Source organism: Myxine glutinosa, chromosome 4, assembly GCF_964187855.1.
Source record: "Myxine glutinosa chromosome 4, kmMyxGlut1.1, whole genome shotgun sequence".
Classification (NCBI taxonomy): Eukaryota; Metazoa; Chordata; class Myxini; order Myxiniformes; family Myxinidae; genus Myxine; species Myxine glutinosa.
Genome location: NC_136264.1, coordinates 69,149,342 through 69,271,308, shown reverse-complemented (window position 1 = coordinate 69,271,308; position 121,967 = coordinate 69,149,342). Strand labels below are relative to the sequence as shown.

Here is a 121,967-nt window from a genome sequence, read left to right as displayed (position 1 = left end):
ATCAACTTCCGTAAGCTAAACGCTCTTTCACCTGCCTCATTCTCATCGACCCTCTCTGAAAAAATGTCCACTTCTCCCTTCGTTGACCTCCACACCCCTTCTGACCTCACTGACTACTACAACCACACTCTCTCCTCCTGCCTTGACCAACTTGCGCCTATAAAAACCAAAACAGTTTCTTTCACCCATTCTGCTCCCTGGTTTACCCCTGAACTCCGCCTGATGAAAACTCGTGCTCACCAACTTGAAAGACTCCGCAATAAAACAGGTCTCACAGTTCACTCCCAGGCCTACAAGGACCACATACAACACTATAAAGGTTTGAGCAATCAGGTTTGAGCAAAGGCCCCGGATGTTTGAGGTCATACCGTTGAGGAAGAGGAAGCGGGAGCATCGGATACAGGACAGAGGAGGGAAGGGGTAGGGTAAGATGAGGGGTGAGAGGGGGAGATAGGGTGAGCTGCTGATAGGGGTGATGGTGATAGGGGTTGATAGGGGTGATAGGGGTGATGCCCTCTCCCGCGCCCGCTCCGCCTACTACTCTCAAATTATCCACTCTGGCTCCGGAAACCCAAAAGCACTCTTCTCTACAATAAACAAACTCCTAAGCCCCCTGAACACCACCACCCAGTCATTCACAATAGACAACTGCATCTCCTTCCTTTCATTCTTCCAACGCAAAATTGAAAACATCTACAACAGCTTGACCACCGCCGCACCCGCTCCCCCTCAAACCACCTGCCCCCCCTTATCCTGCCATCCCCTGTCTCAATTCTCCCCAGTCTCCCCTACTGACCTCTCTGAACTCCTCATCGGAATGAAAACTGCCACCTGCACTCTTGACCCCATCCCCTCCAGCTTTGTCAAGGCCTCCCTTCCTGCTCTCTCTCCACTTATCATTGCAACAATAAACTCCTCCCTGTCTACAGGCATCGTCCCACCATCCCTCAAAATTGCTGCTGTTACCCCCATTCTGAAAAAACCTGGACTAAACCCTGACACCCTAAATAACTTCAGACCCATCTCCAACCTACCCTTTCTGTCAAAGGTTTTGGAACGCGCTGTAGCCACTCAACTCAAACATCACCTCTCTGCCAATAACCTGTATGAAACATTCCAATCCGGATTCCGCTCCAACCACAGTACTGAAACTGCTCTCCTCAAAATCACCAACGACCTTCTCCTCTCCTCTGACGCTGGCAACCTCAACATTCTCATCCTCCTCGACCTCAGCGCCGCCTTTGACACCATCGATCACACCATCCTCCTCACCCGACTTGAAACCACCTTTAACATTACCGGCACTGCCCTCTCTTGGATTAAATCATACCTCTCTGACAGACGTCAGTTCATCTCCATCAATAACTGCAAATCCCCCACTGCTCCCCTCCCCCAAGGTGTCCCCCAAGGTTCAGTTCTTGGCCCCCTCCTCTTCATCCTTTACCTGTCCCCCCTCGGTCACTTAATCCGCCGTCATGGTCTCCAATTCCACTGCTTCGCCGATGACATCCAGCTTTTCATCTCCACCAAGTCCATCTCCACCGCCACCCACTCTATCCTGACAAACTGCATCACTGAAATAAAATCCTGGCTTCAAATCAACTTCCTCAAACTTAACTGTGATAAATCTGAAATAATCATCATTGGCCCAAAAACGCTCACCAAGTCCACCCATAACTTTGCCCTCAACATCGACGGTTTCCCAGTATCCACCTCCCCTCACATCCGGAATCTTGGCATCATCTTTGACCAAACCCTCTCCTTCGACAAATACACTAAACAGATCACAAAGACAGTCTTCTTTCACCTGAAAAACATCGCCCGTCTCCGTCCATCCCTCTCCTCCATGGCTGCAGAAACCCTCATCCACGCCTTCATCACTTCCCGTCTGGACTACTGCAATAGCCTCCTTTATGGTTCACCCTCAACAATCACCAATAAACTCCAATACATTCAGAACTCCGCTGCCCGTCTACTCACCCATTCCCGGACCCGTGACCACATCACCCCCGTCCTTTACAAGCTTCACTGGCTCCCCATCTCCCAGAGAATCCAGTACAAAATCCTCCTCTTGACCTACAAAGCCCTCCATAACCTGGCCGCATCCTACCTGGCTGACCTCCTCTCCAGACACACTCCCACCCGCAACCTCCGCTCTGCTGGTACCAACCTCCTGACCCCCCCCCCCCCCATCCGGACCAAATTTAGATCCTGGGGGGACAGGGCCTTCTCCATCGCTGCTCCCACCCTCTGGAACTCGCTACCTCACACCATCAGAGACTCCTCCTCACTCACCACATTCAAAACATCACTCAAGACCCACCTGTTCAACACTGCATTCAACATTTAACCCACAGCATCTAACCCCTGACTATCTCCTCTCCTTCTCCCTCCTTTGTGCTTTGAATATTTCCCTATTGATTCTTCTTTTTTTGCAATTGTCTTTATGTTTTGCTATGCATTATGTTTTGCACTCTGTCAAAGCGTCTTTGGGCTTCCTGAAAAGCGCTATATAAAATAAATGCATTATTATTATTATTATTATAAGCTAATAGCCATAAGCCCAGAACACATGATAAATTTAGCCATAAGCCCAGATGACTGAAAATCACTGAAAAGCTCAACGAGGTCAATGTGAACTTCGGCATCCAGAACAAAGTGTGATGCATTGTGACTGGAAGCGGGTCCAACGTTGTAAAGGTGTTCAAGGAGTTTCCTCACAAGGAAGAAGATAGTCATGCTGAGCAAGATGATGTAACGGCATTTGAAGCTGTTGCTGAAATTCTGGACAGTGCAAATCGAAAGCGTCATTTCCTACTTCCTCCACACCAGCGTTGTGCCGCACATGCTCTCAACCTCATCACTTCCAAAGATGTCGACCAGGCGATGTCACATAAATCGACACACCATTTGTGCAGAAGTGAGATGACAAAATGTACGATCATTTGGAACAAAGCCCACAGATCCCCCTTGACTGCTGAAGTCATAGAATATATTGCTGAGATGAAAGTGGTAGTTCCCAATGCAACAACATTGAATTATGAGTACCATTTCATCCAGAAGATGTTGAAGATGAAGATATTGTCCGTTTCGTACCTATTGGCGGCCATTTTGAAGTTTGCAGCTACCGGCCACCAGGGGGGTGCGCCAACTTGTTGCCAGTGGTTTTTGAAAATCCCGTGCCCTGCCCAAACATCGTGCCAAATTTCAAAAAGGTGTCACAAAGTGCACGATTCCGACATGTTCCTCCCCCGCTATCGGGGACATGTATTGCAAAGCAATTCCCCGCTTGTTTCTTTTTTTATTTTGTATACTAAGTCGAGGCTCGTGGAAGAGTTAAAACAAAACAAACAAGCATTCTGAGTATTGCGCTGCAATACATGTCCCCTACCAGCAGTCTGTCGTCCGGAAAACTGTTGGGGAAATTACCAAAGTTCAAAGTGCTATAACTTTGTCAAAAATGATCGAAACGTCATGAAGTTCGAACTTGATCTGTAACTTATCATGAGGAAACCATGTACCAAGTTTAAAATCATTAGCATTAAGCGTTTAGAAAAAAAAGTCCGGAAAACTGTTCTTTGCGTGACAGACTGACGGACTGACGGACGGACAGACTGACAGATGGAGGGACGGTGTGCAAACCTATAGTCCCCTCCGGTGTACACCGGTAGAGGACTAACAAGAGATATCCATTTAAAAAAAATATTTTCGTTGAATTAACGATATCTGCCAAACCACGTGCCCTATCGCAAATTCCAAAAGGTCATTTTAGTAGACTGACATGCTGAACAGATCTGTGAAGTTTCCCCTCGATTGGATCAAAAATGAGGGAGCAGCTCGGTTTTAAAGGTTCGTGCTTAAAAACGTCATAACTCTGAAACCATGTGACGCATGACGTCATGCTCGCTGACTTTTTTGTTCGTCATGGGTATGCGATTCTGCCTGCAAAGTTTGGCCTCGATCTGTTCAGCCGTTGCAGAGAAAAAGGGTTTTTCGTGTTATCACGAAAAACAATAGGGCGGCCGAACCACGTGATATGTGACGTCAAAATTACCATTAAAATATTCTACAGACCGAGTCTCCCATACGGTGAAAATTTGATCTCAATCGATCCTATTATTGCAGAGAAAATCCTTTCTAAAGGAAATTAAAACTTAAAATGGCACTGAGTTAAGGATCATCAGAATTATCAGAATTCCCAAAGTTCAAAGTGCCATAACTTTGTCAAAAATGATCGAAAGTCGTGAAGTTCGAACTTGACCTGTAACGTATCATGAGGAAACCATGTGCCAAGTTTGAAATCATTAGCATTAAGAGTTTAGAAAAAAAGTCCGGAAAACTGTTCTTTGCGTGACGGACTGACGGACTGACAGACTGACAGACGGACAGACTGACGGACTCACAGACGGACAGACGGAGGGACGGCATGCAAACCTATAGTCCCCTCCGGTGTACACCGGGAGGGGACTAATAATAAAGGGAGCGCGAGACAAGCGGGGGAGAGAGAGGGAAGCACAACAACAGTAGAGAACAGGGACATCGGGAGATCTGTGGAAGAGAGAGGGCTGGGGTGGGGCACAGGCGATAAAGAAGATGGACAAGATGGATTTTCAGGAAGGAAAACGTAATTGAAAAAGGTGGATTTGGGGTGTATTAACGGGGTAGAAAACATCAAGGTTTTGGATGGGGATAAGAGATGGTGGTGGACATCTGTTTTGAAGACCTGGAGGGAGGAGTGGGATTGAAGAGAGTGTGGGAGTTTGTTATAGAGGCGGGAGAAAAGAGGAATGAAGGAGTGAAGGTGAGCAGAGAGTCTTGATTTTGGCAGTTAAAATTCTGATTCATTCTCCATTGTTATGATTTGTTCTCCATCCCAGTTGAGCTGTCCTCTTCTTAGCCATTCTTTTGAGCCTTCTTTGTCTCTAGGCCCAACCTATCCAACTCCTTTCTAGTCCCCATTGGACTTAATTCGAAACGGGGGCTTATGGATTGGGTCTCGTCCATCCTTCCGTCCACAACCATACTCGGAGATACAGTCACGTGAAAAAGTAAATACATCCCCCATGTAAAGTTTTGAATTTTTCAACATATTTCAACATACAGCTATTTGATCTTCATTTCAACAATATTGATAGATAAAGGTGATATAATATAACAAATATCATGAAACATTTACATTTTGTAGTCCATTGTATAATTTAAATAAACATAAATGCAAATTTCGCATGTGGAAAAAGTAAGTACACCCTTGGCTCTAATAGGTGGTTTTGCCACCTTTGGCAGAAACAGCCTCAAGTCGGCGTTTCTTATAACTATCCACCAGTCTCTGACATCGACTGGGAGAAATCTTTGCCCACTCCTCCATGCAGAATTATTTCGGCTGTGCGATGTTTGAGGGGTTTCTTGCATGCACAGCTCGTTTCAAATCCCCCCACAACATCTCGATGGGATTTCGATCCGGGCTTTGACTTGGCCATTCCAGAACCCTCCATTTCTTTCCTTTCAGCCATTCCTTGGTGGATTTACTGGTATGTTTAGGATCATTGTCATGTTGCAAGGTTCACCTTCGGTTGAGCTTCAACTCTCCGACAGATGGCCTCACATTATCTTCAAGCACCCTCTGGTACAATGAAGAATTCACAGTGGATTCTATGATGGTGAGCTGCCCAGGCCCTGATGCTGCTAAGCTGCCCCAATCCATAATATTTCCACCACCATGCTTTACAGTTGGTATCAGGTTCTTGTGGTCAAATGCTGTCTTTGGTTTTCGCCAAACATGTCTTCTGGTACTGTGGCCGAATAGCTCTACCTTTGACTCATCTGTCCAGAGCACATTGTTCCAGAAGTGCTGGACTTTGCCGAGGTGTTCATTGGCAAACTTTAGTCTTGCCCTGATGTTCTTTCTGGACAGCAAAGGTTTCCTCCTGGCACACCTCCCATGTGGATAAAATTTGTGCAGCCTCTTTCTAATGGTAGACTCGTGCACTTTGACATCAACTGTGGCAAGAGCTATCTGTAGGTTCCGTGATGACATTCTGGGGTTCTTAGAGACTTCTTTCAGCATCTTGCGGTCTGCTCTCGGGCTGAACTTGCTGGGGCGGCCTGGCCTGAACAAGTTGGCAGTTGTTTGGAATCTTCTCCACTTGTAGATGATCTTCTGGACAGTCGAATGATTGATTTCAAATTGTTTGGAGATCTTTTTAAATCCCTTCCCAGACTCAAAGGCATCTATAACCTTCGTTCTGAAGGCCTCAGAGAGCTCTTTTGATCTCGGCATGGTGACGCCGCACACTTCAACAACAAAGAGCAAACCAAACTAAATGTCTGAGGTTTAAATAAGACAAGTTCTCTCCAAGATCCTCTCCAACGATGTTCTAATCATTTGCACCTGAGCTGGTGCACCTGATTCTAATTTTAGGTATTTGAAGTAGTGATAAATGTAGGGGTGTACTTACTTTTTCCACATGCGAAATTTGCATTTATGTTTATTTAAATTATACAATGGACTACAAAATGTAAATGTTTCATGTTATTTGTTATATTATATCACCTTTATCTATCAATATTGTTGAAATGAAGATCAAATAGCTGTATGTTGAAATATGTTGAAAAAGTCAAAACTTTACACGGGGTGTACCTACTTTTTCACGTGACTTTATATTGACCGATTTGGTTCGTACTTAGCAGAACGGCAGTACATGATGGTATACATATGCACATGATTTTGTTTCGTGGTGCGATCAAAGATGGGCAACTGGCGGCCATTTTAGTTGTAAAAAACCCAATTTTTAACACGTCCTCAACTATTTCTCAGACTTGCATTTACCGATCTTATTCAAACTTGGCAGACAGATAGTGAATAATGGCTTACATATGCACGTCATCTTCTATCGAGATCAGATCCAAGATGGTTGACTAGCGGCCATTTTTTTACTTAAATATGTCCCTAACCATTTCTTGAACATGCATTGCCCGATTTTGTTCAAGCTTGGCACAAGCACAGTACATAATGGCATACATGTGCACCTCACCTTATTTTGGGATCTGATCAAATATGACCGAATGGTAGACCAGCGGCCATTTTAGTTATAAAAAAAATCCAATATTGAACACGTCCTCAACCATTCCTCGAACATGCATTTACCGATCTTGTTAATATATTGGCACACAGAAAACGAATAATGGGTTGCATATGCACGTCATTTTTTATCGATATCAGATCCAAGATGGCCAATTAGTGGCCATTTTGTTACTTAAATATGTCCTCAACCATTTCATGAACATGCATTGCCCGATTTTGTACAAACTTGGCACAACGACAATACATGAGAGTGCACACATGCAGAAGATGGTGTTTTCTAATCCGACCAAATATGGCCAACTGGCGGCCTTTAACTCTGTACAGCAAAATTACTAAATCACAGGGGGCTATGACATTTTATGTCTTTTTCTCCTTGTTCATCAATGTGTGTGCCATCCCTAGGTTGGATGTTAAACTGCCCATCCAGTCTGCTGGCATTAGTTGGTGGATGTTAAAGGTCCCACGGTGTCCTCCGTGAAAGCACCATGGCCAAATTCTAAATTCCTGCCCTGATTTAAAGTGGCAGAGTGGCCACCCAACCAGGATTGCAGCCTCATAACTGCTACACCTGCACCAACGCTCTGCATAGGGCATGCTACATGATGGTGATTATTAATATGCCATAGTATTTAAGATATATATATATATATATATATATATATATATATATATATATATATATATATATATATATATATTGTTGTGGATATGAGGATTGTATTTTTTTTATTGTGTGTTGTATTAATATTGCTTTAGTCTGGACCCTCCTGCCTCCAGTGTTGTATAAAGGTCAAAGGGCGTTCCCGTAGTTAATTCCATAAAGCATACACGTTAGCCAATCATAGATTTCCCCCCCTGGTTGATAGATATATCTTTATTATGTGTATTAGGGTAAGGCCTTGTTTTCCATTAAGATGACACTCCATTGCACTGCATTAAATAAGAGTAGATCCCCTTCCTTTCACTTTCCCCTTTCATCATTGCCAAGCCTCAATTGCAAATTCCATCCCCTCCAAAACCACCATTGAACATGTGCTCGGGTCGGGGAAGAAAGGCGTGCCCGCCCGTCGTCATCAAGGGCGGAGCCAGAGGGTCGCGCGACCAACCAGGGCCGAGGTGAGCACACCGATGGGCGTGTCCTGAAGGCCGGCGGCTTGATCGCCGGAGGCGCTATAAAAGCGCGCGCGCAAGGACGTTGTGGAGTGGAGTAGTTGCTGAGTTGTGTAAAAAGATCATCCAGGAGAACCAACTGCGAGAGTACATTGAGATCACCCAAGGAAGCTTTGTACACAGCAACGGCTGATCAAGTGCGCCGATGGCTGTTCTGGAGCTGGTGCTTTTCCGAGCAGAGTCCGAGGCTGGCATGTGAGCAAAAGAACATAGAGAACATTAAGGAGATCATCATCCAGGGAAGCACAACGCCTGTTGTACTTGTAGTCCTGGCAAAGCACGCGACGTCCACAGCAGCAGCAGCAGCAGCGGCGGCCACAGCAGCAACAACACTCAACAGCCGCTTGGGGCCTGGACGGCGGTTTTGAGCATGGCCGCGAAGGAACGGCGGCTGCTAAACGCGCCGATCGTGCTGCAGGACCCCTAGGACCTTCCTTTCCCTCCAGCCATCCACCTCCTGCTTTTCCATCCTTTTGGTGTACGTGAGTTTGTTCCGTTTGTTTTGTCCCTGGGTAGTTAATTAAGCTCGTATAAGCTAGCGTTGCACTGTGTCTCTAAAATCTTCTGTATATTATTTTCTTATCTTTCCTTCTCCTTGGTTATTTTTGGGTGTAAATAGAAATAAATTATATTCGTATTTCCAACCTTTTTGTCTGCTTCTTCTTCACATCCGCGTCGCCTTAGTCTTTTCCCTATTGAATATCTGTGGCGCGATCCGGCCAACGTTCGGGGATTGGGTTAATCGGGGTAACTGTTAGGCCGCGGTGCCATCCGCTCGGCAAACCAACATCCTTATCCGCGGGCAGTAACAATTGGTGCCAGGAGTGGGATTCGGACCTGGGACTAAATTTATTTAGCCCAAATTTTGGAACACCAATTGTACAATTGGCCGTAACAATTGGTGTCTGGGAGTGAGATACGAGGCCCGAACCAAATTTTTAAAACATCTAAAAGAAAAAATTTGGTCAAAATTTGGAGCGGCCGAAATTTGTTTTGTTTTACAAAACCCGAATTTTGAAATCGCGCCATGGCTGGTCAAGGCGATCGGATGCCGGTGGGGGAACTAGAGGAGGGGTTAGGAGTAACCCAGGATCAGAGGGAGGAGAACAATGGCAATGTGGTTGAGGAGGTATCAGGTGCCCAAAATGGCGCTCTCGCGCACGTGGTTACAGCAGCACCAAATTTTGCCACGCCCGTGACCGTAGCAGCGGGCTTTGATGTGGGGGACTTCGTGGCGCAATTCACCGCGATGCTGAGAATGACTGTAGGGAGCCAAATTGAGCGATTGGGAGACCAAATTGGAGGTTTTAAAAACAGTATGGGGGCAATGAGGGACGAAGCGAGGGGTACCGGTGAGGGGTTAGACAAGAAATTTGAGGGGTTAGACAAGAAATTTGAGGGGTTAGACAAGAAATTTGAGGGGTTAGACAATGGGATATAAGGGGTGAAACATGGGTTAACGGGGGTGGAAAATAGAATGGCTGCCCAGGAGAATCAGATAGAGGGGGTGAAAAATGGGTTAGAGGGGTTAGAAAACAAGATGGAAGGCAAATTGCGGAAGTAGGGGAGCAATCCGCCCGGGAAATCAAACGAATGGGGAACCAGATAGAGGAGGTGAAAATCGGGGTAGAAACCAAATTGGATGCTCAGAGGGATGAATTGGGACAGATGAGGGTGGCATCTACAAAAGAGAGGGAGGAGATGAAGGAGGAGATACGACGAGGTGTAAGCGAGGAGGTCTCGGGGGTACGCGAGGAGGTAAAGCGAGGTGAAAAGCGTATGGAGAAAGAGGTGAGAAATGGGACGGCAAAGTTACAAGGGGGCATAGAGGACCTGACGGAGGAGGTGGAACAGCTGACGGTGGGACAGACGGAGTTAGTGGAGCAGGTTCAAAGGAACACTGCGGTACTAGGAGGGTTAAAAGCGACACAAAACGACATTAAAAATGACTTAATAGCGACACAGAGGCAATGTCAGATGGTACGCGAGGGACTGACAACGAGGTTGGACGAGGTGACAGAAGTAATGGAGACGAAGGACCGGGAGGTGAGGACGCACATAGAGACGGTCAAGGTAGCCTTAGAGGACGAGATTGAGGAGACGCACCGGGAGATAAAAGAGGTGAAGCAAAAGTTAAAGGAGGTGGAAGAGGGGGTGAGTGAAATTAAGAAGAGACGGACAGAAACTAAGAGAGAAATACAGGAGGAGGTGATGGAATATGTACAAGGTCGGTGCTCAAATCGTGATGATGTGCTCGCTAACCAAATAAAGAGTTTGCAGGTGGCGAAGGAGGTGCGGAGACGAGGTGCCAAGGTGAGTGGCGATATACGTGGAAATGTACATGATGTGAGGGGAGCTTCAGTCGGCTTGGGGGTTGATTTGGATCCGGGTGTTCGTGAGAGGCCGTTGGTGAAGTGTGCGACAGGTACGGTGTGCGAAGGAGGAGGTGTGCGAGAATGTCCGACTCTGGGGTGTGTGAGGAAAAAGTGCGCGCCGAGGAGTGAGTGTGCTGTCGAGAGTGAGTTGGTCATAGCGCGTGTGCGAGGGGGCACATGGAAGCACGGAGTGGGGAGTGTTACAGAGGATGTAACGAGAGAGTGTACACCTGTGGTGAGTGTTACGGAGGGAGTAACGAGAGAGTGTGCGCAAGAGGATGCACGAGAAAGGTGTGTAACGGACAGGTGCATGAGGAAAGAGTGCGCTGTCAAAAGTAAGGGAGAATGCACGCCTGTGGTGAGTGTTACGGAGGGAGTAACGAGAGAGTGTGCGCAAGAGGGTGCGCGAGAAAGGTGTGTAACGGAAGGGTGCATGGGGAAAGAGTGCGCTGTCAAGAGTAAGGGAGAATGCACACCTGTGGTGAGTGTTACAGAGGGTGTAATGGGAGAGTGTGCGCAAGAGTGTGCATGCGAAAGGTGTGTAACGGACAGGTGCATGAGGAAAGAGTGCGCTGTCAAGAGTAAGGGAGAATGCACACCTGTGGTGAGTGTTACAGAGGGTGTAACGGGAGAGTGTGCGCAAGAGTGTGCGCGAGAAAGGTGTGTAACGGACGGGTGCATGGGGAAAGAGTGCACTGTCAAGAGTGGTGGTGAGAGTAGTAAGAGTGACACGGAGCGTGAGTTGGTTGTGGCAGGTGAGAGAGGATGTACACCTGGAATGGAAGGATGCACACCTGGAATGGTAGAGCGTGTGTGGGAATGCACACTTGAGTTAGTAGTGAGGCACGTGGTTGGGTGTGCAAGTGAGAGCACACCTGTGATTGTCACAGAGGAGGTGACCGAGAAGGGGGCACGAAGAGGTGTGTTGGTGAGGTGTGCGAACAACGAGTGTGTGCAAAGGTGTGCGGTGGTCAGGTGTGTGACCAAGTCTGTGAGCGAAAGAACGAGTACAATAACGAAGTACGCGGGGTGTACGGGCGGCGTTGGAGCACCGAGCTCGGTGAGGGTGAAAGGGGTAGCGTATGCGTGTGAGCATGCAGGTGAAGCATCGACAGTAACCGGGTTAGCGGTTAGAGCGACTTATAGCCGAATCGGGCCCTCGGTGCGCGCCGGGCAGCTTCGCGTGCCGCGAGGACCAGCGGGGATCCGAACCACGGCGGTTTCGAAAGAACCGCCGTGCGAGATCCACGCCGGGCCGTGCTTTGAACGGCCGCGTCCGTGCTCCACTAAGCGGAGCGGGCGGCCCTGCAGGAAGGGTCGTCATGGCGACCCCTTTTTGTTGAGGCGTTCCGGCAGGTCGAGATCGGGCCATTGGATGGCTCCGTGCCGAGGTGGTGCATGGGATCTCGGCCCGGGTAAACCTCCTTCCCTGCACCGAATGCGGGACGTATCCAGCCGCCGGCACCAAGCAACCCGCATTCATTGCTCGGCTGTACGAAGCTGAGCTTTGGAAGTGAATTGGCGCACCGAGAGGCACTAGTGAGTAGACTGATGACGAGGATAGTGTTTTGGCCCCGAAATTAGAAGAACAAAATTTGCTGATTGGCAAAGGATTGGCAGTAATGATTGGCAGATAATGGGTAGTGATTGGCAAATTTTTGATTTGTGGAATTTGGTGAGCAAAATTGGTAGTGGAAGATACCCGATGTGGTGGGATGGCAACTCTGTCATCCCTCACAGCGGGGGCAAAGGAGCACTAGATTTATGGGGTTTATGGCAGTGAAAACTAGCCCGGGAGGGTTAGGATATAATGATAGGGACCTAGAAGATGACCTTAGGTAACGTTAAGATTAGGTAGTGACAATGATACCTGTAGTGGGGACGCAGGTAGGTTAGTGTGGATGATAATGACGTGGTATGTGCTTAGTTTAAAGGGAAGACGGGGAGCACTAAGTTAGCAGGGCAACAGGTAGATTAGATGATGCCGTGTGTATGGTTAAAAGGTGTGATTGCACAGGTGTGCAACTGGACAGGTGTATGGAGCAGTGTTTGAGTGATAGTGATAGTGATGTATTGTGCTGACCAAATGGTCCAGGAAGGAAGGAGGGTGCAGGTGGCACCAGGTGTGATTGCACAGGTGTGCAACAACAGGTGTATGGAGAATGGTTGTGTGGAAGACATGGAGTGTGGAGTATATGGAGTATTGGAATGGATGGTCGTGGAGTGAGTATGGTGGAAACTATGGAGTGGAGTGGATGGTGCGAAGGTGTGAATGGGGGAAGGATGGACCCCCATCACGAATACCCGGGGAGGGTAGTGTAAGTGTTAGGTGGAGGGTACAGGTAAATTGTGGTTGGATATTGGCATCTGTGGTGCGGTGAAAGAATGGTATTTGGATGGGTGCATTAGTGTTGTGGAAATGGCTGGGCGTGTAGCCTGTTAGTGTGTGTAGTTGGTTTGGGCACTCCACCACTGTGAGGATGTCGGCCAGGTGAGGCCGCAGGTGGGCTCTGGGAGCCGGTATAGTTGTTGTGGATGGGGCCCGAGGATCCGGAGGACGGACCCGGGTAGCCCAGTGCCAGAGGGTACCGAGGGGTGACAGAGCCAGGAGGGGCCTTCCCCAATTAGATAGGTTAGGGTGAGGAGCTAGGTAAGCTCGGGTGGCAACTGCAGTGGTGGAGGTGTGCAGGTGGGTAGACCTGCTGGGAGAGCTGTACGACCCACCCCAGAAATTGTGCAAGGGCACAGGGAGATGAATCGGGGGAGTGAGACCCCAAATTGAGAAGCACCACAGTTTGGGCAATGGGAATTGGTTTTTAAAACCACATAGAGTAAGATTGCCAATGGTTTGGCAGGGAAAGACCCCGGGTAGTGTAAAGTGTGTTACAGTCATTTAGAGGATAGTTAGGATTGAAGTCTCCTCGCACCATCTGCATCCACTCACCTGGGATGACGTACCTCCACAACATGCCAGGTGGGTTTTATTATTTTTATGATGCAAATGTTTTGGATTGTGAGACGCATCATGACGTGGGTGTGACATTGTGCTTTGTTGTTCCATCTCTCCCTCCTTATGAGGATTGATGATGAATTGGGTGATGGCAAATTTTGGATAGAGGGATTGTGGAGACGAATTTGGTATATGGGGAAGACGTGACAGTAGTGACGAATTTGTAAAGGTGTAGGTTGTTGTACATATGGGGTAAGGGCAAGGGTAGTGTAGGTGACAGGGGGGGTGACTTACGGTCGGGACGAGCTTTCTCACTTCGCTCTCCGTACGCACTTCACCTTGCATTGCCTTATTGATGTGTACCCTTGAGACCTTACCCCTTGCTCATCTGTCTGTCCCCCCTTTTGTCTCCCACATGAGGACCTATGCGCCACTGGGCGCCGAGGGGAGCGTGCGTGAGTCCGCCATTGTGCGCCCGGAACTCCCAGAACCAGCTGTCTGCATCGATGCACCACATTATGGACCACATGTCTGTGGCCGAGCACCACTGATGGACCCCATGGGTTGGGGCATGGCCCCTCTGCTGGAACCGGCCATGAAGGCCCGAAATCTTGCTGGCGGACCTTGGCCACAGGGCACCGATGCCCCACAGGTGAACCACACGTAGTCGGCCCCTGTGGGCCATAAATAAATAAAAATGGACACGTTGGGTGCATTTCATTTTATTATTGCAAATAGGCCGCCAGCAAATAAAATGACAACATCTGGAAGAAAGTAAATAGCCAGCAGAGGGAGCCGAAGAGCAAGAGACCACCTGCAGGGTTAGGGGTTGGCGGTTTATTTTATTCATGAACAGTGATGACTGTGCACCGATTGGTGCTTGAGGGTGTGTTGGTGCATTTTGGGTGCTTTCATGGTGCGTCGATGCAGAGCAGACTGTCTCCCCCCCCAGAAAGAACAATCACAGGTCCTGGGTTAGTTTTGTAAATAAAAGTAGAGTCATTGTAAATAATGCTCCCCACCATCAATGGATAGTTTGAAGACCATTCCGCAATTCGGTTAGCTGTGGGCGTGAGTCTGTTAGGTAGGGTGCAATGGAGCAGTGGGACATATTTATTTATGTTTTAAAACTGTCGCACTCAGGGTCAGGTTAAAAGTAGAGGGAACTACACCTACATGTCACACTAAGTTAAAGTTATAGGCCCGGGACGTGCCTAAGAGGAGGAGGGTGCAGTGTTGTGGATATGAGGATTGTATTTTTTTTATTGTGTGTTGTATTAATATTGCTTTAGTCTGGACCCTCCTGCCTCCAGTGTTGTATAAAGGTCAAAGGGCGTTCCCGTAGTTAATTCCATAAAGCATACACGTTAGCCAATCATAGATTTCCCCCCCTGGTTGATAGATATATCTTTATTATGTGTATTAGGGTAAGGCCTTGTTTTCCATTAAGATGACACTCCATTGCACTGCATTAAATAAGAGTAGATCCCCTTCCTTTCACTTTCCCCTTTCATCATTGCCAAGCCTCGATTGCAAATTCCATCCCCTCCAAAACCACCATTGAACATGTGCTCGGGTCGGGGAAGAAAGGCGTGCCCGCCCGTCGTCATCAAGGGCGGAGCCAGAGGGTCGCGCGACCAACCAGGGCCGAGGTGAGCACACCGATGGGCGTGTCCTGAAGGCCGGCGGCTTGATCGCCGGAGGCGCTATAAAAGCGCGCGCGCAAGGACGTTGTGGAGTGGAGTAGTTGCTGAGTTGTGTAAAAAGATCATCCAGGAGAACCAACTGCGAGAGTACATTGAGATCACCCAAGGAAGCTTTGTACACAGCAACGGCTGATCAAGTGGGCCGATGGTTGTTCCGGAGCTGGTGCTTTTCCGAGCAGAGTCCGAGGCTGGCATGTGAGCAAAAGAACATAGAGAACATTAAGGAGATCATCATCCAGGGAAGCACAAAGCCTGTTGTACTTGTAGTCCTGGCAAAGCACGAGACGTCCACAGCAGCAGCAGCAGCAGCGGCGGCCACAGCAGCAACAACACTCAACAGCCGCTTGGGGCCTGGATGGCGGTTTTGAGCAGGGCCGCGAAGGAACGGCGGCTGCTAAACACACCGATCGTGCTGCAGGACCCCTAGGACCTTCCTTTCCCTCCAGCCATCCACCTCCTGCTTTTCCATCCTTTTGGTGTACGTGAGTTTGTTCCTTTTGTTTTGTCCCTGGGTATTTAATTAAGCTCGTATAAGCTAGCGTTGCAATGTGTCTCTAAAATCTTCTGTATATTATTTTCTTATCTTTCCTTCTCCTTTGTTAATTTTGGGTGTAAATAGAAATAAATTATATTCGTATTTCCAACCTTTTTGTCTGCTTCTTCTTCACATCCGCGTCGCCTTAGTCTTTTCCCTATTGAATATCTGTGGCGCGATCCGGCCAACGTTCGGGGATCGGGTTAATCGGGGTAACTGTTAGGCCGCGGTGCCATCCGCTCGGCAAACCAACATCCTTATCCGCGGGCAGTAACAATATATATATATATATATATATATATATATATATATATATATATATATATATGTATATATATATGTATATATATATATATATATATATATATATGTTGGAACCCATCTGTGGATCGGTCCCATCGGCCGATGGGTCTAACCCATCTGTGGATGCACGAGAAATGGCAATGCAGACCCATCGGCTGATGGGTCTGCGCCATCTGCGGATGTGTTGTTCACCTTGAAGGAATGTGTATGCTTCAATGGTGGATGAGTATGTTTATTTGAACCTAAAAATAAGCAATTGATGTCATAAATGTTTACAAAGCAGACCGTGACATGTGGTTTGTCGATAACCGTTTGTCGATAAGATAAAAATAAGATAATGTCGCTCCATTTAAATAAGATAATGTCGCTCTCCATTGTTTATATAGCAATTCCTGGCATGCCTTAATCACCCCAAAGCTAAAGATGAAGGTGTGGCTTCGTAATCGGGGCATTGTCAATTATATAAACACAATAATGCATTATGTGATTCTATGAGGCCCTCAGTGTTTATGTAAAACGTCTTGTGTCTGGCGTGTGAATAGACATGGTATAAATATGGCCTGGGTCACGTTTTCAATCATTCCCATCATTGCATTCAACATGGATACAATACGACAACGTCAAGTTTGTGATGAACTTGTTGCAAAAGTTATCGGCAGTAAACGCTCACCGGTTATTACGGACGAAATATTACGGACGCATCCACAGATGGGTCAGACCCATCGGCCGATGGGACCGATCCACAGATGGGTTCCAACATATGTATACGTATATATATGTGTAGCGGCTACCGCTGGGTTTTCACAATCGCCTTGCACCTATCAAGGACGCGGAGCGATCACCATGCCGGGCTCGTCCAGGACGCCCGGGCAGGCCCGCGCTCAACTTGCCAGGCCTCGGTCGGGATGCCCGGGCATGCCCAGGCATGCCCGGGCAGGCTCGCCCTCAACTTGCCAGGCCGCAGCCAGGACGCTGGGCCACGCCCCCTCTCGCCTTTCCTGGGCAAACGCTCCGGGATAATATGTATATATATTGCTGCCCGATAAACGGGCTTTTCAGAGTGCCTGAGTGTTTGGTTTGATTAAAGCAACTCGGATGAATTCCAGCTTTTTGTCGCGTCCATTCTTCCGATCGACGTGGGAGCCCCAGCTCCTTCATTGGTGACCTACCGACATGGACACGGCAGTCGCCCTTAAACTGCCTACCTTCTGGGAGGCTCACGCGGCAGTTTGGTTCGCACAGGCAGATTCCCTGTTCGCCCTGCGAGGCATCACGGCCGACGACACCCGCTTCCACCATGTGGTAGCAGCGCTCGGTTCGGCCACCGCGGCCCGCGCCCTGAGCCTCCTCGAGAGCCCGCCAGCCGCTGACAAATACGGCGCGATTAAGAAGCTTCTCCTCGACGCTTTCGTCCTCCCATCGGCGGAACGCGCACGGCGCCTGCTCGACCTGCCCGAGCTCGGCGACACGCGCCCTTCCGAGCGAATGGACTACATGCTTTCACTGCTCGGTGAGCACTCTCCGGCATTCCTGTTCCGGGAGCTGTTCCTCCGTCAGCTGCCTAACCCGGTACGCCTCGCCCTGGCAAGCACGACGATCACAGATCCCCGGGCCCTTGCCAGAGAAGCCGACAAGATCTCCGCCGCAGGACAGCGCATCGCAGCGGCGACATGGGACCCACCGCCGTCCGACGCAACACCCATGGCGCCCGAGCACCCGGCACGGTCGACGACCGAACTGCCGACGCAATTGGCGGCCGCTACGGCCTACCACCCCCAAGCAAACGGGTTGTGTGAGCGATTCCACCGCTCCATGAACGCCGCGCTCATGGCCGGCCTTCAAGACGGCGGTTGGGCCGACCGGCTGCCGTGGGTCCTTTTGGGCCTCCGCACGGCCCCCAAGGAGGACCTCCAGGCATCCACCGCCGAGCTTGTCTATGGCCAGGCGCTACGCGTCCCGGGCGAATTCATGCCCGACGCTACCAGTCCCTGGTCCGCAGCTCACCAGCGCTCGGACCTCCAGGAGGCCGCCCGACGGTTTGCCCCCGTGCCAACATCCCACCACGGTGACCCCCAGTCCTACGTCCCCCCAGCACTTCGCACAGCGGAGTATGTTTTTGTGCATCACGACGCACATCGGGGGCCACTCCGGCCGCCGTACGACGGGCCCTTCCGGGTGCTGCGACGGGACGACAAGTCGTTCGTCATCGACATCGGCGGCAGGTCGGACCGGATTGCGGTGGACCGCCTCAAGCCGGCGCACGTGGACGTCGACCACCCACCACGGGTGGCCCTTCCGCCGTGGCGAGGCCGCCCCCCGTCCACGGTGCCCCCCACTCGACCGCCCACCACCACACCGGACCCCCTCCCACGACCCGCCAGGGGTCGCTTCGGCCGGGTCATCAGGACCCCCCTCAAATTGACCCTGCCGGTGCAAGTCGATTCTGGGGGGACGTGTGTAGCGGCTACCGCTGGGTTTTCACAATCGCCTTGCACCTATCAAGGACGCGGAGCGATCACCATGCCGGGCTCGTCCAGGACGCCCGGGCAGGCCCGCCCTCAACTTGCCAGGCCGCAGCCAGGACACTGGGCCACGCCCCCTCTCGCCTTTCCTGGGCAAACGCTCCGGGATAATATGTATATATATTGCTGCCCAATAAACGGGCTTTTCAGAGTGCCTGAGTGTTTGGTTTGATTAAAGCAACTCGGATGAATTCCAGCTTTTTGTCGCGTCCATTCTTCCGATCGACGTGGGAGCCCCAGCTCCTTCATATATATATATATATATATATATATATATATATATATATATATATATATATATATATATATATATATATATATATATATATATATATATATATATATAGTTACAGACACGACTTTGATGTTATGGTGGGCCGAGCGGAATGGCCGCCGTGTCCGCACAAGTTACCCGATTATACTCGAACCTTGGCCGAGCCGCGCTACGCTAGATCAATGAAGGAAAAGGACACAACGGCTGGGATTAAAATGACACGACACCAGGGATACGGTTCTCAAGACCTCCGGAGGAGGTTATAATATGGTGGAAGGTTAGATTACAGGAATGAGAGGGACAGCATAGAAAGATAGGCACTTAGACACACTTATCTTATTCCCGACAGACCACAGATAAACAGGACAAAACTGACTCACACGGGGATTGATGGCAAGGAAAGCGGGCAGTCGATGGCTCAAGGTGCACTCTTGGCTCAAGGACAGAATCGACCCGGTCCGGTCCAAAGATGCGGGGAGGTATCGTCGCGCTGGGGGTGGCGTCCTTTGCTCTCCGTAGTTCAGGCGCATCTGACGTCACGTCCGGTAAGTCGCTGCGTATATCCGGCGGGGAGTGACACGCCCTCGGCTAGTTAGCTCCGCCCCAGATGGAATCGGTCCGCCCTTCTTATTGGGTGCGGGGGGGGGGGGGTCCGCCCTTCTTATTGGGTGCAGGGGGGTTACCGGGCTCCGCCCTTGACGAGGAGCTGACAGTGAGCCCCTTCGTGGTAACCCCGTCGGAGCGCATGGTCAATGGCGGCTAACCAAGCCGATGTGAGGACGCACACTCCCCGAACGCCGTTGTTGTAGTTGTTGTTGTAGTTGTTGTTGTTGTAGTTGTTGTTGTTGTTGTTTCATGGGGAAGATGGGAGGAGGTATGGGGAGGTCCTAAACTCACTACTGGTGCCATGCGATCACATTCTGGTGCAACGAAGAGTCAGAATTAATGGAAACGAGTCCTTAACTGACATAGACTAAGAATAACTAGCAAGATGTCCGAAAGTTGTCTACGTGAGATGCGGTGGACCTGGGCACGACATTTAATGGGGGAAAAAGGGGAAGGTCGGTTCTACAGAGTGTTATTTAGAGGCAATGGGACTAGGGAATGGGGGATTGGGGATAGTTGGGGAGTATTGGGGAAATAGGGGAATATTTACAAGCGGATATGGAGGCCAAATGCCATATCCGCAACATTGCACCCTTCTCTACCCTCGGGGCATCCCGACCCGATAAATTTTTACCTATTTTAGTGTGGCACTCAGATGTAGTTCCCTCTACTATTAACTCTACCCTGAGTGCGACAGTTTTACGGATATTCACAAATGAGTAAATATGTCCCCCTGCGACGTTGCACCCTTCTCCTCACAGAAACACACCCACAGGATAACCGAATCGCGGAAAGAATTCGCAAACTAAACATACAGCCGGTAGGGAGCATTATTTACAAGACTACGCTGATATTTACACTACGATCCAGGACCTGTTTTTGGAGGAACACATGCAGATGTTATGCATAGAGAGAGCACGCATGCCAGCATCGATACACCAACCCACGAGTGCTCTGTGGCCTTACGGCCTTTAATAATGTGCAGAGCACCCCTTCCAAGCACCAACAGCACCACCCCATCACACAGTCAGCACCATCCGGTGCACCAATAAAGTGTCTATAAATCACGGTGTGGTGTCGCAGCCGGCCGATGGTCTGCCGCTGGTCTTGCCTTCGTGTGGTGCACTTGGCCTTCTTACTGCTTTCAAAAATAAAGAAAGGCGCCAACCGCGTCCATTTCTGTATTGTGGCCGTCAGGGGGCCAACTATTAGTGGTTCACCTGTTTGGCATAGGTGCCACGTTGACCCAGAGGTCCATCAATGGGTGGTGCTTGGCCGCAAAAGAACTGCGGTCCATTGTGGGTGGCCACCAAAATTGCGGTCCATATGGTGTATCGATCCAGGCAGCAAGCAGCGAAAGTGCAGGCCCACAACTGCGGAGCCAGCACCTCTCTCTCCTCTCTCTCTGCCCCAAAGCCAGATCCTCGGAGGTGGGAGACAAAAGAAGAAGACAAGTGAGTAAGGTGGTAAGGGCGCAAAAGTGCACGCAATGTAAGGTAATGCACACGGGGGGCACATGGGAACCAGGTGAGACAGGTACGTTCCTACCGTACGCCCCCCCCCCCACCAGGTAACCTACGTGGCCCCTCCCTTACCCCTTACTGTATCCACAAAACACAACACTACCCATAAACATCTATTTTACAAATCAACAAACATCCCTACTGTCTTCCCCGTTCCTCCCATAAACCAAATTCGTCTTCTCTCCCTCCTAACCAATCAAATTTGCCATTTTCAACTCTCATCGAAATTTGCCATCTCCAACTCAACATCATAATTTGCTATCACCAATTCATCATCAGTCCCTCCTAGGGAGGGAGAGATGGAATCACCCCAATGTCTCATCCACGTCGTGATGCGTCTCACAAATCCAACAGCAATTCTCCTTCCTGCAACACAAACAAAGAAAACACAGGTGTGGAGTCATCATCATCACCACAGGTAAGTGGCTGCGTATGGTGCGACAGGTTCATCAATCCTAACTATTTCCTAAGTGACTTTAACAACTTTACACTACCCGGAGTCTTTCCCTGCCAATCCATTGGCCAACTTACACTATGGGTTCTAAAAACCAATTCCCATTGACCAACTGTGGTGCTTTTCAATTTGGGGTCTCACTCCCCCGATTCATCTCCCGGTGCCCTCGCACAATTTCTGGGCTGTGGCGTGTACCTCTCCCAGCGGGTCTACCCACCTGCACACCCCCACCACTGCAGTTGCCTCCGAGCTTACCTGCTCCTCACCCTAACCTAACTACCTGGGGAAGGCCCTCTGGCGCTCTCCCCACTCGGTGCCCTCTCTGGCACTGGGCTGCCCGATCCACACCCGGGATCCGCAGGCACCCACTCACAACTACCGGCTCCCAGAGCCCACCTGCGGCCTCACCTGGCCGACATCCTCACAGTGGTGGAGTGCCCAACCAACTACACACACTAACAGGCTACACGCCCAGCCATTTCCACAACACTAATGCACCCATCCACAACACCATTCTGCAACCGCACCACAGATGCCAATATCCAACCACAATTTACCTGTACCCTCTACCTAACACTTACACTACCCACCCCGGGTATCCGTGATGGGGGTCCACTCTTCCCCCATTCACACCTTCGCACCATGCACACCACTCCGTACCACTTACTCCAACTCTCTCCACACACCTGTACTTGCACACCTGTGCTCTCACACCTGGTGCCACCGGCACCCTTCTCTCCCCAAGCGCATTCGCGCTGATCCACAACACTCACTACTCATACACTGCTCCACACACCTGTCCAGTTGCACACCTGTGCAATCACACCTGTTCAATTCTCACACACACGGCATCATCTCAGCTAACTACTCCCTTCTGAAACTTGCGCGTCCCAGTCGTCCCTTTAAACTATTGCGCTCCCTCGTCATTATAATCCACACTAATCTACCTGCATCCCCACTACAGGTATCAGTCACTAACTAACCTTAACGTCACCTAATGTCATCTTCTAGGGCCCTATCAATATCCTAACCCACCCGGGCTAGTTTTCACTGCCATACACCCCATAAACTATAGCGCATTTGCCCCACATGGGAAGGGTGGCAGGGATGCCACCCTTACCCACCGGGCCTATCGCTCCTCAATCCCCCAGTCCTCTGGCACTAATAAGCCCCCCTTATTCAGAGGTACTGGGTCCCGCCTCGGCATCTAAAGCCGAGGCAATCCACGGGGGCGCCTGCTCGCCGGTGTAAGGTCTTATCCGGTCGGCGTGGACGATCCGAGGGAGGGCTCGTGGCCCCATTTTGATCTTAATGACCACGTCACAGATTTGCGACAGGACGACTCCTGGGCCTTGCCAGGGGGAGGTGAGCTTTGGGCACCTTCCCTTCCGCCTCCGGGGATTAAAGAACCAAATCTTCATCCCCGGAGCGTATTGACTCCCCTGGCTCCGGTCGTCGTACCTGCGCTTCATCTTTTCCCCCGCCAGATGGAGTTGGCGGCGGGCGAAGGCATGGACTAGCTCCATGCCTTCCTCTAGGTGACGTGCGTACCCCTCCCTCGGCGGGTTAACCACTGTGTCTGGCACGGGACCGCATAGCAAGTCGGCGGGAGCCCGTAACTCCCGCCCATACATAAGCAACGCTGGACTGCATGCGGTGGCCCCGTGCTGGCTGGTTCGGTAGGCCATGAGCAAATAAGGGAGATGTTCGTCCCAGTCATCCTGACGGGTGGCGGTGAACAGTGCCAGTTGTTGGATTAAAGTTCGGTTGAATCTTTCCACCATCCCGTCAGATTGAGGTCTTAAAGGTGTTGTTCTGGTTTTCCGAATTGACAGGAGACTGCACACATCTTTTAGCAATTTGCTCTCAAAATTTCGTCCCTGGTCGGTGTGCAACTCCTGTGGAATCCCATGCCGGCACACAAATCCTTCCACGAAGGCCTGCGCTACCACCCCTGCTTCTTGGTTGGGGAGGGCGTAGGCCTCCGGCCACTTGGTGAAGTAGTCCATCACAACGAGGATGTACTTATTACCTAGGCGGGTGCGGGGTAGTGGGCCTAGGATATCCATGGCCACCCGCTCTAGGGGGGCCCCCACCTGGTGTAATTGAAGGGGGGCCCTCATCCTCCGTGCTGGTCCCTTTTTGGCAGTACAGGCGTCGCATCTCCGACACCAGTCCTGTATGTCGCGCCCCATATTCACCCAATAAAACCTCCGGCGTACCCGCGATATTGTCTTTGTCCTGCCCAAATGGCCGCCGGAGCGGGTACCATGCACCTGTTGCAATATGACGTTCTTGAATTTGTCAGGGACTATCACCAGCCAGGAAGTTCTATCAGAGGGAACCTCCACCCACTTGCGATACAAGATGTTATCCTTCAATTCCAGGGTCTGCCACTGAGCCCAATATGCCTTTGTTTGTGCCCCGAGGGGGGTGACCTCTTCCCCCTTTGGTCTTTGCCCCAATTTGACCCAATTGAACACTGGCCCCAGGACAGGATCCTCCTGCTGGGCCGTGCTCCATGCCAAAGTTCCGAATTCCTCGTCCGCGGTTAGTGGCAAAATTGGCCCTCTCACCCGGGTTGCCCGGACGACGAGAATCGGGGCAGAATCGCCCAATTGCTCCCTCTCCTCGTGTCTCGCACAAAATTTACAGTTTTCCCCCTTCTCACCTCCTTCTCCATGCGCTCCTTACAGTGCCTCACCTCCTTGCGCACTCCTCCGACCTCCTCACTCACTCCTCTTCTGATCTCCTCTCCCATCACTTGCATCTCCTGCCCAGATGCCACCCTCATCTGCTCCATTTCCTCCCTGTGAGCATCCAGTTTGGTTTCTACCCCCATTCTGACCCCCTCTATCTGCTGCCCCATTTGTTTAACTTCCCTTTCCGCTTGGTCCCTCATGTCCCTCAATTTGCCTTCCATCCTGTTTTCTAACCCCTCTAACCCCTTTTGCATCCCTTCCATTTGATTCTCTTGAGCGGCCATTCTGTTTTCTACCCCCATTAACCCATTTCTCACCTCTTTTATCCCGTTGTCTAACCCCTCAAAATTATTGTCTAACTTCCCAAATTTCTTGTCTAACTCCTTAAAATTATTGTCTAATCCCTCACTGGTACCCCTCGCTTCGTCCCTCATTACCCCCATTTGCTCACTCTGAGCCTCCATCCGGTTCCCCATTACCCCCATTTGGTTTCCCATTACCCCCATTTGGCCCTCCAATCGCTCACCCATTTGTTCCATAAAGGCCCTCATTTGCAGGAGGAAAAGGTTCGAATCCACCAGGGGCGCTGCCACGGTCGCGGGTGCGGTCGCCGTGACCAGCGAGGCGCCATTTTGCGCGCCCGCAATGTCGGGCGCAACGACGCTATTTTGTGCGTCTGCTACCCTCACTGCTTCGCTCTCCTTATGTCCCTCATTTTGGTCCTGGACCGACCCTGCCTCACTCTCCTCTACCGGACCCCAGCCGACTTGGTCTGCCATAGCGCGACTTTCAAAATTCGGGTTTTTATATTTTGTAAAACACAATCAAATTTCGCCGTTATAATTTCGAGCGCGGGAAACGCGCTCCGGATCGAATTCTACCTCCCAACACCAATTGTTACCCTAGTGGTACAATTGGTGTTCCAAAATTTGGGCCTAATAAATTTAGTCCCAGGTCCGAATCCGACACTCCTGACACCAATTGTTACAGACACGACTTTGATGTTATGGTGGGCCGAGCGGAATGGCCGCCGTGTCCGCACAAGTTACCCGATTATACTCGAACCTTGGCCGAGCCGCGCTACGCTAGATCAATGAAGGAAAAGGACACAACGGCTGGGATTAAAATGACACGACACCAGGGATATGGTTCTCAAGACCTCCGGAGGAGGTTATAATATGGCGGAAGGTTAGATTACAGGAATGAGAGGGACAGCATAGAAAGATAGGCACTTAGACACACTTATCTTATTCCCGACAGACCACAGATAAACAGGACAAAACTGACTCACACGGGGATTGATGGCAAGGAAAGCGGGCAGTCGATGGCTCAAGGTGCACTCTTGGCTCAAGGACAGAATCGACCCGGTCCGGTCCAAAGATGCGGGGAGGTATCGTCGCGCTGGGGGTGGCGTCCTTTGCTCTCCGTAGTTCAGGCGCATCTGACGTCACGTCCGGTAAGTCGCTGCGTATATCCGGCGGGGAGTGACACGCCCTCGGCTAGTTAGCTCCGCCCCAGATGGAATCGGTCCGCCCTTCTTATTGGGTGCGGGGGGGGGGTCCGCCCTTCTTATTGGGTGCGGGGGGGTTACCGGGCTCCGCCCTTGACGAGGAGCTGACAGTGAGCCCCTTCGTGGTAACCCCGTCGGAGCGCATGGTCAATGGCGGCTAACCAAGCCGATGTGAGGACGCACACTCCCCGCACGCCGTTGTTGTAGTTGTTGTTGTAGTTGTTGTTGTTGTTGTTTCATGGGGAAGATGGGAGGAGGTATGGGGAGGTCCTAAACTCACTACTGGTGCCATACGATCACATTCTGGTGCAACGAAGAGTCAGAATTAATGGAAACGAGTCCTTAACTGACATCGACTAAGAATAACTAGCAAGATGTCCGAAAGTTGTCTACGTGAGATGCGGTGGACCTGGGCACGACATTTAATGGGGGAAAAAGGGGAAGGTCGGTTCTACAGAGTGTTGTTTACAGACAATGGGACTAGGGAATGGGGGATTGGGGATAGTTGGGGAGTATTGGGGAAATAGGGGAATATTTACAAGCGGATATGGAGGCCAAATGCCATATCCGCAACAATATATAATCTCATTCATTATAGTTATTATTGACCGGAAGTTTGTCTTAAGAAAAATAAATGAAGGGTCAATATATTTGAGGGACAGGTATAATTTATCTCAGCAGTCTCATTCTACTCTGCGGTTCATTACCACACTGTTGGGAAAAGTATACTCAAACATACCATAATCAATAAGTGAATTGATTGAATGCCGGATAGAGTTGAGACGGTTCTCAAGGCAAAAGGGGGTCAAACTGATGAAATTATTGAATACCAGCAAATACAACCCATCGCTTTGCTGACGGGAGAATGGAGGGAGAAAAAAGAGAGGGAGAGACAGAGGAGGTAGGAGGGGGAGCTTGGAGGAGTGGGGAAGCTAGGAGGGGAGGAATGAGGAGAGGTTGAGGGAGGAGGAAGGGGAGAGTGAGGAGGGGGGAAGTGGGGAGGGGAGCGTGGAGGGGTGAGTTAGCAAGGAGAGGGGGGTGGGAACATGGAAGGGGAGGGGAGCAAGGAAAGGGGGTGGAGAGCGAAAACAAAGGTATCCAGCAATGATGGGTCTCTTTTTCCACCCCTTCCCCACCGTACCCTTTCACCTGCCTCCTTTTCCTCCATCTTGCCACCCCAACCCCTCCCTCCTACACACTTTCCCACCCTCTTCCCAGCCCATATCCCCTTCCTCTGGACTCCTACCTCACCCCTTTGCATCCTCCTCCCACCTCCACCCTTCATCTCCCTCCTCCCACAAAGGTACCTGATGTTGCTGTACAAAACCGGGTCCATCCTCCACACATTATTTGAACAACTTACAAAACATCTCTATGATCACAATCTGAATCACAAAATGTTTATGTTAACAAATTAAATGTGTGAGGTAGATGGCAATGAAGACGGCAAAAACAACAGCACTAAAAATCAAGCATGTGCAAAAGAAAAAGATGTGCCCTTTGACTTTAATGTATTGGCAGAAAGGGCAGGTATAATATGATTGATTTTGTAAAGAAGTGTTTTTATAGTTTTGTTTCTTGACTTTGCAAGATTCAGTAATGTGGCTGGCGTTGCTTGGGAAGCCATTTTTGCGAATGATGGAGCGATAAAGCTTTGCAGATGACTTTGCAGCACCGCGGTAGTAAGATGAGGCAAAGAGACCGTAATCAGGAACTGTACGGTCCCTCAAAACCCAGGAAAAGTAACCTTGGACGTTTGCCCCATCCAGTTGAATGGCTGTATGAGGAAAAACCAACAGGTGAACATTTCAATTTTTATACATACTAATCAATTCAACCATAATAATGTCATACATGCAAATCTCATTAACTGTTTCGTGGATACATGTATACTTATACTGTATAATACGAGTATATGAAATGAAAACACAACTGTGGAATATAACTTGATTCGTCTGAGAGAAATGCACTTTTTCTTACCTAAGGACTAAGGTGGTTATATAGTTACTCGTATAAAAGGCCGTCCAAAATGACGGGTTGGAACAGTTTATTCAACGGTGCAGCCTCGCGAGCGTGCCAAAGTCTGAAGCCTCGGCCTAGTCTCAGGTGTGCTTATATCTTCTTTATTTAAGCGACATCATTCGGATGTAAATGAACACTCGTTTTACTCTGCGTGTGTTGCACATCATGTGCAGCGAATTTCACCTCTCTGCACCTTGTATTTATTCTTATTTTAAAAAACGCTTCTGTACACCGCTCTTGAGGCTCGGTTTGCAAGACACCTTCTACATTTCAAATAGAAGAGATGTAATTACTCTTTTATGGAAAATGTTTTTCAAGTATGTTTTATCCCCAAAGATAGACCATAGCGAACAAACATTCATGTTAAAAGATTGGCCTTTAAAACCCGACTCAAATCGTCCTCATGAAAGAGGACAGACATCTGTTCAAGACATTGTGTTTTATTTGGTAGATGGTGTTTCTTCTATTACGACCACTTTCTTAATATTTGTTCCTCCTTGCGTTAATTTTTCAACAGCAGAATTACTCACACCTTTTGGGATCAACCAAGGGGGGAAATTTAGGTCCAAATATTTCACGAACAGGCTGGGCAGGTCTTTTGTATTTTTATTTTTTTTGCATACAGAATCGAGGCTCGTGTAAGAGCTAACACATTGAACATGAAAACATGCGCAGACACATAAAACATACAATAAAGGGAGTGGGAGACAAGAGAGGGGGAGAGAGAGGGAAGCACACAAGCACAACAACAGTAGAGAACAGGGACGTCGGTAGATCTGTGGAAGGGGGAGGGCTGGGGAGGAGGGAGGGGTACATGGTATAAAGCAAATGAACACTTCTGACATTGCAGTGGAGCTATTTGGCCGTAATTTGGCGAGTGTGCCAGTAATAAATAGCAATCTTCACAAATGACATTGGCATTTTAATGGTAACCCAGCATGCCAGCATTTATTATTACTTTTTTAAAATAACGGCAGCAGACACGACACCAAGCTTATTAGCACCCATCTCATGTACAATGCACTTTCTGTTCAGCATCCTGTCGGTGAAGATTTGGTAGCTTAGATTTAGGCCGAGATCCGAACCCAGACTATAAGCATATCAAAGGTTCTTATGCCCATCCACTTTCTGAATAATCCTCTCCAAGAAGTTCTGTCACTTAAGCTTTTGGGTCTCACTATCTGCCATGATCTTTCCTGGGAAAACCACATTTCAAATCTGGCTTCCAAACCCAGTTGCCGACTGGGCTTCCTCCGTCGTGCGAAGTCCTTCCTTGGCACACCTGAGCTCCTCACCACATACAAGGCTTTCATCCGCAGCTCAATGGAATACTGCTCTCCCCTCTGGGCTGGTGCTCCTGCCCCACACAGGAACAAACTCCCTCACTCTCTTCAATCCCACTCCACCCTCCAGGTCTTTAAAACAGCTGTTCACCACCATCTCTTATCTTCCCCCATCCAAAACCTTGATCTTTTCTACCCCCGCTAATTTCACCCCAAATCCACTTTTTTGAAATACCAACTTCTTTCCTGGAAGTCCTTGGTGTCCTTGTGTTTTATACTTCTCCCACCCCCCTCCCCCTTCCCACGCCTCCTCCCCCCAAGCCCTCTCCCTTCCACACATCTCCCGATGTCCCTGCTCTCAAATGTTGTGTTTGTGTGCTTCCCCTTCTCTCCCCATCTTGTCTACCACTCCCTCTTTTTATGTATTTTGTTTGTCTGTTTGATTTGTTTGTGTGATAAATGTTAGCTCTTTCACGAGCCTCGATTCTGTATACAAAAAAAATCCTATCCTGCCAGGCCACCTGAACTCTATGTTGTTGTTGTTGTTTTCGTGATGCAGCCTGTCACTGTGGGTTTGCATCATTTTTCTGGAAAATCATTTTGCATTGTTTGTGCCACTGATGAAGTGCTCCAATTACCAGTGAGCTGGTATTCAATTTGCCGACCTCGGAAGGAATGACAGGCTGAGTCAACCCCCCTGGCGTTAATTCAATGATTGACTGGGATTCAAACTCCGGATCCTAAGATCCCAAGCCCTCACCCTAACCGTTAAGCCAACACCAGGCTCAACCTCAACTCTATGGCTTGCCTCCAATGTGTAATTTCCTTGCATGTTTTGCAAGGGTTGTGTAAACTAGTCCACCACAAAGGTGACCATTGTTATCTCCACTCATATATATCCCATCATTTCAGTTGTCCTTCACTAACAGAGGTTGTACTGACAAATGATGCAAACGATAGTACATGGGCTGTTCAAAAGTTTTATGAACTACTTACACCCGATAGTCTAAAACGTGCCAAAAATTAGCACACACATTGCCTTCAGAAAGTATTCAGATCCCTTGACTTTCACATTCTGTTGTATTCCAGCTTGAATTTAAAATGGATTAAATTGAGATTTTTTGTCACTGACAAAACACATAATACCCCATGATGTCAAAGTAAAAAAAAAATTACAAAAAAAAAAGGGGAAAAAAAGAAAAAAAAGTTATTATATTGTTGCGGATCCCGGGTTTGTCGACGTACTAAGGGGAGTTTATTACCCTACTCCCCCTCAAACTACGGGTCCACGCAGGCTGCCGACCGCGACTAAACTCATGATCGACGGGTTGCTAAGCAACTCTGATCGCCAACCTCCCAGCCACGCGCCGAAGAGTTTGCTGGTAAATTAATCCCAAATACCTTCAAGACATGCAGCCGAAGAGCTCAGGGATCAAACCCTCGCTTTCACACACCTTATTGCATGCTGAGCAGTGTGTGCGGTGTGGAAAGTGGCGTTATCTGACGTAATTTATGTGCCCGATTCAAGCCAAATTCAGTCTCGGAGGGTGCTAGGCCAATGGAGAAAAGACGTACCCGAGCAGGTTTGAAAGTAACAACAAAAATGTACAGCCTTTAATTTAGAAGGCAAAGCGAAAAAGAGACGAAGATGCAACCTTATTAATCCTTACCTAATTAATCCCCAATTGGTGCCACACACGCACACACACACATACACAGGGAATGACCTACAGTTATTCTCGTACCGATGGAAATTTGCAGGGAGTGACTCGAGGGTAGCTGCGGATGTGCGCAGTGCGCAGTTCGATCCTCGATCCGGATGTGCAGCTGGTGAAGTAAGGTCCGAAGGACAAACCGCCGCTCAAAGTCAGCATGAACGACGAACTTCAACGCAGGTCAGACAAGCTTCAACGCAGGTTGGACGACCAGCTTAAAGATGAGTCATGGGAGGGGCCAAAGCTTGCAGGTCAGCCAGATCAGATCGAGGGATCGGCGAAGAGCAATGGTTCAGCACTTGCAGGTCAGATCAGAGAGGGGCGTCGTCGAAGAAAAGAGAGAACTGAGAGGGGCGTCGACAAAATGGGAGGAGCGTCGGCGAAGCAAGAGGAGCGAGGGGCATCAGCGAAGCAAGAGGGGTCAAATGCGATGGGTGGGGCTTTTTTATCAGATCTGAAAAGCTTCCAGAATGTTCCAAAGCCTCCCATTGGCTGAGGTTCGTCACGTGCGGGCATTCAATCCTTCCTCCCCCTAGGAAGGTTTCAGTCCTCCTTCCCTCTTTCATTCGGGGAGGTTTCACAACCCATTGGTCGCTTTCTGGTGACGTGTCCTTTGCCGTTTGTTGGTCACATGGCCTGTGCTTTTAGTCACGCCTTCCTGCACTTTAAAATGTCTTCCCTCAACCACACGGAGGTTTGAAATCCTGCCTAAATCAACGCATATCTGGTCTCGATTATTGCACAATGGAAAGGGGGCTAATCTTTACATTCAATAAGAAATAACTAACTACTACAGGCTACATGTTGTCATGCAATTAACTATAGGGGGTTTGCCTTTATGGCAACACCGGAACAATATATATATATATATATATATATATATATATATATATATATATATATATATATCTATCTATCTATATATATATATATATATATATATATATATATATATATATATATACACACACACACACACACACACACACACACACACATACACACATATATATATAAGCGGTACCGCTATTCGCGGGTTCTGTGTATTCGCGGGTGATAAAATGCGACCTGTTTCTCTATTTGCGGCCGTGTTCCACAAAATCACGTTTTTTCCCCCATTTGCAGCCTTGTTCCCGCAAATTCGTGGTTTTTCAGGGGCACCAAAAAAAAATTCCATGAGCTGTTTTCTTCACATACAGTATTTATAAAGCCTTCGCGGATTATCGTCGACATTCGCAGGATTTGCCTCGCCATTTGCAGATTTTGCCTCGCCATTCGCGGATTTTGCCTCTCTATTCACGGATTATCCTGACTCAGGAACATATTCCCCTTTTTCCCATTGGAACAATGCCCCGCTATTCGCAGGTTTTGCTATTCACGGATTTTCCAGGAATGTATCCCCGTGAATAGTGGGGTCCGAGGGTATTGTGTTCACCTTGAGTCCCATATATATATAGTGTCTCCCACTGAACATCGCATGCATGTCACTTTTGAAGTGAAAGATAATGAGTATTACCTTTGAGGAGCTCGTTGAGATAGCTTTTGTGGTAAATCACTCTTAAGTGGTCAGTCCTTGAACTCCTATCATCAATGCCATTGGCCGTCACCACTAGTGCCATGCTGTCTCCATAGCGATGTCTCAGCCAGTTAAGCAATTGGCGCAGCCCTTGAGGCTCGACAGAGTTGTCCAATGGTGAGCGCATGATTGTTATGTCACGAAACACCCATCCATTGTTCCCCACCAACCACGTAGTAAAATGATTCAGACCCAAAAAGTCACAAGCCCCATAATGCAATGGAAATGTGGTATCATTGGCGGAGGAAGCTGGTTGGACATAAGGAGAGGGAGTTTTAAGAGGAACTGAAGAATTAGCTTGTTCACTTGTGGATGAGGTCGTTTCAAAGCTGAACTTTGGCACTACAGAAAAGAGTGCATCAGCAAATGGGCCAAGCTGTTGCACAAGGGCATCGGTGGCTGCCTCTTGATCGCTAAGCATATATGGGTTGGCTGGTTTGTACCAGTCAGCAAGCAAAGCAAGACCAACACGTCCCCCCTGCTGTGCACGATAGTGATTATCATAAGCTTGCCATGTTAACACATGCGCTCGGAAGAGGTTGTGAGTAATGCTATTCAGATCACCATGTTTTATGTCATCCTTTTCACTGGCCATACTTTCATCTGCAGACATTTTTCCATTCTTATGAACACCATTTTTCCAAAGGCACTTTGGCTGGTTTGGCTCGTCCAGGGTCACCCAGCTTTGAATATCGTATCCAAATGTTTTGAAGCAAAGGTTGGCATAGCTTTTAAAAGCTGAGACAATTGAAGGATTTTTCCATCCACCAGCAACTTGTAACTTCATTGGGAGCCCATTTGATGGATCCCAGGGTCTGTGGAGTGTTGCTACTGGTTTAATGGCAGCCTTTCGTAATTCTCTTACAAAGCAATGGTAGAACTGAAGTGCATCGGTGTTAGGTCGAGATGGATCAGCATCTGGGAGGAGGAGGCCCCAATCAAGAGTGAAACGATAATGTGTGATGCCAAGCCAGTGCAGTGCAGAGACAAGATGGCGAACAGAAGCGGCCTGAGAGCAGTGGAAAGACTGGTGTGGATGAGCAGATGAGATTGAATGTAGATGACCATCACCAGACACATTCCACAGGTAGATTCCATGATAAGATGAAGTGATTTCAACCTTATTTGATGAAAAGGAAAAGGGTATGTTGAATAATGAGACAAAGAGGGCACAATTAGAAAATCTTATCGTGTCATTCTATTTCCGACAATTGATACACAAATGCACATGCACAAATAGAGGATTTGTAAACTGATAAGAAAAAGTAAAATATCTTGAAATGAGTAACGATACAGCTTACTTGAATTGCCGTATCCATTGCTCCCCAGGTAAAGCCACAGGGAAAGGTGCCATTATGGAAAGGTGGGGCAGATCCAAAGCCATTCTGTGCCACAATATCACGATACAAAAGCGATGACGTTTTAGGCTTCAAGGTTACATCTCCTTGCTTAGAATCCAGAAGAAACAGTCCTTGCTGAACACCGAGACTCCAGTCAAAGCCATCTAGCAATGGCCAGACTGTAACCCCGATCAGGTTTACACCATCAAGTTGCACAGCTGAGGGTCAGAAGAATAAAGGTCTGGCACACTCATACATCATCTAATTTATAGTGTTAATTCAGTTGATTATTGGTTATGTCCATAAGTCATATAAAAGAATTAAACAAACAGCCATAAAATATATATACACACATATACATCTATAGAAAGTCTACACCCCCTTTCAAAATTTTCACCTTTTGTTGCCTTATAGCCTGGAATTAAAATGCATTAAATCAGACTTTTTCGACCCTTATTTACACATCGTAACCCACAACTTCCAAGTGAAAAACAAATTCTAAAAATTTCAGAAAATTAATTTAAAAATACAAAACTAGCTTATCTTGGTTGGATAAGTATCCACCCTTCTGAGTTAATACTTGGTGGAAGCACCTTTGACGGCAATTCTAGCTATGAGTCTGTTGGGATGGGTCTCTACCAACTTTGCACACCTTGATTGGGCAATATTTGTCCATTCTTCTGTACAAAACTGTTCAAGCTCAGTCACGTTGCATGGGGAGCGTTGATGGACAGCAATCTTCAAGTCATGCCACAGATTTTCGATTAGATTCAGGTCGGGGCTCTGACTGGGCAACTCCAAGGACATTTATATTTTTGTTTCTTAACCGCTCTTAACATGCCACAATTGAGTACCAGTTCACTGGTAATTCCCTGTTTGTCGTTAAAGGCGGCAAAAGGGTTGGCGTCAGGAAGGGCATCCGGCCGTAAAACATTGCTTCAAAAAGGGGACCGAAAAACAACAACAACCACGGTTCCCGAAAAAGGCCAACCCCCGCTTTGCGGGGAAAAATGGCCTCTAAAGGTGGTTATTTATGTGTTTTATAACCGCTCCAGTGTAGATTTGGCCATGTGCTTCGGGTCGATGTCATGCTGAAAGGTGAACTTCCGTCCCAATTTCAGCTTTCTTGCAGAGGGCAGCAGGTTTTTCTCTCGGATTTTTCTGTATTTTGTTCCATACTTTTTCCCTTCTATCCTGAAAAGTGCCCCAGTCCCTGCTGTTTAGAAACATCCACATAACATGATGCTGCCACCACCATGCTTTACAGTAGGGATGGTGTTCTTTGGGCGATGTGCTGTGTTGTGTTTGTGCCAAACATAACGTTTTGCATTTAGGCCAAAAAGTTCCATCTCGGTTTCGTCAGACCACAAAACGTTTTGCCACATGGCTTCAGAATCTCCAGAGTGGTTTTATTGCATACCTAAAATAGGACTCAAGGTGGGCTTTTTGAGTAATGGCTTCCTTCTTGCCACACTACCGCACAGGTCAAACTTGTGGAGTGCTTGAGATATTGTTGTCACATGCACACAGTGACCAGTCTTTGCCATAAAGGCAAAGCTCTTTCAAAGTTTCCATTAGCCTCTTGGTGGCCTCTCTGATCCGTCTCCTCCTTGCTTGGTCATCCAGTTTTGAGGGACGGCCTGATCTAGGCAGGGTCTTGGTGGTACCATACGCCTTCCACCTCTTCATGGTTATACTCAGGGGGCCAGGAGCTGAACCTGGAAAGTGGTTCCAAAGTTTTTTTCTCAGTGTTTTCATATTATATAAGTATTGTACTCTATGAAACTGCGTGATGGCATTCTCCCATCATTGAGCATTTTCATATAACAGGTTTTATACAATTGCAGCTATCGCGACGCAAAACACTGGTTTTAGGGGGGTGGGGGAAATAGAAATACCCTTATATCTTTACAAGCATTCAAGCTAGGGTTTTGATTTTTGGCATATGGGTGTATCTTGACCATGTCTATTCGTGGGTCAAAGGTCAAAGTCATAGGTCAAGGTCAAAGGTCAAATATCTGTGTCAAACGTGTACAACTCAGCATTGTTTATACACTGTGATATATTTCTCATTATACTGAACCTGTATCCATTGTTATAACGTCTAATGTCTTGTTATAAGGTCTCATGAGCTCAATACTGAATGAAGAAATGCTCGACTACATAATCTTTATTGAGTTCTTTATGATTTTATGTTCAAAGATTACATCAAATCTGGTTACGTAAATGCTCTGTATATGGTGTACCTATTCATAGGTTACTAAACCACCAAAATTGTACATATTCTGTATTTGGTTTTAAAATATTTCTTATATCATAAACATCATCAATCATCAGTGTTATTGTAATCATCACCATTTCCCCTTCATCACTTGTTTCATCATCACTATCAGGTGATATAGTATTCACTCTGTTGTGACATACTGATGCTGCGTCCTCTTGCTGACAGGCACAGAAGACTGAGCAAGTCATTCCTGCTTTGTTGCATCCACATCGAATACTTTCACATGGTGTGTCACTGGAGCAGCCACAACTGATGATCTTTTGGATGTACTCGGGGACAAGTTCACTTCCTGCAGGAACTGTAGTTGGGCAGAGCATATCCCCATCTTTGCTCCATCCATACTCTAACTGGTCTAACTTCTGAGGCTCAGACCTCAAGGCATTCTTCCACAAGAAAGTCTGTAGGTGTGCTCTTTTCAGATTTTCCTGGAAAGCAGCATCAGTTGGTGGGAGTGAACAGAGTTTTGGCATTGTGCTGCTCCCCTTGCCTATTCTGGTCTTCCATACCTTTGCTCTAGCCTCACAGAGAGTGTGGCAGCTTTTCTGACCGTAAGTAGCAACAGCGAATTGAGTTGTCTGCTTCACTACTTCAGGCCAGGGGGCCTCAATTTGTCCAAGAAGACTCGGTGAGTGTTGTTTTATAGTGTTCAACATCTTCTTCTTCCCGATGCCAAAGCGTCCTGCTGCAGTATCACATCCTGATAAGGAGTGTCCTGCAAGCAGGTTTGGAATGAGGTCTGCATATTGGGCAGCGGTTGCGTCTATGACACTTCTTCCATGTTTCGGAGATTGCATTATAATTGGGATTTCAAGATTCTGCTCCAGATAGTGGTGCAACAGAAGGGCCCACGCATCTGTATCATCAGCCACCACAGCGACACCGGATGCCCCCGCTGAAGCTGCCATAAATGACTGCTGCACTATAATATTGTCAGCTTCTTCATGACTGGTATACAGGTCTCGTCTTTCTATGACAATGCCCTTGCTAAATCTCGATAGTTTCCTCCTGTCCTGTTATCAAAAGTGTGTGCTCCTGTGTATAGTTCTGAACAAAGTCTTCATCTCTTTGCAAGTCCTCGCATAACAGTTTGATGAGCTGCTTCTTATTGCCTGTAACAGTCAATACTGCTTTCTGTGCGGGGATTGGTGTTGAGGGTGTCAACTGATACACCCTGCCAGTACCCCTGGCTAATCGTGTTGAATCTTTGGTGCTGAATTCATTGTATCTATCAAAGACTAGATAGACATCACATTTGGAGAGCTTGTCTGCTATTTTGTGCTTGAAGGCATCAATGTAAGTCTGCACATTTCCAACAGCAGGCCAACCAGGTATCCAGAGAAGGGCACACCCATCAATGACAGTGACTTCTATTTCTTCATGGGCTACTCTTGATGACACCTCAATTTTCATATCTCTTTTCAAGATGGATTTAGATGTGGATATCCGCATATCACCAGAGTCTGCAAAGAGAGCCGTTGGCAGTGGAGCCGATTCATGGGACATTAGATGGTCAATGTCTATATCCCTATTTATGATATAAGAAAGATTTTAAAACCAAATACAGAATATGTACAATTTTGGTGGTTTAGTAACCTATGAATAGGTACACCATATACAGATCATTTACGTAACCAGATTTGATGTAATCTTTGAACATAAAATCATAAAGACCTCAATAAAGATTACGTAGTCTAGCATTTCTTCATTCAGTATTGAGCTCATGAGACCTTATAACAAGACATTAGACGTTATAACAATGGATTAGACGTTAGTATAAGTATAAGATTAGTATAGTATAAGATTAGACGTTACTTTGACCTTTGACCCACGAATAGCTATGGTCAAGATACACCCATATGCAAAACATCAAGACCCTAGCTTGAATGCTTGAAAAGATATAAGGGTATTTCTATTTTCGCCACCCCCCTAAAACCAGTGTTTTGCGTCCCGATAGCCGCAATTGTATAAAACCTGTTATATGAAAATTCTCAATGATGGGAGAATGCCATCATGCAGTTTCATAGAGTACAATACCTATATAACATGAAAACACTGAGAAAAAAAACTTTGGAACCACTTTCCAGGTCAGGCCAAAATATGCATTTGACCCCCCTGACTATTATATTGATTGTGCTCCATGGGATATTCAAGGCCTTTGAAATATTTTATACCCATCCCCTGATCTGTGCCTTCCCACAACTTTATCCTGGAGGTCTTTTGAAAGCTCTTTGGTGCTCATGGTTGAGTCTTTGCTGTGAAATGCACTACATGCGGCCGAGGAAACCTACAGGAACAGCTGATTTTATTCTGAAATAGTCATAATCACTACAGTTGAACACAGGTGGAGGCCAATTAACTTGGTTTGTGATATTGAAGGTGATTGGTTACATCTGAGCTCATGTACAATTGCTATTATAAAGGGGGTGGACACTTATCAAACCAAGATATTCTAGTTTTTTATTTTTTATTAATTTTCTGAAATTTGTAAACAAAAATTCACTTGGAAGTTGTGGGTTACGATGTGTAAGTAAAGATGGAAAATCTCTGATTTAATACAATTTAATTCCAGGCTATAAGGCAACAAAAGGTGAAAATTTTGAAAGGGGGTGTAGACTTTCTATAGGTACTGTACATTACATAATTATGAATAAGTCGTCTAGTCTGGGTTCAAATCCTGACCTGGCTATAAACTGCCATCCCAGCGTTTCACACGCAGGGTGATTCATTATAATATGTGTGCCGCCCCTTAGATGGATGTTAAACTGGTGTCCCATCTGCCGACATTAGTTGCTTGACGTTAAAGATCCCACGGTGTCCTTAATGAAGAGTAGACGAGACATCGTCGGCATCATGGACAAATTCAAAATTCCTGCCCTAACTACTGCTGGGAGAGGGATGGTTAACTGCCCAGCATGACCCAGGCATAGAAATTGCTCTGGCAGCATCAATGCCCTGGAAGACAGAGTATGGTACATTTGATCAGATACACAGAGGGGTGGAAAAGTATGAGTCCACTTCAATCGATGCCAAACTTACTCAAATCACGATTTCAAACAAAGCATTTATTGCACATTTAGTTGGCAGGGTCTGAGTGTGCCTGGATGGTGTACGTGCTGATTCGTGTGGTATGTTCGTGTGGTATTTCTTCTGGAGTAATATAACTGATTTATTAATTACGACACAATCCTTGATAAACGGTAAACTGAACGGAAAAGCAAAACTTACCCATCTGTCATAAACATGTGACCGGCGTTTTCATATACACTACGGACACAGCATCATCTTCCTCTTCACTACCAACATGTTTGTCTGATTCGTTCACACAAAGCTCGAAAAGATACGGATCTACCATTCCCCCGAAAGTGTTTATATCACTAATTTTGTCTTCAATCACTTCTTCGCAATCCCACTGATCAGTTTCAACATACTGAGAACCTTTAGAGTTGCTCATGATGGAGGTATCAGTATCGGAATCCGAGCTTGAGATACACTGTTCTCTATCTAAATCCGCCATTTGGATCAAGGTGAGTTCATAGTGTGAGGTCACTGGTGAAATCGAAAATCGACACTCAAGGGCTTTTTTCGACACTTTGTGATTGTTAAAAAAAAAAAATTAAAAATATATTTCTCTTCAAATTAGACTGTGATTAATGATTTTCCATGGTTTTCAGAAAAACAATTTTGCGCTTGGGTTCGCCTTTAAGCATAAGGAAAATAAAAGACAAGAAGGTGCTATTCTGGTCCCACAGCTGAACCGACATTTATTACGTGAGCCACCTTAATTGTTAAGTCATTGTTGATGTTTCCTAAGCACTTTTGGCACTTCCCCTACCCCACAACCTTAACACCAGTGTGAGTATCCTGTTCGTACAACTTTTTGAATGTCCCATGTATTCATAATAATATGGTCATGAATGCAAATGACATTACCAGCCAATAGATTAGCCAAAAATAATCTTGTGAGTTATCACACACCTTGTAGAGAATTGTATAGAAAGCTTTTCAACATGTACAAGTTTGTTGTGTCTTCTGTTCCAACTTGTGCATCCACAAACCATCCACAATCCGCCAATAGAATAGGAGGACTTCCGTATTCCTGATCGACGTAAGTGAGCAAGGGCCGCAAACTTAAGGAGGGTACCTACAATAAGAGTGAATCAAATTTTCAGGCAGATATAGCAACATGATTCAGGCCAGACAGGCACAACTTCCAAATCGAAGGCAATTGATTACTGTCCGAGTTTGAGGAGAATACGGAGTGGATTGTAAATTACATTGCACTGATTTTTATAATGTATTTGAGCATGGTGTGATTGAAGGAATTTTTTTGAACTTTGCAGGTTACTTGCCAATTGACATCTAGTACAGTCGGACCTCGACATTCACTGTCCCAACATTCGCGGACCGCGCGTATTCACGGTTCATAATGTGACCTGTTCGTACATTCACTCTTCCGTGTATTCGCGGTTCAAAAAAGATATATATTTTACACATCAGGACTGGTCTCCTATATCCACCAGCACTGATATTAATTCAGCCTTGGAATTCTTCCACAGAAACCTTCTGTCTTATGCACAGATTCATCCCATCTCTTGAATTATCCTACCCATCCTCATGCTATTGGTACTTTGAATCCTGTGGTGGGGAAGCAGTTGCTTTAAAACAACTTGCATTCTCTTCCTGGAAGACAAATCCAACTGCAGACAACATCAGATCATTCCACAAAGCTCGCAACAAGTGTGTCTACTCTCTGGAGAGCCAAAAGACAACATCTGTCCAATCTCATGAATGAGCTTTCAAACTTGCCTCCCTCCTCTAAAACTTGGTGGCACCTTGTCAAGGTGGTGCCTTATCAAGACTGGCACCCTCTGCCCTCTCCGTACTTTGTCTCCCTCATATATCTGCAGGACATACGCGGTCCATCACGAACCCCCTCTTAGTGAAACTGCCAAATCCAAACCACTGCTCACCACCACTCATTTATTCCCTTTTTCCCACCTGTGCAGCCACCTTCCATACACTCTTCAATCTCATTCTTCCCTCCAGGTCTTCAAGACAACTGTTCACCACCATCTCAAGTCTCCCCCCATTCAAAATCATGATCCTTTCTACATCTGTTAAACCACCCCCCACCCCACCCTCCCAAACTTTTTGCTTATACATCCATCTTGTCTACTCTTTGCGTTCTCCCTTACCCCTCATCAATACCTGCATCGCTTGTACCGGTACACACACACACACACACACACACACACACACACACACACTACTGTCGGACCCATAAGGGGCGTGGCATTGTGCTAATTAATTCTAGGGTTTAAAGATTAATTCCCCAGTGTGTAATTTGTCCCCTGTGATCTTCCCTCCACCTTTATTACAATTAAAAGCCCGCCAAACAACAGCACCAATGTAATGGACTCATTCGCTCACAACGCTGCCAGGGCCGACAGAAACAGCATTTGCCGATTGGCAAGGGAACCCCGTCATCCGAACATTCCCGAACAGAGATTAGACTCTGCCCCCTGATGACTCGTAATGGAGAGACCACGCCCCGAGCTTCATGATTGGTCAGAGCGATGGATGATTGAGTAGGGCTTGGTGATTCAACAGAGTGTGACGTCAGTGGTGGACCATTCGAGAGCTAGGAGAGCAAAAAGAAGCCATCTCGCCAACTTGGTCTTCTGGTTGTGGCGTTCATTGGAGGCAGTCGCATTCTCTTCTGGTCCTGGCATTTGTTGGAGGCAAACGCATTCTCTTCTTCTGGTCCTGGCTTTCGTTGGAGGCAGTCGCATGCTCTCTTCTGGTGTTGGCATTTTTTGAAGTCAGTCGCATTCTCTTCTTCTTGTCCTGGCGTTCGTTGGAGGCAGTCGCATTCTCTTCTTCTGGTCCTGGTGTTCGTTGGAGGCAGTCGCATTCTCTCTTCTGATCCTGGGATTCATAGCGGGCGGTCGTGTTTGCCGCGCTCTAATTTGTTCTGATGTGGTCGTGGGCAGTGGCGCACCTTTGTCTCATGTGCACTTGTGGGGAAGAGACTGAACAAGAGAGGTTCGGGGCAGTTGGCATTGCGAGAAGTACCTCATGTTGGGACATCGAGGACCGCGACTCCGCGCCATTTTTGTGTGCTTCCCATGCGGTGGTTTGGAGGCGAAGAACGTCGACAAGCCCTCGGTTGAACTGCAAAGCTGAATGCTGGCCGATTATCAAACCGTTTTATTTTCTTTTATTTCTCCCTGTGCCTGTAATTGAGTCCGAGAAGAGGGTCCCTCACCTTAGCCTGTCTCTATTAGTTTTTGACCTCAACATTTTTATTGTCTTTGCATTTATTTTCATTAAATCATTATTTGTTGATTTTCAATTTCTTGTCTTGTTTCGTTTCTTTGTTCTGTGGGTTTGGATTAACCCCATGTGTTCCCAATCAGGTAAGGCTTCGGGCTTTTCCGCACGCGTGAAAAGATAATCCCACCAAGGTTCAAAGTACGCCTCGGAGTTAAAGTTCGTTTCGGTCATTCGTCACCCAGGGGTCTTAACCCCGGTGACGTGACTATATATACATATATACTATATATATACATATATATATCTAATATATATATACTAGCGAGGTACCCATGCTACGCACGGGTGGGAGGCCATGAACAAGCAGACAATGCAGAAACGGTGAATAGCTAGAGCATGAAACCAAGAAATTCCACATTCCTCTGGCACCTTCAGTTGCACGTCAGACATGGACAGCAGGTCCGTAAAAGAATTGGGTAAAAAAAACGACGAATGGAACCAATAAATTCCACATTCCTGTGCCACCTGTAGTTGAACATCAAGCACGGACATCATGTTTGTGAAGGACTTCCATGAAAAACGTATCCGTTTGAATGGTTCCATACCCAGTAAAAGGCGAATTTTCATATGGCGATCCGCGAATGTCACGCTTAGAACATAGAGCCGTCACGGCATTTTGTCACTCACTTGAACTCAATATCTCTATTTTTATTCCAAACAGCATAACTCCAATCATAAATTAAATAGCATTAATATAAAAAAATTAACTTTACCAACATTCGTGACATAAACAAATATTTAAGTCCGGATGTGGAGTAGTTCCATACGGTTGGTGAATACAATTACGAATTCAAAATCGTAATTGTATTCACTCAATTCCAAACGTCATTCCAATCATAAATTGATACTTTAAAACAAATTGCTGTTTTAAATGATGGTTGTATTGGGATATTACCAAACCAGCTCATTGCCATCATCTGCCCACTTCCGGCTACGCGGCAGGTTCGTATCGAGTCATTTTCAAAATCATAATTTTATTGAGGATTTTTTGAAACCTCCTACCTACCTTACACTATCCGCTGGGACACAAAAACGTTCCACAGGAGGTTTGGCGGGACAGCCCCAAAACTGAGGGAGTAGTTTGGGGACAGACAGATGGACAGACAAACACTCCTGTTTTATAACATATATATACAGTATATATATATACATATATATATATATATATATATATATATATATATATATATATATATATATATATATATATAATATATATATATATATCTATATATATAATATATATATATATCTATATATATATACATACATACATACATACATAAATACATACATACATATATATATATATATATATATATATATATATATATATATATATATACATACATACATACATATATTGTCGTGCCCCTTGCGATTAAGATCAGCCGGGATGGATGGTCGAACCAGCTTACTCCCAAGGCGACCTCCCGATTATGGTGGTTAATTTGTGCAAAAGACGACAAATAAAATGCAACAATCAGGATTTAATATAAATCTTTGATTTAATATGACAATTTAATTTAATACAAATTTAGCAAATATAAATGTGGAAGAAAATTACAAAAAATAAAGCTGACGTAAAACTAAATTATAATGTGAGGTACCTCCTCGCATTTTTACGAATATGAACACAGGGAAACGTAATAAAATAAAATGTTCCCTCTCCAACACTTAGCTGTCTCCAAAATGAGTCCTGTTGGTGAGGTCGGCAGTGGTGGCGGCTCGGAGCCACTTGCGTGGGACACTCGGCAAATGGCCATGTCGAACGCCGCGTGTCGATGGCGCTGTGGGCGCCCGGGGATGAGGCAAGTCGTGAAGATGGCCCTCTTGTTTTCTCCACCATTTAGGAAAAGACAGCACGGCCTCCAGCCCACCAACAACCCAGCAGTCGAAGCTCCTTCACAATCGTCGCACTAAACGCTCTATTCCAGGACACACCAAAATGGCCAAGCCTTCTAGGTCTAGCAAGAATCAAGCGCTTATTTTCTTCTCCCACGAGAGCCAGTCGCGAAGCTTCTTCAAGCTCTCCCATGTCATCCGGCCATGTCACTCGGGAGGCGTGGCCTGTCAGCCCTGTTTCCCCGCCCACCTTCGCTCCATCTCTCCTGGGTGGGTCCCCGCTGTGTCATATCCATAGGGGCGGGCTTAGCTTGTCCAGCAGTTCATGAAGCATGATTAATGGCCGGCCGTGTCGGGAAAAACGTTAGGTATGACTACAGAGGGTTTGACGCACAGGGGAAATTAACCTTAAACCCTATGCTAATTAGCATGGCATCATCCCCCGTATGATGCACATTTAAACACAACCTTAAGCTACATTTTCCCTACTTAGTACATCGAAATTCTCCTACGTGTCACACAGTCCATACTATTTCTATACAATTCTACCTTCGCTACGGTATTCTTTTACCTACCCCAATAAACGTAACTATATATATTGCTATGGTGGTTTTGAGGTTTGTACAGTGAGCTCAATAAAGGTTAAGGTTGTCCCCCATAGATAGTCACACAAGCAACATGTAGCCTCATTGTAGTATAGTTATTTCTTAGTACTAGGGCATTGCCCGTACGTGGGTGCCCGTTCCGTGGCCAAAAAAAAAAAAAAACGCTACCCGTACGCTCTACCCCCGCCCGTACGCCCGTAAACAAAAAAAGCAACGCTCTTCGCTTCCGCCCTTCGCTCTGACTGAATTGGAGAAATAATGCGCATAAGAAATCGAATTACGTACCGTAATGGCGGTCAGCTCGTAACGCGCTCAGCTCCGCTCGTCTCACATCGGCCACGCCTACGCAACAGAGCGTTCTGTGATTGGCTGCCGGAAGATAAGTCGTCACTGTCCGGAAGTTCGCAAATCGCAGTTAGGATGAATCGTTTTAATTTAATCGCAGTTTGAATTCGTTTTAAAACATAGTTTAACGGCAACATAGTTGAAAAGCCTTGCCTTGCTGCAAACAGCTGCTGCAAACAACAACAACATGGAAGGCTGCACTGTCCGGAAGTTGGCATATCGCAGTTACGATTATTTTAGTGTTAATGGCCAATTATTCAATTAGCGCCAACGTATTTTGGCTGTTTGCAATTTAATCGCAAGGAAAAGTAGAAAGAGAAGAGGGAAAAAAAGAAAAGTCTTGCATTAACGCATTAACGCTTGCATTGCATTAACGGTTCGGCACACGTGATAGCTCGCTGCTCTCTGATTGGTTGAAGCGTTTTTTGGACATAGCTCGGTAGGTACTTGTCCGATTAATTACAAACCTTGAAAAGGCACATCCTCGGGTCCCCAGCAATATACCTGGCAAGTTTCAAGTATATCGGACCCGTGGTTGTCGAGAAACAGCGGTCACAGACACACAGACACACAGACACACAGACAGACACACAGAGATTGCTGGAATTATAGATAGATGTGTGAGAATAGGCCCTTTCCAGTGTTAATTCTGCGTTGTGTAAAGCCAGTAAAATAGGCCCTACTGCCACCGATCATCCTACGTCCGTACCCGCAATACAGTTTGTTAACGTTAGTTCATTTTGGGCGAGTTAACATGAGGGAGGTGGAGGAGGATCGGGGCGGAGTCGAGGCAGAGCGGCAGAAGCGATGACGGTAAGCATGAGCCGCCAATCAGAGCTCAGGGGTGGTGGCGTCAGAGGGCGTGGTGAGAAGAGTCTGGTGAGTTCCAGGAGGTTCACGGGGCGTGCCTATATAACCCACTGCGCAAAGCCTTCAAAAGGACTTGCAGAGGAGAAGGACTTGCAGAGGAGAAGGACTTGCGTCACAGGACTTGCAGAGAGGGGACTTGATGAGAGAACTCGCATTGTACCGCTTGATGAACTTGACCATCGCATGAGAACGCGCGCTAACCAACACCAAGGCATTGAAGAAGAGGAGTTGGTCGTTGAATATACGCGGGCGCAGCCAGGCCTGTTTATAACGAACTTGCGCATTTCAGCCAAGCGAGTGAAAGAGGCTGAGTAACCGCCCTTTGCTGTAAAAGCCGTCCCGCCCTTTGCCGTAAAAGTCCTCTCTACCGTTTGTCCCGATATTATCTCCGTGGTTCGAGAGACACGCTACGAGTCCCTGCCTTCGCCTACCTACATCTTCGCAGACGTGCCGGGGACCGTGGAGAGCTGGACGAGGACCATCCTTGGACACGCTGGGGAACACCTGCCCATCTGCAATACCCCGTGTGAGTGTGAGACGGGCCCGTTGTCCCTGGGATAATTAAGACTGTCTAAGCTTGCTCTGTGTCTCTTCGTCCTTGAGCCAATTATACGTGTAATAATAATTAAACCAATCTGTTCTTTCTTCTTGATTCAATCGTCTTTGTGGTTTCATCATTGACTAAGCGTGGCACGAATAAGATCACTTAAATCGGGGTCCATTAATTATAACTGTGCGGATCACGTGAACGCAAACCGCACGGCGTGTTCCAACCACACGTGGTTCGTGCGAGGCTTGCTACCTCGTTTCCGTGGCGGCGCGAGTACTTAGGTATGAGTGAGAATTTGGTCCCGAAACCCAATTTGGTGCTGTCCAGAAGGGACGTTGCAAGCCCCGGTTCCACCAGGCCCAGTAAAGACAAGGGATTAATCCCCCTTGATAAGGGGAGAAAGCCGACGAGAGAACCGTAACAATATATATATATATATATATATATATATATATATATATATATATATATATATATATATATATATATATATAAGTTCAAACCACACCTGGTCACAAGTGTGCCACACTGACCGGGTCCTCAGTCGAGGTCCTCAGCATCATCCCGTTTCGGCCCTTCAACCTCGATACGGTCAGCTAAGGTGGGCCAGCAGGGGCACATACACATCCACATGCAGCAACTACACCTGGATGCGTACATACCCCCACCCCCAGGCAGTGCAAATGCAGACTACAATAACAAAATCGCCTCCACATCCAGAATCCACAGCACCAAACAAACATGGTGGAGCACTCAAACACCCACCTTTATACTTCCCTTTCTCCCATACCTGGCCATTTCACTCTCCTCCTCACATCGTTTCCATGCTGGAGTACAACCCCAGGACATACAACACTGTGGCTTGCTACCTGGCTGTTTCTCCTGGCCGTCTTACGTGTCCCCTTATATATATATATATATATATATATAATGTTGCGGATATGAGATTGGCCTCCATCCATATCCGCTTGTAAATATTCCCCTATTTCCTCCATACTTCCCAACTATCCCCAATCCCCCATTCCCTAGTCCCATTTTCTGTAAACAACACTCTGTAGACCCGACCTCCCCCCTATTTCCCCCATTAAATGTCGCATCCAGGTCCACCGCATCTCACGTAGACAACTATAGGACATCTTGCTAGTTATTCTTAGTCTATGTCAGTTAAGGACTCGTTTCCATTAATTCTGACTCTTCGTTGCACCAGAATGTGATTGTATGGCACCGTTAGGAAGGTTAGGACCTCCCAATACCTCCCCGCAGCTCTTCCTCATGGTACAACAACAACAACAACAACAGCGGCGGCGGCGCGGGGAGTGCGCGTCCTCACTCCGGCTTGGTTGGTAGGGGGTGTTGGGAGGGCACCAAGCCTTTCCAACGAGCCGCCATCGACCATGTGCTCGACGGGGTTACCAAGTAGGGGCTCGCTGTCAGCTCCTCGTCAAGGGCGGAGCCCGGTAACCCCCGCACCCAATAGAAGCGGCGGACCGATCCCATCTGGGGCGGAGCCAACGAGCCGAGGGCGTGTCACTCCCCGCTGAGCATGCGCAGGAAGAGGGAGGTGACGTCAGATGCGCCCTCAGCTTGGAGAGAGAAGGACGCCACCTCCGAGCGCTGTGACACCTCCCCGCATCTCTGGACTGGACCGTGCTTGATTCTGTCCCTGAGCCAAGGTGCACCTTGCGCTATCGACTGCCTGTCCTTCCCTGCCATCAATCCCTGTGTAAGTCAGTCTTGTTCCGTTTGTCTGTGGTCTGTCTGGGATAGATAAGGTTGTGTCTAAGTGCCTATCTCTTCTGTGTCTTTACCTCATTGCCTTGTAATCTACCCCTTTTCTCCCCCACTAATTATATCCTCCTCCGGAGGTCTTGAGAACTGTACCCCTTGCGTCGTTTCATTTATCCCAGTCGTTGTGTCCTTTCCTTCATTGATTTAGCATAGCGCGATTTGGTCAACGTCGGGTGGAATCGGGTAAGTTGGGGAAGAATCGGGGGAACTGTTAGGTCGCGGCAATACCACCGCTCGGTAAATAACATCTAATCCGCGATCCGTAACAATATATATATATATATATATATATATATATATATATATATATATATATATATATATATATATATATATATATATATATACGTATATATATATATATATATATATATACGTATATATATATATATATATATATATATATATATATATATATATATATATATATATATATACATACATATATATATATATATATATATATAGGAAATTATTCCTGTTTGTTAAATTGTTGGATGAGTTAATCTCTAATGCACTAACACATACACTTGCACATACACATAACCTTACACACACTCACATTCGGAGTCTGCCTAGCAGGCACGTAAGACATTGGCCATTGTAAAGCTTGCAGTGTTAGTGTGAGAAATCTCTGAGGATATCTTGAAGAGTCAAAATCTCAGTGGGCTTTCACTGCGTAAGTGATTGGGTCCTTGGGTCTGAGTCCTGGGTTGAGTCAGATTTTTTTCACACTAGCCCCATGCAGGAATTTATTCCTGTTCGTTAAATTATATATACATATGCTCTCCCCAACCGCGTTCGAAATGCCAACTCCCTGTCCTCCGTCCTTCGCCGTTATAAAAGTGAAAGTGCATTTTTACATCAATCACACATTCTTACATCAGATAGATAGATAGATGCACAGACACACAGATGTGAAAAAGCAACTTGGATTTTTTAAAATCACTCTATAATGCAATGTGTAGCAATGTGAAAGGTAATAGTAAATGATCCACGACCCCATTCCTTAGTGGGTGTATGGATGTGTTTTCGGACACTACAAAAAATGGGGGGTGAAAAACCAAAACATTTTTGATTTCTTCAAAATGTCAACAGGATTAGAACAGCACCGGTCAATGCAAGGTACCCCTTCTAGTAACCTATAAATCAGTGCTGGCATGGATAATGTAATTTTGTAAAAACAAGTAATTTTACACCCTACCTGTCCCAATAGCTGCCATGGTTCCAAGTAGCGAAAGGACGTAGGTCCAAACGAGAGGGCAAAAAAGTCAGCTGATCCATGTATGATGTGCCGGTGAGCCGCTAAGAGTCTGGGCAGATGCTTTCCGGCATGGCTTTGCAATGCTTCAGGGTAGAATCCATCACCAAAGATAGGTTTGGCAAACCAGCCAAGGGTGGCATCGAGAGTAACACGATGTGGGAGTTTAAGGCCCGACAGGCCATTCGACCGAGTTGGTTTCATCCAGGGAGAAGCTAGGACGAGGGACACACGGCCAGCTTGCAGCGGTTTGAAACGGGACTGGTAGAGACGGTAGACCTGAGCATGAGCCTAAAGAAGAAGAAGAAATATACCGATTTATTGACGTGGATTTGATCGAGTGCCTTGAATTTGTATATTTATGCAAAAAAAAAATTCAATTAAAAGGGAAATTCAAAGTTGTTTCACAAGTCAAAAAGAACATCCCAAAAATATTTCTTCACAATTACTGTGAATAACAACTATTGCAATTGAGACCCTTTTGTCATCGCAGACTTGATTGTAAACAAACCCATTTGCAATACAAGAACGGCGCTCGGTAGAGAGAAAACCTCCGCCAGGCTGAACAGTTTACGTTTTGTATCCACTGATGGGCCGGATCCGGATCGGGACCTGAACCAAAATCGAATCGCCTTGTTCTTGTCACCGAACCAACTCATCCGCCAAGTTTAGTCATAATCCGTCCACACGTTTTGAAATATCGTCCTGTGTATCGTTTTTGGCGCTGTCTCTCAATGGTGAAGAACCACTAATTTATTTTTTTTATTCCATATCTCGATCCGGATCCGGATCTTCACCAAAACAGAATCAATTCTTCCTTGTCACACACTCAACCTGTCTCTTCGCCACGTGGGACTTTTGTCTTCACCACATGGGACTTTTGTCTTCACCACATGGGACTTTTGTCTTTGGCACGTGGGACTTTTGTCTTCGCCACATTGGACTTTTGTCTTCACCACATGGGACTTTTGTCTTTGGCACATAGGACTTTTGTCTTTGGCACATAGGACTTTTGTCCTCGCCACATTGGACTTTGGCACATAGGACTTTTGTCTTCACCACATGGGACTTTTGTCTTTGGCACGTGGGACTTTTGTCTTCGCCACATTGGACTTTTGTCTTTGGCACATAGGACTTTTGTCTTTGGCATATAGGACTTTTGTCCTCGCCACATTGGACTTTGGCACATAGGACTTTTGTCTTCGCCACATTGGACTTTTGTCTTTGGCACATTGGACTTTTGTCTTTGGCACATGGGACTTTTGTCTTTGGCACATGGGACTTTTTTATTTGGCACATAGGACTTTTGTCTTCACCACATGGGACTTTTGTCTTTGCCACATTGGACTTTTGTCTTTGGCACATGGGACTTTTGTCTTCACCACATGGGACTTTTGTCTTTGCCACATTGGACTTTTGTCTTTGGCACATGGGACTTTTGTCTTTGGCACATGGGACTTTTGTCTTTGGCACATTGGACTTTTGTCTTTGGCACATAGGACTTTTGTCTTTGGCACATAGGACTTTTGTCCTCGCCACATTGGACTTTGGCACATAGGACTTTTGTCTTCGCCACATTGGACTTTTGTCTTTGGCACATTGGACTTTTGTCTTTGGCACATGGGACTTTTGTCTTTGGCACATGGGACTTTTTTATTTGGCACATAGGACTTTTGTCTTCACCACATGGGACTTTTGTCTTTGCCACATTGGACTTTTGTCTTTGGCACATGGGACTTTTGTCTTCACCACATGGGACTTTTGTCTTTGCCACATTGGACTTTTGTCTTTGGCACATGGGACTTTTGTCTTTGGCACATGGGACTTTTGTCTTCGCCACATGGGACTTTTGTCTTTGGCACATGGGACTTTTCTCTTTGCCACTAGGGACTTTTTCTATGCCGAGTGGGACTTTTTCTATGCCGAGTGGGACTTTTTCTATGCCGAGTGGGACTTTTTCTATGCCGAGTGGGACTTTTTCTATGCCGAGTGGGACTTTTTCTATGCCGAGTGGGACTTTTTCTATGCCGAGTGGGACTTTTTCTATGCCGAGTGGGACTTTTTATATGCCGAGTGGGACTTTTTCTATGCCGAGTGGGACTTTTTCTATGCCGAGTGGGACTTTTTCTATGCCGAGTGGGACTTTTCCGTATGCCACTAACCAAAATTAGCAGGACCTGAAAAAAGAAAGAGAAATTTCATTAATTATATTTGGTACCCTCTTCGCTTGCTTCGTCCTGAAGTGGTTTGCTAATGGTGGAGGAAGGGGCGGGGGGGGGGGGGGAGGGGCGTCTATTTGATTATGACTGGTGACCCTCAAGTGTTATTGCAGAAGACCCTCAGACAGGTCTAATGGGTTACTCTTTTTCTAATCCAATCTCATGATTATATTTAGCTGTGTACATCTACGTATCCTATTATTACCCTGCGCTCGCGAAGCGAAAAGCGGGGTTAAGCATTCAGTGACGTACATACGTACGTGTGTGTGCCGTACGTGTCTGCATTTTAAAAATTCTTTTTCTCAGCAACCATTGGTCCGATTGACATGAAAGTTTCACCATAGGAGCGCCTCCTCCTGTAGAATATTTTAATGATTATTATGACGTCATAGGTCACGTGGTACAGGCGCCATCTTGGAAAAACTTCGCATCTCTATATCTCTGAAACCGCTTCATGGAAAACAATTGAGATTTGGCTCATTGTCAACTACTCCCCATGGGGAATAAGATATGTTAATGTTGATGTCATCGCTGCCTTCGTTATGACGTCATAATTCGACAAATACAACACTTATCCATCCGATCGTTATTTTAAAAAAATTCAGCAACTGTTGGTCTGATGGACACGAAATTTTCACCATAGGAGCGCCTCCTCCTTTAGAATATTTTAATGATAATCATGATGTCATAGGTCATGTGGTACAGGCGCCATCTTGGGAAAACCGGAAAATGTTGCACCTCTATATCTCCAAAACTGCTGCATGGAAAAAATTGAAACATGGCTCATTCTAAAGAACTCCATATGGGGAATAGGTGTTAACGATGACGTCATTGGTGCCATAATTATGACGTCATACTTTGGCAGGGACAACACTTAGTCTGATCAGTTTGAAATGTTTTGAGCGTGATCTGTGCAACAATTATATTCGAGAATATAAATTTATATGTCATCGCTCATGTGGTCTGGCAGCCATATTGGATCAAAGAAAAAAAATGTTCAAAAATAGAACAGTTGGCTCACAACAAGTTGACTGCGCAGGGTAAGTATTCTATTAATACCATCTAGTTTTCTCTTAATTTGATTGCCTTTTTATTCCTTAATAATGTTCATTTACTGGAAGTTACTTCCTGAAAAAAATATTTATCTGCTGAAATAGTAACGTTCGAATAGTTACAAGTAACCACAACATTATGGATGTCATGTTTCAAGATACCATGAACAAATACCATGTACCAACAACATATTGTGTGCCACCACAAAAGCTGAAGTGCCATTTGGGTCCTGATGTCGAGGAGGAAGGCGTCCTGTCCCATAGCCATGGATTGCTGCATTGAGCGGATCGTGAAACGTCAGCCATATTTTCACTTGATCACCAAATGTTTTGAAGCAGAAGGCAGCATAAACTACAAAGTCATTCACCGTGGACCCATTCAGCCAGCCACCTCGGACGTTCAATGCCTTTGGCAAGTCCCAGTGGTAGAGTGTCACGATGGGTCTAATTCCTTCAGCAAGTAAACCCTCAATTAACATTTGATAGTAACATAATGCTGCAACGTTAGGTGAAGAACCATCAACATGGCCGCCTGGAAAGAGACGCGCCCACATCATTGAGAAACGGTAGTGTGTTAGCCCCAGTAGTTTTGCTGCGGCTATGTATCTCTCAGCACGGTCATATTCACCACTGGAGTTGTCTCTTCCTGATTCACAGCGTACTTCGCTTCTCCAATCTGGGTTCTGTGATCCCGCACGTTTCCACACGTCCCCGGCCACCATTTTGGTTTTGCGTTCACTTCCGCTTCTGGCTGTTCCAATTTTCTCGTCCCTTCTTGGATTTGAAAGCTCAACGGTTTTTTCCCCCTGTGAATGACCGCATCCAGTAAATTCTCTTGGTTTTGCTGTCGTTTTGGCTTCTCTGATTTCTCTTAAATGTGTTAATACATCCGCAGTGGTTATGGTTTCCCCATCTTTGTCCCGATCTCCTTCAACCTGTTGGAACATTATCGGGTATTGTGAATTATAATCAGAAAAATGTTCCATAATAAATAGTTTTATGTCACATAATGTTCATAGAATATAATCATGCTTTATATGGTTTCGCTTGTGGGTGTGTGTTTGTGTGTTTTGGCTTATCTAATCCGATGTTCCATACTCTGTCATTCCCTTGTATTTAAGTCGTTGGAGATGAAAGTTGGGATAAATGTGATATTTTTTCGATTGTGATTTTTTCCCATGAAAACTGAGTACTCCCTTTCAGCGTGGGTCACGGCCGAGCCCCCTTCGGTGCCCAGCAATGACGATTTGCAATGCCTGGAGATGGCATGGGAAAGGTGCGGTGTACAACAAGAAAACAAACAAACAGAGTGAAAACTGAGTACTCCCTTTCAGCGTGCGTCACTGCCGAGCCCGATTCGGTGCCCAGCAATGACGATTTGCAATGCCTGGAGATGGCATAGGAAAGGTGCGGTGTACAATATTTCCTATCTCTTCTGGGCATTATCTCAGGCACCTTTTGAGTTAGGAAGCTGATATTTGGACATGCCAATGACCAAGTGATTTGGCTGTCAAGGCTGGTTTTGATTTCTTGATTAATCAATTCATCAATTAATTATTTAATTATTTGATTAATGACTTCATTAAAAAAAAATTAAGTTACAGATTCGGATGAAATGGTGGTGGTTTCTGTATTCCATTAGCCAATTGATTAACTATTTAATTTTTTTATATTATTATTTATTTATTTTCATTATTTATGATTTATTTATTTTCTTTCTCATCTGGCCAATATCTCAGGCACCTTTTGAGCTAGGAAGCTAATATTTGGACATGACAGTGACCAGGTGATGTGGCTATCAAGGATATTCTTGATTTATTGATTAATCGTTTAATCGATTAATTATTTATTGATTAATTGATTAATTATTTAATTATTTGATTAATGACTTCATTAAAAAAAAATTAAGTTACAGATTTGGATGAAATGGTGGTGGTTTATGTATTCTATTAGCCAATTGATTAACTATTTAATTTTTTAAAATTTATTTATTAATTTTCATTATTTATGATTTATTTATTTTCTTTCTCATCTGGCCAATATCTCAGGCACCTTTTGAGCTAGGAAGCTAATATTTGGACATGACAGTGACCAGGTGATGTGGCTATCAAGGATATTTTTGATTTATTGATTAATATTGGCACACCTGAGCTCCTCACCACATACAAGGCTTTCATCCGCAGCTCAATGGAATACTGCTCTCCCCTCCTGGCTGGTGCTCCTGCCTCACACCTAGCTCGTCTTCACGCTGTTGAAACCAAAGCATTCAGAATCATTGGAATCTCCCGTGATGAAGCTAACTCCAAGGGCCTCTCACTCACTCACCGCAGGCAGGTTGGTGGTCTTTCTGTCTTCTACCGACTCCTCTCTGGCCTTGCCCCCCAGCTCTCTCTCGGCTCTGTCCCGCAAATATTCCTACAGGTCGCACAAGATCTGCCTGCAACCTTCTTATGGTTAAACTGCCAAAATCAAGACTCTCTGCTCACCTTCACTCCTTCATTCCTCTTTTCTCCCGCCTCTGGAACAAACTCCCTCACTCTCTTCAATCCCACTCCGCCCTCCAGGTCTTTAAAACAGCTGTTCACCACCATCTCTTATCTTCCCCCATCCAAAACCTTGATCTTTTCTATCCCTGCTAATTTCACCCCAATTCCACTTTTTTGAAATACCAACTTCTGTCCTGGAAGTCCTTGGTGTCCTTGTGTTTCATACTTCTCCCACCCCCCCCCCCCATTCCCACGCCTCCTCCCCCCAAGCCCTCTCCCCCCCACACATCTCCCTGCTCTTAAATGTTGTGTGCTCTCAAGTGTTTGTGTGCTTCCCCTTCTCTTGTCTTCCGCTCCCTCTTTTTATATATTTTGTTTGTCTGGTTGATTTGTTTGTGAAGTAAATGTCAGCTCTTTCACGAGCCTCGATTCAGTATACAAAAAAAAACAAAAAAAAAACGTTTAATCGATTAATTAATTTATTGATTAATCGATTAATTATTTAATTATTTGATTCATGACTTCATTTAAAAAAAATTTAAGTTACAGATTTGGATGAAATGGTGGTGGTTTATGTATTCCATTAGCCAATTGATTAACTATTTAATTTTTTTATTTGTTATTTATTTATTTTCATTATTTATTATTTATTTATTTTCTTTCTCATTTGGCCAATATCTGAGGCACCTTTTGAGCTAGGAAGCTAATATTTGGACATGACAGTGACCAGGTCATGTGGCTATCAAGGATATTTTTGATTTATTGATTAATCGTTTAATCGATTAATTATTTATTGATTAATCGATTAATTATTTAATTATTTGTTAATTATTAAAATTTATTATTATTATTATAATAATAAATTATATAAAATTAAATAAATAATTAAAATAAATTAATAAATAAAAATTTATTTGTTATAATTAAAATTAATTATTAAAAATTAAAATTAAAAATTAAAATAAATAAATAAATAAAAATTTATTTGTTATTTAATTATTAAAATAATTTTAAGTTACAGATTCGGATGAAATGGTGGTGGTTTCTGTATTCCATTAGCCAATTGATTAACTATTTTTTTTTTAATGATTATTATTTATTTATTTTCATTATTTATCATTTATTTCTTTTCTTTCTCATCTGGGCAATATCTCAGGCACCTTTTGAGCTCGGAAGCTAATATTTGGACATGACAATGACCAAGTGATTTGTCTGTAAAGGCTATTTTTGATTTATTGATTAATCAACTAATCAATTAATCGATTAATTATTTAATTATTCCATTAATTACTAAAAAAAAATTTTTTTAAGTTACAGATTCTGATGAAATGGTGGTGGTTTATGTGTTCTATTAGCGAATTGATTAATTATTTAAATTTTTTATGATTATTATTTATTTATTTTCATTATTAATTATTTATTTATTTTATTTCTCATCTGGGCAATATCTCAGGCACCTTTTGACCTAGGAAGCTGATATTTGGACATTACGATGACCAGGTAATTTGGCTGTAAAGGGTATTTTTGATTTGTTGATTAATTAATTAATCGATTAATTATTTAATTATTCGATGAATGACTTAATTAATTATTTTTTTAAAGTTACAGATTCGGATGAAATGGTGGTGGTTTCTGCATTCTAAGAGCCAATTGATTAACTATTTAATTTTTATATGATTATTATTTATTTATTTGCATTATTAATCATTTATTTATTTTCTTTCTCATTTGGCCAATATCTCAGGCACCTTTTGAGCTGGGAAGCTAATATTTGGACATGACAATGACCAAGTGATGTGGCTATAAAGGATATTTTTGATTTATTGATTAATCATTTAATCGATTAATTATTTATTGATTAATCAATTAATTATTAAAAAAATTTATTAATGACTTATTTAATTAAATTTCTAAAAGATACATCTTGGGATGAAGCACTAGTGGTTTAGTTATGCTATTAGCCAATTGATTACAAAAATATTTGATGATAATCTTTTATTGATTTTAATTATGCAATTAATCAATCAATTATTGTACACCTCTCCCTCCCAATGCAGTCTCTATGAGCTGCACTACGGTATTGCCGGGCGCCGGGGGCGCCCCGGCAATGCCGCGCTGTAGGATATTTAATTATTTGGCATGGGGGCGGTGTACTTTGAATGTATCTGTACTTGTTTATCTTTCTTTTTCTCCAAACTACCTTTCATGTTTCCTCAAACCTGGATTCTGCCCACATTCCTGGTGTTTCCCTCCCATTGATCTGATATAGTGCACACAACAGTCCGCATAACTGGGTCCATCCCATTATAAATGCAGGTAAAGGGGTTACACTGATTAGCCACCTTCAGTGGCTGACTTTACCGCAAGCTTTAAGTCCTAAAAGAGTCTTGGGAGATTTACAGACCCAAGCTTATGACACAATCATCTGTACACAAAGGGTGCTTACCTGATGGGGTGCTGTTCCTGCAGCCCAAATGAAGTTCTTGGGGAATGACCCCGACGGACCAGACAGTCGAGATCGGTACTGTGTTGTTGGTACACTGCAGAGTACTCCCGACAAGCACAACATCACCATGATGGCCACAAGTGCAGAAGATGCTTTTGACTGCGGAGTTGATGATCCTCTGTGGAAGATGCGACACATGGTTATCCCTTGTGCCCGCATCATGCTCTACCAAGAGGTGAAATGTCGTGTCTTGTCAGAGAAACAAGCGACGCTGCATCATGATATCATCACTGTGTTTCTCTTTTATCAATCATTACCTCCATATTGACTGGACAGCTCACAGGCTGCAAGTAGTCTCAATGTAAATTGCAGCACCCCGTTATCTTTGATTTATGTGAGAAACAAGACTAAACAAGATGAAATTGATGGTGATGTGGGCTGGAGTAATGTTGGGAATCTTGTGGGTGGGGGGGGGGGGGGGGGGCTGAGGGGGGCAGTGGTGACACGGTTCCTGAAAGTTCAGTTGATGTTCTCCGTTATCCCGTGTATTATATTCCCGAATTCTGAACGACCTTTCACCCACACGAGCCAAGGGTTATAAAGCCGAGTGCTTTGCACTGGTCTCCCTCCTTTCTTTAACCTTATTCTTTCCTTACTCTGATCTATAAAACAACAATAACTAATAATAATACGAGCGAAGGCACCCCGTCAAATGGCAATTCGTAAATAATGAATATGATTATTTGTTGACAAACACCAGACTCTGAATTTTGACACATTACTGACCCTCTATTACCCCTTAGGATGGAAGATTAGGTTTATTAGCCCTCCCCCCCCCCCCCCGTTGGACTTTATAGGTGAGGTGCGAAACGGGGCTTATGGATTGATTCTCATCCATCCATATGTCCGTCTGTCTGTCTGCAACCATATCTTGGAGACGTATGGACTTTTATTTTTATGCCTCCACCCAGAAGGTGACCGGGGTCATGTTTTCGGGTTGTCCGTCCGTCCGTCCGTTCGTACAGGCTAAACCTCGTTTTTCTCAGCAACCACATGTCCGATTGAGACGAAACTTTCAGGTTAGGAGTGACACCTATGCAGAATGTTTTTATGATAATTGTGATGTCATAGGTCACGTGGTATGGCAGCCATTTTGGATTAAACGCAAATAATTAAAAAATTATTTCTCGGAAACCGCTGAATGGAAAAATTTGAAACTTGGCACATTGTCAAGTACTCCCAATGGGGAATAAAAGTATGATAATTATGACATCAAAGGTGAAGTGGTATACCAGCCAAAAATGTTTTAATCGAATTCCTTATCCTAAAGATCTGAAATTGCATCCACATGTTCTATGACCCAGTTGTATTGAAATATTAAATTTATGACATCATAGGTCACATGGTTTGGCAGCCATCTTGGATAGAAAAATTAACCTTATCCGATCAACACGAAACTTCACAAATGCGATCCCCTACCCGTACATATGCAGAGTGATGGCATCTACCCGTTGTAGACTATGTGGAGACATATTGGTTACACAGTCGCATTGTTCTAGTTTTTAAAGGTGAACACTGACACACACGATAAAAATGGAAATATACTCCCCTAACAAGGCACTAACAGATTTTTTTTTTAAACAACTGTTGCGGAGCTAAGCTTTAAAAAAAAAAGTTTTTTTTTTTTTTTTTTTTGGATACATGATCGAGGCTCGTGAAAGAGCTAACATGAATAACACAAAAAAAAAATCAAAACAGACACACAAAGTATATAACAAGGGGAGCTATATAATAAGGGTAGCGGTAGACAAGATGGGGAGAGAAGGGGAAGCACACAACACAAGATTTGAGAGCACGGACATCGGGAGATCTGTGAGAGGGAGAGGGCTTGGGGGGAGGAGGCGTGGGAAGGGGGTGGGGGTGTGAGAAGTATAAAACTGACGTGCCGAGCACCACTCCAGTGTGCCCCGGCTGCACTACACACCTGCTCATTGAACAATCATCCTCGACGTTGTGTACGCATGCACCCATCGAGGCACAAACGACCTTGTGGAGAATCCATCCTGACCCGATACGGCCAAAGTGCAATCAGCGGGTTCCAAAGACTGGCCCCATTTGAGAGTTGATTAGTCATTCATTTATTTATAGATTTATTTAATAATTTTGGAAATTCGATTTGTTGCTAACAGCCAGACATCAACCGTACAATTATCTGAGGCTGTTCGCACCTGAAGAGACGGGATTCTCCTGACTCCAGGGCCCTCGAAGCAGGAAGCAAGAAGCGTTGCCTCAGCACCTGATGAGAGGTTTCAAAGTTAGTAATTTGGTCAGTCTCGATTTTCTTTTGGAGGTTAGGGGTGAGGTGCTGGTCAGAGTGCGCCCACACCTGCATCAAAACCTTGTACCCGACAGTTCGCCTTGGAGAAATGCCATAAGCTGTTGTATCATCGCAACTCGTTCCTTCGTGCCATCGTATGCGCACAGAAGGGTCTTCATTGCCGGCTGATACTGCTAAAGCTGGTCCGTCAAGTAAACAAGTACAAAAAGTTTTAATTAAAACAAAAGCCACGTTGATGTTACACAATGCCTAGATGCAGCTGTGCCTATAACGTCGATGTTATAGGCACAGGACATTCCTATTGATTCGATTACTTGATGTTATTTTTGTGCAAAGTGAAAATATATCTCGGCAATTTCCCGTGTGTGGCGACGAATTTTTAATATATCTCGGCATTTTCCCGTCTGTTATTTCAGGCGGTGTATGACTGACCATGCCGCGATTTAAAAAAATATATATCTCGGCAATTTCCCGTGTGTGGCGACACGTGAACGAAGCTATGCTCCTCTCTCCACATTATTGTGACGACGTATAAATTAAATATTTCATCGTGACGATTGTTATCAAATGGACGAATTTTTAATATATCTCGGCATTTTCCCGTCTGTTATTTCGGGCGGTGTATGACTAACCATGCCGCGATTTAAACAAAATATATATATATCTCGGCATTTTCCCGTCTGTTATTTCGGGCGGTGTATGACTGACCATGCCGCGATTTAAAAAAAAAAATCTCAATGGACTTGAAGTTACAGGCCTATGAGAATTCATTTCGTTCTATAAAGGGCAACTTTCATCGGATTTTCTTCCCGTTTTTTTTCAACCGAGTCTAAAACTATGTTAGCGACTGTGAAAAATGAAATGATATATCGAATTTGATTTGAAATAAAACTGTGTGAGAGAGGAAGACACCACGGGCCTACAAAACAGGCCTCAAAGCTGTGCGAGTTAATAAAATGGTGGATATTTGTTTATATGAAGGCTCTCCCAGAATGGGTGGAGCTATGGTTCCCAGAATGGGTGGAGCTTTGAGGTTTTGTCTTCTCTGCAAGAACAAGAAGAAGAACAAGAAGAACAACAACAACAGCAGAGGGCACTCTATGAGCAGCGTCTGCAACGCGGCTAAAAAGGAGCAAGTAGTAAATAAAAAAATTAAAAATCATAAATAAATAAATTTTTCAATGAAACCAAAGTAAATCAAATTGAATCAAATAGAATCAATGGAATATATGAATAATTAAACAAGAAGACGTCATGCAGAGCACGATACTTGGAAAATCCACTCCCCCTTCCCCAAAAAAGGTTGCCATTGATCCAGCAAATTGTCCATTTCATCAAGATTAAAATTGACGCTCTTGATCAAAGCTCAGATCAATAAGGTGAAAATTGACAGCTTTTCAGATGAAAATTGATGATTTTGAAAATTTGACCTTGAGTTGACCTTTGACCTTTTGACCTCAAAAATGGTATGTTTCCCAATTCAGTGAGGCACCAAACGAATGCTGTTAAATATTCAAGTCAATTGGATGAAAATACATTCAATTGGATGATTCAAGTCAATTGGATCAAAACATTGCCGTGTTCCGCTGTCAACCAAAAAGTTTGTGGTTCAATCCCACCCATGGCCGATTGTTTTTTGAATAACTGCCACTGTTCCTGCTCACGTGCTGTTCTGCGATGAATGAAAGCTGACGTGTGAACCTCAGTTGACGCTTCGAAAGTGTTGAATTAAAGAGGAAAGGCAATTGAAAGGAGTTCATCTGCTGGACTTCAGAGGAAATCTTTGGTTCATGTTCCAGAGGTGAATGCCTTTCCCCCCATTGGAAAAACCGCAGTATATCCTGTCTCTGTGGTGCAATTGGTTAGCGCGTGGGCTGTTAACCGAAAGGTTGGTGGTTTAATCCCACCCAGGGACGATTGTTACTTAGTAAAAATGTTATTTTTTTTGCGAGTATGTTGATCACTCCGGTTTGTGTGTGTGTGTGTTTGTTTGTCTGTCCGCTCACTTATACTTGCCTGCAGGTCACAATTTAAACCGATCTTCACAAAACATCACCCAAATAGTAGAGTTCGTGGTCCAACAAAATCCAAAATATTTTTGAGGTCAAAAGGTCAACATCGGCCAAAGGTCAACCACTTTTTTTTCAAATTTATAAAATCCTCAATCTTAATCCGATTGACCTGAAATTTGAATAGGATTTACATATCGGTGAACTGAATTCAACCACCAACTATTTTTGAGATCAGCATAGGCCAAAAGGTTAACATCACCCAAAGGTCAACAACCATATCGATACGGTCTGGCAACCAGCTCTGCTCACCAAACTCTCCTTTGGTATCCATGGAAATCTCCACGCATGGTCTTGCGGACTTCCTCTCTGGTCGTCGGCAACGTGTGGCCCTGAATGGATTTCTCTCATCTCCCCTTCCTGTTCAGGCTGGAGTTCCCCAAGGCAGTGTGCTGGGCCCTGTGCTTTTTCTGGTCTTCATCAATGATCTCTCCGACTCTCTGGAAAATCCTCTATCTCTTTGCTGCCTCTATCTCTTTGCTACTCTCTGCCGCTCCATACCTCATCCCTCAGATCGACAGTCTGCAGCCTCCTCATACTCTGCAGACCTGGACAAAATCACAGACCGGTCAAACAAGTGGAACATGTCTTTCAATCCTGACAAATCTAACACTCTTATGATGTCTCTCCGAAAAGACCGACTGGACAACCCTCTCATCTACTCTCTCAACAATCTTCTCCAAGAAGTTCTGTCGCTCTAGCTTTTGGGTCTCACTATCTGCCATGATCTTTCCTGGGAAAACCACATTTCCAAGCTGGCCTCCAACGCCAGTCGCCGACTGGGCATCCTCCGTCGTGCGAAGTCCTTCCTAGGCACACCTGAGCTCCTCACAACATACAAGGCTTTCATCCGCAGCTCAATGGAATACTGTTCTCCCCTATGGGCTTGTGCTCCCACCTCACACCTAGCTCGGCTTCAGGCTGTTGAAACAAAATCTTTCAGAATCATTGGAATCTCCCGTGATGAAGCTAACTCCATGGGCCTTTCACTTACTCACCGCAGGCAGATTGGTGGTCTTTCTGTCTTCTCCCGATTCCTCTCCGGCCTTGCTCACCCAGCTCTCTCTGTGCTTTGTCCCCCAAATATTGCTACAGGTCGCACAAGATCTGCCAGGAACCCTCTTATGGTTGAACTGCCAAAATCTCGGCTGTCTGCTCACCTTCACTCTTTCATTCCCCTTTTCTCCCGCCTCTGGAACAAACTCCATCACTCTCTTCAATCCCACTCCTCCCTCCAGGTCTTTAAAACAGCTGTTCGCCACCATCTCTTATCTTCCCCCATCCAAAACCTTGATCTTTTCTACCCCCGCTAATTCACCCCAGATCCACTTTTTTGAAATACCGACTTCTTTCCTGGAAGTCCTAGCAGTGTCCATGTGTTTTATACCTCTCCCACCCCCTCCCCCTTCCCACGCCTCCTCCCCCCAAGCCCTCTCCCTCTCACAGATCTCCCGATGTCCGTGCTCTCAAATGTTGTGTTGTGTGCTTCCCCTTCTCTCCCCATCTTGTCTACCGCTCCCCTTATTATATGTTTCATGTGTCGGTTTGACTTTTTGTGTGATTAATGTTCGCTCTTTCACGAGCCTCGATCTTGTATTCAAAAAAAAAAAAACCATTTCAGATTTCTAACATCCTCAATTTTTATCGGATTGACTTGAAATTTGAAAAGAATTGTCATGTCAGCGAACTGAATTCAACCACCAACTAGTTTTGAGATCAACATCGGTCATAAGGTCAATATAGGTGAAAGTTCAACCACTTTTTTGAAATTTCTAAAATCCTCAATTTTCATCTGATTGACTTGAAATCTTAATAGGATTTGCATATCAGTTTAGTAAAACCAACCACCAACTATTTTTGAGGTCACCATCGGCCAAAAGGTCAACATAGGCCAAATTAATAAAAATCTCAATTTTCATCCGATTAACTTAAACTTTGAAGACGATTTGCATATCAGGTCACTGAATTCAACCACCAATTATATTTGAGGGCAAAAGGATGCTCCACTGGGTGCCATTCTACTTTGTTCTGTTTTGCCAAGTGTCGCTCGATGAGTGATTTTTCATTTTTACATCACTGACTGTTCCTGCAAACGAGCTGTTCTGCGATGAGTGAAAGCTGAAACGTGAACCTCAGATGACGCTTCGAAAGTGTTGAATTAAAGAGGAAAGGCAATTGAAAGGAGTTCATCAGTTGGACTTGAGAGGTATCCGTTGGTTCATGGTCCAGAGGTGAATGCTTTTCCCCATTGATGATCCATAATATATCCTGTCTCTGTGGCACAATTGGTTTGTGCAAACCACAGCGTATCCTTTCTCTGTGGTGCAATTGGTTTGTGCAAACCACAGCGTATCCTTTCTCTGTGGTGCAATTGGTTACTGCGTTTGGCTGTTAACTGAAAGGCTGGTGGTTCATTCCCACCCAGGGACGATTATCACTTGGCAATTTTTTTTTCTTTTTTGCAAGTATGTTGATCACTCCGGTTTGTGTGTGTGCTTATGTGTTTGTGTGTGTGTTTGTTTGTCTGTCCGCTCATTAAAACATGCCTACAGGTCACAATTTTAAACCGATCTTCACGAAACTTCACCAAATGGAAGAGTTCGTGGTCCGACAAAATCCTATATATTTTTGAGGTCAAAACGTCAACATAGGCCAGAGGTCAACCACTTTTTTTCGAATTTCTAAAATCATCAATCTCAATCCGATTGACTTGAAATTTGAAGAGGATTTACATATCGGCAAACTGAATTCAACCACAAGCTATTTTTGAGATCACCACAGCCGTTCAATTGTCCTTCCTCTTCAATTCAACACTTTTGAAACGTCAACTGAGGTTCACATTTCAGCTTTCATTCATCGCAGACAGAACGTGGGCAGGAACAGTATCAGCAATAAAAAGAAAACGTCCCTTGGGAGAGATTGAAACACCGTCTTTTCGGGAAACAGCCAAACAAGTGCACCGATTGCGCCACAGAAACAGGATCTGTCATAAATCTTCAAATGGGGTGAAAGGCATTCATCTCTGGAACAGGCACCAACGAATACCTCTCAAGTCCAACAGATGAACTCCTTTCAATTGTCTTTCCTCTTCAATCAATACTTTTGAAGTGTCAACTGAGGTTCACATTTCAGCTTTCATTCATCGCAGACAGCACGTCAGCAGGAACAGTCAGCAATAAAAAAAAATCGTCCCTGGGTGGGATTGAACCACCATTCATTCCAGGAAACAGCCAAACAAGCGCACTGATTGCGCCACAGAGACAGGATCTGTCAATAATCTTCAAATGGGGTGAAAGGCATTCACCTCTGGAACATGCACCAACGAATACCTCTCAAGTCCAACAGATGAACTCATTCAATAACCATTCCTCTTCAATAAAACACTTCGGAAGCGTCAACTGAGGTTCACAAATCAGCTTTCATTCATCGCAGACAGCACGTGAGCAGGAACAGAGTCAGCGATGAAAAAAATCGTCCCTGGGTGGGTATTGAACCACCAACCTTTCGATTAACAGTCGAATGCACTAACCAATTGCACCACAGAGACAAGATGTGTTGTGGGTTATCAATGGGGAAAGGCTTTCAACTCTGGAACATGAACCAAAGATTACCTCTCAATTCGAACAGATGAACTCCTTTCAATTGTCTTTCCTCTTTAATTCAACACTTTCGAAGTTTCAACTGAGGTTCACGTTTCAGCTTTCATTCATCGCAAAACAGGTCAGGAGCAGGAACAGTGTCAGTGACATAAAAATAATCGTCCTTGGGCAAGATTAAACCACCATCCCTTCGGGAAACAGCCGAACACGCAAACCATTTGCGCCACAGAGACTGGATCTGAGATAAATTTTCAAATGGGGAGAAAGGCATTCACATCTGGAACAAGAACCAAAGAATGCCTCTCAAGTCTAACCGAGGAACTCCCTTTAATTGCCTTTCCTCATTAATTTAACACTTTTGAAGTGTCAACTGAGGTTCACCTTTCAGCTTTCATTCATCGCGAAACAGCTCAGGAGCAGGACCAGTGTCAGTAATTTAAAAATAATCGTCCTTGGGAGAGATTGAAACACCATCTTTTCGGGAAACAGCCAAACACGCACACCGAATGCGCCACAGAGACAGGATCTGTCATAAATCTTCAATTGGGGTGAAAGGCATTCAACTCTGGAACATGAACCAAATAATTCCTCTCTCGTCCAACAGATGAACTCCTTTCAATTGCCTTTCATCTTCAATCAATACTTTGGAAGTGTCAACTGAGGTTCACATTTCAGCTTTCATTCATCGAAGACAGCACATGAGCAGGAACAGTGTCAGCGATGAAAAGAAAATTGTCCCCTGGGTGGGATTGAACCACCGACCTTTCGAATAACAGCCAAACGTGCCAACCAATTGCACCGCAGAGACAAGATATGTTGTGTATCATCAATGGGGAAAGGCATAAACTCTGGAACATGAACCAACGAATACCTCTCAAATCCAACAGATGAACTCTTTTCAATAGCCTTTCCTCTTCAATATAACACTTTGGAAGCGTCAACTGAGGTTCACAAATCAGCTATCATTCATCGCGGACAGCACGTCAGCCGGAACAGTGTCAGCGATCAAAAGAAAATCGTCCCTGGGTGGGATTGAACCACCAACCTTTCGGTGGAGAGCCGAACACACTAACCAATTGCACCACAGAGACAAGATATGTTATGAATCATCAATGGGGAAAGGCATTCAACTCTGGAACATGAACCAAAGAATACCTCTCAATTCGAACAGATGAACTCCTTTCAATTGTCTTTCCTCTTTAATTCAACACTTTCGAAGTTTCAACTGAGGTTCACGTTTCAGCTTTCATTCATCGCAAAACAGCTCAGGAGCAGGAACAGTGTCAGTGACAAAAATAATCGTCCTTGGGCAAGATTAAACCACCATCCCTTCGGGAAACAGACGAACACGCAAACCGTTTGCGCCACAGAGACAGGATCTGAGATAAATTTTCAAATGGGGAGAAAGGCATTCACATCTGGAACAAGACCCAAAGAATGCCTCTCAAGTCTAACCGAGGAACTCCCTTTAATTGCCTTTCCTCATTAATTTAACACTTTTGAAGTGTCAACTGAGGTTCACCTTTCAGCTTTCATTCATCACGAAACAGCTCAGGAGCAGGACCAGTGTCAGTAATTTAAAAATAATCGTCCTTGGGAGAGATTGAAACACCATCTTTTCGGGAAACAGCCAAACACGCACACCGAATGCGCCACAGAGACAGGATCTGTTATAAATCTTCAATTGGGGCGAAAGGCATTCAACTCTGGAACATGAACCAAAGAACTCCTTTCAATTGCCTTTCCTCTTCAATCAATACTTTGGAAGTGTCAACTGAGGTTTACATTTCAGCTTTCATTCATCGCGGACAGCACATGAGCAGGAACGGTGTCAGCGATCAAAAGAAAATTGTCCTTGGGTTGGATTGAACCACCAACTTTGTGGTTAACAGCCTTACACACTAACCAATTGCAACACAGAGACAAGATCTGTCATAAAACTTCTCATGGGGCAAAAGGCATTCACATCTGGAACAAGAACCAACAAATACCGCTCAAGTCCAACAGGTGAGCTTCTTTCAATTGCCTGTCCTCTTCAATTCAACACTTTTGAAGTGTCAATTGAGGTTCACGTTTCAGCTTTCATTCATCGCAAAACTGCTCAGTCGCAGGACCAGTGTCAGTAATTTTAAAATAAACGTCCCTTTGGAGAGATTGAAACACCATATTTTAGGGAAACAGCCAAACACGCGCACCGATTGCGCCACAGAGAAAGGATCTGTCATAAATCTTCAAATGGGGTGAAAGGCATTCATCTTTGGAACAGGCACCAACGAATACCTCTCAAGTCCAACAGATGAACTCCTTTCAATTGTCTTTCCTCTTCAATCAATACTTTTGAAGTGTCAACTGAGGTTCACATTTCAGCTTTCATTCATCGCAGACAGCACGTGAGGCGGAACAGAGTCAGCGATGGAAAAAAATCGTCCCTGGGTGGGATTGAACCACCATTCATTCCAGGAAACAGCCAAACAAGCACACCGATTGCACCACAGAGACAGGATCTGTCAAAAATCTTCAAATGGGGTGAAAGGCATTTACCTCTGGAACATACACCAACGAATACCTCTCAAGTCCAACAGATGAACTCCTTCAATAACCTTTCCTCTTCAATAAAACACTTCGGAAGCATCAACTGAGGTTCACAAATCAGCTTTCATTCATCGCAGACAGCACGTGAGCCGGAACAGTGTCAGCGATAAAAAGAAAATTGTCCCTGGGTGGGATTGAACCACCGACCTTTTGGATAACAGCCAAACGTGCCAAACAATTGCGCCACAGAGACAAGATATTGTTATGAATTTGGTAATGCAACATCTAGAGCTAGGTAGATCTGAATAGGTAGGTATTCGGCTGTCGTGACAGGGACTCTACATGTAATAAGTTCTTGATGTTCAGGCGGTTGTCGGGGTAAGATGTATGAGTGTGGATCTACCTGGAGATTCGAGTGTTAAATAGTGAGGGATTAATGGTAACGCCCCTGTGAGTCTCACCTAGTAGTCAAACCTTTGTCCATTATGGCACTGCAAACCACATAAACATTAGTTAGGTCCTTAGCGCAACATTAAATAATCCCCTTTCCCTGACAAGGACTTCGTATTAAATTGACAGGAAACCAGGTCAAAAACACCACCACAATTGGCCGCCACCGTGTACACCTCCAAAGGCCTACAAACCTGGCCGGCACGTGTTATGCCAGGACCGCAGGGTCGCGTAACGGGGGAGATGTCAGGAGTCGCGGGAGGCTTTGATTGGCTGAGGAGTGCGCAATGTGACGTCATCGGCCACCAATATAGGCGACGGTCGGACGCCATTTCAGGAGTTGAGTCCCAAGTCACACGGAGCGAGTTCACCAGTTCACGAGTTCGCGAGTTGAGTTCGCCAGTTGAGTTGAGTTGAGTTCGTGGCAGGCACTGCAGACGCAGGCAGGCACCAGAGAGTTGAGCGGTGGTGGAGAGTTGGAGAGGACACGCCATTCCAGTCGCAGTTCGAGTGCAGTTCGGGTTGTAGGGAGTCGCAGGAGACACACGAGAGCACACCCAGTTGGCACTGAGCAGTTCGTTGGCACTTGGCTGCCAGCACTCCCGCGTCGTCGAGTCGAGTGGAGTTGAAAGGAGTCCTTCCTGTCCCTGGTCAAGTGGAGCCGCTGGCCTGCGTCGGACGCGTGGTGCTTGGAGCGAGGGGCCTCGTGGTGTGCGATCGGGCCGGAAGGAGCGGTGCTGGACACCAACAATACAAGACGACAAAGACAGATAAGCCCGATCTCCGCGTATATTTTGAACGACGGGACGTGTTATTTTCGTGATTAATCTCCCTCGTTTGTGTTTGCTGTCAGTCGTGTGGGGACGTCCCGATTTAGGTTTATTAGAATTATTAGATTTACCGGCGGGCTTTTTCACTGGCTTTACTTTTCCTAATAAACCCTTATATTACTTTTTGTACATAATATCTGAACGCAGTTTTCCTGGGTGTTTGATTTTAATAGATAAGGTTGCGGAGCCTTCGCTGCGCCCCGCCATTCCGCGCGTTGGTGTTGAACTTGAGTCCGCCATTGAGTGTTCGCCTCGGGAGTTAAAGTCTCGCAAATCGGTCATCCGTAACTGTGGTGTTAATCACGGTTACGCGACAAGTGGTGTCAGAAGTGGGATTTGAACCCGTCGGACAAATTTTTTTTGTCCGCGGCGAGACATCGACACGGTCGGACAAATTTTTTTGTCCGCGGGGCGACATCGACACGGTCGGGCGTACATTGCGCCCGACGTTCGAACGCAAAATTGTTATAGGCGAGGCGGAGAAATTTAGTAATCAATTGGGCATACGGAGCGCGATATCGCGTCTTCGTCAAATTTAAATTGTGTTACTGGAATTATTAAAATAAATACGCGCGCGGGAAACAATCTTCCGGAAAGCGGATGTCGGAAATTGACGAGATGGAAGTACGCAGCGAGGCCTCCGTCAGCGTCGGGAGTGAGCCGGAAATGGGGGATAAGGAGGATAGCGTTGGAACTTTCCCCGCCGGTGGGACGGCCCCGATAGATCTCCAGACCATAGTAAATTTAATAAATGCTCAGAGGGCCGAGGATGAGCGAATCTTTGCAGTAATTCGGGGAGACATGAAGGCCCACTATGAACGACTGAATGAGCGATTGGGAAAATATATGGGAGACATGACACCACAGGGTGAGCGAAACCTGACAGAAATTCGGGGAATAAATGATAAAATTGAATCTGAAGAGGGGGAAGCTAGATTGGGAACAGGAGAGAGTACGGCCCATGCAGATGTGCACGGGGCTCAGGAGCCGGGAATGGCAAAATTGGGAATTGCACAGGGAATGGCAATTGAAGTAAATAGGGAGACTGCAGGTGCAGAGGTGGATGGGGAATGTCCACAGGTGGATGGGGAATGTGTACAGGTAGATGGGGAATGCCTGCAGGTAAACGTGGAGTGTCCACAGGTGAGCAGGGAGTGTCCACAGGTGAGCAGGGAGTGTCCACAGGTGAGCGGGGAAGGAAATTTGGAATGTGAGAGTTGTAATGGGGAATGTTTCCCACATTCTGGCCTGGTTGTTTATCGGGACCGTGTGGATGTCACAACACCCCAACCGGGGGATGAATTTGGAATTGTGCAGCACCAGGGCGGTGGTGCGGAGCAAGAGGGGGTAGAGTTTTTGGGGGTCCATGCGATAGAGCCGGACCGGGTATTTATTGGGGATATTGATCAAAGCCTGGCGGGGCCAGGAATGATTTCTAATGATGAGGATGAGTTGATCCAGCGGCTGGAGACCTGTGACAGTCCCATGGAGGTAGAGCTTGTTCAGGCCCAAAGGAGTCTGGGGGAAGAGGTGAGTTGGTCCAAGGAGGTGGTTGGAATGACCGAGGGGACGCTCACTGTACACTGCTATTTGGAAACAGAGGCTCCAAAATTGGACAACCAGTTGGGGGAGTGTGTTGGCTCCGGGCTGGATTTGGATCTTGGAGGATCGGGAGATAGAGCTTCTGGAGATTTGGTCCCTGTAGGGAATTTGGATCAACTGCAGGGAGGGGCAGAACAACCGGTGGTAGAGGTTGTTCCCTGCAGCTGCGGTTTGGCAATGGGAATGAAAATTTGTAAAATAAAATTTAAAATAAAATTACAATGGGAACTTGATTTGGAGCAGCCATGGTTGGGATTGGTCCCCGGGCTGCGGGATTTGGACATGGGGAGGTCATGGGTGATGGCCTCGGGCAAAAGTTGCCCCTTTCAAAATTTGGGTATGCCGGCCAGCTGGGGGGCTGTGATGGCGAGATTTGGACGTGGGGTCCAGCCTTGGGTGTCGAGGTACGACCTGGGCCCCACGGGGGGTCTGGTGGAGTGTGGCGTCCCTTGTCCGTCGGGGCGCCGTCCGAGCTGGTGGCTCGGGCCGGCAGGGTCACCGGACCCTGGTGGGGGTTAAGACCTCCAGAGGGGTCCGAGGTGGTTTCTCAAGCCTGGGTTGGCATTTATTGAGGACCACTAGGGGGAGGTGTTGTGGGTCGCGCTTTGGTGGTGGCACCGCAGATGGCCAGCTTGGGCCTGATGTAGTGATCACCCGGGCATGCGACCTGACACTCTCCTCCAGGGACTCTGGGACAACCAGCATGTGGTGACCTGGCATGGTGGTTGGTCTATGGACGCGGGTCAAACCGAATGGACAGGGATGGAGATAGCCTGCCGGACAACCATTGGGGCATCTGTGGAACGCGATGGTGTGAGTGACCTTCCACAGATGCTCCGTTGTGATTTATGGACTCTCGGGTTGGGAAGAGAGCCATGGGGATGTGAATCGGGAGATGTGTAACGAGCCGAGCATATGGGCCATGCTCGGCTGGCATGTGTATGGCAAAGCATCCTTCTTTGGTGAGGTTAGTGAAATGTGACAAATGGTTGGCATGGGTAATCTGTGGGTTAGATGGAAATTTAAGGGTGGATTGTGAAATGCCATGGTGGACACTGTATAGTGACGCCATTATTGATCCAGGTGTGTAGACCAAAGTGTTGGAGGCTGTGATTAAATTAATAGGGTAGCAAGATACAGCTTTCAACTGGTTGCGGGGGCAACTGTGCTGATATTTGGGACGCGGGATGATGGGGATGTAGTTGTGTAGCCTGAGGGTCAACGTGGTGCTGTGCGTGTCCGAGGTGTGTGGACCATGTCTTCTGGGTGGGTCTCCTGGTGGAGCATGGCTGTTGACTGGACCTTGGTGTGGTCAAGTGTGGGTGAGCACTGGGGGGCTGCAGTTCTGTAGTCGGACTGGGGGATGATGGGGAGGTGCAGGGGACGTGGCTGTAGGGATGCCACGCACTGCGACCGTGCCCCCCAGGGCCGAGGTTGTGTGTGCGGTAGTGTGTGTTGTGGCAGCAAGTGCTCACCACATTGGCCAGCTGGGGCTGCTGCAGCTGTGTTCCTCGCAGGGGGGGCCGAAGGATGGATGGTGGGTCGCACCCTTATGGACACTCATGGGCCATGTTGGCGTTTTGACTGCTCACCTTGTCCCGGTGACCCTTGCACGGTAGAGGTGCAGAGCTGTCGTGGCCACAGGTAGTTGTGTAGTGATGATCACCGTTGGATGCGGATCCACATACCTGCCAGTGTAGTGGGGACAAAAGAGAAATTTGGAAGTATTTGGTAGGCCCAATGTGAAATTTTGGGATTGTGAAGGGTGGATGACACTCTTGAACCTGACCAACCTGCAACTACCTGCACTTGAGGTGAGTGTTTTGAGGAGTACTGTCCCAGGCTTCAGGATTTGCTTTGGGAAATTGGGGACATGTAATTTGGAGTTGGGAGGCGGGTATGAGTGATGACATGGCCGGTGAGGGGATGGAATGGGAGCCACAGTGTCTTGTGGGTGGCGTATGTTTTTGTATTGTGGTTAGGTGTTTTGATGTGGTCGTGAGAGTGGAACCTGGAGAGTGAGTGATGATTATTGGAGATAATGAGGGGCGATAAATTGTGCTTTTTGGAAATGTGCTACTGGAAAGGTGTGAGGATTTAATGATTCGAACTGTGAATGGGATTTCACATTGGCAGACCATGGCAAGCCTTGTAACACCTTTTACACCATCTATGAATTGTACTGAATTGTGCTGAGTTGTGTGGAGAATTGAATGGCAGCGGGGGAGGAAGTGTGTTTTGGGGACCATGGGTGGGGAAGGTGTGTGTGTCCGCAGGTACAGAGCAAGCTCTGAGGAGCGATGCCTGCGGGCCCCCCTCTGCGGCAATTACCCCTGGCAGCCGGTGGTAACTGGAAATTGGAGCTCGTCGGTGGAGGGTCTGGTTGGGCGCCGCGGGGTGAGGAAGTCCCCCGGTGACCCGTGTTGCTGCGCGAAAGCAGGAGGCAAAGGAGCCTGGTGTGTGTGGAGACCCTCACCGGCGAGGTAACGGCGGAAAGGGGCTGTTGGGCTGTCACGGGGCCAAGAGGTAAAGGGGGGGGGGGGCAATAAATTTGTAAGTCGGTTGACTTGGTTTTGGGACTGCGGGCACCACAGCCTGATGCGCCCCCACCATCTTTTGTGCGGTACCTCCCCGCTGCCTAGTTGAGGAATGCACACACACGTGAATGACATCAATGCCATGGTCCTGCAGGGGGGTGTATTGAAGAAGAACCTTATTGATTTTTGAAATGCCTTGATGACCTATGGAATGAGAATGAGTGGTTAAGGGGTCTGTGTAGCATGAATGTGGGCGAAATCCACCGAGCCGTGTCACTCACCTGTAACATCTGGACAGGGCCGTGGAAAATTTAGGGGGATGCATTGGGGATGGCCCCGCAGGTAAGGTTGTGTCTTGTGGCATCCACCGGGGGGACGCGGTCTGTAGACCGGGGTATGTACAAAGGTTAGAGTTTTGAGTTTTGGAAAGATGGTTAAGTTTTGTGGTTAAGTTAGTGTTGTGTGTTGTTGTTTCCTCCCTCCACAGGAACAACGAAGAAGATGTACATACTTGCATGATGGTTAAGGGGTTCAGCATGTTAAGGAAGTGTAGGTAGGTAGTCCGACTCACTTCCCACAGCCCTTCCTGATTTATTTCATAGGTTAATTAAGTGTGTGACAGTAAGTGTTAAGGCTGGAATGGTAGCCCTGCGGTGAACCTTGCAGGAGCTACGGTTCCAGGGGGGGGGCTGTGTTATGAATTTGGTAATGCAACATCTAGAGCTAGGTAGATCTGAATAGGTAGGTATTCGGCTGTCGTGACAGGGACTCTACATGTAATAAGTTCTTGATGTTCAGGCGGTTGTCGGGGTAAGATGTATGAGTGTGGATCTACCTGGAGATTCGAGTGTTAAATAGTGAGGGATTAATGGTAACGCCCCTGTGAGTCTCACCTAGTAGTCAAACCTTTGTCCATTATGGCACTGCAAACCACATAAACATTAGTTAGGTCCTTAGCGCAACATTAAATAATCCCCTTTCCCTGACAAGGACTTCGTATTAAATTGACAGGAAACCAGGTCAAAAACACCACCACAATTGGCCGCCACCGTGTACACCTCCAAAGGCCTACAAACCTGGCCGGCACGTGTTATGCCAGGACCGCAGGGTCGCGTAACGGGGGAGATGTCAGGAGTCGCGGGAGGCTTTGATTGGCTGAGGAGTGCGCAATGTGACGTCATCGGCCACCAATATAGGCGACGGTCGGACGCCATTTCAGGAGTTGAGTCCCAAGTCACACGGAGCGAGTTCACCAGTTCACGAGTTCGCGAGTTGAGTTCGCCAGTTGAGTTGAGTTGAGTTCGTGGCAGGCACTGCAGACGCAGGCAGGCACCAGAGAGTTGAGCGGTGGTGGAGAGTTGGAGAGGACACGCCATTCCAGTCGCAGTTCGAGTGCAGTTCGGGTTGTAGGGAGTCGCAGGAGACACACGAGAGCACACCCAGTTGGCACTGAGCAGTTCGTTGGCACTTGGCTGCCAGCACTCCCGCGTCGTCGAGTCGAGTGGAGTTGAAAGGAGTCCTTCCTGTCCCTGGTCAAGTGGAGCCGCTGGCCTGCGTCGGACGCGTGGTGCTTGGAGCGAGGGGCCTCGTGGTGTGCGATCGGGCCGGAAGGAGCGGTGCTGGACACCAACAATACAAGACGACAAAGACAGATAAGCCCGATCTCCGCGTATATTTTGAACGACGGGACGTGTTATTTTCGTGATTAATCTCCCTCGTTTGTGTTTGCTGTCAGTCGTGTGGGGACGTCCCGATTTAGGTTTATTAGAATTATTAGATTTACCGGCGGGCTTTTTCACTGGCTTTACTTTTCCTAATAAACCCTTATATTACTTTTTGTACATAATATCTGAACGCAGTTTTCCTGGGTGTTTGATTTTAATAGATAAGGTTGCGGAGCCTTCGCTGCGCCCCGCCATTCCGCGCGTTGGTGTTGAACTTGAGTCCGCCATTGAGTGTTCGCCTCGGGAGTTAAAGTCTCGCAAATCGGTCATCCGTGTTACCCTACGGTGTTCACCAAGGGTAGGCACGCGACAATATGTTGCGTGTCATCAATGGGGAAAGGCATTCAACTCTGGAACATGAACCAAAGAATTCCTCTCTCGTCCAACAGATGAACTCCTTTCAATTGCCTTTCCTCTTCAATCAATACTTTTGAAGTGTCAACTGAGCTTCACATTTCAGCTTTCATTCATCGCAGACAGCACGTCAGCAGGAACAGTCAGCAATAAAAAAAGAAACCGTCCCTGGGTGGGATTGAACCACCATTCATTCCAGGAAACAGCCAAACAAGCACACCGATTGCAGAACAGAGACAGGATCTGCCAAAAATCTTCAAATGGGGTGAAAGACATTCACCTCTGGAACATGCACCAACGAATACCTCTCAAGTCCAACAGATGAACTCATTCAATAACCTTTCCTCTTCAATAAAACACTTCGGAAGCGTCAACTGAGGTTCACAAATCAGCTTTCATTCATCGCAGACAGCACGTGAGCAGGAACAGAGTCAGCGATGAAAAAAATCGTCCCTGGGTGGGATTGAACTACCAACCTTTCGAATAACAGCCAAACGTGCCAACCAATTGCACCGCAGAGACAAGATATGTTGTGTATCATCAATGGGGAAAGGCATAAACTCTGGAACATGAACCAACGAATACCTCTCAAATCCAACAGATGAACTCTTTTCAATAGCCTTTCCTCTTCAATAAAACACTTTGGAAGCGTCAACTGAGGTTCACAAATCAGCTTTCATTCATCGCGGACAGCACGTCAGCAGGAACAGTGTCAGCGATCAAAAGAAAATCGTCCCTGGGTGGGATTGAAACACCAACCTTTTGGTGGACAGCCGAACACACGAACCAATTGCACCACAGAGACAGGATTTGTCATAAAACTTCTCATGGGGCAAAAGGCATTCACATCTGGAACAAGAACCAACAAATACCTCTCAAGTCCAACAGGTGAGCTTCTTTCAATTGCCTGTCCTCTTCAATTCAACACTTTTGAAGTGTCAATTGAGGTTCACCTTTCAGCTTTCATTCATCGCAAAACTGCTCAGGAGCAGGACCAGTGTCAGTAATTTTAAAATAAACGTCCCTTGGGAGAGATTGAAACACCATATTTTAGGGAAACAGCCAAACACGCGCACCGATTGCGCCACAGAGAAAGGATCTGTCATAAATCTTCAAATGGGGTGAAAGGCATTCATCTCTGGAACAGGCACCAACGAATACCTCTCAAGTCCAACAGATGAACTCCTTTCAATTGTCTTTCCTCTTCAATCAATACTTGTGAAGTGTCAACTGAGGTTCACATTTCAGCTTTCATTCATCGCAGACAGCACGTCAGCAGGAACAGTCAGCAATAAAAAAAAATCGTCCCTGGGTGGGATTGAACCACCATTCATTCCAGGAAACAGCCAAACAAGTGCACTGATTGCACCACAGAGACAGGATCTGTCAATAATCTTCAAATGGGGTGAAAGGCATTCACCTCTGGAACATGCACCAACGAATACCTCTCAAGTCCAACAGATGAACTCATTCAATAACCTTTCCTCTTCAATAAAACACTTCGGAAGCGTCAACTGAGGTTCACAAATCAGCTTTCATTCATCGCAGACAGCACGTGAGCCGGAACAGTGTCAGCGATAAAAAGAAAATTGTCCCTGGGTGGGATTGAACCACCGACCTTTTGGATAACAGCCAAACGTGCCAAACAATTGCGCCACAGAGACAAGATATGTTGCGTGTCATCAATGGGGAAAGGCATTCAACTCTGGAACATGAACCAAAGAATTCCTCTCTCGTCCAACAGATGAACTCCTTTCAATTGCCTTTCCTCTTCAATCAATACTTTTGAAGTGTCAACTGAGGTTCACATTTCAGCTTTCATTCATCGCAGACAGCACGTCAGCAGGAACAGTCAGCAATAAAAAAAGAAACCGTCCCTGGGTGGGATTGAACCACCATTCATTCCAGGAAACAGCCAAACAAGCACACCGATTGCAGAACAGAGACAGGATCTGCCAAAAATCTTCAAATGGGGTGAAAGACATTCACCTCTGGAACATGCACCAACGAATACCTCTCAAGTCCAACAGATGAACTCATTCAATAACCTTTCCTCTTCAATAAAACACTTCGGAAGCGTCAACTGAGGTTCACAAATCAGCTTTCATTCATCGCAGACAGCACGTGAGCAGGAACAGAGTCAGCGATGAAAAAAAATCGCCCCTGGGTGGGATTGAACCACCAACCTTTCGATTAACAATCGAACGCGCTAACCAATTGCACCACAGAGACAAGATGTGTTGTGGGTTATCAATGGGGAAAGGCTTTCAACTCTGGAACATGAACCAAAGTTTACCTCTCAATTCGAACAGATGAACTCCTTTCAATATTGTCTTTCCTCTTTAATTCAACACTTTCGAAGTTTCAACAGAGGTTCACGTTTCAGCTTTCATTCATCGCAAAACAGCTCAGGAGCAGGAACAGTGTCAGTGACATAAAAATAATCGTCCTTGGGCAAGATTAAACCACCATCCCTTCGGGAAACAGCCGAACACGCAAACCGTTTGCGCCACAGAGACAGGATCTGTCATAAATCTTCAATTGGGGCGAAAGGCATTCAACTCTGGAACATGAACCAAAGAACTCCTTTCAATTGCCTTTCCTCTTCAATCAATACTTTGGAAGTGTCAACTGAGGTTTACATTTCAGCTTTCATTCATCGCGGACAGCACATGAGCAGGAACGGTGTCAGCGATCAAAAGAAAATTGTCCTTGGGTTGGATTGAACCACCAACTTTGTGGTTAACAGCCTTACACACTAACCAATTGCAACACAGAGACAAGATCTGTCATAAAACTTCTCATGGGGCAAAAGGCATTCACATCTGGAACAAGAACCAACAAATACCGCTCAAGTCCAACAGGTGAGCTTCTTTCAATTGCCTGTCCTCTTCAATTCAACACTTTTGAAGTGTCAATTGAGGTTCACGTTTCAGCTTTCATTCATCGCAAAACTGCTCAGTCGCAGGACCAGTGTCAGTAATTTTAAAATAAACGTCCCTTGGGAGAGATTGAAACACCATATTTTAGGGAAACAGCCAAACACGCGCACCGATTGCGCCACAGAGAAAGGATCTGTCATAAATCTTCAAATGGGGTGAAAGGCATTCATCTTTGGAACAGGCACCAACGAATACCTCTCAAGTCCAACAGATGAACTCCTTTCAATTGTCTTTCCTCTTCAATCAATACTTTTGAAGTGTCAACTGAGGTTCACATTTCAGCTTTCATTCATCGCAGACAGCACGTGAGCCGGAACAGAGTCAGCGATGGAAAAAAATCGTCCCTGGGTGGGATTGAACCACCATTCATTCCAGGAAACAGCCAAACAAGCACACCGATTGCACCACAGAGACAGGATCTGTCAAAAATCTTCAAATGGGGTGAAAGGCATTTACCTCTGGAACATACACCAACGAATACCTCTCAAGTCCAACAGATGAACTCCTTCAATAACCTTTCCTCTTCAATAAAACACTTCGGAAGCATCAACTGAGGTTCACAAATCAGCTTTCATTCATCGCAGACAGCACGTGAGCCGGAACAGTGTCAGCGATAAAAAGAAAATTGTCCCTGGGTGGGATTGAACCACCGACCTTTTGGATAACAGCCAAACGTGCCAAAGCGCCACAGAGACAAGATATGTTGCGTGTCATCAATGGGGAAAGGCATTCAACTCTGGAACATGAACCAAAGAATTCCTCTCTCGTCCAACAGATGAACTCCTTTCAATTGCCTTTCCTCTTCAATCAATACTTTTGAAGTGTCAACTGAGCTTCACATTTCAGCTTTCATTCATCGCAGACAGCACGTCAGCAGGAACAGTCAGCAATAAAAAAAGAAACCGTCCCTGGGTGGGATTGAACCACCATTCATTCCAGGAAACAGCCAAACAAGCACACCGATTGCAGAACAGAGACAGGATCTGCCAAAAATCTTCAAATGGGGTGAAAGACATTCACCTCTGGAACATGCACCAACGAATACCTCTCAAGTCCAACAGATGAACTCATTCAATAACCTTTCCTCTTCAATAAAACACTTCGGAAGCGTCAACTGAGGTTCACAAATCAGCTTTCATTCATCGCAGACAGCACGTGAGCAGGAACAGAGTCAGCGATGAAAAAAATCGTCCCCGGGTGGGATTGAACTACCAACCTTTCGAATAACAGCCAAACGTGCCAACCAATTGCACCGCAGAGACAAGATATGTTGTGTATCATCAATGGGGAAAGGCATAAACTCTGGAACATGAACCAACGAATACCTCTCAAATCCAACAGATGAACTCTTTTCAATAGCCTTTCCTCTTCAATAAAACACTTTGGAAGCGTCAACTGAGGTTCACAAATCAGCTTTCATTCATCGCGGACAGCACGTCAGCAGGAACAGTGTCAGCGATCAAAAGAAAATCGTCCCTGGGTGGGATTGAAACACCAACCTTTTGGTGGACAGCCGAACACACGAACCAATTGCACCACAGAGACAGGATTTGTCATAAAACTTCTCATGGGGCAAAAGGCATTCACATCTGGAACAAGAACCAACAAATACCTCTCAAGTCCAACAGGTGAGCTTCTTTCAATTGCCTGTCCTCTTCAATTCAACACTTTTGAAGTGTCAATTGAGGTTCACCTTTCAGCTTTCATTCATCGCAAAACTGCTCAGGAGCAGGACCAGTGTCAGTAATTTTAAAATAAACGTCCCTTGGGAGAGATTGAAACACCATATTTTAGGGAAACAGCCAAACACGCGCACCGATTGCGCCACAGAGAAAGGATCTGTCATAAATCTTCAAATGGGGTGAAAGGCATTCATCTCTGGAACAGGCACCAACGAATACCTCTCAAGTCCAACAGATGAACTCCTTTCAATTGTCTTTCCTCTTCAATCAATACTTGTGAAGTGTCAACTGAGGTTCACATTTCAGCTTTCATTCATCGCAGACAGCACGTCAGCAGGAACAGTCAGCAATAAAAAAAAATCGTCCCTGGGTGGGATTGAACCACCATTCATTCCAGGAAACAGCCAAACAAGTGCACTGATTGCACCACAGAGACAGGATCTGTCAATAATCTTCAAATGGGGTGAAAGGCATTCACCTCTGGAACATGCACCAACGAATACCTCTCAAGTCCAACAGATGAACTCATTCAATAACCTTTCCTCTTCAATAAAACACTTCGGAAGCGTCAACTGAGGTTCACAAATCAGCTTTCATTCATCGCAGACAGCACGTGAGCCGGAACAGTGTCAGCGATAAAAAGAAAATTGTCCCTGGGTGGGATTGAACCACCGACCTTTTGGATAACAGCCAAACGTGCCAAACAATTGCGCCACAGAGACAAGATATGTTGCGTGTCATCAATGGGGAAAGGCATTCAACTCTGGAACATGAACCAAAGAATTCCTCTCTCGTCCAACAGATGAACTCCTTTCAATTGCCTTTCCTCTTCAATCAATACTTTTGAAGTGTCAACTGAGGTTCACATTTCAGCTTTCATTCATCGCAGACAGCACGTCAGCAGGAACAGTCAGCAATAAAAAAAGAAACCGTCCCTGGGTGGGATTGAACCACCATTCATTCCAGGAAACAGCCAAACAAGCACACCGATTGCAGAACAGAGACAGGATCTGCCAAAAATCTTCAAATGGGGTGAAAGACATTCACCTCTGGAACATGCACCAACGAATACCTCTCAAGTCCAACAGATGAACTCATTCAATAACCTTTCCTCTTCAATAAAACACTTCGGAAGCGTCAACTGAGGTTCACAAATCAGCTTTCATTCATCGCAGACAGCACGTGAGCAGGAACAGAGTCAGCGATGAAAAAAAATCGCCCCTGGGTGGGATTGAACCACCAACCTTTCGATTAACAATCGAACGCGCTAACCAATTGCACCACAGAGACAAGATGTGTTGTGGGTTATCAATGGGGAAAGGCTTTCAACTCTGGAACATGAACCAAAGTTTACCTCTCAATTCGAACAGATGAACTCCTTTCAATATTGTCTTTCCTCTTTAATTCAACACTTTCGAAGTTTCAACAGAGGTTCACGTTTCAGCTTTCATTCATCGCAAAACAGCTCAGGAGCAGGAACAGTGTCAGTGACATAAAAATAATCGTCCTTGGGCAAGATTAAACCACCATCCCTTCGGGAAACAGCCGAACACGCAAACCATTTGCGCCACAGAGACAGGATCTGAGATAAATTTTCAAATGGGGAGAAAGGCATTCACATCTGGAACAAGACCCAAAGAATGCCTCTCAAGTCTAACCGAGGAACTCCCTTTAATTGCCTTTCCTCATTAATTTAACACTTTTGAAGTGTCAACTGAGGTTCACCTTTCAGCTTTCATTCATCGCGAAACAGCTCAAGAGCAGGACCAGTGTCAGTAGTTTAAAAATAATCGTCCTTGGGAGAGATTGAAACACCATCTTTTCGGGAAACAGCCAAACACGCACACTGAATGCGCCATAGAGACAGGATCTGTCATAAATTTTCAATTGGGGTGTAAGGCATTCAACTCTGGAACATGAACCAAATAATTCCTCTCAAGTCCAACAGATGAACTCCTTCAATAACCTTTCCTCTTCAATAAAACACTTCGGAAGCGTCAACTGAGGTTCACAAATCAGCTTTCATTCATCGCAGACAGCACGTGAGCCGGAACAGAGTCAGCGATGAAAAAAAATCGCCCCTGGGTGGGATTGAACCACCAACCTTTCGATTAACAGTCGAACGCACTAACCAATTGCGCCACAGAGACAAGATGTGTTGTGGGTTATCAATGGGGAAAGGCTTTCAATCTGGAACATGAACCAACGAATACCTCTCAAATCCAACAGATGAACTCTTTTCAATAGCCTTTCCTCTTCAATAAAACACTTTGTAAGCGTCAACTGAGGTTCACAAATCAGCTTTCATTCATCGCGGACAGCACATGAGCAGGAACAGTGTCAGCGATAAAAAGAAAATTGTCCCTGGGTGGGATTGAACCACCAACCTTTCGGTTAACAGCCGAACACGTTAACCAATTGCCGTTAACCAATTGCAACACAGAGACAGGATCTGTCATAAAACTTCTCATGGGGCTAAAGGCATTCACATCTGGAACAAGAACCAACGAATACCTCTCAAGTCCAACAGATGAACTCCTTCAGTAACCTTTCCTCTTCAATAAAACACTTCGGAAGCGTCAACTGAGGTTCACAAATCAGCTTTCATTCATCGCAGACGCCACGTGAGCAGGAACAGAGTCAGCGATTTAAAAAATCGTCCCTGGGTGGGATTGAACCACCAACCATTTACGATTAACAGTCGAACGCACTAACCAATTGAGCCCAGAGACAAGGTGCGTTGTGGGTTATCAATGGGGAAAGGCTTTCAATCTGGAACATGAACCAAAGATTACCTCTCAATTCAAACAGATGAACTCCTTTCAATTGTCTTTCCTCTTTATTTCAACACTTTCGAAGTTTCAACTGAGGTTCACGTTTCAGCTTTCATTCATCGCAAAACAGCTCAGGAGCAGGAAAAGTGTCAGTATAATCGTCCTTGGGCAAGATTAAACCACCATCCCTTCGGGAAACAGCCGAACACGCAAACCGTTTGCGCCACAGAGACAGGATCTGTCACAAATCTTCAATTGGGGCGAAAGGCATTCAACTCTGGAACATGAACCAAAGAACTCCTTTCAATTGCCTTTCCTCTTCAATCAATACTTTGGAAGTGTCAACTGAGGTTTACATTTCAGCTTTCATTCATCGCGGACAGCACATGAGCAGGAACGGTGTCAGCGATCAAAAGAAAATTGTCCTTGGGTTGGATTGAACCACCAACTTTTTGGTTAACAGCCTTACACACTAACCAATTGCAACACAGAGACAGGATTTGTCATAAAACTTCTCATGTGGCAAAAGGCATTCACATCTGGAACAAGAACCAACAAATACCTCTCAAGTCCAACAGGTGAGCTTCTTTCAATTGCCTGTCCTCTTCAATTCAACACTTTTGAAGTGTCAATTGAGGTTCACGTTTCAGCTTTCATTCATCGCAAAACTGCTCAGGAGCAGGACCAGTGTCAGTAATTTTAAAATAAACGTCCCTTGGGAGAGGTTGAAACACCATATTTTAGGGAAACAGCCAAACACGCGCACCGATTGCGCCACAGAGAAAGGATCTGTCATAAATCTTCAAATGGGGTGAAAGGCATTCATCTCTGGAACAGGCACCAACAAATACCTCTCAAGTCCAACAGATGAACTCCTTTCAATTGTCTTTCCTCTTCAATCAATACTTGTGAAGTGTCAACTGAGGTTCACATTTCAGCTTTCATTCATCGCAGACAGCACGTCAGCAGGAACAGTCAGCAATAAAAAAAAATCGTCCCTGGGTGGGATTGAACCACCATTCATTCCAGGAAACAGCCAAACAAGTGCACCGATTGCACCACAGAGACAGGATCTGTCAATAATCTTCAAATGGGGTGAAAGGCATTCACCTCTGGAACATGCACCAACGAATACCTCTCAAGGCCAACAGATGAACTCATTCAATAACCTTTCCTCTTCAATAAAACACTTCGGAAGCGTCAACTGAGGTTCACAAATCAGCTTTCATTCATCGCAGACAGCACGTGAGCCGGAACAGAGTCAGCGATGAAAAAAAATCGCCCCTGGGTGGGATTGAACCACCAACCTTTCGATTAACAGTCGAACGCGCTAACCAATTGCGCCACAGAGACAAGATGTGTTGTGGGTTATCAATGGGGAAAGGCTTTCAACTCTGGAACATGAACCAAAGTTTACCTCTCAATTCGAACAGATGAACTCCTTTCAATATTGTCTTTCCTCTTTAATTCAACACTTTCGAAGTTTCAACAGAGGTTCACGTTTCAGCTTTCATTCATCGCAAAACAGCTCAGGAGCAGGAACAGTGTCAGTGACATAAAAATAATCGTCCTTGGGCAAGATTAAACCACCATCCCTTCGGGAAACAGCCGAACACGCAAACCGTTTGCGCCACAGAGACAGGATCTGAGATAAATTTTCAAATGGGGAGAAAGGCATTCACATCTGGAACAAGACCCAAAGAATGCCTCTCAAGTCTAACCGAGGAACTCCCTTTAATTGCCTTTCCTCATTAATTTAACACTTTTGAAGTGTCAACTGAGGTTCACCTTTCAGCTTTCATTCATCGCGAAACAGCTCAGGAGCAGGACCAGTGTCATTAGTTTAAAAATAATCGTCCTTGGGAGAGATTGAAACACCATCTTTTCGGGAAACAGCCAAACACGCACACTGAATGCGCCATAGAGACAGGATCTGTCATAAATTTTCAATTGGGGTGTAAGGCATTCAACTCTGGAACATGAACCAAATAATTCCTCTCTCGTCCAACAGATGAACTCCTTTCAATTGCCTTTCCTCTTCAATCAATACTTTGGAAGTGTCAACTGAGGTTCACATTTCAGCTTTCATTCATCGAAGACAGCACATGAGCAGGAACAGTGTCAGCGATAAAAAGAAAATTGTCCCTGCGTGGGATTGAACCACCGACCTTTCGGATAACAGCCAAACGTGCCAACCAATTGCGCCACAGAGACAAGATATGTTGTGTGTCATCAATGGGGAAAGGCATTCAACTCTGGAACATGAACCAAAGAATACCTCTCAAATCCAACAGATGAACTCTTTTCAATAGCCTTTCCTCTTCAATAAAACACTTTGTAAGCGTCAACTGAGGTTCACAAATCAGCTTTCATTCATCGCGGACAGCACATGAGCAAGAACAGTGTCAGCGATCAAAAGAAAATTGTCCCTGGGTGGGATTGAACCACCAACTTTTACGGCTTAACAGCCTTACACGCTGACCAATTGCAACACAGAGACAGGATCTGTCATAAAACTTCTCATGGGGCAAAAGGCATTCAACTCTGGAACATGAACCAAAGAATTCCTCTCTCGTCCAACAGATGAACTCCTTTCAATTGCCTTTCCTCTTTAATTCAACACTTTTGAAGTGTCAACAGAGGTTCACATTGAAGCTTTCATTCATCGCACACAGAACGTGAGCAGGAACAGTCAGCAATAAAAAAAATCGCCCCTGGGTGGGATTGAACCACCATTCATTCCAGGAAACAGCCAAACAAGCACACCGATTGCACCACAGAGACAGGATCTGTCAATAATCTTCAAATGGGGTGAAAGGCATTCACCTCTGGAACATGCACCAACGAATACCTCTCAAGGCCAACAGATGAACTCATTCAATAACCTTTCCTCTTCAATAAAACACTTCGGAAGCGTCAACTGAGGTTCACAAATCAGCTTTCATTCATCGCAGACAGCACGTGAGCCGGAACAGAGTCAGCGATGAAAAAAAATCGCCCCTGGGTGGGATTGAACCACCAACCTTTCGATTAACAGTCGAACGCGCTAACCAATTGCGCCACAGAGACAAGATGTGTTGTGGGTTATCAATGGGGAAAGGCTTTCAATCTGGAACATGAACCAACGAATACCTCTCAAATCCAACAGATGAACTCTTTTCAATAGCCTTTCCTCTTCAATAAAACACTTTGTAAGCGTCAACTGAGGTTCACAAATCAGCTTTCATTCATCGCGGACAGCACATGAGCAGGAACAGTGTCAGCGATAAAAAGAAAATTGTCCCTGGGTGGGATTGAACCACCAACCTTTCGGTTAACAGCCGAACACGCTAACCAATTGCAACACAGAGACAGGATCTGTCATAAAACTTCTCATGGGGCAAAAGGCATTCACATCTGGAACAAGAACCAACGAATACCTCTCAAGTCCAACAGATGAACTCCTTCAGTAACCTTTCCTCTTCAATAAAACACTTCGGAAGCGTCAACTGAGGTTCACAAATCAGCTTTCATTCATCGCAGACGCCACGTGAGCAGGAACAGAGTCAGCGATTTAAAAAATCGTCCCTGGGTGGGATTAGAACCACCAACCATTTACGATTAACAGTCGAACGCACTAACCAATTGCGCCCAGAGACAAGATGCGTTGTGGGTTATCAATGGGGAAAGGCTTTCAATCTGGAACATGAACCAAAGATTACCTCTCAATTCGAACAGATGAACTCCTTTCAATTGTCTTTCCTCTTTAATTCAACACTTTCGAAGTTTCAACTGAGGTTCACGTTTCAGCTTTCATTCATCGCAAAACAGCTCAGGAGCAGGAAAAGTGTCAGTATAATCGTCCTTGGGCAAGATTAAACGACCATCCCTTCGGGAAACAGCCGAACACGCAAACCGTTTGCGCCACAGAGACAGGAACTGAGATAAATTTTCAAATGGGGAGAAAGGCATTCACATCTGGAACAAGACCCAAAGAATGCCTCTCAAGTCTAACCGAGGAACTCCCTTTAATTGCCTTTCCTCATTAATTTAACACTTTTTAAGTGTCAACTGAGGTTCACCTTTCAGCTTTCATTCATCGCGAAACAGCTCAGGAGCAGGACCAGTGTCAGTAATTTAAAAATAATCGTCCTTGGGAGAGATTGAAACACCATCTTTTCGGGAAACAGCCAAACACGCACACCGAATGCGCCACAGAGACAGGATCTGTCATAAATCTTCAATTGGGGCGAAAGGCATTCAACTCTGGAACATGAACCAAAGAACTCCTTTCAATTGCCTTTCCTCTTCAATCAATACTTTGGAAGTGTCAACTGAGGTTTACATTTCAGCTTTCATTCATCGCGGACAGCACATGAGCAGGAACGGTGTCAGCGATCAAAAGAAAATTGTCCTTGGGTTGGATTGAACCACCAACTTTTTGGTTAACAGCCTTACACACTAACCAATTGCAACACAGAGACAGGATTTGTCATAAAATTTCTCATGTGGCAAAAGGCATTCACATCTGGAACAAGAACCAACAAATACCTCTCAAGTCCAACAGGTGAGCTTCTTTCAATTGCCTGTCCTCTTCAATTCAACACATTTGAAGTGTCAATTGAGGTTCACGTTTCAGCTTTCATTCATCGCAAAACTGCTCAGGAGCAGGACCAGTGTCAGTAATTTTAAAATAAACGTCCCTTGGGAGAGATTGAAACACCATATTTTAGGGAAACAGCCAAATACGCGCACCGATTGCGCCACAGAGAAAGGATCTGTCATAAATCTTCAAATGGGGTGAAAGGCATTCATCTCTGGAACAGGCACCAACAAATACCTCTCAAGTCCAACAGATGAACTCCTTTCAATTGTCTTTCCTCTTCAATCAATACTTGTGAAGTGTCAACTGAGGTTCACATTTCAGCTTTCATTCATCGCAGACAGCACGTCAGCAGGAACAGTCAGCAATAAAAAAAAATCGTCCCTGGGTGGGATTGAACCACCATTCATTCCAGGAAACAGCCAAACAAGTGCACTGATTGCACCACAGAGACAGGATCTGTCAATTAATCTTCAAATGGGGTGAAAGGCATTCACCTCTGGAACATGCACCAACGAATACCTCTCAAGTCCAACAGATGAACTCATTCAATAACCTTTCCTCTTCAATAAAACACTTCGGAAGCGTCACTGAGGTTCACAAATCAGCTTTCATTCATCGCAGACAGCACGTGAGCCGGAACAGAGTCAGCGATGAAAAAAAATCGCCCCTGGGTGGGATTGAACCACCAACCTTTCGATTAACAGTCGAACGCGCTAACCAATTGCGCCACAGAGACAAGATGTGTTGTGGGTTATCAATGGGGAAAGGCTTTCAACTCTGGAACATGAACCAAAGTTTACCTCTCAATTCGAACAGATGAACTCCTTTCAATATTGTCTTTCCTCTTTAATTCAACACTTTCGAAGTTTCAACAGAGGTTCACGTTTCAGCTTTCATTCATCGCAAAACAGCTCAGGAGCAGGAACAGTGTCAGTGACATAAAAATAATCGTCCTTGGGCAAGATTAAACCACCATCCCTTCGGGAAACAGCCGAACACGCAAACCGTTTGCGCCACAGAGACAGGATCTGAGATAAATTTTCAAATGGGGAGAAAGGCATTCACATCTGGAACAAGACCCAAAGAATGCCTCTCAAGTCTAACCGAGGAACTCCGTTTAATTGCCTTTCCTCATGAATTTAACACTTTTGAAGTGTCAACTGAGGTTCACCTTTCAGCTTTCATTCATCGCGAAACAGCTCAGGAGCAGGACCAGTGTCAGTAGTTTAAAAATAATCGTCCTTGGGAGAGATTGAAACACCATCTTTTCGGGAAACAGCCAAACACGCACACTGAATGCGCCATAGAGACAGGATCTGTCATAAATTTTCAAATGGGGTGTAAGGCATTCAACTCTGGAACATGAACCAAATAATTCCTCTCTCGTCCAACATATGAACTCCTTTCAATTGCCTTTCCTCTTCAATCAATACTTTGGAAGTGTCAACTGAGGTTCACATTTCAGCTTGTATTCATCGAAGACAGCACATGAGCAGGAACAGTGTCAGCGATAAAAAGAAAATTGTCCCTGGGTGGGATTGAACCACCGACCTTTCGGATAACAGCCAAACGTGCCAACCAATTGCGCCACAGAGACAAGATATGTTGTGTGTCATCAATGGGGAAAGGCATTCAACTCTGGAACATGAACCAAAGAATACCTCTCAAATCCAACAGATGAACACTTTTCAATGGCCTTTCCTCTTCAATAAAACACTTTGTAAGCGTCAACTGAGGTTCACAAATCAGCTTTCATTCATCGCGGACAGCACATGAGCAGGAACAGTGTCAGCGATCAAAAGAAAATTGTCCCTGGGTGGGTTTGAACCACCGACTTTTACGGTTAACAGCCTTACATGCTGACCAATTGCAACACAGAGACAGGATCTGTCATAAAACTTCTCATGGGGCAAAAGGCATTCAACTCTGGAACATGAACCAAAGAATTCCTCTCTCGTCCAACAGATGAACTCCTTTCAATTGCCTTTCCTCTTTAATTCAACACTTTTGAAGTGTCAACAGAGGTTCACATTGAAGCTTTCATTCATCGCACACAGAACGTAAGCAGGAACAGTCAGCAATAAAAAAAAATCGCCCCTGGGTGGGATTGAACCACCATTCATTCCAGGAAACAGCCAAACAAGCACACCGATTGCGCCACAGAGACAGGATCTGTCAAAAATCTTCAAATGGGGTGAAAGGCATTCACCTCTGGAACATACACCAACGAATACCTCTCAAGTCCAACAGATGAACTCCTTCAATAACCTTTCCTCTTCAATAAAACACTTCTGAAGCATCAACTGAGGTTCACAAATCAGCTTTCATTCATCGCAGACAGCACGTGAGCCGGAACAGAGTCAGCGATGAAAAAAAATCGCCCCTGGGTGTGATTGAACCACCAACCTTTCGATTAACCTTCGAACGCGCTAACCAATTGCACCACAGAGACAAGATGTGTTGTGGGTTATCAATGGGGAAAGGCTTTCAACTCTGGAACATGAACCAAAGTTTACCTCTCAATTCGAACAGATGAACTCCTTTCAATATTGTCTTTCCTCTTTAATTCAACACTTTCGAAGTTTCAACTGAGGTTCACGTTTCAGCTTTCATTCATTGCAAAACAGCTCAGGAGCAGGAACAGTGTCAGTGACAAAAATAATCGTCCTTGGGCAAGATTAAACCACCATCCCTTCGGGAAACAGCCAAACACGCAAACCGTTTGCGCCACAGAGACAGGATCTGAGATAAATTTTCAAATGGGGAGAAAGGCATTCACATCTGGAACAAGACCCAAAGAATGCCTCTCAAGTCTAACCGAGGAACTCCCTTTAATTGCCTTTCCTCATTAATTTAACACTTTTGAAGTGTCAACTGAGGTTCACCTTTCAGCTTTCATTCATCGCGAAACAGCTCAGGAGCAGGACCAGTGTCAGTAATTTAAAAATAATCGTCCTTGGGAGAGATTGAAACACCATATTTTAGGGAAACAGCCAAACACGCGCACCGATTGCGCCACAGAGAAAGGATCTGTCATAAATCTTCAAATGGGGTGAAAGGCATTCATCTCTGGAACAGGCACCAACGAATACCTCTCAAGTCCAACAGATGAACTCCTTTCAATTGTCTTTCCTCTTCAATCAATACTTTTGAAGTGTCAACTGAGGTTCACATTTCAGCTTTCATTCATCGCAGACAGCACGTCAGCAGGAACAGTCAGCAATAAAAAAAAATCGTCCCTGGGTGGGATTGAACCACCATTCATTCCAGGAAAGAGCCAAACAAGCGCACCGATTGCACCACAGAGACAGGATCTGTCAATAATCTTCAAATGGGGTGAAAGGCATTCACCTCTGGAACATGCACCAACGAATACCTCTCAAGTCCAACAGATGAACTCATTCAATAACCTTTCCTCTTCAATAAAACACTTCGGAAGCGTCAACTGAGGTTCACAAATCAGCTTTCATTCATCGCAGACAGCACGTGAGCCGGAACAGAGTCAGCGATGAAAAAAAATCGCCCCTGGGTGGGATTGAACCACCAACCTTTCAATTAACAGTCAGAACACGCTAACCAATTGCACCACAGAGACAAGATTTGTTGTGGGTTATCAATGGGGAAAGGCTTTCAACTCTGGAACATGAACCAAAGTTTACCTCTCAATTCGAACAGATGAACTCCTTTCAATATTGTCTTTCCTCTTTAATTCAACACTTTCGAAGTTTCAACAGAGGTTCACGTTTCAGCTTTCATTCATCGCAAAACAGCTCAGGAGCAGGAACAGTGTCAGTGACATAAAAATAATCGTCCTTGGGCAAGATTAAACCACCATCCCTTCGGGAAACAGCCGAACACGCAAACCGGTTGCGCCACAGAGACAGGATCTGAGATAAATTTTCAAATGGGGAGAAAGGCATTCACATCTGGAACAAGACCCAAAGAATGCCTCTCAAGTCTAACCGAGGAACTCCCTTTAATTGCCTTTCCTCATTAATTTAACACTTTTGAAGTGTCAACTGAGGTTCACCTTTCAGCTTTCATTCATCGCGAAACAGCTCAGGAGCAGGACCAGTGTCAGTAGTTTAAAAATAATCGTCCTTGGGAGAGATTGAAACACCACCTTTTCGGGAAACAGCCAAACACGCACACTGAATGCGCCATAGAGACAGGATCTGTCATAAATTTTCAATTGGGGTGTAAGGCATTCAACTCTGGAACATGAACCAAATAATTCCTCTCTCGTCCAACAGATGAACTCCTTTCAATTGCCTTTCCTCTTCAATCAATACTTTGGAATTGTCAACTGAGGTTCACATTTCAGCTTTCATTCATCGAAGACAGCACATGAGCAGGAACAGTGTCAGCGATAAAAAGAAAATTGTCCCTGGGTGGGATTGAACCACCGACCTTTCGGATAACAGCCAAACGTGCCAACCAATTATGCCACAGAGACAAGATATGTTGCGTGTCATCAATGGGGAAAGGCATTCAACTCTGGAACATGAACCAAAGAATACCTCTCAAATCCAACAGATGAACTCTTTTCAATAGCCTTTCCTCTTCAATAAAACACTTTGTAAGCGTCAACTGAGGTTCACAAATCAGCTTTCATTCATCGCGGACAGCACATGAGCAGGAACAGTGTCAGCGATCAAAAGAAAATTGTCCCTGGGTGGGATTGAACCACCAACTTTTCGGTTAACAGCCTTACACGCTGACCAATTGCAACACAGAGACAGGATCTGTCATAAAACTTCTCATGGGGCAAAAGGCATTCAACTCTGGAACATGAACCAAAGAATTCCTCTCTCGTCCAACAGATGAACTCCTTTCAATTGCCTTTCCTCTTCAATCAATACTTTTGAAGTGTCAACAGAGGTTCACATTGAAGCTTTCATTCATCGCACACAGAACGTGAGCAGGAACAGTCAGCAATAAAAAAAATCGCCCCTGGGTGGGATTGAACCACCATTCATTCCAGGAAACAGCCAAACAAGCACACCGATTGCGCCACAGAGACAGGATCTGTCAAAAATCTTCAAATGGGGTGAAAGGCATTCACCTCTGGAACATACACCAACGAATACCTCTCAAGTCCAACAGATGAACTCATTCAATAACCTTTCCTCTTCAATAAAACACTTCGGAAGCGTCACTGAGGTTCACAAATCAGCTTTCATTCATCGCAGACAGCACGTGAGCCGGAACAGAGTCAGCGATGAAAAAAAATCGCCCCTGGGTGGGATTGAACCACCAACCTTTCGATTAACAGTCGAACGCGCTAACCAATTGTGCCACAGAGACAAGATGTGTTGTGGGTTATCAATGGGGAAAGGCTTTCAACTCTGGAACATGAACCAAAGTTTACCTCTCAATTCGAACAGATGAACTCCTTTCAATATTGTCTTTCCTCTTTAATTCAACACTTTCGAAGTTTCAACTGAGGTTCACGTTTCAGCTTTCATTCATTGCAAAACAGCTCAGGAGCAGGAACAGTGTCAGTGACAAAAATAATCGTCCTTGGGCAAGATTAAACCACCATCCCTTCGGGAAACAGCCAAACACGCAAACCGTTTGCGCCACAGAGACAGGATCTGAGATAAATTTTCAAATGGGGAGAAAGGCATTCACATCTGGAACAAGAACCAACAAATACCTCTCAAGTCCAACAGGTGAGCTTCTTTCAATTGCCTGTCCTCTTCAATTCAACACTTTTGAAGTGTCAATTGAGGTTCACGTTTCAGCTTTCATTCATCGCAAAACTGCTCAGGAGCAGGACCAGTGTCAGTAATTTTAAAATAAACGTCCCTTGGGAGAGATTGAAACACCATATTTTAGGGAAACAGCCAAACACGCGCACCGATTGCGCCACAGAGAAAGGATCTGTCATAAATCTTCAAATGGGGTGAAAGGCATTCATCTCTGGAACAGGCACCAACAAATACCTCTCAAGTCCAACAGATGAACTCCTTTCAATTGTCTTTCCTCTTCAATCAATACTTGTGAAGTGTCAACTGAGGTTCACATTTCAGCTTTCATTCATCGCAGACAGCACGTCAGCAGGAACAGTCAGCAATAAAAAAAAATCGTCCCTGGGTGGGATTGAACCACCATTCATTCCAGGAAACAGCCAAACAAGTGCACCGATTGCACCACAGAGACAGGATCTGTCAATAATCTTCAAATGGGGTGAAAGGCATTCACCTCTGGAACATGCACCAACGAATACCTCTCAAGTCCAACAGATGAACTCATTCAATAACCTTTCCTCTTCAATAAAACACTTCGGAAGCGTCAACTGAGGTTCACAAATCAGCTTTCATTCATCGCAGACAGCACGTGAGCCGGAATAGTCAGCGATGAAAAAAAATCGCCCCTGGGTGGGATTGAACCACCAACCTTTCGATTAACAGTCGAACGCGCTAACCAATTGCGCCACAGAGACAAGATGTGTTGTGGGTTATCAATGGGGAAAGGCTTTCAATCTGGAACATGAACCAACGAATACCTCTCAAATCCAACAGATGAACTCTTTTCAATAGCCTTTCCTCTTCAATAAAACACTTTGTAAGCGTCAACTGAGGTTCACAAATCAGCTTTCATTCATCGCGGACAGCACATGAGCAGGAACAGTGTCAGCGATAAAAAGAAAATTGTCCCTGGGTGGGATTGAACCACCAACCTTTCGGTTAACAGCCGAACACACTTACCAATTGCAACACAGAGACAGGATCTGTCATAAAACTTCTCATGGGGCAAAAGGCATTCACATCTGGAACAAGAACCAACGAATACCTCTCAAGTCCAACAGATGAACTCCTTCAGTAACCTTTCCTTTTCAATAAAACACTTCGGAAGCGTCAACTGAGGTTCACAAATCAGCTTTCATTCATCGCAGACGCCACGTGAGCAGGAACAGAGTCAGCGATTTAAAAAATCGTCCCTGGGTGGGATTGAACTCACCAACCATTTCGATTAACAGTCGAACGCACTAACCAATTGCGCCCAGAGACAAGATGCGTTGTGGGTTATCAATGGGGAAAGGCTTTCAATCTGGAACATGAACCAAAGATTACCTCTCAATTCGAACAGATGAACTCCTTTCAATTGTCTTTCCTCTTTAATTCAACACTTTCGAAGTTTCAACTGAGGTTCACGTTTCAGCTTTCATTCATCGCAAAACAGCTCAGGAGCAGGAAAAGTGTCAGTATAATCGTCCTTGGGCAAGATTAAACGACCATCCCTTCGGGAAACAGCCGAACACGCAAACCGTTTGCGCCACAGAGACAGGAACTGAGATAAATTTTCAAATGGGGAGAAAGGCATTCACATCTGGAACAAGACCCAAAGAATGCCTCTCAAGTCTAACCGAGGAACTCCCTTTAATTGCCTTTCCTCATTAATTTAACACTTTTTAAGTGTCAACTGAGGTTCACCTTTCAGCTTTCATTCATCGCGAAACAGCTCAGGAGCAGGACCAGTGTCAGTAATTTAAAAATAATCGTCCTTGGGAGAGATTGAAACAGCATCGTTTCGGGAAACAGCCAAACACGCACACCGAATGCGCCACAGAGACAGGATCTGTCATAAATCTTCAATTGGGGCGAAAGGCATTCAACTCTGGAACATGAACCAAAGAACTCCTTTCAATTGCCTTTCCTCTTCAATCAATACTTTGGAAGTGTCAACTGAGGTTTACATTTCAGCTTTCATTCATCGCGGACAGCACATGAGCAGGAACGGTGTCAGCGATCAAAAGAAAATTGTCCTTGGGTTGGATTGAACCACCAACTTTTTGGTTAACAGCCTTACACACTAACCAATTGCAACACAGAGACAGGATTTGTCATAAAATTTCTCATGTGGCAAAAGGCATTCACATCTGGAACAAGAACCAACAAATACCTCTCAAGTCCAACAGGTGAGCTTCTTTCAATTGCCTGTCCTCTTCAATTCAACACTTTTGAAGTGTCAATTGAGGTTCACGTTTCAGCTTTCATTCATCGCAAAACTGCTCAGGAGCAGGACCAGTGTCAGTAATTTTAAAATAAACGTCCCTTGGGAGAGATTGAAACACCATATTTTAGGGAAACAGCCAAACACGCGCACCGATTGCGCCACAGAGAAAGGATCTGTCATAAATCTTCAAATGGGGTGAAAGGCATTCATCTCTGGAACAGGCACCAACAAATACCTCTCAAGTCCAACAGATGAACTCCTTTCAATTGTCTTTCCTCTTCAATCAATACTTGTGAAGTGTCAACTGAGGTTCACATTTCAGCTTTCATTCATCGCAGACAGCACGTCAGCAGGAACAGTCAGCAATAAAAAAAAATCGTCCCTGGGTGGGATTGAACCACCATTCATTCCAGGAAACAGCCAAACAAGTGCACCGATTGCACCACAGAGACAGGATCTGTCAATAATCTTCAAATGGGGTGAAAGGCATTCACCTCTGGAACATGCACCAACGAATACCTCTCAAGTCCAACAGATGAACTCATTCAATAACCTTTCCTCTTCAATAAAACACTTCGGAAGCGTCACTGAGGTTCACAAATCAGCTTTCATTCATCGCAGACAGCACGTGAGCCGGAACAGAGTCAGCGATGAAAAAAAATCGCCCCTGGGTGGGATTGAACCACCAACCTTTCGATTAACAGTCGAACGCGCTAACCAATTGCGCCACAGAGACAAGATGTGTTGTGGGTTATCAATGGGGAAAGGCTTTCAACTCTGGAACATGAACCAAAGTTTACCTCTCAATTCGAACAGATGAACTCCTTTCAATATTGTCTTTCCTCTTTAATTCAACACTTTCGAAGTTTCAACAGAGGTTCACGTTTCAGCTTTCATTCATCGCAAAACAGCTCAGGAGCAGGAACAGTGTCAGTGACATAAAAATAATCGTCCTTGGGCAAGATTAAACCACCATCCCTTCGGGAAACAGCCGAACACGCAAACCGTTTGCGCCACAGAGACAGGATCTGAGATAAATTTTCAAATGGGGAGAAAGGCATTCACATCTGGAACAAGACCCAAAGAATGCCTCTCAAGTCTAACCGAGGAACTCCCTTTAATTGCCTTTCCTCATTAATTTAACACTTTTGAAGTGTCAACTGAGGTTCACCTTTCAGCTTTCATTCATCGCGAAACAGCTCAGGAGCAGGACCAGTGTCAGTAGTTTAAAAATAATCGTCCTTGGGAGAGATTGAAACACCATCTTTTCGGGAAACAGCCAAACACGCACACTGAATGCGCCATAGAGACAGGATCTGTCATAAATTTTCAATTGGGGTGTAAGGCATTCAACTCTGGAACATGAACCAAATAATTCCTCTCTCGTCCAACAGATGAACTCCTTTCAATTGCCTTTCCTCTTCAATCAATACTTTGGAATTGTCAACTGAGGTTCACATTTCAGCTTTCATTCATCGAAGACAGCACATGAGCAGGAACAGTGTCAGCGATAAAAAGAAAATTGTCCCTGGGTGGGATTGAACCACCGACCTTTCGGATAACAGCCAAACGTGCCAACCAATTATGCCACAGAGACAAGATATGTTGCGTGTCATCAATGGGGAAAGGCATTCAACTCTGGAACATGAACCAAAGAATACCTCTCAAATCCAACAGATGAACTCTTTTCAATAGCCTTTCCTCTTCAATAAAACACTTTGTAAGCGTCAACTGAGGTTCACAAATCAGCTTTCATTCATCGCGGACAGCACATGAGCAGGAACAGTGTCAGCGATCAAAAGAAAATTGTCCCTGGGTGGGATTGAACCACCAACTTTTCGGTTAACAGCCTTACATGCTGACCAATTGCAACACAGAGACAGGATCTGTCATAAAACTTCTCATGGGGCAAAAGGCATTCAACTCTGGAACATGAACCAAAGAATTCCTCTCTCGTCCAACAGATGAACTCCTTTCAATTGCCTTTCCTCTTCAATCAATACTTTTGAAGTGTCAACAGAGGTTCACATTGAAGCTTTCATTCATCGCACACAGAACGTGAGCAGGAACAGTCAGCAATAAAAAAAATCGCCCCTGGGTGGGATTGAACCACCATTCATTCCAGGAAACAGCCAAACAAGCACACCGATTGCGCCACAGAGACAGGATCTGTCAAAAATCTTCAAATGGGGTGAAAGGCATTCACCTCTGGAACATACACCAACGAATACCTCTCAAGTCCAACAGATGAACTCCTTCAATAACCTTTCCTCTTCAATAAAACACTTCGGAAGCGTCAACTGAGGTTCACAAATCAGCTTTCATTCATCGCAGACAGCACGTGAGCCGGAACAGAGTCAGCGATGAAAAAAAATCGCCCCTGGGTGGGATTGAACCACCAACCTTTCTGATTAACAGTCGAACGCGCTAACCAATTGCGCCACAGAGACAAGATGTGTTGTGGGTTATCAATGGGGAAAGGCTTTCAACTCTGGAACATGAACCAAAGTTTACCTCTCAATTCGAACAGATGAACTCCTTTCAATATTGTCTTTCCTCTTTAATTCAACACTTTCGAAGTTTCAACAGAGGTTCACGTTTCAGCTTTCATTCATCGCAAAACAGCTCAGGAGCAGGAACAGTGTCAGTGACATAAAAATAATCGTCCTTGGGCAAGATTAAACCACCATCCCTTCGGGAAACAGCCGAACACGCAAACCGTTTGCGCCACAGAGACAGGATCTGAGATAAATTTTCAAATGGGGAGAAAGGCATTCACATCTGGAACAAGAACCAACAAATACCTCTCAAGTCCAACAGGTGAGCTTCTTTCAATTGCCTGTCCTCTTCAATTCAACACTTTTGAAGTGTCAATTGAGGTTCACGTTTCAGCTTTCATTCATCGCAAAACTGCTCAGGAGCAGGACCAGTGTCAGTAATTTTAAAATAAACGTCCCTTGGGAGAGATTGAAACACCATATTTTAGGGAAACAGCCAAACACGCGCACCGATTGCGCCACAGAGAAAGGATCTGTCATAAATCTTCAAATGGGGTGAAAGGCATTCATCTCTGGAACAGGCACCAACAAATACCTCTCAAGTCCAACAGATGAACTCCTTTCAATTGTCTTTCCTCTTCAATCAATACTTGTGAAGTGTCAACTGAGGTTCACATTTCAGCTTTCATTCATCGCAGACAGCACGTCAGCAGGAACAGTCAGCAATAAAAAAAAATCGTCCCTGGGTGGGATTGAACCACCATTCATTCCAGGAAACAGCCAAACAAGTGCACCGATTGCACCACAGAGACAGGATCTGTCAATAATCTTCAAATGGGGTGAAAGGCATTCACCTCTGGAACATGCACCAACGAATACCTCTCAAGTCCAACAGATGAACTCATTCAATAACCTTTCCTCTTCAATAAAACACTTCGGAAGCGTCAACTGAGGTTCACAAATCAGCTTTCATTCATCGCAGACAGCACGTGAGCCGGAATAGTCAGCGATGAAAAAAAATAGCCCCTGGGTGGGATTGAACCACCAACCTTTCGATTAACAGTCGAACGCGCTAACCAATTGCGCCACAGAGACAAGATGTGTTGTGGGTTATCAATGGGGAAAGGCTTTCAATCTGGAACATGAACCAACGAATACCTCTCAAATCCAACAGATGAACTCTTTTCAATAGCCTTTCCTCTTCAATAAAACACTTTGTAAGCGTCAACTGAGGTTCACAAATCAGCTTTCATTCATCGCGGACAGCACATGAGCAGGAACAGTGCCAGCGATAAAAAGAAAATTGTCCCTGGGTGGGATTGAACCACCAACCTTTCGGTTAACAGCCGAACACGCTTACCAATTGCAACACAGAGACAGGATCTGTCATAAAACTTCTCATGGGGCAAAAGGCATTCACATCTGGAACAAGAACCAACGAATACCTCTCAAGTCCAACAGATGAACTCCTTCAGTAACCTTTCCTTTTCAATAAAACACTTCGGAAGCGTCAACTGAGGTTCACAAATCAGCTTTCATTCATCGCAGACGCCACGTGAGCAGGAACAGAGTCAGCGATTTAAAAAATCGTCCCTGGGTGGGATTGAACCACCAACCATTTCGATTAACAGTCGAACGCACTAACCAATTGCGCCCAGAGACAAGATGCGTTGTGGGTTATCAATGGGGAAAGGCTTTCAATCTGGAACATGAACCAAAGATTACCTCTCAATTCGAACAGATGAACTCCTTTCAATTGTCTTTCCTCTTTAATTCAACACTTTCGAAGTTTCAACTGAGGTTCACGTTTCAGCTTTCATTCATCGCAAAACAGCTCAGGAGCAGGAAAAGTGTCAGTATAATCGTCCTTGGGCAAGATTAAACGACCATCCCTTCGGGAAACAGCCGAACACGCAAACCGTTTGCGCCACAGAGACAGGAACTGAGATAAATTTTCAAATGGGGAGAAAGGCATTCACATCTGGAACAAGACCCAAAGAATGCCTCTCAAGTCTAACCGAGGAACTCCCTTTAATTGCCTTTCCTCATTAATTTAACACTTTTTAAGTGTCAACTGAGGTTCACCTTTCAGCTTTCATTCATCGCGAAACAGCTCAGGAGCAGGACCAGTGTCAGTAATTTAAAAATAATCGTCCTTGGGAGAGATTGAAACAGCATCGTTTCGGGAAACAGCCAAACACGCACACCGAATGCGCCACAGAGACAGGATCTGTCATAAATCTTCAATTGGGGCGAAAGGCATTCAACTCTGGAACATGAACCAAAGAACTCCTTTCAATTGCCTTTCCTCTTCAATCAATACTTTGGAAGTGTCAACTGAGGTTTACATTTCAGCTTTCATTCATCGCGGACAGCACATGAGCAGGAACGGTGTCAGCGATCAAAAGAAAATTGTCCTTGGGTTGGATTGAACCACCAACTTTTTGGTTAACAGCCTTACACACTAACCAATTGCAACACAGAGACAGGATTTGTCATAAAATTTCTCATGTGGCAAAAGGCATTCACATCTGGAACAAGAACCAACAAATACCTCTCAAGTCCAACAGGTGAGCTTCTTTCAATTGCCTGTCCTCTTCAATTCAACACTTTTGAAGTGTCAATTGAGGTTCACGTTTCAGCTTTCATTCATCGCAAAACTGCTCAGGAGCAGGACCAGTGTCAGTAATTTTAAAATAAACGTCCCTTGGGAGAGATTGAAACACCATATTTTAGGGAAACAGCCAAACACGCGCACCGATTGCGCCACAGAGAAAGGATCTGTCATAAATCTTCAAATGGGGTGAAAGGCATTCATCTCTGGAACAGGCACCAACAAATACCTCTCAAGTCCAACAGATGAACTCCTTTCAATTGTCTTTCCTCTTCAATCAATACTTGTGAAGTGTCAACTGAGGTTCACATTTCAGCTTTCATTCATCGCAGACAGCACGTCAGCAGGAACAGTCAGCAATAAAAAAAAATCGTCCCTGGGTGGGATTGAACCACCATTCATTCCAGGAAACAGCCAAACAAGTGCACCGATTGCACCACAGAGACAGGATCTGTCAATAATCTTCAAATGGGGTGAAAGGCATTCACCTCTGGAACATGCACCAACGAATACCTCTCAAGTCCAACAGATGAACTCATTCAATAACCTTTCCTCTTCAATAAAACACTTCGGAAGCGTCACTGAGGTTCACAAATCAGCTTTCATTCATCGCAGACAGCACGTGAGCCGGAACAGAGTCAGCGATGAAAAAAAATCGCCCCTGGGTGGGATTGAACCACCAACCTTTCGATTAACAGTCGAACGCGCTAACCAATTGCGCCACAGAGACAAGATGTGTTGTGGGTTATCAATGGGGAAAGGCTTTCAACTCTGGAACATGAACCAAAGTTTACCTCTCAATTCGAACAGATGAACTCCTTTCAATATTGTCTTTCCTCTTTAATTCAACACTTTCGAAGTTTCAACAGAGGTTCACGTTTCAGCTTTCATTCATCGCAAAACAGCTCAGGAGCAGGAACAGTGTCAGTGACATAAAAATAATCGTCCTTGGGCAAGATTAAACCACCATCCCTTCGGGAAACAGCCGAACACGCAAACCGTTTGCGCCACAGAGACAGGATCTGAGATAAATTTTCAAATGGGGAGAAAGGCATTCACATCTGGAACAAGACCCAAAGAATGCCTCTCAAGTCTAACCGAGGAACTCCCTTTAATTGCCTTTCCTCATTAATTTAACACTTTTGAAGTGTCAACTGAGGTTCACCTTTCAGCTTTCATTCATCGCGAAACAGCTCAGGAGCAGGACCAGTGTCAGTAGTTTAAAAATAATCGTCCTTGGGAGAGATTGAAACACCATCTTTTCGGGAAACAGCCAAACACGCACACTGAATGCGCCATAGAGACAGGATCTGTCATAAATTTTCAAATGGGGTGTAAGGCATTCAACTCTGGAACATGAACCAAATAATTCCTCTCTCGTCCAACATATGAACTCCTTTCAATTGCCTTTCCTCTTCAATCAATACTTTGGAAGTGTCAACTGAGGTTCACATTTCAGCTTGTATTCATCGAAGACAGCACATGAGCAGGAACAGTGTCAGCGATAAAAAGAAAATTGTCCCTGGGTGGGATTGAACCACCGACCTTTCGGATAACAGCCAAACGTGCCAACCAATTGCGCCACAGAGACAAGATATGTTGCGTGTCATCAATGGGGAAAGGCATTCAACTCTGGAACATGAACCAAAGAATACCTCTCAAATCCAACAGATGAACACTTTTCAATCGCCTTTCCTCTTCAATAAAACACTTTGTAAGCGTCAACTGAGGTTCACAAATCAGCTTTCATTCATCGCGGACAGCACATGAGCAGGAACAGTGTCAGCGATCAAAAGAAAATTGTCCCTGGGTGGGTTTGAACCACCAACTTTTAACGGTTAACAGCCTTACATGCTGACCAATTGCAACACAGAGACAGGATCTGTCATAAAACTTCTCATGGGGCAAAAGGCATTCAACTCTGGAACATGAACCAAAGAATTCCTCTCTCGTCCAACAGATGAACTCCTTTCAATTGCCTTTCCTCTTTAATTCAACACTTTTGAAGTGTCAACAGAGGTTCACATTGAAGCTTTCATTCATCGCACACAGAACGTAAGCAGGAACAGTCAGCAATAAAAAAAATCGCCCCTGGGTGGGATTGAACCACCATTCATTCCAGGAAACAGCCAAACACGCAAACCGTTTGCGCCACAGAGACAGGATCTGAGATGAATTTTCAAATGGGGAGAAAGGCATTCACATCTGGAACAAGACCCAAAGAATGCCTCTCAAGTCTAACCGAGGAACTCCCTTTAATTGCCTTTCCTCATTAATTTAACACTTTTGAAGTGTCAACTGAGGTTCACCTTTCAGCTTTCATTCATCGCGAAACAGCTCAGGAGCAGGACCAGTGTCAGTAATTTAAAAATAATCGTCCTTGGGAGAGATTGAAACACCATCTTTTCGGGAAACAGCCAAACACGCACACCGAATGCGCCACAGAGACAGGATCTGTCCTTAATCTTCAATTGGGGCGAAAGGCATTCAACTCTGGAACATGAACCAAAGAACTCCTTTCAATTGCCTTTCCTCTTCAATCAATACTTTGGAAGTGTCAACTGAGGTTTACATTTCAGCTTTCATTCATCGCGGACAGCACATGAGCAGGAATGGTGTCAGCGATCAAAAGAAAATTGTCCTTGGGTTGGATTGAACCACCAACTTTTTGGTTAACAGCCTTAACACACTAACCAATTGCAACACAGAGACAGGATCTGTCATAAAACTTCTCATGGGGCAAAAGGCATTCACATCTGGAACAAGAACCAACAAATACCTCTCAAGTCCAACAGGTGAGCTTCTTTCAATTGCCTGTCCTCTTCAATTCAACACTTTTGAAGTGTCAATTGAGGTTCACGTTTCAGCTTTCATTCATCGCAAAACTGCTCAGGAGCAGGACCAGTGTCAGTAATTTTAAAATAAACGTCCCTTGGGAGAGATTGAAACACCATATTTAAGGGAAACAGCCAAACACGCGCACCGATTGCGCCACAGAGAAAGGATCTGTCATAAATCTTCAAATGGGGTGAAAGGCATTCATCTCTGGAACAGGCACCAACGAATACCTCTCAAGTCCAACAGATGAACTCCTTTCAATTGTCTTTCCTCTTCAATCAATACTTTTGAAGTGTCAACTGAGGTTCACATTTCAGCTTTCATTCATCGCAGACAGCACGTCAGCAGGAACAGTCAGCAATAAAAAAAAATCGTCCCTGGGTGGGATTGAACCACCATTCATTCCAGGAAAGAGCCAAACAAGCACACCGATTGCACCACAGAGACAGGATCTGTCAATAATCTTCAAATGGGGTGAAAGGCATTCACCTCTGGAACATGCACCAACGAATACCTCTCAAGTCCAACAGATGAACTCATTCAATAACCTTTCCTCTTCAATAAAACACTTCGGAAGCGTCAACTGAGGTTCACAAATCAGCTTTCATTCATCGCAGACAGCACGTGAGCCGGAACAGAGTGAGCGATGAAAAAAAATCGCCCCTGGGTGGGATTGAACCACCAACCTTTCGATTAACAGTCAGAACACGCTAACCAATTGCGCCACAGAGACAAGATGCGTTGTGGGTTATCAATGGGGAAAGGCTTTCAACTCTGGAACATGAACCAAAGTTTACCTCTCAATTCGAACAGATGAACTCCTTTCAATATTGTCTTTCCTCTTTAATTCAACACTTTCGAAGTTTCAACAGAGGTTCACGTTTCAGCTTTCATTCATCGCAAAACAGCTCAGGAGCAGGAACAGTGTCAGTGACATAAAAATAATCGTCCTTGGGCAAGATTAAACCACCATCCCTTCGGGAAACAGCCGAACACGCAAACCGGTTGCGCCACAGAGACAGGATCTGAGATAAATTTTCAAATGGGGAGAAAGGCATTCACATCTGGAACAAGACCCAAAGAATGCCTCTCAAGTCTAACCGAGGAACTCCCTTTAATTGCCTTTCCTCATTAATTTAACACTTTTGAAGTGTCAACTGAGGTTCACCTTTCAGCTTTCATTCATCGCGAAACAGCTCAGGAGCAGGACCAGTGTCAGTAGTTTAAAAATAATCGTCCTTGGGAGAGATTGAAACACCATCTTTTCGGGAAACAGCCAAACACGCACACTGAATGCGCCATAGAGACAGGATCTGTCATAAACTTTCAATTGGGGTGTAAGGCATTCAACTCTGGAACATGAACCAAATAATTCCTCTCTCGTCCAACAGATGAACTCCTTTCAATTGCCTTTCCTCTTCAATCAATACTTTGGAATTGTCAACTGAGGTTCACATTTCAGCTTTCATTCATCGAAGACAGCACATGAGCAGGAACAGTGTCAGCGATAAAAAGAAAATTGTCCCTGGGTGGGATTGAACCACCGACCTTTCGGATAACAGCCAAACGTGCCAACCAATTGCGCCACAGAGACAAGATATGTTGCATGTCATCAATGGGGAAAGGCATTCAACTCTGGAACATGAACCAAAGAATACCTCTCAAATCCAACAGATGAACTCTTTTCAATAGCCTTTCCTCTTCAATAAAACACTTTGTAAGCGCCAACTGAGGTTCACAAATCAGCTTTCATTCATCGCGGACAGCACATGAGCAGGAACAGTGTCAGCGATCAAAAGAAAATTGTCCCTGGGTGGGATTGAACCACCAACTTTTCGGTTAACAGCCTTACACGCTGACCAATTGCAACACAGAGACAGGATCTGTCATAAAACTTCTCATGGGGCAAAAGGCATTCAACTCTGGAACATGAACCAAAGAATTCCTCTCTCGTCCAACAGATGAACTCCTTTCAATTGCCTTTCCTCTTCAATCAATACTTTTGAAGTGTCAACAGAGGTTCACATTGAAGCTTTCATTCATCGCACACAGAACGTGAGCAGGAACAGTCAGCAATAAAAAAAATCGCCCCTGGGTGGGATTGAACCACCATTCATTCCAGGAAACAGCCAAACAAGCACACCGATTGCGCCACAGAGACAGGATCTGTCAAAAATCTTCAAATGGGGTGAAAGGCATTCACCTCTGGAACATACACCAACGAATACCTCTCAAGTCCAACAGATGAACTCCTTCAATAACCTTTCCTCTTCAATAAAACACTTCGGAAGCGTCAACTGAGGTTCACAAATCAGCTTTCATTCATCGCAGACAGCACGTGAGCCGGAACAGAGTCAGCGATGAAAAAAAAATCGCCCCTGGGTGGGATTGAACCACCAACCTTTCTGATTAACAGTCGAACGCGCTAACCAATTGCGCCACAGAGACAAGATGTGTTGTGGGTTATCAATGGGGAAAGGCTTTCAACTCTGGAACATGAACCAAAGTTTACCTCTCAATTCGAACAGATGAACTCCTTTCAATATTGTCTTTCCTCTTTAATTCAACACTTTCGAAGTTTCAACAGAGGTTCACGTTTCAGCTTTCATTCATCGCAAAACAGCTCAGGAGCAGGAACAGTGTCAGTGACATAAAAATAATCGTCCTTGGGCAAGATTAAACCACCATCCCTTCGGGAAACAGCCGAACACGCAAACCGTTTGCGCCACAGAGACAGGATCTGAGATAAATTTTCAAATGGGGAGAAAGGCATTCACATCTGGAACAAGACCCAAAGGATGCCTCTCAATTCTAACTGAGGAACTCCCTTTAATTGCCTTTCCTCATTAATTTAACACTTTTGAAGTGTCAACTGAGGTTCACCTTTCAGCTTTCATTCATCGCGAAACAGCTCAGGAGCAGGACCAGTGTCAGTAGTTTTAAAATAATCGTCCTTGGGAGAGATTGAAACACCATCTTTTCGGGAAACAGCCAAACACGCACACTGAATGCGCCATAGAGACAGGATCTGTCATAAATTTTCAATTGGGGTGTAAGGCATTCAACTCTGGAACATGAACCAAATAATTCCTCTCAAGTCCAACAGATGAACTCCTTCAATAACCTTTCCTCTTCAATAAAACACTTCGGAAGCGTCAACTGAGGTTCACAAATCAGCTTTCATTCATCGCAGACAGCACGTGAGCCGGAACAGAGTCAGCGATGAAAAAAAAACGCCCCTGGGTGGGATTGAACCACCAACCTTTCAATTAACAGTCGAACGCGCTAACCAATTGCGCCACAGAGACAAGATGTGTTGTGGGTTATCAATGGGGAAAGGCTTTCAATCTGGAACATGAACCAACGAATACCTCTCAAATCCAACAGATGAACTCTTTTCAATAGCCTTTCCTCTTCAATAAAACACTTTGTAAGCGTCAACTGAGGTTCACAAATCAGCTTTCATTCATCGCGGACAGCACATGAGCAGGAACAGTGTCAGCGATAAAAAGAAAATTGTCCCTGGGTGGGATTGAACCACCAACCTTTCAGTTAACAGCCGAACACGCTAACCAATTGCAACACAGAGACAGGATCTGTCATAAAACTTCTCATGGGGCAAAAGGCATTCAAATCTGGAACAAGAACCAACGAATACCTCTCAAGTCCAACAGATGAACTCCTTCAGTAACCTTTCCTCTTCAATAAAACACTTCGGAAGCGTCAACTGCGGTTCACAAATCAGCTTTCATTCATCGCAGATGCCACGTGAGCAGGAACAGAGTCAGCGATTTAAAAAATCGTCCCTGGGTGGGATTGAACCACCAACCTTTCGAGTAACAGTCGAACGCACTAACCAATTGCGCCCAGAGACAAGATGTGTTGTGGGTTATCAATGGGGAAAGGCTTTCAATCTGGAACATGAACCAAAGATTACCTCTCAATTCGAACAGATGAACTCCTTTCAATTGTCTTTCCTCTTTAATTCAACACTTTCGAAGTTTCAACTGAGGTTCACGTTTCAGCTTTCATTCATCGCAAAACAGCTCAGGAGCAGGAACAGTGTCAGTGACAAAAATAATCGTCCTTGGGCAAGATTAAACCACCATCCCTTCGGGAAACAGCCAAAACGCAAACCGTTTGTGCCACAGAGACAGGATCTGAGATAAATTTTCAAATGGGGAGAAAGGCATTCACATCTGGAACAAGACCCAAAGAATGCCTCTCAAGTCTAACCGAGGAACTCCCTTTAATTGCCTTTCCTCATTAATTTAACACTTTTGAAGTGTCAACTGAGGTTCACCTTTCAGCTTTCATTCATCGCGAAACAGCTCAGGAGCAGGACCAGTGTCAGTAATATAAAAATAATCGTCCTTGGGAGAGATTGAAACACCATCTTTTCGGGAAACAGCCAAACACACACACCGAATGCGCCACAGAGACAGGATCTGTCATAAATCTTCAATTGGGGCGAAAGGCATTCAACTCTGGAACATGAACCAAAGAACTCCTTTCAATTGCCTTTCCTCTTCAATCAATACTTTGGAAGTGTCAACTGAGGTTTACATTTCAGCTTTCATTCATCGCGGACAGCACATGAGCAGGAACGGTGTCAGCGATCAAAAGAAAATTGTCCTTGGGTTGGATTGAACCACCAACTTTTTGGTTAACAGCCTTACACACTAACCAATTGCAACACAGAGACAGGATCTGTCATAAAGCTTCTCATGGGGCAAAAGGCATTCACATCTGGAACAAGAACCAACAAATACCTCTCAAGTCCAACAGGTGAGCTTCTTTCAATTGCCTGTCCTCTTCAATTCAACACTTTTGAAGTGTCAATTGAGGTTCACGTTTCAGCTTTCATTCATCGCAAAACTGCTCAGGAGCAGGACCAGCGTCAGTAATTTTAAAATAAACGTCCCTTGGGAGAGATTGAAACACTATATTTTAGGGAAACAGCCAAACACGCGCACCGATTGCACCACAGAGAAAGGATCTGTCATAAATCTTCAAATGGGGTGAAAGGCATTCATCTCTGGAACAGGCACCAACGAATACCTCTCAAGTCCAACAGATGAACTCCTTTCAATTGTCTTTCCTCTTCAATCAACACTTTTGAAGTGTCAACTGAGGTTCACATTTCAGCTTTCATTCATCGCAGACAGCACGTCAGCAGGAACAGTCAGCAATAAAAAAAAATCGGCGCTGGGTGGGATTGAACCACCATTCATTCCAGGAAACAGCCAAACAAGCGCACCGATTGCACCACAGAGACAGGATCTGTCAATAATCTTCAAATGGGGTGAAAGGCATTCACCTCTGGAACATGCACCAACGAATACCTCTCAAGTCCAACAGATGAACTCATTCAATAACCTTTCCTCTTCAATAAAACACTTCGGAAGCGTCAACTGAGGTTCACAAATCAGCTTTCATTCATCGCAGACAGCACGTGAGCAGGAACAGAGTCAGCGTATGAAAAAAATCGTCCCTGGGTGGGATTGAACCACCAACCTTTCGATTAATAGTCGAACGCACTAACCAATTGCACCACAGAGACAAGATGTGTTGTGGGTTATCAATGAGGAAAGGCTTTCAACTCTGGAACATGAACCAAAGATTACCTCTCAATTCGAACAGATGAACTCCTTTCAATTGTCTTTCCTCTTTAATTCAACACTTTCGAAGTTTCAACTGAGGTTCACGTTTCAGCTTTCATTCATCGCAAAACAGCTCAGGAGCAGGAACAGTGTCAGTGACATAAAAATAATCGTCCTTGGGCAAGATTAAACCACCATCCCTTCGGGAAACAGCCGAACACGCAAACCGTTTGCGCCACAGAGACTGGATCTGAGATAAATTTTCAAATGGGGAGAAAGGCATTCACATCTGGAACAAGAACCAAAGAATGCCTCTCAAGTCTAACCGAGGAACTCCCTTTAATTGCCTTTCCTCATTAATTTAACACTTTTGAAGTGTCAACTGAGGTTCACCTTTCAGCTTTCATTCATCGCGAAACAGCTCAGGAGCAGGACCAGTGTCAGTAATTTAAAAATAATCGTCCTTGGGAGAGATTGAAACACCATCTTTTCGGGAAACAGCCAAACACGCACACCGAATGCGCCACAGAGACAGGATCTGTCATAAATCTTCAATTGGGGTGAAAGGCATTCAACTCTGGAACATGAACCAAATAATTCCTCTCTCGTCCAACAGATGAACTCCTTTCAATTGCCTTTCCTCTTCAATCAATACTTTGGAAGTGTCAACTGAGGTTCACATTTCAGCTTTCATTCATCGAAGACAGCACATGAGCAGGAACAGTGTCAGCGATGAAAAGAAAATTGTCCCCTGGGTGGTATTGAACTACCAACCTTTCGAATAACAGCCAAACGTGCCAACCAATTGCACCGCAGAGACAAGATATGTTGTGTATCATCAATGGGGAAAGGCATTCAACTCTGGAACATGAACCAAAGAATACCTCTCAAGTCCAACAGATGAACTTCCTTCAATTGCCTTTCCTCTTCAATAAAACACTTTGGAAGCGTCAACTGAGGTTCACAAATCAGCTTTCATTCATCGCGGACAGCACGTCAGCAGGAACAGTGTCAGCGATCAAAATAAAATCGTCCCTGGGTGGGATTGAACCACCAACCTTTTGGTGGACAGCCGAACACACTAACCAATTGCACCACAGAGACAAGATATGTTATGGATCATCAATGGGGAAAGGCATTCAACTCTGGAACATGAACCAAAGAATACCTCTCAAGTCCATCAGATGAACTCCTTTCAATTGCCTTTCCTCTTTAATTCAACACTTTTGAAGTGTCAACTGAGGTTCACCTTTCAGCTTTCATTCATCGCGAAACAGCTCAGGAGCAGGACCAGTGTCAGTAGTTTAAAAATAATCGTCCTTGGGAGAGATTGAAACACCATCTTTTCGGGAAACAGCCAAACACGCACACTGAATGCGCCATAGAGACAGGATCTGTCATAAATCTTCAATTGGGGTGTAAGGCATTCAACTCTGGAACATGAACCAAATAATTCCTCTCTCGTCCAACAGATGAACTCCTTTCAATTGCCTTTCCTCTTCAATCAATACTTTGGAAGTGTCAACTGAGGTTCACATTTCAGCTTTCATTCATCGAAGACAGCACATGAGCAGGAACAGTGTCAACGATAAAAAGAAAATTGTCCTTGGGTGGGATTGAACCACCGACCTTTCGGTTAACAGCCAAACGTGCCAACCAATTGCACCGCAGAGACAAGATATGTTGTGTATTTATCAATGGGGAAAGGCATTCAACTCTGGAACATGAACCAACGAATACCTCTCAAATCCAACAGATGAACTCTTTTCAATAGCCTTTCCTCTTCAACAAAACACTTTGTCAGCGTCAGCTGAGGTTCACAAATCAGCTTTCATTCATCGCGGACAGCACATGAGCAGGAACAGTGTCAGCGATAAAAAAGAAAATTGTTCCTGGGTGGGATTGAACCACCAACCTTTCGGTTACCAGCCGAACACACTAACCAATTGCAACACAGAGACAGGATCTGTCATAAAACTTCTCATGGGGCAAAAGGCATTCACATCTGGAACAAGAACCAACGAATACCTCTCAAGTCCAACAGGTGAGCTTCATTCAATTGCCTGTCCTCTTCAATTCAACACTTTCGAAGTGTCAACTGAGGTTCACGTTTCAGCTTTCATTCATCGCAAAACTGCTCAGGAGGAGGACCAGTGTCAGTAATTTAAAAATAAACGTCCCTTGGGAGAGATTGAAACACCATATTTTAGGGAAACAGCCAAACACGCGCACCGATTGCCCCACAGAGAAAGGATCTGTCATAAATCTTCAAATGGGGTGAAAGGCATTCATCTCTGGAACAGGCACCAACGAATACCTCTCAAGTCCAACAGATGAACTCCTTTCAATTGTCTTTCCTCTTCAATCAATACTTTTGAAGTGTCAACTGAGGTTCACATTTCAGCTTTCATTCATCGCAGACAGCACGTCAGCAGGAACAGTCAGCAATAAAAAAAAATCGTCCATGGGTGCGATTGCACCACCATTCATTCCAGGAAACAGCCAAACAAGCGCACCGATTGCACCACAGAGACAGGATCTGTCAAAAATCTTCAAATGGGGTGAAAGGCATTCACCTCTGGAACATGCACCAACGAATACCTCGCAAGTCCAACAGATGAACTCCTTCAATAACCTTTCCTCTTCAATAAAACACTTCGGAAGCGTCAACTGAGGTTCACAAATCAGCTTTCATTCACCGCAGACAGCACGTGAGCAGGAACAGAGTCAGCGATGAAAAAAATCGTCCCTGGGTGGGATTGAACCACCAACCTTTCGATTAACAGTCGAACACGCTAACCAATTGCGCCACAGAGACAAGATGTGTGGTGGGTTATCAATGGGGAAAGGCCTTCAACTCTGGAACATGAACCAAAGATTACCTCTCAATTCGAACAGATGAACTCCTCCTTTCAATTGTCTTTCCTCTTTAATTCAACACTTTCGAAGTTTCAACTGAGGTTCACGTTTCAGCTTTCATTCATCGCAAAACAGCTCAGGAGCAGGAACAGTGTCAGTGACATAAAAATAATCGTCCTTTGGCAAGATTAAACCACCATCCCTTCGTGAAACAGCCGAACACGCAAACCGTTTGCGCCACAGACAGGATCTGAGATAAATTTTCAAATGGGGAGAAAGGCGTTCACATCTGGAACAAGAACCAAAGAATGCCTCTCAGGTCTAACCGAGGAACTCCCTTTTATTGCCTTTCCTCATTAATTTAACACTTTTGAAGTGTCAACTGAGGTTCACCTTTCAGCTTTCATTCATCGCGAAACAGCTCAGGAGCAGGACCAGTGTCAGTAATTTAAAAATATTCGTTTTTGGGAGAGATTGAAACACCATCTTTTCGGGAAACAGCCAAACACGCACACCGAATGCGCCATAGAGACAGGATCTGTCATAAATTTTCAATTGGGGCGAAAGGCATTCAACTCTGGAACATGAATCAAATAATTCCTCTCTCGTCCAACAGATGAACTCCTTTCAATTGCCTTTCCTCTTCAATCAATACTTTGGAAGTGTCAACTGAGGTTCACATTTCAGCTTTCATTCATCGCGGACAGCACATGAGCAGGAACAGTGTCAGCGATAAAAAGAAAATTGTCCCTGGGTGGGATTGAACCACCGACCTTTCGGATAATAGTCAGGTTCACGATGTTTTTTCGTTCAAAATTTTGGTAGATTAGCAAAACTATACATTTTTGGAATATTCAGAGCATGAGGAATCCAAAAATTAATGTTTACATTTGCGTAGACACCTTCGCGAAAATGACACTCAGGACAGTGATGAAGATCTGTAAAAGCATATTCCTGAACGGTATAGACCTCGTAGATCCTGTGTATAGGACTTATAGTTCAATCTGATACTACCAATAACTTCCTATAACAACCTATAACTTCAAAGGACTTGCAATATCATGTATTATGTAATACAGTTATATCACAAATATAAAGACAATGGTTTTCAATTACCTTTGTTTGTTGCTTTTCTATAATCCTGAGCATTATTTTGAGGCCTTTATTGGATTCCTTGACCCAGAAAACATAGGATTAGCATATTTAATTAAGTCTCGAGGTTGACTAGAAGCCGAGATCGCGCAAAATATGTATTTTATGGCGGCCATTTTCAAAATCCAAAATGGCGGCCATGCAGGTGTCTGTGCAAATGCCAACATTGATTTTCAGATTCTCCATGCTCTCAAGATTCCAAAAATGTACAGGTTTGCTAATCCCAAAATTTTTAACGAAATTATATTTGTTAACATAGTGAACCTGACTATAACACTATAACAGCCAAACGTGCCAACGAATTGCGCCACAGAGACAAGATATGTTGCGTGTCATCAATGGGGAAAGGCATTCAACTCTGGAACATGAACCAACGAATACCTCTCAAATCCAACAGATGAACTCTTTTCAATAGCCTTTCCTCTTCAATAAAACACTTTGTAAGCGTCAACTGAGGTTCACAAATCAGCTTTCATTCATCGCGGACAGCACATGAGCAGGAACAGTGTCAGCGATCAAAAGAAAATTGTCCTTGGGTGGGATTGAACCACCAACTTTTCGGTTAACAGCCGAACACGCTAACCAATTGCAACACAGAGACAGGATCTGTCATAAAACTTCTCATGGGGCAAAAGGCATTCACATCTGGAACAAGAACCAACGAATACCTCTCAAGTCCAACAGATGAACTCCTTCAGTAACCTTTCCTCTTCAATAAAACACTTCGGAAGCGTCAACTGAGGTTCACAAATCAGGTTTCATTCATCGCAGACGCCACGTGAGCAGGAACAGAGTCAGCGATTTAAAAAATCGTCCTTGGGTGGGATTGAACCACCAACTTTTCGATTATACAGTCGAACGCACTAACCAATTCCGCCCAGAGACAAGATGTGTTGTGGGTTATCAATGGGGAAAGGCTTTCAATCTGGAACATGAACCAAAGATTACCTCTCAATTCGAACAGATGAACTCCTTTCAATTGTCTTTCCTCTTTAATTCAACACTTTCGAAGTTTCAACTGAGGTTCACGTTTCAGCTTTCATTCATCGCAAAACAGCTCAGGAGCAGGAACAGGGTCAGTGACAAAAATAATCGTCCTTGGGCAAGATTAAACCACCATCCCTTCGGGAAACAGCCGAACACGCAAACCGTTTGCGCCACAGAGACAGGATCTGAGATAAATTTTCAAATGGGGAGAAAGGCATTCACATCTGGAACAAGACCCAAAGAATGCCTCTCAAGTCTAACCGAGGCACTCCCTTTAATTGCCTTTCCTCATTAATTTAACACTTTTGAAGTGTCAACTGAGGTTTACCTTTCAGCTTTCATTCATCGCGAAACAGCTCAGGAGCAGGACCAGTGTCAGTAATTTAAAAATAATCGTCCTTGGGAGAGATTGAAACACCATCTTTTCGGGAAACAGCCAAACACGCACACCGAATGCGCCACAGAGACAGGATCTGTCATAAATCTTCAATTGGGGCGAAAGGCATTCAACTCTGGAACATGAACCAAAGAACTCCTTTCAATTGCCTTTCCTCTTCAATCAATACTTTGGAAGTGTAAACTGGGGTTTACATTTCAGCTTTCATTCATCGCGGACAGCACATGAGCAGGAAAGGTGTCAGCGATCAAAAGAAAATTGACCCTAGGTTGGATTGAACCACCAACTTTTTGGTTAACAGCCTTACACACTAACCAATTGCAACACAGAGACAGGATCTGTCATAAAACTTCTCATGGGGCAAAAGGCATTCACATCTGGAACAAGAACCAACAAATACCTCTCAAGTCCAACAGGTGAGCTTCTTTAAATTGCCTGTCCTCTTCAATTCAACACTTTCGAAGTGTCAACTGAGGTTCACGTTTCAGCTTTCATTCATCGCAAAACTGCTCAGGAGCAGGACCAGTGTCAGTAATTTAAAAATAAACGTCCCTTGGGAGAGATTGAAACACCATATTTTAGGGAAACAGCCAAACACGCGCACCGATTGCGCCACAGAGAAAGGATCTGTCATAAATCTTCAAATGGGGTGAAAGGCATTCATCTCTGGAACAGGCACCAACGAATACCTCTCAAGTCCAACAGATGAACTCCTTTCAATTGTCTTTCCTCTTCAATCAATACTTTTGAAGTGTCAACTGAGGTTCACATTTCAGCTTTCATTCATCGAAGACAGCGATGCCTGTTGTTGGGCTAGCGGCTAGGGTGCCGAGCTTAGGATCCTAGAATCCTGGGTTCGAAATCCCGGTCTAATCGCTGAATTAACACCAGGGAAGGTTGACTCAGCCTGTCATTCCTTCTGAGGTCGGCTAATTGAGTACCAGTTCACTGGTAATTCCCTGTTCGTCATTAAAGGCGGCAAAAAGGGTTGGCGTCAGGAAGGGCATCCGGCAGTAAAACATTGCTTCAAAAAGGGGACCGAAAAACAACAACAACCACGGTTCCCGAAAAAGGCCAACCCCCGCTTTGCGGGGAAAAATGGCCTCTAAAGGTGGTTTTTTATTCTTCGCAGACAGCACGTCAGCAGGAACAGTCAGCAATAAAAAAAAAATCGTCGCTGGGTGGGATTGAACCACCATTCATTCCAGGAAACAGCCAAACAAGCACACCGATTGTGCCACAGAGACAGGATCTGTCAATAATCTTCAAATGGGCTGAAAGGCATTCACCTCTGGAACATGCACCAACGAATACCTCTCAAGTCCAACAGATGAACTCATTCAATAACCTTTCCTCTTCAATAAAACACTTCGGAAGCGTCAACTGAGGTTCACAAATCAGCTTTCATTCATCGCAGACAGCACGTGAGGAGGAACAGAGTCAGCGATGAAAAAAATCGTCCCTGGGTGGGATTGAACCACCAACCTTTCGAATATAACAGTTAAACACACTAACCAATTGCGCCACAGAGACAAGATGTGTTGTGGGTTATCAATGGGGAAAGGCTTTCAACTCTGGAACATGAACCAAAGATTACCTCTCAATTCGAACAGATGAACTCCTTTCAATTGTCTTTCCTCTTCAATAAAACACTTTGGAAGCGTCAACTGAGGTTCACAAATCAGCTTTCATTCATCGCGGACAGCACGTCAGCAGGAACAGTGTCAGCGATCAAAAGAAAATCGTCCCTGGGTGGGATTGAACCACCAACCTTTCGGTGGGCAGCCAAACACACTAACCAATCGCACCACAGAGACAAGATATATTATGGATCATCAATGGGGAAAGGCATTCAACTCTGGAACATGAACCAAAGAATACCTCTCAAGTCCATCAGATGAACTCCTTTCAATTGCGTTTCCTCTTTAATTCAACACTTTCGAAGTTTCAACAGAGGTTCACGTTTCAGCTTTCATTCATCGCAAAACAGCTCAGGAGCAGGAACAGTGTCAGTGACATAAAAATAATCGTCCTTGGGCAAGATTAAACCACCATCCTTTCGGGAAACAGCCGAACACGCAAACCGTTTGCGCCACAGAGACAGGATCTGAGATAAATTTTCAAATGGGGAGAAAGGCATTCACATCTGGAACAAGAACCAAAGAATGCCTCTCAGGTCTAACTGAGGAACTCCCTTTAATTGCCTTTCCTCATTAATTTAACACTTTTGAAGTGTCAACTGAGGTTCACCTTTCAGCTTTCATTCATCGCGAAACAGCTCAGGAGCAGGACCAGTGTCAGTAGTTTAAAAATAATCGTCCTTCGGAGAGATTGAAACACCATCTTTTCGGGAAACAGCCAAACACGCACATTGAATGCGCCATAGAGACAGGATCTGTCATAAATCTTCAATTGGGGCGAAAGGCATTCAACTCTGGAACATGAACCAAAGAACTCCTTTCAATTGCCTTTCCTCTTCAATCAATACTTTGGAAGTGTCAACTGAGGTTTACATTTCAGCTTTCATTCATCGCGGACAGCACATGAGCAGGAACGGTGTCAGCGATCAAAAGAAAATTGTCCTTGGGTTGGATTGAACCACCAACTTTTTGGTTAACAGCCTTACACACTAACCAATTGCAACACAGAGACAGGATCTGTCATAAAACTTCTCATGGGGCAAAAGGCATTCACATCTGGAACAAGAACCAACAAATACCTCTCAAGTCCAACAGGTGAGCTTCTTTCAATTGCCTGTCCTCTTCAATTCAACACTTTTGAAGTGTCAATTGAGGTTCACGTTTCAGCTTTCATTCATCGCAAAACTGCTCAGGAGCAGGACCAGCGTCAGTAATTTTAAAATAAACGTCCCTTGGGAGAGATTGAAACACTATATTTTAGGGAAACAGCCAAACACGCGCACCGATTGCACCACAGAGAAAGGATCTGTCATAAATCTTCAAATGGGGTGAAAGGCATTCATCTCTGGAACAGGCACCAACGAATACCTCTCAAGTCCAACAGATGAACTCCTTTCAATTGTCTTTCCTCTTCAATCAACACTTTTGAAGTGTCAACTGTTGTTCACATTTCAGCTTTCATTCATCGCAGACAGCACGTCAGCAGGAACAGTCAGCAATAAAAAAAAATCGGCGCTGGGTGGGATTGAACCACCGACCTTTCGGATAACAGCCAAACGTGCCAACCAATTGCACCGCAGAGACAAGATATGTTGTGTATTTATCAATGGGGAAAGGCATTCAACTCTGGAACATGAACCAACGAATACCTCTCAAATCCAACAGATGAACTCTTTTCAATAGCCTTTCCTCTTCAACAAAACACTTTGTCAGCGTCAGCTGAGGTTCACAAATCAGCTTTCATTCATCGCGGACAGCACATGAGCAGGAACAGTGTCAGCGATAAAAAAGAAAATTGTTCCTGGGTGGGATTGAACCACCAACCTTTTGGTTACCAGCCGAACACACTAACCAATTGCAACACAGAGACAGGATCTGTCATAAAACTTCTCATGGGGCAAAAGGCATTCACATCTGGAACAAGAACCAACGAATACCTCTCAAGTCCAACAGGTGAGCTTCATTCAATTGCCTGTCCTCTTCAATTCAACACTTTCGAAGTGTCAACTGAGGTTCACGTTTCAGCTTTCATTCATCGCAAAACTGCTCAGGAGGAGGACCAGTGTCAGTAATTTAAAAATAAACGTCCCTTGGGAGAGATTGAAACACCATATTTTAGGGAAACAGCCAAACACGCGCACCGATTGCCCCACAGAGAAAGGATCTGTCATAAATCTTCAAATGGGGTGAAAGGCATTCATCTCTGGAACAGGCACCAACGAATACCTCTCAAGTCCAACAGATGAACTCCTTTCAATTGTCTTTCCTCTTCAATCAATACTTTTGAAGTGTCAACTGAGGTTCACATTTCAGCTTTCATTCATCGCAGACAGCACGTCAGCAGGAACAGTCAGCAATAAAAAAAAATCGTCCATGGGTGCGATTGCACCACCATTCATTCCAGGAAACAGCCAAACAAGCGCACCGATTGCACCACAGAGACAGGATCTGTCAAAAATCTTCAAATGGGGTGAAAGGCATTCACCTCTGGAACATGCACCAACGAATACCTCGCAAGTCCAACAGATGAACTCCTTCAATAACCTTTCCTCTTCAATAAAACACTTCGGAAGCGTCAACTGAGGTTCACAAATCAGCTTTCATTCACCGCAGACAGCACGTGAGCAGGAACAGAGTCAGCGATGAAAAAAATCGTCCCTGGGTGGGATTGAACCACCAACCTTTCGATTAACAGTCGAACGCGCTAACCAATTGCGCCACAGAGACAAGATGTGTGGTGGGTTATCAATGGGGAAAGGCCTTCAACTCTGGAACATGAACCAAAGATTACCTCTCAATTCGAACAGATGAACTCCTCCTTTCAATTGTCTTTCCTCTTTAATTCAACACTTTCGAAGTTTCAACTGAGGTTCACGTTTCAGCTTTCATTCATCGCAAAACAGCTCAGGAGCAGGAACAGTGTCAGTGACATAAAAATAATCGTCCTTTGGCAAGATTAAACCACCATCCCTTCGGGAAACAGCCGAACACGCAAACCGTTTGCGCCACAGACAGGATCTGAGATAAATTTTCAAATGGGGAGAAAGGCGTTCACATCTGGAACAAGAACCAAAGAATGCCTCTCAGGTCTAACCGAGGAACTCCCTTTTATTGCCTTTCCTCATTAATTTAACACTTTTGAAGTGTCAACTGAGGTTCACCTTTCAGCTTTCATTCATCGCGAAACAGCTCAGGAGCAGGACCAGTGTCAGTAATTTAAAAATATTCGTTTTTGGGAGAGATTGAAACACCATCTTTTCGGGAAACAGCCAAACACGCACACCGAATGCGCCATAGAGACAGGATCTGTCATAAATCTTCAATTGGGGCGAAAGGCATTCAACTCTGGAACATGAATCAAATAATTCCTCTCTCGTCCAACAGATGAACTCCTTTCAATTGCCTTTCCTCTTCAATCAATACTTTGGAAGTGTCAACTGAGGTTCACATTTCAGCTTTCATTCATCGCGGACAGCACATGAGCAGGAACAGTGTCAGCGATAAAAAGAAAATTGTCCCTGGGTGGGATTGAACCACCGACCTTTCGGATAATAGTCAGGTTCACGATGTTTTTTCGTTCAAAATTTTGGTAGATTAGCAAAACTATACATTTTTGGAATATTCAGAGCATGAGGAATCCAAAAATTAATGTTTACATTTGCGTAGACACCTTCGCGAAAATGACACTCAGGACAGTGATGAAGATCTGTAAAAGCATATTCCTGAACGGTATAGACCTCGTAGATCCTGTGTATAGGACTTATAGTTCAATCTGATACTACCAATAACTTCCTATAACAACCTATAACTTCAAAGGACTTGCAATATCATGTATTATGTAATACAGTTATATCACAAATATAAAGACAATGGTTTTCAATTACCTTTGTTTGTTGCTTTTCTATAATCCTGAGCATTATTTTGAGGCCTTTATTGGATTCCTTGACCCAGAAAACATAGGATTAGCATATTTAATTAAGTCTCGAGGTTGACTAGAAGCCGAGATCGCGCAAAATATGTATTTTATGGCGGCCATTTTCAAAATCCAAAATGGCGGCCATGCAGGTGTCTGTGCAAATGCCAACATTGATTTTCAGATTCTCCATGCTCTCAAGATTCCAAAAATGTACAGGTTTGCTAATCCCAAAATTTTTAACGAAATTATATTTGTTAACATAGTGAACCTGACTATAACACTATAACAGCCAAACGTGCCAACGAATTGCGCCACAGAGACAAGATATGTTGCGTGTCATCAATGGGGAAAGGCATTCAACTCTGGAACATGAACCAACGAATACCTCTCAAATCCAACAGATGAACTCTTTTCAATGGCCTTTCCTCTTCAATAAAACACTTTGTAAGCGTCAACTGAGGTTCACAAATCAGCTTTCATTCATCGCGGACAGCACATGAGCAGGAACAGTGTCAGCGATCAAAAGAAAATTGTCCTTGGGTGGGATTGAACCACCAACTTTTCGGTTAACAGCCGAACACGCTAACCAATTGCAACACAGAGACAGGATCTGTCATAAAACTTCTCATGGGGCAAAAGGCATTCACATCTGGAACAAGAACCAACGAATACCTCTCAAGTCCAACAGATGAACTCCTTCAGTAACCTTTCCTCTTCAATAAAACACTTCGGAAGCGTCAACTGAGGTTCACAAATCAGGTTTCATTCATCGCAGACGCCACGTGAGCAGGAACAGAGTCAGCGATTTAAAAAATCGTCCTTGGGTGGGATTGAACCACCAACTTTTCGATTATACAGTCGAACGCACTAACCAATTCCGCCCAGAGACAAGATGTGTTGTGGGTTATCAATGGGGAAAGGCTTTCAATCTGGAACATGAACCAAAGATTACCTCTCAATTCGAACAGATGAACTCCTTTCAATTGTCTTTCCTCTTTAATTCAACACTTTCGAAGTTTCAACTGAGGTTCACGTTTCAGCTTTCATTCATCGCAAAACAGCTCAGGAGCAGGAACAGGGTCAGTGACAAAAATAATCGTCCTTGGGCAAGATTAAACCACCATCCCTTCGGGAAACAGCCGAACACGCAAACCGTTTGCGCCACAGAGACAGGATCTGAGATAAATTTTCAAATGGGGAGAAAGGCATTCACATCTGGAACAAGACCCAAAGAATGCCTCTCAAGTCTAACCGAGGCACTCCCTTTAATTGCCTTTCCTCATTAATTTAACACTTTTGAAGTGTCAACTGAGGTTTACCTTTCAGCTTTCATTCATCGCGAAACAGCTCAGGAGCAGGACCAGTGTCAGTAATTTAAAAATAATCGTCCTTGGGAGAGATTGAAACACCATCTTTTCGGGAAACAGCCAAACACGCACACCGAATGCGCCACAGAGACAGGATCTGTCATAAATCTTCAATTGGGGCGAAAGGCATTCAACTCTGGAACATGAACCAAAGAACTCCTTTCAATTGCCTTTCCTCTTCAATCAATACTTTGGAAGTGTAAACTGGGGTTTACATTTCAGCTTTCATTCATCGCGGACAGCACATGAGCAGGAAAGGTGTCAGCGATCAAAAGAAAATTGACCCTAGGTTGGATTGAACCACCAACTTTTTGGTTAACAGCCTTACACACTAACCAATTGCAACACAGAGACAGGATCTGTCATAAAACTTCTCATGGGG

General features: G+C 45.1%; 2 protein-coding genes and 34 non-coding genes across 37 annotated transcripts; 1 reads left to right on the top strand and 35 right to left on the bottom strand.

Moving 5' to 3' along the window:
* Positions 1–26,359: 26,359 nt before the first annotated feature.
* Positions 26,360–57,994, bottom strand: LOC137424732 (klotho). Of its 2 annotated transcripts, none has more exons than XM_078775838.1 (7): positions 57,735–57,994; positions 52,985–53,737; positions 49,475–49,822; positions 39,907–40,072; positions 33,609–33,865; positions 32,248–33,427; positions 26,360–27,488 (listed from the first exon to the last, which is right to left on the bottom strand). In XM_078775838.1, the coding sequence occupies exons 1-7, from the start codon at positions 57,954–57,956 to the stop codon at positions 27,118–27,120; spliced, it is 3,297 nt and encodes a 1,098-aa protein (XP_078631964.1). In that variant the 5' UTR covers positions 57,957–57,994; the 3' UTR covers positions 26,360–27,117. The 2 variants fall into 2 exon arrangements, with proteins under 2 accessions (XP_078631964.1, XP_067968587.2); XM_068112486.2 differs by having other exon boundaries at positions 39,907–40,027; positions 57,735–57,989.
* Positions 57,995–65,613: 7,619 nt separating this feature from the next.
* Positions 65,614–65,688, bottom strand: TRNAN-GUU (transfer RNA asparagine (anticodon GUU)). Its single transcript has one exon. It is a non-coding gene; the product is annotated as a tRNA-Asn (tRNA).
* A 1,069-nt stretch (positions 65,689–66,757) lies between these two features.
* On the bottom strand, positions 66,758–66,831 carry TRNAE-CUC (transfer RNA glutamic acid (anticodon CUC)). The gene has a single exon. It is a non-coding gene; the product is annotated as a tRNA-Glu (tRNA).
* Positions 66,832–68,451: 1,620 nt separating this feature from the next.
* TRNAN-GUU (transfer RNA asparagine (anticodon GUU)) lies at positions 68,452–68,525 on the bottom strand. Its single transcript has one exon. It is a non-coding gene; the product is annotated as a tRNA-Asn (tRNA).
* Positions 68,526–70,185: 1,660 nt separating this feature from the next.
* Positions 70,186–73,203, top strand: LOC144891726 (uncharacterized). The gene is made up of 2 exons (XM_078775837.1): positions 70,186–70,695; positions 70,738–73,203. The coding sequence occupies exons 1-2, from the start codon at positions 70,219–70,221 to the stop codon at positions 71,671–71,673; spliced, it is 1,413 nt and encodes a 470-aa protein (XP_078631963.1). The 5' UTR covers positions 70,186–70,218; the 3' UTR covers positions 71,674–73,203.
* A 4,156-nt stretch (positions 73,204–77,359) lies between these two features.
* TRNAN-GUU (transfer RNA asparagine (anticodon GUU)) lies at positions 77,360–77,433 on the bottom strand. The gene has a single exon. It is a non-coding gene; the product is annotated as a tRNA-Asn (tRNA).
* A 494-nt stretch (positions 77,434–77,927) lies between these two features.
* Positions 77,928–78,001, bottom strand: TRNAN-GUU (transfer RNA asparagine (anticodon GUU)). Its single transcript has one exon. It is a non-coding gene; the product is annotated as a tRNA-Asn (tRNA).
* A 3,040-nt stretch (positions 78,002–81,041) lies between these two features.
* Positions 81,042–81,115, bottom strand: TRNAN-GUU (transfer RNA asparagine (anticodon GUU)). The gene has a single exon. It is a non-coding gene; the product is annotated as a tRNA-Asn (tRNA).
* Positions 81,116–81,609: 494 nt separating this feature from the next.
* TRNAN-GUU (transfer RNA asparagine (anticodon GUU)) lies at positions 81,610–81,683 on the bottom strand. The gene has a single exon. It is a non-coding gene; the product is annotated as a tRNA-Asn (tRNA).
* Positions 81,684–82,469: 786 nt separating this feature from the next.
* TRNAN-GUU (transfer RNA asparagine (anticodon GUU)) lies at positions 82,470–82,543 on the bottom strand. Its single transcript has one exon. It is a non-coding gene; the product is annotated as a tRNA-Asn (tRNA).
* A 1,903-nt stretch (positions 82,544–84,446) lies between these two features.
* Positions 84,447–84,520, bottom strand: TRNAN-GUU (transfer RNA asparagine (anticodon GUU)). The gene has a single exon. It is a non-coding gene; the product is annotated as a tRNA-Asn (tRNA).
* A 1,642-nt stretch (positions 84,521–86,162) lies between these two features.
* On the bottom strand, positions 86,163–86,236 carry TRNAN-GUU (transfer RNA asparagine (anticodon GUU)). Its single transcript has one exon. It is a non-coding gene; the product is annotated as a tRNA-Asn (tRNA).
* Positions 86,237–86,445: 209 nt separating this feature from the next.
* TRNAN-GUU (transfer RNA asparagine (anticodon GUU)) lies at positions 86,446–86,519 on the bottom strand. Its single transcript has one exon. It is a non-coding gene; the product is annotated as a tRNA-Asn (tRNA).
* A 1,895-nt stretch (positions 86,520–88,414) lies between these two features.
* On the bottom strand, positions 88,415–88,488 carry TRNAN-GUU (transfer RNA asparagine (anticodon GUU)). Its single transcript has one exon. It is a non-coding gene; the product is annotated as a tRNA-Asn (tRNA).
* A 787-nt stretch (positions 88,489–89,275) lies between these two features.
* Positions 89,276–89,349, bottom strand: TRNAN-GUU (transfer RNA asparagine (anticodon GUU)). Its single transcript has one exon. It is a non-coding gene; the product is annotated as a tRNA-Asn (tRNA).
* Positions 89,350–91,272: 1,923 nt separating this feature from the next.
* Positions 91,273–91,347, bottom strand: TRNAN-GUU (transfer RNA asparagine (anticodon GUU)). Its single transcript has one exon. It is a non-coding gene; the product is annotated as a tRNA-Asn (tRNA).
* A 787-nt stretch (positions 91,348–92,134) lies between these two features.
* On the bottom strand, positions 92,135–92,208 carry TRNAN-GUU (transfer RNA asparagine (anticodon GUU)). Its single transcript has one exon. It is a non-coding gene; the product is annotated as a tRNA-Asn (tRNA).
* A 777-nt stretch (positions 92,209–92,985) lies between these two features.
* TRNAN-GUU (transfer RNA asparagine (anticodon GUU)) lies at positions 92,986–93,059 on the bottom strand. Its single transcript has one exon. It is a non-coding gene; the product is annotated as a tRNA-Asn (tRNA).
* A 1,067-nt stretch (positions 93,060–94,126) lies between these two features.
* Positions 94,127–94,200, bottom strand: TRNAN-GUU (transfer RNA asparagine (anticodon GUU)). The gene has a single exon. It is a non-coding gene; the product is annotated as a tRNA-Asn (tRNA).
* A 209-nt stretch (positions 94,201–94,409) lies between these two features.
* On the bottom strand, positions 94,410–94,483 carry TRNAN-GUU (transfer RNA asparagine (anticodon GUU)). Its single transcript has one exon. It is a non-coding gene; the product is annotated as a tRNA-Asn (tRNA).
* A 1,893-nt stretch (positions 94,484–96,376) lies between these two features.
* Positions 96,377–96,450, bottom strand: TRNAN-GUU (transfer RNA asparagine (anticodon GUU)). The gene has a single exon. It is a non-coding gene; the product is annotated as a tRNA-Asn (tRNA).
* A 787-nt stretch (positions 96,451–97,237) lies between these two features.
* On the bottom strand, positions 97,238–97,311 carry TRNAN-GUU (transfer RNA asparagine (anticodon GUU)). The gene has a single exon. It is a non-coding gene; the product is annotated as a tRNA-Asn (tRNA).
* Positions 97,312–98,089: 778 nt separating this feature from the next.
* Positions 98,090–98,164, bottom strand: TRNAN-GUU (transfer RNA asparagine (anticodon GUU)). The gene has a single exon. It is a non-coding gene; the product is annotated as a tRNA-Asn (tRNA).
* Positions 98,165–99,233: 1,069 nt separating this feature from the next.
* On the bottom strand, positions 99,234–99,307 carry TRNAN-GUU (transfer RNA asparagine (anticodon GUU)). Its single transcript has one exon. It is a non-coding gene; the product is annotated as a tRNA-Asn (tRNA).
* Positions 99,308–99,516: 209 nt separating this feature from the next.
* Positions 99,517–99,590, bottom strand: TRNAN-GUU (transfer RNA asparagine (anticodon GUU)). The gene has a single exon. It is a non-coding gene; the product is annotated as a tRNA-Asn (tRNA).
* Positions 99,591–101,482: 1,892 nt separating this feature from the next.
* TRNAN-GUU (transfer RNA asparagine (anticodon GUU)) lies at positions 101,483–101,556 on the bottom strand. The gene has a single exon. It is a non-coding gene; the product is annotated as a tRNA-Asn (tRNA).
* A 787-nt stretch (positions 101,557–102,343) lies between these two features.
* TRNAN-GUU (transfer RNA asparagine (anticodon GUU)) lies at positions 102,344–102,417 on the bottom strand. Its single transcript has one exon. It is a non-coding gene; the product is annotated as a tRNA-Asn (tRNA).
* Positions 102,418–104,322: 1,905 nt separating this feature from the next.
* Positions 104,323–104,397, bottom strand: TRNAN-GUU (transfer RNA asparagine (anticodon GUU)). Its single transcript has one exon. It is a non-coding gene; the product is annotated as a tRNA-Asn (tRNA).
* Positions 104,398–105,184: 787 nt separating this feature from the next.
* TRNAN-GUU (transfer RNA asparagine (anticodon GUU)) lies at positions 105,185–105,258 on the bottom strand. Its single transcript has one exon. It is a non-coding gene; the product is annotated as a tRNA-Asn (tRNA).
* Positions 105,259–106,037: 779 nt separating this feature from the next.
* On the bottom strand, positions 106,038–106,112 carry TRNAN-GUU (transfer RNA asparagine (anticodon GUU)). Its single transcript has one exon. It is a non-coding gene; the product is annotated as a tRNA-Asn (tRNA).
* Positions 106,113–106,898: 786 nt separating this feature from the next.
* On the bottom strand, positions 106,899–106,972 carry TRNAN-GUU (transfer RNA asparagine (anticodon GUU)). Its single transcript has one exon. It is a non-coding gene; the product is annotated as a tRNA-Asn (tRNA).
* Positions 106,973–107,181: 209 nt separating this feature from the next.
* On the bottom strand, positions 107,182–107,255 carry TRNAN-GUU (transfer RNA asparagine (anticodon GUU)). Its single transcript has one exon. It is a non-coding gene; the product is annotated as a tRNA-Asn (tRNA).
* Positions 107,256–107,465: 210 nt separating this feature from the next.
* Positions 107,466–107,538, bottom strand: TRNAN-GUU (transfer RNA asparagine (anticodon GUU)). Its single transcript has one exon. It is a non-coding gene; the product is annotated as a tRNA-Asn (tRNA).
* A 1,615-nt stretch (positions 107,539–109,153) lies between these two features.
* On the bottom strand, positions 109,154–109,227 carry TRNAN-GUU (transfer RNA asparagine (anticodon GUU)). The gene has a single exon. It is a non-coding gene; the product is annotated as a tRNA-Asn (tRNA).
* A 2,784-nt stretch (positions 109,228–112,011) lies between these two features.
* Positions 112,012–112,085, bottom strand: TRNAN-GUU (transfer RNA asparagine (anticodon GUU)). The gene has a single exon. It is a non-coding gene; the product is annotated as a tRNA-Asn (tRNA).
* A 6,870-nt stretch (positions 112,086–118,955) lies between these two features.
* Positions 118,956–119,029, bottom strand: TRNAN-GUU (transfer RNA asparagine (anticodon GUU)). The gene has a single exon. It is a non-coding gene; the product is annotated as a tRNA-Asn (tRNA).
* Positions 119,030–121,967: the final 2,938 nt, after the last annotated feature.

What these genes read in the sequence shown, in the direction of transcription:
- LOC137424732 (XM_078775838.1), bottom strand. Translation starts at nt 57,956, where the DNA reads ATGATGCGGGCACAAGGGATAACCATGTGTCGCATCTTCCACAGAGGA. An exon ending in CAGGAACAGCACCCCATCAG is followed by an intron (nt 53,738 to 57,734) that starts GTAAGCACCCTT and finishes ATGTTCCAACAG; the next exon opens with GTTGAAGGAGATCGGGACAA. An exon ending in CATGGCAGCTATTGGGACAG is followed by an intron (nt 40,073 to 49,474) that starts GTAGGGTGTAAA and finishes CTCTTATTGTAG; the next exon opens with GTACCCTCCTTAAGTTTGCG.
- LOC144891726 (XM_078775837.1), top strand. Translation starts at nt 70,219, where the DNA reads ATGGGGGATAAGGAGGATAGCGTTGGAACTTTCCCCGCCGGTGGGACG. An exon ending in TAAACGTGGAGTGTCCACAG is followed by an intron (nt 70,696 to 70,737) that starts GTGAGCAGGGAG and finishes GAGTGTCCACAG; the next exon opens with GTGAGCGGGGAAGGAAATTT.